The sequence below is a fragment of the Ranitomeya imitator genome, chromosome 6 (genome assembly GCF_032444005.1).
Source record: "Ranitomeya imitator isolate aRanImi1 chromosome 6, aRanImi1.pri, whole genome shotgun sequence".
Taxonomy (NCBI): Eukaryota; Metazoa; Chordata; class Amphibia; order Anura; family Dendrobatidae; genus Ranitomeya; species Ranitomeya imitator.
In genome coordinates this window covers 85,365,924-85,491,135 of record NC_091287.1, presented here as the reverse complement: position 1 = coordinate 85,491,135, position 125,212 = coordinate 85,365,924, and the positions used below count along the sequence as shown (strand labels likewise).

At 43.7% G+C, this 125,212-nt stretch overlaps 2 protein-coding genes and 1 long non-coding RNA gene across 3 annotated transcripts; 2 read left to right on the top strand and 1 right to left on the bottom strand.

Annotated features, from left to right (window-relative positions):
• Positions 1-22,597: 22,597 nt before the first annotated feature.
• Positions 22,598-67,875, top strand: LOC138641981 (ferroportin-like). Its single transcript, XM_069729832.1, has 9 exons — positions 22,598-23,852; positions 24,347-24,458; positions 41,319-41,386; positions 49,123-49,282; positions 54,138-54,253; positions 56,420-56,546; positions 60,014-60,268; positions 63,652-64,365; positions 67,309-67,875. Exons 2-9 carry the CDS (start codon positions 24,356-24,358, stop codon positions 67,578-67,580), a joined length of 1,815 nt encoding a protein of 604 aa, XP_069585933.1. The 5' UTR covers positions 22,598-23,852; positions 24,347-24,355; the 3' UTR covers positions 67,581-67,875.
• A 9,447-nt stretch (positions 67,876-77,322) lies between these two features.
• Positions 77,323-82,635, bottom strand: LOC138641980 (uncharacterized). The gene is made up of 4 exons (XR_011313969.1): positions 82,497-82,635; positions 80,479-80,549; positions 78,512-78,544; positions 77,323-77,482 (listed from the first exon to the last, which is right to left on the bottom strand). It is a non-coding gene; the product is annotated as an uncharacterized lncRNA (long non-coding RNA).
• Positions 82,636-95,146: 12,511 nt separating this feature from the next.
• On the top strand, positions 95,147-117,446 carry TOMM7 (translocase of outer mitochondrial membrane 7). Its single transcript, XM_069729831.1, has 3 exons — positions 95,147-95,315; positions 106,642-106,690; positions 116,790-117,446. The coding sequence occupies exons 1-3, from the start codon at positions 95,213-95,215 to the stop codon at positions 116,803-116,805; spliced, it is 168 nt and encodes a 55-aa protein (XP_069585932.1). The 5' UTR covers positions 95,147-95,212; the 3' UTR covers positions 116,806-117,446.
• The last annotated feature ends 7,766 nt before the right edge of the window (positions 117,447-125,212 follow it).

The following is a 125,212-nucleotide window of genomic DNA, read 5'->3' as shown; positions in this document are numbered from 1 at the left end:
TCGGTGGCTTATCTACAGCATTACAGAATGCATTACAGAATGCTGTAGATAAACCCCTGATGCCGGTGGCCTTATCTCATATACGATTTTTGGGGTGACAGGTTCCCTTTAACTGACATATTCCTATGATAATGAGGGCTCCAGGCTACGGCATAGACTGGGGCGGGCAGTCTCCGGGTCTCCATTCTCTCGCTGTGCACACCCTCAGTCCCTGCCTCACTGCCTGTGCACAGACATCTCTCCACCGGACCCGGTAATCACTGCTCACAGTAGCATACCGGCAGAGGTGTATGTCGGTTTTCTGGCACCCGGGGAAAAAATTCATTTTTGCGACCCCCCAACCCCCCAGCACATATGCAATTTGCACACTTAGTCACGTACCAACGACCTCTCCCTAATGCTCTCAATGTTCAGTGAAAAACAGAAGCAGGAAGAGAAGCTCATTGTCACAGGACCACAAGTATGAAAGTCGCATATGAGTGAAGTCCACGTGACGACTACTGGAACCTGCAGAGCTGAATCCTGACATCGCAGGCTTCTGAATTCTCACAACGCATTCATTGCACACTTTTAGGATTCTCCCTTTCCGTTGGACAGTCATGTCAGCACAAGCATGTGATTTGTATACCTCTGACCACATTCTAACTAGACGTGGCCGGCCTCACTCAGTTCATTTTCATTGAGTGAGGCCACACATGTCTAGTCAGCATGTGATTGCATGCATGCCAGCACGAGAGAATCCTGACAGCACAGTGATAAGTCAGACGTCTGCAGTCACAAATGACTGCAGACTCATTACAAACCTGGACATCCCCTTTAATGCTCCTAATATAAATAAAAACAGAGTTAGTCACAAATAACATTTACATCCAGGTACCTTATAGATGACGTCTCTGGAGCCGTTCTTCTTTTCTTCATCTTGTCCAGACCCCATGATGAGTTTTCTCATCCACAGCCTTCTCTGCAGACTTTCATCTTCTCCGCTCTTTTGCAGAAAATCTCCACAATGCCCTTAAAGATACAAGTGTCATTATAATGCTTCTGTATAAAAAATTGCCCCTCACTATATTGTCTGCACAAAATATGACCCCACATTGTCCCTCTTATGGTACATGCTCTTCACACTGACCTCTCCTTTCCATACCGTCCCCCTCTTCACACTGTCCTCTCACACTGTGTCCCCCTCTATAGGGCCCAGCATTTATACTGTACTCTCTCATCACAGTCCCCCCCTCCTTGATATACTGTCCCCTCCAGGCTGTGCCCTTACACTGTCTCCCCATGCTACACCCCCACTACTCAGTTTCTATTCTGTGCCCACTCACTTTTCTCCCCCATATTGTCTCACAATATTCCCTTCCTCATACTGTCTCCTCTCACATCCCCCTATTCAACATACTGTCTCCTCATATATTTAACCCTTCACTTTCTATACTGCCTGCTCACCTGACTCCCCATACTGTGTCTGCACATATCCCATCACCCTCACTCCTCGTACTCTGTCCACATGCATTTTTCACATCGCTACTCATACTGTGCCCGCATACATTCCCCTGTTCGCCACCCATACTGTCTGCACCCATCTCTCCATACTGTTTCCTCATCTCCCCCTTTGCTCTTCATTTTGTGACCTTAAATCTCACCCCACACATTAAGCACCCCCTTCTCCACTCCAATTCTCCCCACGCATAATAACCCCCCCATCCCCATTCAAATTGTCGTCCCCCCCTCCCGTGCACTTAATATTCGGTGCCTCCTGCTCCACTGGGGCACTTGCTACCAGTGTTTGCCTCTGCAGCGCAAGTGAGCGACGTCAGCAGCGTGATCACATGATCTGATCACGCTGCTCACGTCGCTCTGACACTGCAGTCAGAGCCTCAATTGTACTCACTTCTGTAAGATGCGAGTACAATTGTTACCTGGGCAGGGGCAGACACTGACAGCTTGGGGCCCCTGTGCAAGAACTGTGCCTAGGCCCCCCTCTTTTTATGGAGACAAAGCTATATAGATACAGCCACACACACATACATGTGTATATATTACACACCGTATATACTCGAGTATAATCCGACCCGAGTATAAGCCAAGGCACCTAATTTTGCCACAAAAAACTGGGTAAGCTTATCAACTCGAGTATAAGCCTGGTATGTATTGTCCCCTCATCACTGTCCATCATGTGTGGCTCCCCTCTTGTCCTGCTCTGTTTGGCTCCCCCTGTTATATGCATGGCTCCCCCCATCTTGTATGCCTAGCTCTGCTCCCCCCTCCCATCTTGTATGCGTGGCTCTGCTCCCCCCTCCCATCCCTATATGCCTGGCTCCCCTGTCTTCCTTCATCCTCCCCATCCTTCTTCATACTCTCCCATTTTCCTGCATCCTCCCCCATCCTCCTTCATACTCTCCAGTCATCCTGCATACTCCCCCGTCCTCCTTCATACTCCCCATCCTCCTTCATACTCCCCCGTCCTCTTGTATCCTTGTCCTCCTTCATACTCCCCCGTTGTCCTACGTCCTCCCCCGTCGTCCTACATCCTCCCCCGTCCTACATCCTCCCCCTTCCTACATCCTCCCCCTTCCTACATCCTCCCCCGTCCTCCTACATCCTCCCCGTCCTCCTACATCCTCCCCTGTCCTTCATACTTTCCCGTCCTGCATCCTCCCCTGTCCTCCTGCATACTCCCCTGTCCTCCTGCTTCCTCCCCCGTCCTCCTGCTTCCTCCCCGTCCTCCTGCATCCTCCCCCGGGCCGTCATACTCACCCTCCTCACAGCGCGCTGAACTCCCTGCATCAGATCCTATGTCCCGACTCCCGGTGGCAGCTTCTTCCTGTATGAGCAGTCACATGGTACCGCTCATTAAGGTCATGAATATGCCGGCGCTGAGACCATGGGAGCTGCTGCAGGCACCGCTGGAGGAGGGTGAGTATGGGCGGGCGGGGGGAGGTCGTCTTTTAGCGTTTCACAGCTGCCAAACATAAAATAAATGTATTTATTTACAGTTTCCCATTAGGGTTAGGGCTAAAGTTAGGGTTTGGATAATGGTTAGGGTTGGGATTAGGCCGGCTTCACACTAGAGTTTTACAGACGTATGAGAGGCGTAAAAAGTACGCATTGCACACTGACCAATGATTCTCTATGGGCCAGCTCCTGTCTGCCGTATATTTTGCAGCTGTAATTTACGGGCGTAGAAAATCGCAGCATGCTGCGTTTGTCAGCGTATTGCGCAAAAAAATCCGCCAATGAAAGTCTATGGGGGCGAGAAAAATATAGATTGCACACGGACCATCAGTGTGACTTGCGAGAAATACGTACCGGTGTTCTATAGAAAAGCCGGCAATTCAGCGCGGTGTACAATTAAATCACACTGATAGGTTAAAATAGAATAGATTACAGGGGCGGATTATGAGAGGGTCAATATGGGCGGTAGCCCAGGGCCCAGTGGTGTGGGGGGGCCCTGGGCTACCGCACAGATTGACCCTCTGATAATCCGCCCCTGAGTGTGACTGTGAATGCCCGCTGGCATTTATGTGTCCCCGGACCCGGTGGGCAGAGAGAGGGGGCCCGCATCGGGCTCCGTCTCGTCTGCTCACCGGGCCCCTTCCGGCGCTGTGCCGGTTTCCTATTGACATGCGGCCGCACGTCAATAGTTAACAACAACAGCCACCAGCCAATTGGAGGCTGGCGGCTGATGTCGGCTGCTGGCGCAGCGCACACGTCGCCGGCGTCTGACGTCATTGTCAATCGCCGGCGAGTGTGCGCTGCTGGAGGGAGCTCGCCGCTGGAGCGCCAGGTCAGGTGAGGAGACTCGTTTTTTTTTGGTAAGCTAACGGTGAACACACTGGGGGCAATGCTGGAGGACACACTGGGGCAGATGATTGCTGGACACACTGGGGCAATGCTGGAGACACTGGGGCAGATTGCTGGACACACTGAGGTAGATTGCTGGACACACTGGGGGTAATGCTGGACACACTGGAGCAATGCTGGAGACACTGGGGCAATGCTGGACACACTGGGGCAGATTGCTGGACACACTGTGGGCAATGCTGGACAATTGGACATACTGGGGCAGATTGCTGGACATACTGGGGCAGATTGCTGGACACACTGGGGGTAATATGCTGGACACACTGGGGCAGATTGCTGGACACACTGGTGGTAATATGCTGGACACACCCGGGCAGATTGCTGGACACACTGTCTGGGGGCAATGCTGAACACACTGGGGCATTATGCTTGACATACTGGGGAAGATTGCTGGACACACTGGGGCAATATGCTGGAGTCGGACACACTGGGGGCAATGCTGAACACACTGGGGGCAGGACTGGAGGCATGGGCAGAATGTAGATGCGGGGCATGATTGGAGACACGGGGCAAAATGAAAGACATGGGGCAGGATTGGATCATGGGGCAGGATGGATACGATGGAGACAGATGGGGCAGGATGGGGAGATCATATGGGGTAGAAATGTAGAATGGATACTCACGAGTGCAGGATGCGAGAACATATGGCTGGAGCCAGGAATAAGATAAACGGGGCCAGGATGGGGAATATTATTACCATAGGGGCTAATTAAGGGATATTATTACTGCAGTGATGTATTTATTTTATTTTTTGAGGACACTGTTTAAATGGGGGGGGGCGGTCCTGTTACTGTATAGAGTGACACTATATCACCTTTTTTTCTTCATGTGGTGTAATGTAGAAGTTGTGAAAAATTAAGTAATGTGTTCTGCAAGCGGAGCTCGAGATAACTGTTATTTCCTGCAGAAACGAGTCCTGGCTGGAAGAAATGATGGCGGTCTGTGCCGGATGAAAGATGAAGGACTTCACCTAGAGGCGTCACTGGTGAGTCAATGTTACCTATACACTGACACTATACACTGTATACCATATACAGAGGTCCTGTGTCACCAGTGATCACTGTATTACCTATACATTATATACAGAGCTCCTGTATATAATACCACCAGTGATCTCTGTATTACCTCTACACAGACACTGCATACTAAGTACAGATCTCCTGTGAGTACTGGCACTTATGGTGATAGTATTGTGTTTTTGTTTTTTATTTTATTACTGATTGGTATTGTAGTATTCAGTCACTATGTGGTGGTAATATGTGGTCTGGAAATGGTGTTGTGGTATTTGTCCCTTGTATGTGTTTGGTCAAAATATAGCTAAATTGTATTGCTGATTTTAACAAATATTTAATACGTTACAGTAGAGTAAGGCCCGGCCATTTTTCTGGAATAATCTGGTTCGGGTATATCATGACCCCCGTCACATGACCGGGCAGGGCCGCCATCAGGGCATTACAGCCGTGACTGGCGTATGGGGCCCGGTGAGCAGAGGGGGCACGCATCGGGCCCCCTCTTACCTGCTCACCGGGCCCCTACCGGCAGCCGCAGGCTGAACCGGGCCCTTAGCGGCGGCCGGCGCTACAGCTGTACGCTATTGACGTGCGGGCCCGCACGTCAATAGTTAACAGCAGCCAGCCGCAGCGTGCAGGTCGCCGGCGTCTGACGTCATTGTCAGTCGCCGGCGAGTGCACGGTGCAGCTGCGTGGAGAGAGGAGCGCGGCAGGTAAGTAGAACTTTTTTTTTTTTTGAGAGCGGCGATGCGGGGGGGCCCAGGGCAGTAAAGCTGGACACAGGGTGGGGGCCGGGGGACAGTAAAGCTGGACACAGGGTGGGGGCCGGGGGGCAGTAAAGCTGGACACAGGGTGGGGGCCGGGGGGCAGTAAAGCTGGACACAGGGTGGGGGCCGGGGGGCAGTAAAGCTGGACACAGGGTGGGGGCCGGGGGGCAGTAAAGCTGGACACAGGGTGGGGGCCGGGGGGCAGTAAAGCTGGACACAGGGTGGGGGCCGGGGGGCAGTAAATCTGGACACAGGGTGGGGGCCCGGGGGCAGTAAAGCTGGACACAGGGTGGGGGCCGGGGGGCAGTAAAGCTGGACACAGGGTGGGGGCCGGGGGGCAGTAAAGCTGGACACAGGGTGGGGGCCCGGGGGCAGTAAAGCTGGACACAGGGTGGGGGTCGGGGGGCAGTAAAGCTGGACACAGGGTGGGGGCCGGGGGGCAGTAAAGCTGGACACAGGGTGGGGGCCGGGGGGCAGTAAAGCTGGACATGGGGGGGCAGAGTGCTGGACAGAGATGGGGCAGAGTGCTGGACAGAGATGGGGCAGAGTGCTGAACAGAGATGGGGCAGAGTGCTGGACAGAGATGGGGCAGAGTGCTGTACAGAGATGGGGCAGAGTGCTGGACAGAGATGGGGCAGAGTGCTGGACAGAGATGGGGCAGAGTGCTGGACAGGGATGGGGCAGAGTGCTGGACAGAGATGGGGCAGGATTGGAAACAGATGGGGCAGAGTGCTGGACACAGATGGGGCAGGATTGCACACAGACTGGGCAGAGTGCTGGACACAGATGGGGCAGGATTGGACACAGATGGGGCAGAGTGCTGGACACAGATGGGGCAGGATTGGAAACAGATGGGGCAGAATGGAGACAGATGGGGCAAGATTGGAGACAGATGGGGCAGGATGGAGACAGATGGGGCAGGATGGGGAGATCATATGGGGCAGAATGGATACCCATGACGGCAGGATGGGAGAACATATGGCTGGAGCCTGGAATGAGACACACGGGGGCTAGGATGGCGAATATTACCATAGGGGCTAATTAAGGGATATTATTATTGCAGTGATGTATTTATTTTATTTTTTGAGTATACTGTTTTAAATGGGGGGGAGGTCCTGTTACTGTGTAGAGTGATACTATGTTGCCTTCTTCATGTGGTGTAATGTAGAAGTTGGGAAAATTAAGTAATGTGTTCTACAAGCGGAACTCGAAATAACTGTTTTATTTCCTGCAGAGACGAGTCCTGGCTGGATGAAGTGATGGCGGTCTGTGCTGGATGAAAGATGAAGGACTTCACCTAGAGACGTCACTGGTGAGTCAGTGTTACCTATACACTGACACTATACACTGTATACTATATACAGAGGTCCTGTGTACAATGTCACCAGTGATCACTGTATTACCTATACATTATATACAGAGCTCCTGTGTATAATGTCACCGGTGATCACTGTATTACCTGTACATAGACACTGCTTACTAATTACAGATCTCCTGTGTATAATGGCACTGATGGTGATAGTATTGTGGTTTTTTTTTTATTACTGATCAGTATTGTAGTATTCAGTCATTTGTGGTTATATGCGGTCTGGTCATGGTGTAGCGGTATTCCTTGTATTTTATATTATTCGATCACTGTGGTGGTAATATGTCATCTGGTCATAGTGCGGTGGTATTTGTTCCTTGTATGTGATATTATAGGTCATTTTAAAAATTGAAAAATAAATAAAAATATACCTAAATTGTATTGCATATTTTAACAAATATTTAGTAGGTTACAGTAGAGTAGGGCCCGGCCAAAAGTGTCTACAGTGTTATGGTGGTGGCTTAAAAAATCTTTTGGCCAAAACAAAAGCTGCCGGCTATATGTGTGATCTGGTGATGGGAACTGTCAATGTGTGATAGGTGAGAAGTGGAGATTTTCCAAGAGAGAGCGGTGGGACTGTGGACAGTTCGTGGGGTGGAGCCTGGAGGCGGTGCTGGAGTGGAGCCTGGGCGGAGTTTCAAGGGGGCCCCGAAAATTTTGCCAGTATGGGGCCCCAAAATTTCTAGTGGCAGCCCTGTGACCGGGGGGGGGCCCACAGTGTCTGAACAGCCCGGGGCTGTGGCTACCCTTAATCCACCCCTGGTCACACTAGCAGTATTTGGTCAGTATTTTACATCAGTATTTGTAAGCCAAAACCAGGAGTGGGTGATAAATGCAGAAGTGGTGCATATGTTTCTGTTATACTTTTCCTCTAATTGTTCCACTCCTGGTTTTGGCTTACAAATACTGATGTAAAATACTGACCAAATACTGCTAGTGTGACGGCAGCCTTAAAGATGCTATTTACAATACTGCCCTGGAGCATCCCGGTCCAGCAGCCTGAAGTAACCAAAATTGGTTCTATAAAAACAACGGAGAAATTAAGGCACTCCTTGAAGAGGACCCATAAATTGTAGGCTTTTTTTTGCCCAGGAGAGGTGACAAAACAGGACAGGGACCCAATTACGAAGGATGCCTTGACGTGGCAATTGGGCTCACATATATTGGCCAATTTATGCTCGAAGTACCTTCCTTTTTTCATAGCAATTTTCTGCAGATAAATATTTCATGTGTACATTATATTGCCCTTTTTTCCTATTTTCTATGGCGGTAATGCATTTTCAATGTTCTAGAGTAATCATTCTTGGTAATTAATTGTGCAACCTTTATCGTTTTTCAACTTATATGTTTCTTTGGCTGGAGCCTGTTCACATTACAGTGATGAATATGCGGCTCCACCACCCATAGGGGTGGAGCCGCATATTCATTACTGTAATAAGCGGCACCACGTGACCGCTCATACAGGAAGAGCTGCGATGCTGAGAGGATGCAACTACCGAGGGAGCTGGGTAAGTATTTTAATGCCAGCGGGCGGGGCGCCTAGGGGGTGGGAGGGGGCAGATTACCGGCAAGTTTATTTAAAAAAAAAAAAAAAATTTTTATTAATTCCTTATCTCCAGCGAACGCTGCTGGAGAGAAGAAATGAATGGGGCTTCAGCACCAGATGCAGGGGACAGCGCTTAACTGTAGCACTGTCTCCTGCACGATGCGTGTGGTACCCAGTCGGCACACGGATGCCGCACGTGTGCCACACTGATGTGCCACGTGAGCACACGGACACGGATAATTCCGGTACCGATTTTTCAGGTACCGGAATTATCTGTACGTGTGAGACTGGCCTTACGGATTCGGTGAAGCTGGACATTCTCTTCTTCTTTGGACTTTGTACGCTTGGACACAGCGTGTCCGTGCTTCCGAATATTGGTTTATGCATCATGGGTGAGCAGGTTTATATTCCTTCTTTCTATGGATGGGATAATGCAGAACTTAGCATTCAGAGAACTACTTGATTTGCAGCAGATAAAACTTATTTTATCTAAACTGCAGCATGCAGCCCAGTAAGTGATACAGTGTTGGAAACAGATCCATTAAAAGGATGCGCTAACGCTGATGCACAAAATCTCTTTTTTCTTCAATCGTGCTAACGCATGGTACCATTGCGTTGGCATGCATTAGCAATAGAGGTTTATGCACAGGGAACGCGTCCGTTCTCTGTGCATTAGACCTAACGTACCTGAAAACGCGGTTGACCGCGTGCGAGGATGCGTCACAAAGTAACACATCATCGCTAACGCATGCCGATTTTTGACATGCATTAAGATGCGTTACAATAATGGAAGTCTATGGGCGCGCTAACGTATCAGTTACATAGCGTTAATGCCGCTAAGTAACAGATCCGTTAAACGGATTGCCCAAACGCAATGCGAACCAAGCCTTATAACTCTGTAACGCTTCCATGGATCCCGGTGATTCTGACACTGTTTTCTCGTGACATATTGTACTTCATGTGAGTGGTAAAATTTCTTTGATATGAATTCCGTTTATTTGTGAAAAAAATTGAAATTTGGCGAAAATTTTGAAAATTTTGCAATTTTCCAACTTTGAATTTTCATGCCCTTAAATCACACAGATATATCACATAAAATACTTAATAAGTAACATTTCCCACATGTCTACTTTACATCAGCACAATTTTGGAATCAAAATTTTTTTTTTTTGTTAGAGAGTTATAAGGGTTAAAAGTTGACCAGCGATTTCTCATTTGGACACCACCATTTTTTTTATGGACCACATCACATTTAAATCACTTTGAGGGGTCTATTTGATAGAAAATACCCAAAAGTGACACCATTCATAGTTACATAGTTATTTAAGGTTGAAGGAAGACTATAAGTCCATCTAGTTCAACCCATAGCCTAACCTAACATGCCCTAACATGTTGATCCAGAGGAAGGCAAAAAAAACCATGTGGCAAAGAGTAAGCTCCACATTGGGGAAAAAAATTCCATCCCAACTCCACATACGGCAATCAGACTAGTTCCCTGGATCAACGCCCCATCAAGGAATCTAGTGTTTATACCCTGTAACATTATACTTTTCCAGAAAGGTATCCAGTCCCCTCTTAAATTTAAGTAATGAATCACTCATTACAACATCATACGGCAGAGAGTTCCATAGTCTCACTGCTATTACAGTAAAGAATCCGCGTCTGTTATTATTTTTAAACCTTTTTTTCCTCCAAATGTAGAGGATGCCCCCTTGTCCCTGTTTCAGGTCTATGATTAAAAAGATCATCAGAAAGGTCTTTGTACTGTCCCCTCATATATTTATACATTAACATAAGATCACCCCTTAGTCTTAGTTTTTCCAAACTAAATAGCCTTAAGTGTAATAACCTCTCTTGGTATTGCAGACCCCCCTAGTCCTCTAATAACCTTGGTCGCTCTTCTCTGCACCCGCTCCAGTTCAGCTATGTCTTTCTTATACACCGGAGACCAAAACTGTGCACAGTATTCTAAGTGTGGTTGAACTAGTGACTTGTATAGAAGTAAAATGATGTTCTCCTCATGAGCATCTATGCCTCTTTTAATGCATCCCATTATTTTATTTGCCTTTGTAGCAGCTGCCTGACACTGGCCCCTGAATATGAGTTTGTCATCCACCCATACACCCAGGTCTTTTTCATTGATGGTTTTGCCCAGAGTTTTAGAATTAAGCACATAATTATACATCTTACTACTTCTACCCAAGTGCATGACCTTACATTTATCCCCATTAAAGCTCATTTGCCATTTATCAGCCCAAGCTTCTAGTTTACATAAATCATCCTGTAATATAAAATTGTCCTCCTCTGTATTGATTACCCTGCAGAGTTTAGTGTCATCTGCAAATATTGAAATTCTACTCTGAATGCCCCCTACAAGGTCATTAATAAGTATGCTAAAAAGAAGAGAAGAAGAGGGCCCAATACTGACCCCTGTGGTACCCCACTGCTAACCGCTACCCAGTCCGAGTGTGCTCCATTAATAATTCTAGAAACTACACCCCTCAAGGTGCTCAAAATCACATTCAAGAAGTTTATTAACCCTTCAGGTGCTTCACAGAAATTTTTGGAATGCTTAAAAAAAAAAAAAAATTAACTTTTTTCACAAAAAATTTACTTCAGATCCAATTTATTTTATTTTACCAAGGGTAAAAAGAGAAATTCGATCCCAAAAGATGTTGTACAATTTGTCCTGAGCATGCTGAAACTGCATATGTGGGGGTAAACCACTGTTTGGGCGCATGGCAGAGCTCGGAAGGGAAGGAGCGCCATTTGAGTTTTCAAGGCAAAATTGGCTGGAATGGAGATCGGATGCCATCTCGCATTTCTAGAGCCCCTGATGTGCCTAAACAGTGGAAACCCCCCACAAGTGACACCATTTTGGAACGTAGGCCCAATAACGAACTTATCTAGATGTGTGGTGAGCACTTTGAACTCCCAAGTGCTTCACAGAAGTTTATAATGTGGAGCCGTAAAAATAAAAAATCATTTTTTTCACAAAAATAATCTTTTCGCCACAAAATTTAGTTTCCCAAGGGTAACAGGAGAAATTGGACCCCAAAAGTTGTTGTACAATTTGTCCTTATTACACTGATACCCCATATGTGGGGGAAAAACCACTGTTTGGGCACATGGCAAATCTCGGAAGGGAAGGGGTGCTGTTTCGGAAATCAGACTTTAATGGAATGGTCTGCAGGTGTCATGTTGCGTTTGCAGAGAAACTGATGTCTAGATCCCCCAAGGAACTTATCTAGATGTGTTGTGAGAACTTTGAACCCCCGAGTGTTTCACTAAAGTTTATAACACAGAGCCGTGAAAATAAAATCATTTTTTTTCAAAAAAATAATCTTTTCACCCCAAATTTTTATTTTCCCAAGGGTAACAGGAGAAATATAATCCGTGTGTCATCCGTATGGCAGCCGTATGGCATCCGAACAGTGAGATTTTCTCGCCGGCTTTCAAAATAGACATAGAATGGATCCATGGGCTCAAATATTTGTGAAAACATATATGCAGTATATATATGTGTGTGTCAGTGAGACACCTATATATATTTATATTTAATACAGCGCTAGATAGCAGAAAAGCTGGTAATTCAATTGCCGGCTTTTGCTATCTCCCTATCAAGCCCAACAGGATATGAGACATGGTTTACATACAGTAAACCATTTCATATGAACTCTAGCGTGAGAAGATATTTAGAAAAATTCCCACACTAGAGTTCATGTGAGTTTATGCCAGCAAGGGGCGCAGCACCGCAAGTCTACAATGCTAGGTTCCCCTGCATTCCATTAATTTCCCAGTTTTTACAGGCAGGGGCAACAGCTGCATTAGCAGGCTCCTGCTTGTAAAATTATTTAAGCCCTTCAGATGGATTTACAGCATGGGACATGACTGGTCGCAGGAAAGGTATGAGATATTGTTGTTTTTTTATTTTAACTTTGTTTCAGGTGACAAGGGTCTTCAAATGGATTGAGCGTATAATAAAGGTATTACAACACCATGTGCATTTATTTCATTAAAATGCTTTTTTTCCAAATGTGGATGTTTTTTTTTTAACCCTTTATTAATATTGGATTAATAATGGATAGGTGTCTTATTGACGCCTCTCCATTATTAATCTGGCTTAATGTCACCTTACAATAGCAAGGTGACATTAACCCTTTATTACCCCATATCCCACCACTACCGGGGAGTGGGAAGAGAATGGCCAAGTGCCAGAATAGGCACATCTTCCAGATGTGCCTTTTCTGGGGTGGCTGGGGGCAGATGTTTTTAGATGGGGGGGCCCAATAACCATGGTCCCTCTCTAGGCTATTAATATCTGCTCTCAGTCACTGGCTTTCCTGCTCTGGCGGAGATAATTGCGCGGGAGCCCACGCCAATTTTTTCCGTGATTTAACCCTTTATTTTAACAGCTAGAGCACCCAAACTTTACACACAGACACTAACATTAATAGTGAGGAATATGTAAAAAAAGAATGGATATGAGATGGTTTACTGTATGTAAACCATGTCTCATATTCTGTCGGGTTTGGGAAGGAGATAGCAAAAGCCGGCAATTGAATTACTGGCTATTCTGCTATCTAGCACTGCATTAAATATAAATATATATATATATATATATATGCATCTCAATGACATACATATACATACATATACATATATATATACACACATATATATATATGTGATGGCAGCCTAAGAATCGTCCACTGTTCTTCAACTCTGATACCATCTGCCTGCATTGTGTCTGACAGTCGACATTCAGGGTATGTGCACACGTTTCGGATTATTCAGGGGGTTTTCTTGCTTTTTGCGCATTTTTTGTGTGGCTTTCTGTGGCAAAAACGCATAAAAAACGAATACATTACGCATCCCATCATTTTTAATGGTTTCTGCATTATTTGTGCACATGTTACGCTTTTTTCCGCAAAAAAAAACGCATGCGGAAAAATACGCAGCATGTTCATTAATTTTGCGTATTTCCCACTATATTATTGCATTGGGAACCTCCGGAAAAAAGCGCAAAAAATGCACAAAATACGCAATACAAACGCCACAAAAATGCATGCAGAATTCCTGCGGAAAACCTCAGATTTTCTCAGGAAATTTCTGCATACTTTCCGTAGCCTCAGGGTATTCTCCTGCAACTCTTCTGCTTTGCAGTTTAGCTTATTTGTAGTCTTCTGGCCTTCGGGTATTCTTGATGGCCGAATGCAAAGCCTGCACTTAGACACAATGAGGCGTTGGTCTGTTCAGAAGTTAGCACCACACATGGCTCTCGTTACTCTAAAGTCCATCCTATCCCTCTTCCTGGCAATGACGTAGTCAATGAGATGCCAGTGCCTGAAGTGTGGGTGCATCCACGATGTCTTCTTGCAACTGGGTTGATGGAACAGAGTGTTGGTGATGTCAAGGTCATGTGTTGCACATGTCTTGAGGAGCAGAAGGTCATTACTGTTACACTTGCCAATGTCGTGTCTCCCAATGATTCCTTTCAAGTTTTGATAGTCTGTTCTCACTCTGGCATTTAAAGGGAAGGTACCGTGTTTGTAGGTCATTAATAAATCACTGTAATGTAGCATAACATGCTGCTATAAGCAAGTTTGAAATGCATGTGAAACAGATTTCATGTGTTATGAGTTTAAAGAATGCACTGGGGGCTGACATATTGGTTTTGCAGCAGTAGCAGGGCACTATCAGTGTCAGATTACGGCACCCCATGGACATAGGAGATAATAGACCAGGGAGGACCCTATCTGTAACATTGCAGCAGCATTAGCAGTGAGCTGGGCACGCCTCTGTGGGCTGCACAACTCACTGCTGTAGGTGTGACTAGCTGCCATTTTATTATAGCCCAGTGCTATCTGCCGAGCTCCACTTACTCTCTATCGCAGGACAGAAGAAGCGCTCACTGCTCCTCTGTACTCCAGGCAGGCACATCCTGGGCACAGTGGGCACACATCCTCTGCTCCTCACACGCTGCCCTGTGTGCTTCTCCTGCTATGTCTCTGCCTCCCCCTCACACACAGTCCCTGTGATCTCCTGTAAGCTGCACTCACAGCCTGCAGAGAGGGAGGGGACACCTGGAGAGAGAGAGCAGGGCAGCTGACAGGACAGGGATTAAGGTGGGGGAAAGGGGATGGCAAGAATGTTATTCACAAAAAATGCTGCTGAGTCCACTGTGTTCTGCGCTCTGTAAACAAGCTGTGCCTCTGATGCAGTAACTGCTGGTGATAGCAGGTCACAGGGCAGTCACACACAAAATGGTGCTGCCCTGTGATGCTGCTCTTCATTCTGCCCCCGGGATATTAGACCACCCAAAAGGGGAGGGAAATGGTGATGTCAGCAGTTACTGCCCCAATTTTCCAGCAAAGAGTAAAGCTGCTAAATGTTACTATAGCTGCTTGAGGTCTAAAACGGAAAATGCTCCCCCTAGTGGTAAATATGTATATTTGTAGAAAAATATCTAATATTTTTCATATAGAAATGTTTGCAAACAGTGCAAACATTGCATTAATACATTTTAATTACTATTTTAAGCTTAATTTAAAAAAAAAAAACTAAATACAAGAAAACTGGTGGCACCTTCCCTTTAAGTCTCTGAGCATAATGAGCTTGTCTGACTGTGGGATTACTGAGACAGATAAGTGTGTCAAGTTCATCATAGAACTTATCCTTAATGTCATTTGGATAGGTCATGATGGGAGCCTAGGCACTAATCGGCGCAGCAGGCTTCTTGTTTGTAAGTGGGAGCTGAAGTGTCATCAGGCAGTCAATCAAGCCCTCTGGAAGCTGAGCAAGTTTTTGAACAAGTTGAGATTTGATAGCAAATTCCCCGCCTGCATCTTGTCGTTCAGTGCTGCCTCAACCACTCCAGAAAAGTATGTATCCACCACTGTGCCAAGTGTTGTGAATTCTGTGGCAGAGCTCCCTCCTGTGGTCACAAGTGGTACTTCGGCTGATTCTCTTTGTGAGCTTCCGTTGGTGGAGGAGAGTGGTACTGCGGCTTCTGAGTTTCCTTCCTCAGGTGATGTGGTGAAGTCGTTAGGTGCTGCTCTATTTAACTCCACCTACTGCTTTGATCCTGGCCTCCAGTCAATGTTCTAGTATTGGACCTGTTTCCTCCTGGATCGTTCCTGTGGCCTGCTGCTCTGCATAGCTAAGTTCTTCTTTGCTATTTGTTTGCGGTTTATTTTCTGTCCAGCTTGCTTATTGTTTTTTTTCTTGCTTGCTGGAAGCTCTGGGACGCAGAGGGTGTACCTCCGTGCCGTTAGTTCGGTACGGAGGGTCTTTTTGCCCCCTTTGCGTGGTTGTTTGTAGGGTTTTGTGTTGACCTCAAAGTTACCTTTCCTATCCTCGCTCTGTTCAGTAAGTCGGGCCTCACTTTGCTAAATCTATTTCATCTCTACGTTTGTCTTTTCATCTTAACTCACAGTCATTATATGTGGGGGCTGCCTTTTCCTTTGGGGTATTTCTCTGAGGCAAGGTAGGCTTATTTTCTATCTTCAGGCTAGCTAGTTTCTCAGGCTGTGCCGAGTTGCATAGGGAGCGTTAGGCGCAATCCACGGCTGCCTCTAGTGTGGTTGGAGAGGATTAGGGATTGCGGTCAGCAGAGTTCCCACGTCTCAGAGCTCGTTCTATGTTTTTGGGTTATTGTCAGGTCACTGTAAGTGCTCTGACTTCTATGTCCATTGTGGTACTGAATTACCAGATCATAACAGTACTGGAGGCCCAAAGTACTAATGATTCCCAATAGAGGGAAAAAAGAAGTTCTGAGACCATTTTTTTTTCTTTGCACTGTGTTTTGCCTTTTTTTTCCCCTAGACATTTGGGTGGTTCAGGACACAGGTGTGGACATGGACATTCAGGGTCTGTGCTCTTCAATGGATAATCTCGTTATAAATGTACAAAAGATTCAAGATTTGGTGGTTCAGAATCCTATGTTAGAACCAAGAATTCCTATTCCTGATTTGTTTTATGGTGATAGAGCCAAGTTTGTGAATTTCAAAAATAATTGCAAACTGTTTCTGGCCTTGAAACCTCGCTCCTCTGGTGACCCAGTTCAACAAGTGAGAATTATTATTTCTTTTTTGCGTGGCGACCCTCAAGACTGGGCATTTTCCCTTGCGCCAGGAGATCCTGCATTAAGTAATATTGATGTGTTTTTCCTGGCGCTCGGATTGCTGTACGATGAACCTAATTCAGTGGATCAGGCAGAGAAAAATTTGCTGGCTCTGTGTCAGGGTCAGGATGAGATAGAGGTATATTGTCAGAAATTTAGAAAGTGGTCCGTACTCACTCAATGGAATGAAGGTGCGCTCGCAGCTATTTTCAGAAAGGGTCTCTCTGAAGCCCTTAAGGATGTCATGGTGGGATTTCCTATGCCTGCTGGTCTGAATGAGTCTATGTCTTTGGCCATTCAGATCGGTCGACGCTTGCGTGAGCGTAAATCTGTGCACCATTTGGCGGTATTATCTGAGCATAAACCTGAGCCTATGCAGTGCGATAGGGCTTTGACCAGAGTTGAACGGCAAGAACACAGACATCTGAATGGGCTGTGTTTCTACTGTGGTGATTCCACTCATGCTATCTCTGATTGTCCTAAGCGCACTAAGCGGTTCGCTAGGTCTGCCACCATTGGTACGGTACAGTCAAAATTTCTTTTGTCCGTTACCTTGATCTGCTCTTTGTCATCTTATTCTGTCATGGCATTTGTGGATTCAGGGCTGCCCTGAATTTGATGGACTTGGAGTATGCTAGGCGTTGTGGGTTTTTCTTGGAGCTCTTGCAGTGTCCTATTCCATTGAGAGGAATTGATGCTATGCCTTTGGCCAAGAATAAGCCTCAGTACTGGACCCAGCTGACCATGTGCATGGCTCCTGCACATCAGGAGGTTATTCGCTTTCTGGTGTTGCATAATTTGCATGATGTGGTCGTGTTGGGGTTGCCATGGCTACAAGTCCATAATCCAGTATTAGATTGGAAATCCATGTCTGTGTCCAGCTGGGGTTGTCAGGGGGTACATGGTGATATCCCATTTCTGTCTATTTCGTCATCCACCCCTTCTGAGGTTCCAGAGTTCTTGTCTGATTACCGGGATGTATTTGATGAGCCCAAGTCCGATACCCTACCTCCGCATAGGGATTGTGATTGTGCTATCGATTTGATTCCTGGTAGTAAATTCCCAAAGGGTCGACTGTTTAATTTATCTGTGCCTGAGCACGCCGCTATGCGGAGTTACGTGAAGGAGTCCTTGGAGAAGGGGCATATTCGCCCGTCATCGTCGCCATTAGGAGCAGGGTTCTTTTTTGTGGCCAAGAAGGATGGTTCGCTGAGACCTTGTATAGATTACCGCCTTCTAAATAAGATCACGGTTAAATTTCAGTACCCCTTGCCGTTGTTATCTGATTTGTTTGCTCGGATTAAGGGGGCTAGTTGGTTCACCAAGATAGATCTTCGTGGTGCGTATAATCTTGTGCGTATTAAGCGAGGCGATGAATGGAAAACTGCATTTAATACGCCCGAGGGCCATTTTGAGTATCTAGTAATGCCATTCGGACTTGCCAATGCTCCATCAGTGTTTCAGTCCTTTATGCATGACATCTTCCGAGAGTACCTGGATAAATTCCTGATTGTGTACTTGGATGACATTTTGGTCTTCTCGGATGATTGGGAGTCTCATGTGAAGCAGGTCAGAACGGTGTTTCAGGTCCTGCGTGCTAATTCTTTGTTTGTGAAGGGATCAAAGTGTCTCTTTGGGGTTCAGGAGGTTTCATTTTTGGGGTTCATCTTCTCCCCTTCTACTATCGAGATGGACCCCGTTAAGGTCCAAGCCATCCATGATTGGACTCAGCCGACATCTCTGAAAAGTCTGCAAAAGTTCCTGGGCTTTGCTAATTTTTATCGTCGCTTCATCTGCAATTTTTCTAGTATTGCTAAACCATTGACCGATTTGACCAAGAAGGGTGCTGATGTGGTTAATTGGTCTTCTGCTGCTGTGGAAGCTTTTCAAGAGTTGAAGCGTCGTTTTTCTTCTGCCCCTGTGTTGTGTCAACCAGATGTTTCTCTTCCGTTCCAGGTCGAGGTTGATGCTTCTGAGATTGGAGCAGGGGCTGTTTTGTCGCAGAGAAGTTCTGATGGCTCGGTGATGAAACCATGCGCCTTCTTTTCCAGGAAGTTTTCGCCTGCTGAGCGAAATTATGATGTTGGCAATCGAGAGTTGCTGGCCATGAAGTGGGCATTCGAGGAGTGGCGTCATTGGCTTGAAGGAGCTAAGCATCGCGTGGTGGTCTTGACTGATCATAAGAACTTGACTTATCTCGAGTCTGCCAAGCGGTTGAATCCTAGACAAGCTCGTTGGTCGCTGTTTTTTGCCCGTTTTGACTTTGTGATTTCGTACCTTCCGGGCTCTAAAAATGTGAAGGCGGATGCTCTGTCTAGGAGTTTTGTGCCAGACTCTCCGGGTTTATCTGAGCCGGCGGGTATTCTCAAAGAGGGAGTAATTGTGTCTGCCATCTCCCCTGATTTGCGGCGGGTGCTGCAAAAATTTCAGGCTAATAAACCTGATCGTTGCCCAGCGGAGAAACTGTTTGTCCCTGATAGGTGGACGAATAAAGTTATCTCTGAGGTTCATTGTTCGGTGTTGGCTGGTCATCCTGGAATCTTTGGTACCAGAGAGTTAGTGGCTAGATCCTTTTGGTGGCCATCTCTGTCGCGGGATGTGCGTTCTTTTGTGCAGTCCTGTGGGATTTGTGCTCGGGCTAAGCCCTGCTGTTCTCGTGCCAGTGGGTTGCTTTTGCCCTTGCCGGTCCCGAAGAGGCCTTGGACACATATCTCTATGGATTTTATTTCAGATCTTCCCGTCTCTCAAAAAATGTCAGTCATTTGGGTGGTTTGTGATCGCTTCTCTAAAATGGTCCATTTGGTACCCTTGTCTAAATTACCTTCCTCCTCTGATTTGGTGCCATTGTTCTTCCAGCATGTGGTTCGTTTACATGGCATTCCAGAGAATATCGTTTCTGACAGAGGTTCCCAGTTTGTTTCGAGGTTTTGGCGAGCCTTTTGTGCTAGGATGGGCATTGATTTGTCTTTTTCCTCGGCTTTCCATCCTCAGACTAATGGCCAGACCGAACGAACCAATCAGACCTTGGAAACATATCTGAGATGCTTTGTTTCTGCTGATCAGGATGACTGGGTGTCATTTTTGCCTTTGGCTGAGTTCGCCCTTAATAATCGGGCCAGCTCGGCTACCTTGGTTTCGCCGTTTTTCTGCAACTCTGGGTTCCATCCTCGTTTCTCTTCAGGGCAGGTTGAGTCTTCGGACTGTCCTGGTGTGGATACTGTGGTGGACAGGTTGCAGCAGATTTGGACTCATGTAGTGGACAATTTGACCTTGTCCCAGGAGAAGGCTCAACGTTTCGCTAATCGCAGACGCTGTGTGGGTCCCCGACTTCGTGTTGGGGATTTGGTTTGGTTATCTTCCCGTCATATTCCTATGAAGGTTTCCTCTCCTAAGTTTAAACCTCGTTTCATTGGTCTGTATAGGATTTCTGAGGTTCTTAATCCTGTGTCTTTTCGTCTGACCCTTCCAGATTCTTTTTCCATTCATAACGTATTCCATAGGTCATTGTTGCGGAGATACGTGGCACCTATGGTTCCATCTGTTGATCCTTCTGCCCCGGTTTTGGTGGAGGGGGAGTTGGAGTATATTGTGGAGAAGATTTTGGATTCTCGTGTTTCAAGACGGAAACTCCAGTATCTGGTTAAGTGGAAGGGTTATGCTCAGGAAGATAATTCCTGGGTCTTTGCCTCTGATGTCCATGCTCCCGATCTTGTTCGTGCCTTTCATATGGCTCATCCTGGTCGTCCTGTGGGCTCTGGTGAGGGTTCGGTGACCCCTCCTCAAGGGGGGGGTACTGTTGTGAATTCTGTGGCAGAGCTCCCTCCTGTGGTCACAAGTGGTACTTCGGCTGATTCTCTCTGTGAGCTTCCGTTGGTGGAGGAGAGTGGTACTGCGGCTTCTGAGTTTCCTTCCTCAGGTGATGTGGTGAAGTCGTTAGGTGCTGCTCTATTTAACTCCACCTACTGCTTTGATCCTGGCCTCCAGTCAATGTTCTAGTATTGGACCTGTTTCCTCCTGGATCGTTCCTGTGGCCTGCTGCTCTGCATAGCTAAGTTCCGCTTTGCTATTTTGTTAGCTGTTTTTTTTTTCTGTCCAGCTTGCTTATTGTTTTTTTTCTTGCTTGCTGGAAGCTCTGGGACGCAGAGGGTGTACCTCCGTGCCGTTAGTTCGGTACGGAGGGTCTTTTTGCCCCCTTTGCGTGGTTGTTTGTAGGGTTTTGTGTTGACCTCAAAGTTACCTTTCCTATCCTCGCTCTGTTCAGTAAGTCGGGCCTCACTTTGCTAAATCTATTTCATCTCTACGTTTGTCTTTTCATCTTAACTCACAGTCATTATATGTGGGGGCTGCCTTTTCCTTTGGGGTATTTCTCTGAGGCAAGGTAGGCTTATTTTCTATCTTCAGGCTAGCTAGTTTCTCAGGCTGTGCCGAGTTGCATAGGGAGCGTTAGGCGCAATCCACGGCTGCCTCTAGTGTGGTTGGAGAGGATTAGGGATTGCGGTCAGCAGAGTTCCCACGTCTCAGAGCTCGTTCTATGTTTTTGGGTTATTGTCAGGTCACTGTAAGTGCTCTGACTTCTATGTCCATTGTGGTACTGAATTACCAGATCATAACAGCCAAGGTTCAGTACCATCATTTTCTTCTTTGTATGTAGACCGCTATGAGGGATACCCACCAGCTGTGGTAGGCTTGCCAGGTCAAGAGGAAGCAGACTATGTTTGAGGTACCTTTTCTAGCCCCTTCCTCAATGGAGGTGAGTAGAGTGATCCTAAAGAGGGCTGTTCAGACATCCAGAGGGCTGCCAACTTCACTGCTGCTTCGGTCCAGTGGTCATCGGCCCTATGCCCTGGGACACCTGTGTTCAGGTTCATGACTGCAACTTCCAGTGATTCCAAACCTGGAGATTCATTGCTCCCCCAACGCCACAGGACTTTGAAGCACAGTGATTAAAGTCATGACTTGCGCTTGACTTGGATTAAAATGAGAAAGAGTTGCACAGGTCGTCACGTCACCCTCACTCTCTTGTCCAAGCCTATCAAGTCCCAGTGGCAAGAGCTAGTCGAGACTACTAGATGCAGTGAATGGTTAGCAGTGTCCTATATATGCATTTTCTGTCATTTAATCTTAGATGGTTTCTTTCGGACAGTGCGCCAAATCCAGCCTTCACATGCATAAGTCAGCAAACTCTTAAAAGTCACCGTGGGTGTCAAAACCGACTGCTACCCTCACTTGGTTTAGCTTGGAGGTACATGTGAGAGTTGAGTACCAGATGAGGACCAAAAGATGAACAAGCTGTCCTAAAAGGATATGGCAAGCCCTCCACCAGAGGTGCTGCCCCTATCTAGACCACCCAGATAGAGCTCATGAATATGCAGCAGATTTACTAGTCCTTTTTTTTCTGATGAAAAACTAGCACTGCTCAGAATGCTGAGCTCTGTATAACCCCGCTCACACTACTGATCGCAGCTTTCCGTGTCCACTGTGCTTAGGCAGAAAGTTGCCAATCAGTGGTAAGGGCTTGGTTATACTGAGCTCAGGAATATGCAGCAGGTTTACTAGCCTTTTTTGTGCTGCAGATCTAGCACTGCTCAGATTGCTGAGCTCTATATAAACCTGCCTACACCACTGATTGACAGATTTCTATATACACAGTGCACAGGTAAAAAAAAAAATGCTAGTAAGGTGGGGATGGGATTACACAAAGCAGGACAACTACATGACATGAGACACCAAATCCTCTAAGGGTATGTGTCCACGTTCAGGATTGCATCAGGATTTGGTCAGGATTTTATGTCAGTATTTGTAAGCCAAAACCATGAGTGGGTGATAAATACAGAAGTGGTGCATATGTTTCTATTATACTTTTCCTCTAATTGTTCCACTCCTGGTTTTGGCTTACAAATACTGACATAAAATCCTGACCAAATCCTGATGCAATCCTGAACGTGGACACATACCCTCAGGATAATCTCTTGCTGATGATTTTAGTAGTAAAGAACTCCCTAGCTCATTGGTGGAAGAAAAATTAAGCGCCAAAATTTATAGATATAGTAGATAAAATCCATCAACATAGTACCTTAGAATGGAGGTTCGCTATCAACAGCAACGGTATAAATAAATATTCTAGGAAATGGAAGATCTGGAACTCAAAATTCCGAAATCCACAAACTTCTTTTTTTTAAGACATATGGGAACAAAGTGAGATCATTATGCCTACATCTTATTTCTTTTTGATTCCTTTCCATATTCAAGTATTATACCAGTTTATAGTATGTTGTAATGTTTAAACCTTTGTTACATTGTTAATTGGAGAATATTGTTTGAGTTGCCTAATTTTTACCATTCCCTTTCCCCTTCCCATTGTTAACCTTTCCCTCCCCCCTCACTTTTTATTTCTGCTCCTAAAAATAAAATAAAAAAAAGAACAATAAAAATATTTTTAAAAGAATAGGTGGCAAGAAGAGCTACAATCCCATATGTCACTCATGTCACATAACCCTATAGGCCACAGTTTGGGTGAAACCTCTGCACCCCCTGTTCACATGAATATTGTAGTTTTTCTTCTTTTTTTTATGATTAGAGGATTTCTACCCCAGCTGCATAAGAACCTATAGCAGGGTCACATTTCATGTAGCGAGTTGTTGTTTTGTGAAGTTTTACTCTTTTACTGAGAATCATTTAGTATTTTCTATGCTATAGTGCTATGGAGAGTGAAAAGGCTTGTATCCATATAATCCGCTTATTGCGTGCATCGGACCAGCTTTTTTTTCCCCCATTGTGTTGTAAAAATGAAATCCCAGGCTGCCTAATGCATAGGCTGTCTCCATCCACTGCATTCCCATAGCTCAGAATGACCCCAGATACAGCACATTGTACTCGCCCGTCACGTGTGACAGAAAGTGCTGGCTGTCCTTTTCACAACAAACATGAAACATTTGCACCTCCAGCATTTTTACACAATGGGGTACATATAAGCAAGTGTACATGTAAGTTTCATAAAGTGATCTCATCCCTTTTCTTTTCCTTTTCCTTTTTTTTTTTTTCCTTTCCTTTGGGTAAATTTCATCTTTCCATGCCTGGGAGGGCCCCTCTCCGGTTATCGAACTCTTTCCAGCGACGGTTTGAAAAAACCCACTAGGACACATGAGAGTTTTGATCCTGCGTGTGTATGGTAATGGTAAGTACCACTGAGATGTGCCTAAATCTTGCAATATACCACTTATTATTAATAGTGGGCTTTATGCTAATATCCCAGAGTCTAAATGATAAATATCTTACAAAGCAGACTTTTAAAGCTCGAAACGTGACTATAACATAAAAATAATATAGAATTATCGGAGCAATATATGGTCATATAAACATGTTCATACAATGATAATGTTGCATTCGTCGCCTATGTACACTTCATATTTATATTGTTAGTATTACTCTTTATGACTGTTTTATCTAAGATTAGATACAGGTTACACAACACGTGGCAGAATTTTGAGGCTTTTTTTTAGGACTATACTATTTTACACTTTGCCATAATGATTATTGTCGGCAGCGCATCAGTCACTGGCGGAAATCTAGATGTGAACAGTCGCGTTTGTAGTTTTTACGTTTCCCGATTTAAGGTTTGCATGGTTGTCGGAGCATGTAAATTGAAATGGCTGCTTCCTTTGTGTATAGTAATCTGCAATGCTGGAAGAATTAGAAGAATTTGAGGGTCCTGGAAATGAAAGGGCGGAAGCACAGACACCTAATACACAAGATAACAGCAAGAAGAAGAAGAAATTACTTGGTAAATATTTCACACAAATCTGTTTTTCCATTTGCTGAACAGGCCAGAAAAGACGTAGCTGTGCTGTTGTGTCATTGTCATTAATGAAGTAGTAACAGCGCCTTCTATACCAAGTGTGGTTTGTGACCTATATATTGTAAAATGTCTACTATAGACCACGTCTTTTTAAAAAATACCCTTAGGGGTCAGTTCAGACATCAGAGATTTTTCTCGTACCTAAAAAAAAACTGAGTGTCATCAGTGAATTTGATCAGTGTCATCAGAGTACAGTTTGGTCACTTTCTTCAGTTTTTCTAAGATGGAAAAAAAATCCAAACTGCAGGGAGAAGCTTGAGAAATCTCCATGAATCAGTTTGTGAAAAACAGACAGCACACATATGGCACCAGATTACTGTCCAATTTTTTTATGGATTCATAGACTTGCATCGGCTACTTTGATCCAACACTCAATATCAGAAATATCAGGATCAGTATTAGGCTGTGTGCATACGTTGCGGATTTACTGCGGATCCGCAGCGTCTTTTTCCGCACAGAAACGCTGCAGATCCGCAAGTGATTTACAGTACAATGTAAATCAATGGGGAAAAAAAGTGCTGTGGTAATGGTGCAGAAAATTCCGCACGGAAAACGCTGCGGATTAAAAGAAGGACCATGTCATTTATTTGTGCGGATCTGCAGCGTTTTTGTACCCATTCCATTGTAGAAATCCACTGGGGTAAAAACGCATGAAATCCGCACAAAATCCGCAGTAAATCCGCACAAAATCCGCATAAAAAATGCATCAAATCCGCACCTGCGTTTTCTGCCAAGAGATGCAGAATCTGCAACATGTGCAAATAGCCTTAGACAAGGCTCCATGCCTTTGTAAAGACTACTTGGTCTGATAAAAATATCGAATATGTGAAATACCCAATAGACCGTCATAGGGATGAGTGCTATCAGGGAAAAACACAGATAGCACTCATATCAGAAAAGCTGACATCTGAACAAGCTGTTATCCACACCAGATTTCCTTTGAAAAATTCTCTATTCTACCATATGTTATGTGACCACCATCCCCTACAAAAACATTGTTTCATGCAAATTTGGTTGAAAATGAAATATTGGTTGACAGAAATATATGGCAAAAAAATAGTTGCTGTACACATGATCTGAGCATGCATAACACATAAAATAAAAATGTATATATACAGCAGGTGAAATAAGTGTTGAACACGTCACCAATTTTCTAAGTGAATATTATTCTAAATATAAGGTTAACATGAAATTCTCACTCGATGTCGGTAACAACCTGTCTGATCCACACCGGCAAAGAAATCAACCCATAGATGCCCATTAATTATGTTATGTGTAAGGCTGCCGTCACACGTTCAGTATTTGGTCAGTATTTTACATCAGTATTTGTAAGCCAAAACCAGGAGTGGGTGATAAATACAGAAGTGGTGCATATGTTTCTATTATACTTTTCCTCTAATTGTTCCACTCCTGGTTTTGGCTTACAAATACTGATGTAAAATACTGACCAAATACTGCTAGTGTGACGGCAGCCTAATAATGAGAAATTACACAGGGAAAAGTATTGAACACACTTACGGAAATGTATTTAATACTTCGCACAAAGCCTTTGTTGGTGATGACAACTTCAAGACGCCGCCTGTATGGGGAAATTAGTCGCATGCATTGCTCAGATGTGATTTTGGCGCATTCTTCCACACAAACATTCCTCAAATCCTGGAGGTTCTTTGGGCTCCTTTTATGAACCCTGAGCTTCAGTTCCTTCCAAAAATGTTCTCTTGGATTCAGGTCAGGCGATTGGCTGAGTTATTCAGGCAGCTATATTTTCTTTCTCTGAAAACCATTGAGAGTTTCTTTGGCGGTGTGTTTGGGATCATTGTCTTGCTGAAATGTCCAACCTCTTTTCATCTTCATCATCCTGGTAGATGGTAGCAGATTTTTATCAAAAATGTCTTGTTACATTTGTCCATTCATCCTTCCTTCAATCATATGACGTTTGCCAGTGCAGATTGCTGAAAAATAGCCCTATACCATGATGTTCCCACCTCCAAACTTCATAGTTGGTATGGTGTTTTAGGGGTGATATGCAATGCTTTTTTACCTCCAATCACTGTGTGTATTATGGCATCCAAAGAGTTCAATTTTGATCTCATCTGACCAGACTATATTCTCCCACTATTTAACAGGCTTCTCGAAATGTTGTTGAGCAAACATTAAACATGCTTGAACATGCTTTTTGTTTAGCGATGAAGTATTGCATGGTGAGCATGCATACAGTCCATTGACGTTGAATGCATTACTTATAGTTTTCTTTGAAACAATACTACCTGCAGATTCCATGTCTTTTTGTAGCTCTCCACAGGTGGTCATTAGCTCTTGGATAACAGTTCTGATAATCATTTTCACTCCTCTATCTGAAATCTTGCATGAAGCACCTTGTCATGTCCTATTTATGTTGAAATTATGTACTTTCCACTTCTGGATTATGGCCCCCACAGTGCTCACTGTAAACTTCAGTAGTTTATAAATTCTTCTGTAACCAATGCCATCAGTATGTTTTGCAACAATAAGGATGCTAAGGTCTTGAAACAGCTCACTGGCTTTACCCATCATTAGGTGTTTCTTGTGTGGAACCTTGGTAATAAGACACCTTTTTATAAGGCTAGGTTCAGATTGCGTTAATGGGACTGCGGAATTAACGCGTCTGTTAGCGCGCCCATTGGCAGCAATGGGAACGCGCATCGCTAGCGCATGCCATTTTCGGCACGTGCTAGCGATATGCCGGTGTTTTGTGATGCACCTCGGACGCTGCTTGCAGCGTCCGCGGCGCACCCGAGGTCCGTTCCCCGCTCTTGCAGATCGGGGATCTGCGAGAGCAGGGACGTTAAACGCGACCCCGAAAAAGACATTGCGTTAGCGCAATCCGCTAGCGCTTAGCGCTAAACGGATTGCCCTAACGCAATCTGAACCTAGCCTAAGCCATCAGTTGAACCAGGTGATATTATTTTTCACAAAGTGGTAGGATTGCTTTCTAATTTATGATAGATTTATTTTTGCACCTCTCTTTCTTCATGTGTTCTTCATGTGTTCAATAATTTTTACCTATGCAATTTCTTATTATTACTCAAAACATAATTTATGGACATCTATGGTTTGGTTTCTTTGCTTGTGGGGACTGGATGGGTTGTTACCAACATCTAGTGAGAATTTCATATCAATAGCACCTTTAGAAATATATAGTGGGTACGGAAACTATTCAGAACCCTTTAAATTTTTCACTCTTTGTTTCATTTCAGCCATTTGGTAAATTCAAAAAAGTTCCTTTTTTCACATTTATATACACTCTGCACCCCATCGTGACTGAAAAAAAACCCAGAAATGTAGATTTTTTTGCAAATTTAATAAAAAAGAAAAACTGAAATATCACATGGTCATAAGTATTCAGACCCTTTGCTCAGACACTCATATTTGAGTCACATGCTGTCCATTTCCTTGTGATCCTCCTTGAGATGGTTCTACTCCTTCATTGGAGTCCAGCTGTGTTTAATTAAACTGAAAGGACTTGATTTGGAAAAGCACACACCTGTCTATATAAGACCTCACAGCTCACAGTGCATGTCAAACCAAATGAGGGTCATGAGGTCAAAGGAACTGGCCAAGGAGCTCAGAGACAGAATTGTGGCAAGGCACAGATCTGTCCAAGGTTACAACAGAATTTCTGCAGTACTCAAGGATCCTAAGAGCACAGTGGCCTCCATAATCCTTAAATGGAAGAAGTTTGGGACCACCAGAAGTCTTCATAGACCTGGCCATCCAGCCAAACTGAGCAATCATGGGAGAAGAGCCTTGGTGAGAGAGGTAAAGAAGAACCCCAAGATCACTGTGGCTGAGCTCCAGAGATGCAGTAGGGAGATGGGAGAAAGTTCCACAAAGTCAACTATCACTGCAGCCCTCTACCAGTCAGGCCTTTATGGCAGAGTGGCCCAACGGAAGCTTCTCCTCAGTGCAAGACATATGAAATCCCGCAAATAGTTTGCTAAAAAACACATGAAAGACTCCCAGACTATGAGAAATAAGATTCTCTGGTCTGATGAGATGAAGATAGACCTTTTTGGCGATAATTCTAAATGGTATGTGTGGAGAATACCAGGCACTGCTCATCACCTGCCCAATACAATCCCAACAGTGAAACGTGGTGGTGGCAGCATCATGCTATGGGTGTGGTTTTCAGCTGCAGGGACAGGATGCCTGGGTGTCATTGAAGGAAACATGAATGCGGTCAAGTACAGAGATATTCTGGATTAAAACCTCTTCCAGAGTGCTCTGGACCTCAGACTTGGCTGAAGGTTCACCGTCCAACAAGACAATGACCCTAAGCACACAGCTAAAATAACAAAGCAGTAGCTTCAGAACAACTCTGTGGCCATTCTTGACTGGCTCAGCCAGAGCTCTAACCTAAACTCAATTGAGCATCTCTGGAGAGGCCTGAAAATGGCTGTCCACCAACGTTCACCAGCCAACCTGATGGAACTGGAGAAGATCTGCAAGGAAGAATGACAGAGGATCCCCAAATCCAGGTGTGAAAAACTTGTTGCATCATTCCCAAGAAGACTCATGGCTGTACTAGCGCAAAGGGGTGCTTCTACTCAATACTGAGCAAAGGGTCTGAATACTTATGACCATGTGATATTTCAGTTTATCTTTTTTAAGAAATTTGCAAAAATTAATACATTCGTTTTTTTTCCATCAAGATGGGGTGCAGAGTGTACATTAATGAGAAAAAAAATGAACTTTTCTGAATTTACCAAATGGCTGTAATAAAACTAAGAGTGAAAACTTTAAAGGCGTCTGAATACTTTCCATACCACTGTATTTACTTAAAAAATTGTTGGCGTGTTCAATACTTATTTCACCAGCTGAAAATTGTACCTAAAATATGATGTTTCCAAAAGTGGACCAACAAAAATGTTGTGCACTATGAGATGTATATCTGGAAGTATGTAATTTAATAGCATGGACTTGTCTTCTGAAGCCTGATTATGTCCTCTATGATATCTGTCAAATGATTAATAATGACTATATAGATGTAGCCCAGCTTATTTTGAGATTATAGATGTAGTTTTACGTAGAGTTGCAGGTGTAACATCCCTGCCGGCATCACTGCATGGCTTCCCATCTCCCCTCTTACTCACCACTCCGGGCCATGCTGTGAGTTCTGTCCTCTGCCGGCTCCATGCTCTGGGCCTCATGACCTTGCTTGCTGTATGTTTAGGGCGGCGGCGGCCCTGGCACTTCCTGTTTCTTATACAGACTGTGTGCACCTTCCTAAGGTGTCCCCAGCCAATTGCCAAAAGGCCTTAGGTACTTAAGGCTTCCTACCCCTAGGGGGATGCCTGAGCAATGTATTTCCTGAGTTAGTGGTTTGCTGCTGAGCTGCCAGGTCCTGTCTTTCTTTATCTCTTGTTTTAGCCACCCAGTGGGGCTTTGTACCCTGACCTGTACCTGTGTCCTGTGTCTCTTGTTTCTGCCATCCAGTGGGGCTTCGTACCCTGGCCTGAGTCCTTGTTCTCATGCCTTGCCCTGTACCTGACCCTGTCTGAACTTAGTCCTATACCTGTGTCTGTTTGTATCTCTGTCTGTAACCTTTCCTATTCTGCTGTGTGTTTCCTTGTGTTCATGTGTTCACTCCTTCTGCTCTTTGCTCCGCATCCTGCGGCTTTGCTCCACCTCCTGTGGCTTTGCTCTGCCTCCTGCAGCTCTGCTCTTTTCTTCACCTCCTTCGGTTCTGCTCTTTGCTCCGCCTCCTGTGGTTCTGCTCTTTGATCCACCTCCTGCTGTTCTCTTTGCTCCGCCTCCCGTGGCTTTGATCCGCCTCCTGTGGTTCTGCTCTTTGATCCGCCTCCTGCGGCTCTATTCTTTGCTCAACCTCCTGTGGTTCTGCTCTTTGCTCTGCCTCCTGCGGTTCTGCTCAACTGTTGTCTTGCCTCCTGCGGCTGTGTCCTGCTCTCCACCTCCTGCGACTTTGCTCTGCTCCCACTCCGCCGTGCCCACCTGCTTGCCTAGAGTGCCAGCCGTGCTCACCTGCCTGCCAGAGTGCCAGCTTTGTCCGCCAGAGTACTCGTCCATACCTGCTCCCACCTGTTAATAGTGTTCAGTCCCTCAGTGGGATCAGCTGCCACAGCTAGACACCGCACGAAGTGGTACCTGGCAGCTACCTGCCGCACAAGTCTGTCCCCACCATCAGTGGCTCCAGCAAACACCAAGGTAGCTCCTTAGTCACGCCCCTTCCAGGGTAGTCTGGTTTGTGGCACAGTAGTGCCACAATCCCCTCGCTCACGCCACCCAGTCAGGGCGTGAGCGTAACAGCAGGCATATTCACTCCAAGATATCTTTACATCTAAAAATGATGGAGCACTGTGGTATAGAAGCATTCCTTTCTTGGAACATTGTGTAATATTACTAGGATATGCCCTAATATTATAATTAGTGAGTGTCCAAACAGTGGGACAACTACTCAAAGAACATAGGTAGCAGGTACGGACTGGGGCTGAAATTCAGTCCTGGCATTTGAAATCACACAGGCCCAGTGGCGTAACTACAAAGTTATGGGCCCCGGTGCGAACTTTCAAATGGGGGCCCCCCCACCATGCCAAAATATTTTTCACCCAAATTCACATTTTCCCTATTAATTTTGCACACTATAGCTTTATTGCAAAGTTGTATAGTGTGACCTCAGTTGCATAACTATCCAGTGCCCCATCTTGGCATATATTTATCCCCCGTACTGCCATTGTTATGTAATGTATAAAAGAAAATAAACCATTATACTCATCAGGGGCTAACATAGAAGTCATGGGATCCATATAAGAAGTATAATGCACCCCCATAGTCCTCCTTATAGTATAACTAGACTGTGGCCCGATTCTAACGCATCGGGTATTCTAGAATATGCATGTCCCTGTAATATATGGACAATGATGATTCCAGAATTCGCGGCAGACTGTGTCCGTCGCTGATTGATCGAGGCAACCTTTATGACATCATCGTCGCCATGGCAACCATTATGACATCATCGTCGCTGTGCCCGTTGCTGATTGGTCGAGGCCTGGCGGCCTCGACCAATCAGAGACGCAGGATGTCTACGTCCTTTATGACATCATCGTCGCTGTGCCCGTTAGTGATTGGTCGAGGCCTGGCGGCCTCGACCAATCAGAGAGCCAGGATTTCCAGGACAGACAGACAGAAAGACAGACAGACAGACAGACGGAAAAACCCTTAGGCAATTATATATATAGATACACTCCCCATAATCCCCCATATAGTATTGTACACTCCTCAGTCCTCCATATAGTATATTACACTCCTGCATATATTAAAATACAGCCTTCATAGTGCTCCATATAGCATAATACACTCTTCGTAGTGCTCCATATAGTATAATACACTGCTCAGTCCTCCATATAGTATAATACACTCCTCAGTCCTCCATTTAGTATTATACACTCCACATAGTCCTTCATATATTAAAATACACTGCTCAGTCCTCCATATAGTATAATACACTGCTCCTAGTGCTCCATATAGTATAATGCACCCCTCATAGTCCTCCATATATAATAATACACTCCTCAGTCTTCCATTTAGTATTATACACTCCACATAGTACTCCATATATTAAAATACACTGCTCAGTCCTCCATATAGTATAATATACTCCTCATAGTGCTCCATATAGTATAATGCACTGCCATTGTAATCCATGTCGTACAATTCACTTCCCATAGTATGATGCACCCTAGTTCTTCATATAGTATAATATATTCCCCATAGCCCTCGATTCAGTATAATGCAGCCCACATATAGTATAATACAGCCACCCCACAGAGTATACTGCAGCCCTGCCATACAATACAATGTAACCCCCATAGAATATAATACAGCCCCCGTCATAGTGTAATGCAGCCCCTCCATACAGGGGCAGTGAGAAAGACACGAGCAAATGGTGACTAGGGGGCAGGGGAGAAGGACACAAGGGGGCTAGGGGAGACAGGCACAAGGGTAACATAGGGGTGCCAGGGAGCAAGGAAGACAGGCACAAGGGGACACATGGGGGCTAGGAGGCAGGGGAAGGTTACAAGGGGACTAGTGGGCAAGGGAGACTGACACAAGGGGACAAGGGAGACTGGCACAAGGGGACACACAGGGACTAGTTGGCCAGGGAGACTGACAAGGGGGCACACAGGGACTAATGGACAAGGGTGACTGGCACACGGGGACAAGGGACACCAGCATAAGGGGACAGGGGAGACAGGCGCAAGGGGACACACAGGGACTAGTGGGCAAGGGACACTGACACAAGGCTACACACGGGGACAAGGGATACAAGCACAAGGGGACTCATAGGGTCTAGGAGGAAGGGGAGAAGGGCACAATGGGACACACGGGGGCAAGGGAGACAGGCACAAGAGGACACAAGGGGACTCCGAGGGCAGAGTAGATAGGGACGCAAGGGCTGCAAGGGGACAGAGGAAGACAGGGGGAGACTTGGGAGGAGGGAAGAAGGGGGCACAGGGATTACAAGGACAGGGTAGATGGAGAACACACGGTGAGAAAGGCGACAGGGGAGACTTGAGAGCAGGGCAGACGAGTCACACAGGGACATGGGGCAGGGAATGCAGGGGGGTGCAGGAGGACCCAGGGCATGGGAGATGGGGAGCATTGGGGGACCAGGGGAGGAGGAACAAGGTGTGTACGGGGGGCCCGGAGGAGCACAATGACCTGAACCTGGGGACCTACTAGGACATGGGGCACGGGAGAGCAGGGAGGAAACGGGGCTGGTGTCACAGGGGGCCAGGGACGCTGGGGGACAAGACGGCGACACACGGGCAGCAGACACACCTCACTTCCGCCGGTCCCGTACACCTCCATGTTCATCCCCGGATCCTCCACATGGCTGAGCCGCTGCGGAATCCCCTTCCTGGGCGGCTCGGTCCACGTGCCCCACACTAGCTCCAGAGCCGCCTGTTCCCGGTCCCAGCAGCCGCCACAGGCTTTGCCAATATGGTGGCCACCATCACCTGTGCAGATGCTGCACTGCCTGGGCCCCGCACACAGCGGGTGCGCAATGAAGTGATGTCATCATGCACCCGCAGTGTCAGAGGCAGAGGGGAATGATGGGAGAGGGAGCATCAGCTGACGCTCTCTCCTCCATCATTGCTTTGAACTGTACCGGCATCATAGACGCCGGTATAGTTCACTGCGGCGGCTGCGATGTGGGGAGTCGTGTGCCTCTGACCTGTCGGGCCCCTGACTTGCCAGACTCGGTTGCAGCAGTGACCGCTGCGACCGTGGTAGTTATGCCCCTGCCTCACACTCTACAGATATCACACACACACACTACAGATATCACACACACACACACACTACAGATGTCACACACACACTACAGATGTCACACACATGCACAATACAGATATCACACACACTACAGATGTCACACACACACACACTACAGATGTCACACACACACACTACAGATATCACACACACACACTACAGATATCCCACACACACACTACAGATATCACACACACTACAGATGTCACACACACTACCGATGTCACACACACACACACACACACACACACACACACACACTACAGATATCACACACACTACAGATATCACACACATACTACAGATATCACCACACACTATAGATATCACACACAAACACACACCAGCTCATACACACATCTCACACTCTCCTCTTTGGTAAAGGGGAGGCTGATATACACATGCAGCTCCTCAGCTTCTCCTGCTTGCAGCAGCTCTGTCCTGTCCCGCACCTCCCCCGCTCTCGCCTTCTGTCCCGAGGCTGCAGCGCAGGAGACGCTGACTCACCATGCTGACTGGAGCTGCTTCCTATCTCTCACATACCCTGGTTGCCCCCTCCCCCTAGATACGCCTCGGACTGTTGCCGTGCGGGAGAGATCTCCTGCACTGCAACATGGTGTTGGGTGCCTCTGACCTGCCGGGCGTGGAGAGGTGTGAATACCATTTCACTTTAATGGCTGGCAGCGTTAGCCGCAGGCTGAGGCTAACACTGCCCGCTGCTGCTGCTGAATGGGGGCCCCAGAGGTGGGCACCTAAAGGGAGGCGATCCTTGATTGCGATCCCTGCAGCTTGGGAGCAGAGCGGAGCTGCAGGGATCCACGCTGTCCTCCTTCCTGCCCGGCACTTCTGTCTGACTCAGCACGGCTGGATGACGTCATCATTCAGCGCGGCTGTTTCAGACAGAAAGTTGCCGGGATGTGCTGCCGCTGCTGGGAACGTGTGGAGAGGTGAGTGGGTGCTGTGTGTGTATGCGTGAGTGTGCCTGCATGTGTGCGGCTGTGTGCGTGTCTGTGTGTGTGCGTCTCTGCCTCCATGTGTGCAGCTGTGTGTGTGGGGGGAAGGCAATGATGATGGCGCTGGAGGCAATGATTATGGCGCTGAAGGCAATGATGATGGTGCTGGAGGCAATGATTATGGCGCTGAAGGCAATGATGATGGTGCTGGAGGCAATGATGATGGTGCTGGAGGCAATGATGATGGTGCTGGAGGCAATGATGGTGGTGCTAGAGGCAATGATGGTGGTGGGGGAAATGATGGTGGTGGGGGCAATGATGATGGTGCTGGAGGCAATGATGGTGGTGGGGGCAATGATGATGGTGGTGGTGGGGTCAATGATGGTGGTGGTGGGGGCAATCATGATGATGATGGTGCTGGAGGCAATGATGATGGTGGTGAGGGCAATGATGATGGTCGTGGGGGCAATGATGATGGTGCTGGAGGCAATGATGATGATGATGGTGGTGGGGGCAATGATGATGGTGGGGAAGAAAGCAATGATGGTTGTGCTGTAAAGGACAAAGATGATAGTGGTGGAAAGGACAATGGTGGTGGTGAAGGAGGCAATGATTTAGGTGGTAATGAGTACAATGGTGGAGGGGGAGAAAAATGATGATGGTGGAGGGGGCTGCATTATACCCTTTCAGGGGGGCTGCATTATACCCTATGAGAGGGGCTACATTATAATTCTGTGGGGGCTGCATTATTCTCCGAGGGGGTTACATCATACTATATGAGGGGAGCTGTATTATGCCCTATGAGGGGCTACAGTATATTCTATGGGGGGCTGCCTTATGAGGGGTTGGCATTATACTCTGAGGGGGCTGCATTATATTCTGTGGAGGGGCTGCATTATATTATATGTGGGGGATGCATTATTCTCTCAGGTGGCTACATCATACTATATGAGGGGAGCTGAATTATGCCCTATGAGGGGGCTACAGTATATTCTATGGGGGGTTGCATTATACTCTGAAGGGCTACATTATATTCTGTGGAGGGGCTGCATTATGCCATATGAGGGAGCTACATTATATTCTGTGGGGGGGCAGCATTATACCTTATGAGGGGGTTGCATTATATTTTGTGGGGTGCTGTATTATACCCTATGAGGGGGGCTGCATTATATTCCATGAGGGAGGCTACATTATATTCTATCAGGGATCTGCATTATATTCTATGGGGGGCTGCATTATATTCTGTGGGAGGCTACATTATATTCTATGAGGGGGGCTACTTTATATTCTATGAGGGGGCTACCCCAACCCCTGCTACATAATTAAGACATGTACTACCTTATATTATGCCCTGATATTAGCGTGTTTTACCGCACAATTGATGGTCTTGAATGTATTTATATGTAGCTACATAGTGGGCCCCAAGAGTGATTTTCTCTGGTGGGCCCAAGGTGCTCCAGTCCGACGCTGTCTGTGAAGTATAGGACCACAGGTCCTTCTACATTTCAGTACTCTTGCCTATTTGACTAACAACAGTAACAGTTATTTCTGCCCAGTAACTCTTCCTTCTATGGACTGGCCCCAATATTTAACCCTGTATGCAGCTAATTAACTGTTGCAGGCCACTAACTAGATAAATCAACATTGAAAACATGGTAATACATTATCTAACTATAATATCTTCAAGGGAGGGTGTTGAAAACTTCTTCACTCCTTTACACATACACTGGGGATTTCAATTAGTAAAATATAACTTATATGAATATTGTCTAATAAACAAATATATCCTTCTGCTCAGCTTTTCCTTCTCTACACCACGTTGTCCACAATGTACTTCGATGTACTTCGAGACAGGTTCTCTTTAAAGGTGCATTGTAATCATGAGAAATATAGGAACTTTGTTAGCCAGCTGATTACTTGAAAAAAGAGTTAGAAACCCCCTCTGGTCTTTTTCTGCATAGCGGGTCACTGACTGAGGATTAATTGAGGATTAGTAAAGATCCTAGCAGTCACACATAACCTGATTAGAAAACGATGGCATATCCTCGTGGTTGGAGAACCCTTTTATGTGGCAAGTCCAACTCTGCTTCATTTATGAAGACAATAAAAAGCCATCTAAAAATGAAATACGTGAAATACTAATACATGAAATACTAAATATTTACTAAATATTTATCGATTATTTTTTGTCCTTTATAGTTGGTGATTATAATGGCCGTCTCTTTTATTTATGGAAACCGCTATTAGCGGCATTTCTATAAATTTTTAATACAAGAAAACCTGCCTTGCTCTGTATTTTTCACAGTTCATCATATTTCTTCTATTAAAATGGCAGAAGTGAGTCGATTTATTGTTCATGTTGTTGCTTAGAACGCATGAATCTTTTTCACAGTTACTTTTACAGATCTAAGGCGAGAGGGTTCACATTACGGGCAATTTTAGATATCAAGGCGTCTAATGCACTGCTACTTATATGCTTAATGGAAGATAAATACATTACTTATATGTTTCATGGTAGATAAATGTTACTTGTAAAAAAAAATATATATATATATATATATATAGTAATAAACATCTTTTGGAATAATAAATATTTTGATATCAAAATATTATATAAAAATATTAAAACGGTATAGACATGGCATTATTACCTTTAGGCCTTAATTTGCTGCCGTTAGTGTTAACTTCAATGAATATAGGGAAATGGCCTCCATCCTTTGGCTTTCCAGTTGTTGCAGAAGTATAATTTCCACCATGCCCTGAGATCTGCATCTACAGTGAAAATTATAGGGGTAAAATCCATTAAAAAGTGATATTCTGGAGTGTCGCTGAGATACATTAGAGTATTACAGTGGTACGGTCAGACAGCCACTGATTTCCTAAATAATGGAACTGCAAAATCCATTTAGCAGCTCTCGGAGATTCCCAACACAGGAATTCTCTGACACAACATTCTAAACAAAAGGACATTGAAATCAGTGGAGCTTTGCTTATTGTGGTGTCCGAGATTTCCAGATGATGAATTTATCGATAGAGGAGCCCACATATTTTAGATAGCAGTTGGCTGAAGTACGTGTCAGTTTACCTCCAGAGAAAACGTAAGGATCAGGCATTGTAGTGTCCCATACTTGACCCTAGACATTATATGCCAGGGAAGAGTCAGGGGTCTCACAAACATATTGTATGGTTGGCCAGTCCTGACAAAATCAGCGGAATAGGATGACTTTAATCTTGTGTGTATAGAGAACTCAGAAGTCTATACATTGCTATACATGTAAATAGAATAGACTGCACTTGTTGATCAAAGTGTGTGAGCCCATCTGCCAGGCAACCTCTTTTAGATAGGACTGTATGCTAAACAGACTCACCATCATATTCATTTAAAGGGTTATTCCCATCTCCAAGATCCTATCCCAATACATAGTAGGTGTAATAATATTAGAAAATATCTCCAATTAGAAAAGTAGTATAGTTTTTAAGATTCGCTGTATCACTTACCCCATGTGCAGGGCATTGCAGTTGCCGACAGCCATCTAATATATATGGCCAGTCTTAGATTGTTTGGCTATTTCTTGTAGCCCAGTAGACAATGAGTGGAGGAGATGTATGGGTTTCAGATCCCAATTCTCAGGATCGGTGGGGATCCCAGTGGCTGGACTCTAAGACCTCAGTCAGACCTCTATTTTTCAAGTACGTATTCTATCCATATTTTTCATGGATAGAACAAGCATTATAGTTCGTGTCTTTTGTAAACTGCGTGTCTGCATAAAAATCATGAAGACATGTCGATTTTTGGTTCAAGTAACGGATCAAATTTGCCCATACAAATCTATAGGTCAGTGAAAAATTACTGACAGCACAATCCGTGTGCAGTCCATATACTGTCTGTTTTTAACATTGTACTGGGTAGGAAAATTTTTCTAATTTGTCGTTTAGGACATTTGTGAAAATCACTAATGAAACACTCAGAAAACCAATAAGAGATGGACACCCGAGCTAAAATAAGCAATTTTTATTGAAGACAAAAAATCTAAAAAGGTATATAAATACAACAATACAAACAACAATAAAACAGATGCAATGAAAAAAGAAAGGCAACACTAGTGCCAGGCACAAGAAAAAATAATCAGGTAAACCATACATAGGATACATATAAGTATATGCCTATAAATAATCAAAGTAGGTGAGCTGATTACTCCACATGCGTACAAATCCAAGATAATAATTGTGCCTATAGCTAATAGAGCATAGGAGTAGCTACACCAACATTAAAAGGCTCCATGGCGTACCACATCAAAAAAGGGGGGTTCAGAGTATACACATACCAGCAATTACTTTCATATAATCCTAGCAACATCAGGAAACCCATATAGCCTATTGGAAATAGTATGAACCAATAATAAATAACTGAAAACACTGAACCAACCTGCTACTTGTAAGAGGGGCCCCAACGCGCGTTTCGCATACGTTGCTTCCTCGGGGGGCGCTGAACACTGGTTCAGTGTTTTCAGTTATTTATTATTTCTTACTCTCCACCTCTATCCTTTGCTACCATCCGGGATCTAGCCTGGCCTTACCTACTGTATATCTATGGGACGTCCCCGGTATAATATTGGTTCATACTATTTCCAATAGGCTATATGGGTTTCCTGATGTTGCTAGGATTATATGAAAGTAATTGCTGGTATGTGTATACTCTGAACCCCCCTTTTTTGATGTGGTACGCCATGGAGCCTTTTAATGTTGGTGTAGCTACTCCTATGCTCTATTAGCTATAGGCACAATTATTATCTTGGATTTGTACGCATGTGGAGTAATCAGCTCACCTACTTTGATTATTTATAATATGTATCCTATGTATGGTTTACCTGATTATTTTTTCTTGTGCCTGGCACTAGTGTTGCCTTTCTTTTTTCATTGCATCTGTTTTATTGTTGTTTGTATTGTTGTATTTATATACCTTTTTAGATTTTTTGTCTTCAATAAAAATTGCTTATTTTGGCTCGGGTGTCCATCTCTTATTGGTTTTCTTATATATATATATATTATGGCGGAGTATTGATTTAATTTGCCCTCCTTATAGGTTTACTAATTAAACACTCATACTAAAACTGACACACTGAACAAACACTGATGAAACACAGATCCAAAGCTCTGATGAAATCACTAACGTTTTTATATTCGAGAAGAATAACTGATGTCTCAATGAAGCCAAAGCGATCAACAGCTTATCACGTATTGTGGCTAACAGAAAAGCAATAAAATAAGAGTGTCAAACAGCTCGCAAAATAAACCTTATATAAAAAAATAACCTTTATTACGTATACATTAAAACAATAACCCTAAGTGCAAGGTGTTATGCAATAAAAGGTCAGGGAGGTGATCTGTCCCTATCTTTATGTTGGGAATCCCTTTAGTGTGTCTCTCATACATCCTGGACAACCGGTTGTACTTTTTTCTTCTCTGCAGTTGAGGAGCACAGCATCAGAAATACAGTCGACTTCCATCTGTCCTTGAATTAGGGCTATCAGGATTAGTTAGGGGCAGTCAACGTGTGAGTGGGGGCACCAATTCTCGTTATCTCTTTATTGGGTGCCAACCTCCGCAGTTAGGAAGGTGTGTATAAGACCTATCACGCATGCTGTTTATAGCTAGAACTTCTAGATTTGGGACAACCCATCTAAGTTTCATTGTGCAAACATTTCTATGATCGCCAGCTGTCTTAAAAATAGATCTGTCACTTATACATGCTGTCACATCTGAGGGCAGTGCAGTACGTAATAATAGAAGAGATAATCTTATGAAAAAATAAAGTGATCTCACCATACTGAAGTACTGCATGCCTGCTAGATCCCACAGAATGCCATATCCAAAAGCTGCTGACCCGTGGAGAAATCCACGAAATGTAGGAAAGAGGAAGGCGCCTCTGTTTAAAATTCTTCAACGTTTATTTTCAAAGGATTAAAATACTCCACATGTTTAGCACAAAAACCTCTGAAGAGACTAAACATACTTTGAAAAGTCGGCCTGGGGACTATGTGTCTTGTCTAACTAGTCCGAAGTGAGTAACTGATGGCTTTTTTTCCCTGCATCCCTTTTACATAAGGAATAACTAGTCAGTCAATTGGCGTGGGGCTAGGAGAAGCGGGCTGGAGACTCTTCTCATCTCGGACTAGTCAGCATAGACACATAGTCCCCGGGCCAGCTCAGCCAAACTTTGAACCAAGCTCCCTGTGGTTCTGGCAGCATGAATCCGATCACAGGTTAATCTTCTAAAATAGATGTTTTTGCTATTTTTAATTCCATAAATAAGAATTTATGATAATAATTTTAGCTAATTATGTTGGGAATTTAGAATTGTGTTATGGTTTGAAAACTTGTGACATAAAATGTACTATTTCACCTTATTCATTCACTCTTTCACTATACCATTTTGTCAGAATAAAACATACATTGCCGTACAGTATATACTACATTACTCTATTGGTTTTATTAGGCCCAGCTGTCAACTATTTCATGGGACCAAGATTTCTTGTCTATGTCAGCTGTGCGCTTTCAATATGGGTAAGTTCAGAATTCAATTTTGGTGTGTTTCATGCTGCAATATAATTTATCAGTAAGGCCGGGTTCACACAATGATAAAATGATCAGGCCATCCACATCCAGTGTTCTGAGTGCTCATCTCACCCCACTGTCTGCACAGTCTGCTTGTCATCACTGTTCTTGTCCGCACTATGTTAGTCCATCTGTATAATCACCCATGTGCACTTGCTCATTGACTACCCTTGGCCAACGTGCTGCCGTGTCCTGACCATTGTGCTCACACACTGCATGCTGAACCTGGCCAAAGACCTGATCCACACGTCAGTGTTTGCCATCCATGTGCTGACCGTTGTTATCACGGACAGCACACTAACAGCTGAAATTAGACCTGCACACTTTACAACCAATCAGAGACAGGTTGAGAAGTGATCAGATCCAGTTATAATTGTATTCTAAGGCAAAAACCATTGTCTTAGGCTGGTTTCACATTGGAGTTTTTTGGGGTGCGTTTTTGCGGTAAAAAACGCAAAAAACGCATGGTGAAAAAACGCATGTAAACGCGTGTAAACGCTGCGTTTTTTTGACGCATGCGTTTTTGCATGTGGTGAAAAAAACGCGGCGTTTTGACGCGTTTACATGCGTTTTTACATGCGTTTGCGTTTTTTAAACGCATGATGAGAAATGTGTGACAGCTGCCAATCATCAAAATAAAGTAAAAAACCCACTATAAACAGAAATAGTTAGGGTTAGGGTTAGGGGTAGGGTTAGGGGTAGGGATCATAACCCTAACCCTAACCCTAAAGGGATCCTACCCCTAACCCTACCCCTAACCCTAACCCTAAGGGATCCTAACCCTAACCCTAACCCTACCCCTAACCCTACCCCTAACCCTAAGGGATCCTAACCCTAACCCTACCCCTAACCCTAAGGGATCCTAACCCTAACCCTAATCCTACCCCTAACCCTAAGGGATCCTAACCCTAACCCTACCCCTAACCCTAAGGGATCCTAACCCTAACCCTACCCCTAACCCTACCCCTAACCCTAACCATAAAGGGATTAGGGTTAGGGTTAGGGTTAGGATCCCTTAGGGTTAGGGGTAGGGTTAGGGTTAGGGGTAGGGTTAGGATCCCTTAGGGTTAGGGTTAGGGGTAGGGTTAGGGGTAGGGTTAGGATCCCTTAGGGTTAGGGGTAGGGTTAGGGTTAGGGGTAGGGTTAGGTTCCCTTTATCACCTTTATGTTGGGGGGTGGCATATCAGTGTGTTTTCTGGTTTTTTAATAAAAAAAGCATGCGTTTTTTACCGCAAAAAACGCATGCACCAAAAAACGCACGCGTCCCCATTGACTCCAATGTATTTTTTGACCCAAAAAAAAACGCATGAAAACGCATGCGTTTTTTTTTGGTCCAAAAAACGCTTCTAAAAATACTACAAGTAGCATTTCAGAAAATGAACGCATGCAGTAAAAAAACGCATGCGTCACAAAATGCGACCAAACGCATACACAAAAAAACGCATGCGTTTTCAATGTTAACCCCTTAAGCCCCGAGGGTGGTTTGCACGTTAATGACCGGGCCAATTTTTACAATTCTGACCACTGTCCCTTTATGAGGTTATAACTCTGGAACGCTTCAACGGATCTTGGCGAATCTGACATTGTTTTCTCGTGACATATTGTACTTCATTTTAGTGGTAACATTTATTTGATATAACTTGCGTTTATTTGTGAAAAAAATGGAAATTTGGCGAAAATTTAGAAAATTTCGCAATTTTCCAACTTTAAATTTTTATGCCCTTAAATCACAGAGATATGTCACGCAAAACAGTTAATAAGTAACATTTCCCACATGTCTACTTTACATCAGCACAATTTTGGAACCAAAATTTTTTTTTGTTAGGGAGTTATAAGGGTTAAAAGTTGACCAGCAATTTCTCATTTTTACAACACCATTTTTTTTAGAGACCACATCTCATTTGAAGTCATTTTGAGGGGTCTATATGATAGAAAATACCCAAGTGTGACACCATTCTAAAAACTGCACCCCTCAAGGTGCTCAAAACCACATTCAAGAAGTTTATTAACCCTTCAGGGGTTTCACAGGAATTTTTGGAATGTTTAAATAAAAATGAATATTTAACTTTTTTTCACACAAAATTTATTTCAGCTCCAATTTGTTTTATTTTACCAAGGGTAACAGGATAAAATGGATGCCAAACGTTATTGTACAATCTGTACTGAGTACGCTGATACCCCATATGTGGGGGTAAACCACTGTTTGGGCGCATGGCAGAGCTCGGAAGGAAAGGAGCGCCATTTGACTTTTCAATGCAAAATTGACAGGAATTGAGATGGGACGCCATGTTGCGTTTGGAGAGCCCCTCATGTGCCTAAACATTGAAACCCCCACAAGTGACACCATTTTGGAAAGTAGACACCCTAAGGAACTTATCTAGATGTGTGGTGACCACTTTGACCCACCAATTGCTTCACAGAAGTTTATAATGCAGAGCCGTAAAAATAAAAAAATCATATTTTTTCACAAAAATGATCTTTTCGCCACCATTTTTTTATTTTCCCAATGGTAAGAGAAGAAATTAGACCACAAAAGTTGTTGTGCAATTTGTCCTGAGTGCGACGATACCCCATATGTGGGGGTAAACCACTTTTTGGGCACATAGCAGAGCTCGGAAGGGAAGGAGCGCCATTTGACTTTTCAATGCAAAATTGACTGGAATTAAGATGGGACGCCATGTTGGTTTGGAGAGCCCCTGATGTGCCTAAACATTAAAACCCTCCACAAGTGACACCATTTTGGAAACTAGACCCCCTAAGGAACTTATCTAGATGTGTTTTGAGAGCTTTGAACCCCCAAGTGTTTCACTACAGTTTATAACGCAGAGCCGTTAAAATAATTTATTTTTTCCCAAAAATTATTTTTTAGCCCCCAGTTTTGTATTTTCACAAGGGTAACAGAATAAATTGGACCCCAAAAGTTGTTGTCCAATTTGTCCTGAGTACGCTGATACCCAATATGTGGGGGGGAACCACTGTTTGGGCGCATGGCAGAGCTCGGAAGGGAAGGAGCGCCATTTGGAATGCAGACTTAGATGGATTGGTCTGCAGGCGTCACGTTGCATTTGCAGAGCCCCTGATGTACCCAAACAGTACAAACCCCCACAAGTGACCTCATATTGGAAACTAGACCTCCCACGGAACTTATCTAGATGTGTTGTGAAAACTTTGAACCCCTAAGTGTTTCACTACAGTTTACAACGCAGAGCCGTGAAAATAAAAAATCCTTTTTTTTTTCCCACAAAAATGATTTTTAGCCCCCCAAATTTTTATTTTCCAAAGGATAACAAGAGAACTTGGACCCAAAAAGTTGTTGTCCAATTTGTTTCGAGTACGATGATACCCCATATGTTGGGGTAAACCCCTGTTTGGGCGCACGGGAGAGCTCGGAAGTGAAGGAGCACTGTCGCGTTTGGAGAGCCCCTGATGTGCCTAAACAGTGGAAACCCCCCAATTATAAATGAAGCCCTAATCCAAACGCACCCCTAACCCTAATCCCAACTGTAACCCTAACCACACACCTAACCCTGACACACCCCTAATTCTAATCCCAACCCTAATCCCAACCGTAAATGTAATCCAAACCCTAACCCTAACCCTAGCCCTAACCCTAGCCCTAACCCTAACCCTAGCCCTAACCCTAATGGGAAAATGGAAATAAATACATTTTTTTAAATTTTATTATTTTTCCCTAAGGCTAGGTTCACATTGCGTTAGGGAAATCCATTTAGCGCTAGCGGATTGCGCTAACGCAATGTCTTTTTAGGTGTTGTGTTTAGTGGTCGCGTTAACGTCCCCGCTCTGGAAGATCGGGGATCGGACCTCGGGCGCGACGCGGACGCTGCAAGCAGCGTCCGAGGCGCGCCACAAAAGAACGGCACCTTGCTAGCGCGAGCCGAAAATGGCACGCTCTAGCGATGCACTACACCCGAAAATCACATTGCGGTCAATGGGTGTGCTAACGGACCCGTTGCACGGCGTTAATTGTGACATTTTCGCCGTGCAACGCTGTCCGTTAGCGTTAACCCATTAACGCAATGTGAACCTAGCCTAACTAAGGGGGTGATGAAGGGGGGTTTGATTTACTTTTATAGCGTTTTTTATATCGGATTTTTATGATTGGCAGCCGTCACACACTAAAAGACGCTTTTTATAGCAAAAAAGTTTTTGCGTCTCCACATTTTGAGACCTATAATTTTTCCATATTTTGGTCCACAGAGTCATGTGAGGTCTTGTTTTTTGCGGGACGAGTTGACGTTTTTATCAGTAACATTTTCGGACACGTGACAGTTTTTGATCGCTTTTTATTCCGATTTTTTGTGAGGCAGAATGACCAAAAACCAGCTATTCATGAATTTCTTTTGGGGGAGGCGTTTATACCGTTCCGCGTTTGGTAAAATTGATGAAGCAGTTTTATTCTTCGGGTCAGTACGATTACAGCGACACCTCATTTATATCATTTTTTTTATGTTTTGGCGCTTTTATACGATAAAAGCTATTTTATAGAAAAAATAATTATTTTGGCATCGCTTTATTCTGAGGACTATAACTTTTTTATTTTTTTGGTTATGATGCTATATGGCGGCTTGTTTTTTGCAGGACAAGATGACGTTTTCAGAGGTACCATGGTTATTTGTATCCGTCGTTTTGATCGCGTGTTATTCAACTTTTTGTTCAGCATTATGATAATAAAGCGTTGTTTTTTGGCTCGTTTTTTTTTTTTTTTCTTACGGTGTTCACTGAAGGGGTTAACTAGTGGGCCAGTTTTATAGGTCGGGTCGTTACGGACGCGGCGATACTAAATATGTGTACTTTGATTGTTTTTTTTGTTTTTTTTTTAGATAAAGAAATGTATTTATGGGAATAATATTTTTTTTTTTTCTTCTTTATTTAGGATTTTTTTTTTTTTTTTTTTTACACGTGTGGAAATTTTTTTTTTAACTTTTTCACTTTGTCCCAGGGGGGGACATCACAGATCACCGATCTGACAGTGTGCACAGCACTCTGTCAGATCGGTGATCTGACATACAGCCGGGCAGGATAAGAGCTGCAGCTGCAGCCTGATCCTGACCCGTTAGTGCTCCCTGCTGGACCCGGATGCAGCCCCGTGGCCATTTTGGATCCGGGGACTGCAGGGAGAAGACGCTCGGTACACGGTGAGTACATCACCGTGTACCGATCGTCTCAGGGAAGCCCGAAGGGAGCCCCCTCCCTGCGCGATGCTTCCCTGCACCGCCGGCACACCGCGATCATCTTTGATCGTGGTGTGCCGGCGGTTAATGTGCCGGGAGCGGTCCGTGACCGCTCCTGGCACATAGTGCCGGATGTCAGCTGCGATAGGCAGCTGACACCCGGCCGCGATCGGCCGCGCTCCCCCCGTGAGCGCGGCCGATCGCATATGATGTACTATCCCGTCACTGGGAATTAAGTCACAGGTCACCTGGACGGGATAGTACGTCATATGGGATTAAGGGGTTAAATATAGGAAAAAAAAACGCATGCTTTTTTTTGAAAAAAACGCTGCAGACAAAAACGCAAGTGTGAAACCACCCTTACTGGACAGCAGTGTAATCTCAGATGTAATGACTGCTGTCCGATACCAGCCACATTGTATTGTAAGTAGTAATGAGCGAATATACTCGGTACGGGCTCCTTCTCACTTGCGAGAAATACGTGCGAGTCTCCCATGCACCGGCACTTGGGAGCGGAGCGTGCGGCTGCATAGCAATATATGGAGCTGCACGCTCCGCTCTCGAGTGGCGTCGCCAGAGCTTGGTTTTAACATGTGAGACTTGCACGTATTTCTCGCAAGTGAGAAGGAGCCCTACTTGAGATTTCCCGAGCACGCTCGGGGGTCCTCCGAGTATTTTTTAGTGCTTGGAGATTTAGTGTTCATCACCTCAGCTGAATGAATTATGGCTATTAGCCAGCATAAGTACATGTGGGGATTCCCTAGCAAGCAGGCAACCCCCACATGTACTTATGCTGGCTAAGAGATGTAAATCATTCAGCTGCGACGCTGAAAACTAAATCTCCGAGCACTAAAAAATACTCAGAGGATCCCCGAGCGTGCTCGAGAAATCTCGAGTAACGAGTATATTCGCTCATCACTAATTGTAAGATCAATCATCATCATGTGATTAACAGCACAAATACCGTCCCACTACGTATAAGTCAGTTCTAAGTTATTAAAAAATGGCATCTAAAATCTCATTTACAAGGACTCAGATAATGGAGGGGTATATTGTAGCCTGGAGGGGTATAGTTAGGCCTAAGTTATTTTACACCCCGGGTTATAGTTTGGCCTAGGACAATATATCCCTCGGGAATACACCATATCTGGGTTTATTCTGGACAGAGGTTAATGTGGCCTGTTGCCTGTTACAATGGTTCATCTTTTGTTGACTACAGGGAAAATTTGAGAGGTCACCATGCATAGGAAATGGTCAGCTGGTCCTGCCAAACTTAACCCCTTAATGACCGCCAATACGTCTTTTAACTGACCTGAGATATAAGAGAATAGCCTCCCCATACAGGTGACAATCCAGCATCTGTCGGCTGTACACTATAGCTGACAACTTGCTCTACCAGCCACAATCAGTATTTGCACCATCTAAATCTGTTTAACCCCTTAGATGATGCTGTCAATAGTGACTACATCATTATAAATGGTTAACAGAGTGTGGGGGCTTCTTCTTTGTCACAATTGGTGCCCTCAGATCATGATTTTGCGGTCCTGATGTTTGCCATGGCAATTCATGACCAAATAGCGGCCTTAGAGTCTGACGGCTGTAGTAATCTGTTTAGAAGTTAGCAACATTTAGGTGGTAAAAATACACATTTTCATTTCTGTCATACCACTTTGCATTAATTCCTGTAAAGCACCTGAAGGGTTAATAAACTACCTGACAGCAGTTTTCAATATGTTTTGGGGTGCTGTTTTTAAAATGGTATCACGTTTGTGGGTTTCCCAATATATAGGACCCCTAAAGTCACTTCAAACATGGATAAGTCCCTAAAAAAATAAATTTTGTAAATTTCTTTGAAAAAATGAAAAATTGCTGCTACATTTTTAAACCTCCTAAAATGCTACCAAAATAAAACAACATTTTACAAATGGTGGTGATGTAAAGCAGACATGTGGGAAATGTTATTTATTAATGGTTTGCTGTTGTATGACTATCTGGATTAAAGGGATAATCATTCAAATTTAGAAAATTGCTAATTTTTTAACATTTTTCTCAAATTTTTGATATTTTTTATAAATAAACACAAAAAATGTTGAACAAAATTTACCATTATCATAAAGTATAATGTGTCACGAAAAAACAATCTCAAAATCACTGGGATTTGTTGAAGCGTTGCAGAGTTATTACCACATAAAGTGACACTGGTCAGATATAAAAAATTTGGCTCGGTCACTAAGGGGTTAATTATAGAGACAGGTAAAACTTTGTATAATTGATGCCCAGTGCTATAGGTTGACTATTTTGCCAAGTATCTCTACAGTCTACAAGACTCGCTAAACCCTAGCAACTATATCTTCACGACCTCTGTGAGAATGGCATGATAAGGGGGCTATTAACTACATTACGTGGAATTATAAAATCTGTGATTAGATTAATTTATTTGATGAGTCAGTCAGTACATACTATTACTGATTGTGTTCTAACGTTTGCTTTCAGGGGGATCGCATGTGGCATTTTGCCATTTCTGTGTTCCTCATTGAACTCTATGGACATAACCTGCTGCTGACAGCTGTTTTTGGCTTAGTAGTTGCTGGCTCTGTGTTAGTGTTCGGGGCCATAATTGGTGACTGGATTGATCGAAAACCCAGAAATAAAGGTAAGATGCATGATACTTATTTGGTTTATAGCCTCATATTCCTTATGAATCTATTATATGCACATTTAAAAGGAACCTGTTATGTCCCCTAACTCTATTAACCTGCAGATATCGGTTCAATCTACAGGTTAATAGCATTCCGGTCAGACAATTAACTTTATTTCTCCAGGGAGCCCCTGGCTTTCAGTCGTAGAGGTGTACACGAAGCAGCTTGCTCTGCAGAGTACCTATGCACAGCAAGGTGTCAATCAAAGTGTCAGGGAGCGTTTACAGCCGCTGCACTTCGTATTGAGAGGTGACTGTAGATGCTCTTTCCACGCCTCTCTGACTGAAAGCCAGCGGCTCCTTGGGAGAACACAGTTCAGTTTGTGCCGGTAACCCTACCCTACCCTACCCGGTAACCCTACATTCGACACAGCGGACAGACATTATTAGAGCATTTGAGGACCTGACAGTTTCCCAATAAATGTGCTCCATTATAGTTGTTTTTGTCCAACAGATACTTTGCATTAAAAAATTCCACCATCTGGTTCCTGTGCAGACTGAGGCCATGTTCCGCTGTTGTTTCGTGCAGAAAATCTGTTGCATTTAACAACGTGGATGACGTGATTTTATGAAATCTCATGGCCAGTGTGCAGCTAAAATTTTGTTTAAGGCTTTTTGCATACTGCGTCTTTGCACTTAGTTTTCAGTTTACATCCAAAGCTTTTCCTGACGCATACTGTAATGTTCCCATTGGCACCACCCATTCACCAGATGAAGTCCATAAGGGTATGTGCACACGTATCTGTGAGGGCTGCGGATTTTTCCGCAGCGGATTTGATAAATCCGAAGGTCAAAATCACTGCTTTTTACCTGCGGATTTACCGCGGTTTTTGTGCGGATTCCACCTGCGGTTTTCTATAATGGAGCAGGTGTAAAACCACTGCGGATTCCGCACAAAGAAGTGACATGCTGCGGAATGTAAACCGCTTCGTTTCCGCGCATTTTTTTCCGCAGCATGTGCACAGCGTTTTCGGTTTCCCATAGGTTTACATTGTACTGTACATTGTACTGTAAATGCATGGGAAACTGCTGCGGATCCGCAGCAAAATCCGCATCGTGTGCACATACCTAAGTGTATTTTTTGGCCTCCATCTGGCTGATAAGCTCCTATATACGGTTTTCTAACTGCATAGAAAGGTACTCTTTTCTATACAGAGGGACGCTGCAAAGAAACGTACATCATGCGGCATAAGTGTCTTTACAATCTGTTTCTATGATGGACAGATATCTCGGCATCATCCCGATTGTGGCCACTGTCGAGTGCATGTCTCCTGAGCGTATGCATCCGACAAAGGCCATGAATGTAGTGCGTAACTAGCCTAATTTTGTATTTTGTTGTGTGCACTCTTTTGTTTGCGTGTCCTCTATGGACAGCATGAAAAAAATGATTGGAAAAAAACACAATGTGTAAAAAAAAAAAAAAAAAACCCAAAACAAACAAAAAGCTCTGAGTCAAATCTGCACCAAAGAATGCATGAAAAATAATGGTAAACTAATTAAAAAATCTACTGCATAAGGCCGGAGTCACACTACAGCGAGATACGGCCGAGTCTCGCAGGTTAAAAACAAGCTCTGGCACCGGCACTCCGGAGCGGAGCGTGCGGCTCCATGTATTGCTGTGCGGCCACACGCTCCGCTCTGGAGTGCCGGTGCAAGAGCTTGGTTTTAACCTGCGAGACTCGGCCGTATCTTGCTGCGTGTAATCCCGGCCTTAATGCAAGAATCGGAGCAGATTGCTATTGTGCATTTTGTTTCGCACCTGCAGGAAAAGCAGCATCTTCTCACATGGGACCACGGCCTGAATGAGAACTGCTGTTACATTCATTGTACATTCAAAGAAAAACTAAACGGAAAATATTTGATTTGCAAAATTTCACTTGTACAATTTCATACCATTCAGGTACAATAGGCAAAAACCTCTTCCTCCTCCCTCCACAAAGCTGTGACAGCAGCTGACTGCTTCATTGAACACAAAGGACAGGTTATAGTTTTCAGGTAGTATAGCGCCACCTACAGACACCATTGGATTTGCTTAGAAATAGCAATGGTTTACTCATAAATGACCGGACAGTTGCTACTAAAAAGTGACTACTTGAAGTTACAAACACTTCTTAGGTATCATAGGCATTCAGTGCCCAGGGGGCATCATGGAGACTCCCTGACTAATGGTAACACATTGGGTTCTGCTCTTTGTGTAGCTTTTATAGTACTATGAAAAACAGAGAGAATACATTGTGTCAGAATGGCAAGTTCTGCAAAGTAACAAACTCGGAAATCATTGTCTTACTGACAAATCCATCTCTGCTATCATATGGCGTTTTTATGATATTGCATTCATTAGCGCGTCATTTCTTCACATGTTGCTGGATCAGTGAAGGACTGTCATAGCCGAATACTACGATGTATCAAAAACAAAGCAGCTTTATTTAAAGCATGACACATGAACAAGAAACAAAAACCGCAGCATCAAATACACGGTAAAAACGCATGTAAAAAAAAATGCATTAAAAACACAATGAAAAACCAGCAAGTAACCTCATTTGCAAAATAGGTGCAGAAATCCTCCAACATCAAAAATTCATTAGAAGCTCATCATTGGAATGTAGCCTTAAAGAAATATTATTATATATTGGAGAAACCCTTTAATTTACAAAGGACTTGTACTTTATCTGGAAATGGAAATTTTAGCGAGTATAGGTATAACAATTGTGCTGTTCCTCTGTTATTCCTCCAGGTAATTTATGAGAAAAGTGTAGACTTAGTACTATCAGATGGAGTTGAGTCCTTGTACACTGTGACACTGTCCAATTATTGCTTTGTAAGGACATACCCTTTTAATAAGGAGACTAGTAACACCCAGTTGTCAATTTATTTGTTAAATATTTCAGAGGAATAACAAGAATGCCACAAAAAAAATAAATCAGGAAATATTTGCGACAGGGCACCATTAAATTGTCCCTTTATTTTACATAGACACTTTTTATCTTTTTTTTTTTTTTGCTTCATTTCACATAAAATACAAAAATGTAGCGTATAATTTTGATTAACCGTGAATAACTATATACTACCATTATGTGTAGGCAGTTATTTACATGGGACTGCAAACAAGTTCCAGTGTCTGTCTCCTAATTGACTTTTGAGGACTGTAGAGTAATCTTCCATACCGGCTATGGTACAGAGGGATATGATGTACAATTTATAGACCTGAAGCATTTTTTCCACAGACATTATGTTATGCATAGCTATGCCAGTGTAAGGCTACTTTCACACTAGCGTCGGAATCTCCCCGTCGCAATGCGTCGGGGAGAGATTCCGACGCTAGCGTTTAACGTACTGCACAATGGAGGCAGTGGATGCATTTTGTCCGGCGCATCCGCTGCCCCATTGTAAAGTGCGGGGAGGTGGGGGCGGAGTTCCGGCCGCGCATGCGCAGTCGGAAAAAGCGGTCCGTCAGGAGCAAAAAACGTTACATGTAGAGTTTTTTGCTCCGGATGGTCCGCAAAAGCACGACGCATCCGTCGCTCGACGGATGCGACGTGTGGCAATCCGTCGCAAATGCGTCGTCAATACAAGTCTATGGGGAAAAAACGCATCCTGCAAGCACTTTTGCAGGATGCGTTTTTTCTGCAAAACGACGCATTGTGATGGATTGCAGAAAACGCTAGTGTGAAAGTAGCCTAAGAAAGAAACAGAGAAGAGGCAGAGGAGCGCACTATGTGCTTCACAGGGAGCGCCCACTGAGCTCTGAAATTGCAGCACAAAAAGCAGAGCGTGCCCAACAAAGCAGGACTTAAAAGTTAAAGCCATATAAAAATACCGTAAGCTAATACCACAGTGCAACCTCAGCTGATAATACAGCACATATGTATATAACCCACACAAGGGTTGCCTATGGGCTCACTCACATGAGCGTATAAATCGGACAATGTCAGTGAGATATACAATTAATCCAGTGCGTGTTTAACATACTGTGAATGTATTTAGCTAATAAATATAAAAATAAATGAAAAAAAATGGCGTGGGTTCCATGTGCTACTTCTGGGGTGGCTGAGAGCTGGTGTTATTAGTTTTGGAAGGGGCCAATATACATGAACCTTTACCAGCCTATTAATATCAGCCCGGAGTTGTCTGTTTGGTCTTTGCTGATTATAAAAAAATAGGGGGGACCCCACATCATTTTTTTTGGTCCCCCTTTTTAATAACCAGTAAAGGCTATGCAGACAGCTATAAGCTGATATTAATAGGTTGGGAAGATCCATGGATAGTGGCCCCTTCCCAGAATAATAACACCAACCCCCAACTGTCTGCTTTCACTCAGCTGGGTTTTAAAAAGAAGGGGGACCCATGACATTTAGTTTCCAATTAATTATTTGTTTAATAGGTTTAATAAGGCTAAATACCCTTTAATGCCACATGACAGGCACTAAGTGCTAATTTATTACATGTAGGATGGATGTCCATCTATCTATTACTTTATTTGTTTGTAACTAGCTTTAAATGACAGAGAATCACTGTATGTAAAAGCTGACGTTAAAAACAGATTGCATATGTAAGTTATATGGATGTCATACAGATGCTAGGTGAGAAAAATTGCATTGTACTTGCATGACACCTGTCCTACTTTTCTGGATCAACATCGCACCGCTTTTTGATAAGTTGGTGTGACTCGAGCCTACGGCTGGATCTCTGCAGCCCAGATTACCTGGAATATAATTTCAGCAATATACCATGTTCTCTTTTGCTAAGCTTTGAAGGAGCAATAATAAATCTCAGCGCATGTTTATATTAATGATACATTTTGCTTCCTCAGTTGCTCATGCATCACTATTCATTCAGAATTCATCCGTCACCGCGTGCTGTATAGTCCTGATGTTGGTATTCTCCTATAAAAATGAGATAGAGCAGATTTGGCATGGCTGGCTTACAGTAAGTCTGGGTGCTGTGTGATTCCGCAGCTTTGTGTTGTGGCTTAATGTGATTTTTGTTGTGATACAGCGCTCCCTATCACCCACTTCTATATCTTCATAGTATTACAGCATAGAATTCCGGTTATTGTCGCCAACACTATGCTAGTTGTAGAATGTAGAAGTAGAATGTATATATTTTAGGAAACAAATCATCAGCTCCTCGTAGTGATAACAGCAGGCAACCAGAATTCTGTATTTTATAGGGAACCGGTCATAAAGGAACGTTATTCCTTCTGGCAAACTCTGACACTCAGTCAGCGCCAGGGTGCGGTTACTACGCACTACATAGCGAGCGGTAACTGATGTCGCATCGGTTGTGCTTCTATGACTGAAAGCCGGAGGCTGCTGGGAGAAATAAAGATAATTTCATCCTGGCAGCTGCGCTTTTTTTTTGGGGCGGCAGCCGCAACGCTTTAGAATGAAATTAACCTGCAGATTAACCCCATTTCTGCAGGTTAATAGCATTTGGGGACATGACGGGTTCCCGTTAACAAGGTGGCTAGGATGCCATGATGAGATTTGGCCACCGGCATGTTGTAGTAAAGTTACAGGGTAACAAATAACTGCAACTTTCTCGCGTCCTCAGTATTTTGAGGATCTAAAAAGGTTTCTTGTAAGTCCCATCATAACTTTTTTATCCATCAGAAAATATTGAAGTTGTGGTGTTACTTTAAATTGTAACGCAACCTCATTGTTTGGGTTAATAGTTAATACAGGGAAGTTGTTATAAATAAATACATACTAATAGGAAAAGGATGTGTATATATATATATATATATAAATAATAATATATATACATATATATTATTACTGAATGTCTCTAGCAAAAATCTATAGTGGTGCCTCAAAGACCACACTCCCATAGCATATAATCAACAACGTCCATGTTGGTATCATAGCCCATGGACAAAAAGTGATATGGCAACGTAAGATGTAAATTTATAAAAAGTTATATCTTTATTATAAACAAAAAACAAAGATAAAGGGAGAGACCAAAAACAGTGACAGGGCTAAAGAAAACCTCCGTAGGGAAGGACCAATAGTATAGCGGACGCAAATACACTGTTAAATTACTGGCAGTATATAGTAGTAAAATACATAAAAATATGCTAATGCGTAGGTATAGAAGTAACTGCGAGTGATCCAAGAACAAGTGTACAAAAACAGGCGGATGCTCAATCTCCTCAGTCAACTTGCCGATACAAGACTATAATAATAATATATACATATACGATGTCATAAGTATACTGAATGGTAAACTGAAAGAATAGTAATCAATGCCAAAAAAGAGGTCACAAACAAAGTACAAACGCGGTGCTATAGTATACAAAAAAGGGGTGCAAATACCACAATATTTATACCACAATTATACCGCAATAATAGATGACCCAGTGGCAATATATATGAACCAAGTGGCTAGACTAAGATCAGTACCGGCAAGTAGATCCGGCCACAAACAGAGTCCAAACGCAAGTACCGGTAAGTAGGCAAAAGTATAGGAGAGCTTACCGCTAAAGTAAATTGCGTCCGGTGTCCTTCCCGCCTGCCCGACGGGCGCCGTTTCGCTGCTCGCTTCTTCTCTGATTTATTTATATTATTATTACTATATAATTTACACACCTTTATACGAGCCACAATAAAAACAACAGCACCATTCTATAGCATGTGATGAATATAAAGCTAGCGTGTCTCTGGATGTACAGTATAATTGCATCCATTCATATTTAGCCCGTCATTCTCACATACACCTCAGTGTGAGTGTTGCTGTGGTTTGGGGGGAGCAGCATGATTAATTAAATTACATTTTTGAGCCCTTAGGCTTGTGCTAGCTATAAAAAAAAATGAAATCTGTTTTGCTCATCTTCCCATCGACCAGCGCTATTTCTCCGATGCTGATGAGTGACAGAGCCGCTGAGCCCTATGATTAGCTGCAGTGTTGGTGTGTGCTGTAGCCATGATGTCACCGCTGCAGCCTGTAAGCAATCACTGGGAGCGGGACAGAGAGGCAGCGCTAGAGCAGGCGATGGGGACCAATTTTTATGAGTTAAATGAAATTCAAAGCAGAAAACTGTTTTAAAGAATATTTTGTGATTCAAGTGTGATTTTGTTTGTTTTTTATCCACAGATATTCTGCTATGGAGTGGTTATTATTTTAGCGGATCTAGCAAATCTTGCAAGCACGGCGCTAACCATAACCATTCAGAAAGACTGGATCGTCGTTATTACAGGGGATAACAGAAGCCAATTGGCCGGTGAGCCTTGTACAAACGCACATTGTTCATGAAATGCTGAATGAAGGGTTTTGAGACTTTGTGATCATCATTGTTTAAATAGTATCTGAACATTTAAGTATTTTTTTAAATGTTGTATCCTTTATGAATACTGTTGATTGTGGGGGTCTGGGTTCTGAGACCTTTCCCCCCATCAATCACCCTAGTCAAGGGTCAGACAGGCTGAGCTTATGTTAGAGCATGCGCTGAATGGTGTACGGCTCCATAGAATTTCTCTAAGGTTATGGTCACACGTTCAGTATTTGGTCAGTATTTGCTCTCAGTATTTGGAAGCCAAAACCAGGAGTGGGTGAAAAATACAAAAGTGGTGACGTGTTTCTGTTATACTTTTTCTCTGATTGTTCCACCTCTGGTTTTGGCTTACAAATACTGATGTGAAATACTGGCCAAATACTGATAGTGTGACGGCAGCGTTACAAATAAGGTGGCACTCACCGTTAAAAAAATATTTCTTTATTGAAGACCTTCTAAAACCATGTGGTCTTGGAGAGGGAGCAGGTGCGGCTGGTCAGACTACGGCCATTTCGCGTAGAGATACGATTCCACGGGTCTGGTTGCCGCACCCGCTCCCTCTTCCTGACCACATGCTTTTAGAAGGACCTCAATAAAGGAATATTTTTAAACAATAATTTTTAATGATTTTAACATATATGGCAATGTACATTCAAACGCATTTTCTTAGCTTACAAATTCGTAATTTCATTTTTTTTATTATCACATTACAGATTGTAAGGTCAAAATACAGAATAAACAACATATAATCTCCCCCCTACCCACCCTCTTCCCAGATATGCAGGAAATAGTTGTATATTTCTTGTGTGCTCCTCTCCTTTCTTTTCGTACATCTTCTTAACCCCTTAAACGTTATCGAATATTTACGGTAGTTTGCATCTATAATTTATATTACTTCTTAACCAGTTTGCCTACCACCTATTCCATCAACATTCAGATCAGCTATTTTCAACTTCCCCGATGTTCCACCCATGTCCTCCAATATGTCCCAGCTGCTCTGTTCAAAGGGTTTCACAATTCCCTGAAGTACTTTGTTTGTATAATTTTTAAGTAAAAAGCTTTTCCACTTTGTCATGATTGACTGTATACTCTGTTCCTTGTTACGCTCTGCTTCCATCCATTCTACGTGAAGGAATATTTTCATATGGTGAGTGCCGCCTTGTCTGCTACTTGATTTTTTCATTTTCTCCTTCTGGTGGGAACTTTTGAGCAGTGCACTGCTGTTTTTCCATTGGTTTATCGGCCGTTATGTTATGTCCGTATATGTACGGATAGTGCCGAGGTTTTTTTTTTTGTTTCTCCTGTTGGATTATTAACAAAATATACGTAGTTGCAATAATTTTCTGGAGAAATACTTCATGTTCTGGAGCAATTTCAAGGGTGCCAACACTTTTGGTCATGAATGTAGGATTGGTATTAACAATTATACAGTTCTAAAGCAAATATTATATCACTGTGTTACCTTTTAGACAGATGTTCCTACCTATTTAAGATCACAAGCTAAGGTTTCAATTCCAGAACTTTGCGCACCAGTCGCGTTTATAAATTTTGGTAAGACTAGCACATCAGCTAATGTTGGGCTTTGTGCTGCTGTCCATCATGTACATGGCTCGAAAAAAAAATAACATGAAGAAAAGGGAGGTTAGGAGTCGCAGTTTTCTAGGAGAACCACATTTACAGTCCACTGAAGCATTGGTGATATAAGGACAAGCAGAAAACATACTTTATGTGGGGCATTAATGTGATCTAAATTTTTTTTTTAAAATATGTCCTGTGTGCTAAAACACTGAAACAGAATTATTCATTTGTTCCTGCTCTTGTTACATTTGCCTTCATGCATTTGTCCCGCTGCAGGGTGCATGAATATGGATGATTCAGTTTCCTTTGAGCTTTTTTAATTAGTATATCCTTAGATGTGAAGTTTTCTGGGCTTTTAATAATTGCCATTTACTTGTGCTTTGTACAGAAAATATGGGCAAAATTAATAATAGATATTAACCCTGTGTGTATTTTGCAAATATATTTACTTTATAAGCATAGCATTAATGATATTCTCATACACATGAACAGAGAGTTCCTATTAATGTGCATAGAACTAATGGATGTATCTGAGAACATCGCTCTGCTATCTTCATCAGCCCCACAGATAATGTAGAATCATAGAATACCATAGAACCATAGAATGTAAGTCCGCAAGGACAGGGTCCTCTCCCCTCTGTACCAGTCTGTCACTGTAAACTTAAACGTTATGTAACCCCTTTCTCATGTACAGCACCATGGAATTAATGGTGCTATATAAATAAATAATAATAAAAATAATAACTAGTAGAGTGGTGCATATAGGATCAGGAGAGAACACAGACAGAGGAGGCCACGGAGCAAAAACCATATATGGTCCTTTGCAATAGCTCATCATAATGTACAATTCCATCTGCTTTGTAGGTAGACGTGGCCCTCTTACCTGCTGTGCCCCTAGTTGCCTAGTTGCACCAATGCTATGTCTGCCCCTGTGCAGGACCATTGCTTCTGCTTTGGAGGTAGAAGTGGCCCCCTTACCTGCTAGGCCCCTGGTTGCACCAATGCTATGTCCGCCCCTGTGCAGGACCATTGCTTCTGCTTTGGAGGTAGAAGTGGCCCCCTTACCTGCTGGGCCACTAGTTGCACCAATGCTATGTCCGCCCCTGTGCAGGACCATTTCTTCTGCTTTGGAGGTAGAAGTGGCCCCCTTACCTGCTAGGCCCCTGGTTGCACCAATGCTATGTCCGACCCCGTGTAGGACAGTTGCTTCAAACAGGGGACTCTATAGCCCCATTCTTACATTGGGTGGTGGTCCCAGCAGTTTGACACCCAGCCTTAAGCAACTTATCACCTTCTGTATGCTGCTGTCTACAAGGGTGCACTGAGTTGACTGAAACCTGTATTTTTTGGGACTGCTCGTGTAGATTAATGGTTGTATTCCAAAGGATTCCCATGTAGCCGCTTTGCGCATCACCTGCAAGCCATGTTGCAAATCATGGGATAATCCCAATAACAAGACTTCAGCATTTCTCGAGTGATCAAAGATAATAAGAGACTGAAAACCCATTGCAAAAGGTGCTGCGGTCACTTGTGATTTTCTTCCTGTGACTAAAAATGGAAAGGTGGTCGGTGTGGGTAATGACATTTGCAATAAAGCCCAATGCACATGTAACTCTTACAATACACTTACATATACAGTGGCATGTGTCATCTTTAACTTTAGACCTTTTAGAGACAATTTTATCTTCAACTTGCTTAACTGTTCACAATAACAGTAATTTTGGCCAGGGGTGCTCAAACTTTTATATGCCACTGTATAACCGTGAATAGGAAACGTTTTGGTAGCCAATATGTAATTAATTGGATTTTTATTTGTGATATCTAACTCTAAATTATAGGGATGAATGCAACAGTGAGAAGGATGGATCAAGTAATCAATATCTTTGCCCCATTGTCAGTGGGTCAGGTCATGACCTGGGCTTCCAATGTGGTTGGCTGCGGTTTCATTCTCGGTTGGAATCTGGTGTCACTTCTAGTGGAATTTATCTTTCTCTCCAGAGTTTACAAAATGGTACCTCAGCTGGCTGTAAAACCACAGCAATCCATCGGAGAGCATTACATAGAGCGACAACTGGAACTTATAAATGTGCAAGGTACAAAACAAGACAGAAATAAGATTCAGAACAAAGTTTTCTAATAACTTATTTGACTTGTAAACTCCTTTAACAGAAAATAAATACAGTGCCTGGCAAAAGTATTTGGCACCCTGGAACTTCAACCTTTTCCCACATATCATGCTTCAAACATAAAGATACCAAATGTAAATTTTTGGTGAAGCATCAACAACAAGTGGATCACAATTGTGAAGTTGAACGAAATTTATTGTTTATTTTAAATTTTTGTAGAAATTTAAAAACTGAAAAGTGGGGCGTGCAATATTATTCGGCCCCTTTACTTTCAGTGCAGCAAACTCACTCCAGAAGTTCATTGTGGATCTCTGAATGATCCAATGTTGTCCTAAATGCTTAATGATGATAAATATAATCTACCTGTGTGTAATGAAGTCTGCGTATAAATGCACCTGCTCTGTGATAGTCTCAGGGTTCTGTTTGAAGCACAGAGAGCATCATGAAGACCAAGGAACACAACAGGCAGGTTCGTGATACTGTTGTGGAGAAGTTTAAAACGGGATTTGGATACAAAATGATTTCCAAAACTTTAAACATCCCAAGGAGCACTGTGGAAGCGATCATATTGAAATGGAAGGAGTATCATACCACTGCAAATCTACCAAGACCTTGCCGTCCCTCTAAACTTTCATCTCAAACAAGAAGAAGACTGATCAGAGATGCAGCCAAGAGGCCCATGATCACTCTGGATGAACTGCAGAGATCTACAGCTGAGGTGGGACAGTGTGTCCATAGGACAACAATCAGTCGTACACTGCACAAATCTGGCCTTTATGAAAGAGTAGCAAGAAGAAAGCCATTTCTCAAAGATATCCATAAAAAGTGTCGTTTAAAGTTTGCATCAAGCCACCTGGGAGACACACCAAACATGTGGAAGAAGGTGCTCTGGCCAGATGAAACCAAAATCGAACTTTTTGGCAACAATGCCAAACGATATGTTTGGTTTAAAGGCAGCACAGCTCATCCCCCTGAACACACCTTCCCCACATTCTTGAAGAAAACCTGTTGGAATCTGCAAAAGACCTGAGACTGAGGAGAAGGAGATTTGTCTTCCAACAAGACAATTATCTCAAATATAAAGCAAAATCTACAATGGAATGGTTCACAAATAAACGTATCCAGGTGTTAGAATGGCCAAGTCAAAGTCTAGACCTCAATCCAATCAAGAATCTGTGGAAAGAGCTGAAAACTGCTGTTCACAAACGATCTCCATCAAACCTCACTGAGCTCGAGCTGTTTGCCAAGGAATAATCGGCAAGAATTTCAGTCTCGCAATGTACAAAACTGATAGAGACATACCCCAAGCGACTTGCAGCTGTAATCACAGCAAAAGGTGGTGCAACAAAGTATTAAGTTAAAGGGTCCGAATAATATTGCATGCCCCACTTTTCAGTTTTTGAATTTCCACAAAAATTTAGAATAAACAATAAATTTCGTTCAACTTCAGAATTGTGTTCCACTTGTTGTTGATTGTTCACCAAAAATTTACATTTGGTATCTTTATGTTTGAAGCATGATATGTGGGAAAAGGTTGAAAAGTTCCAGGGAGCCGAATACTTTCGTAAGGCACTGTATTTATGATGTTTAACTGTATCATTTTGGGGCACATAGAAAGGAGCATATTTATCAAGTTAAATGCCCAAGAATTCTGGCATAATTTGAGCAAAGAAATGTCTTTCATGTCTTGCATTATATTTATTTTATGTTTTAACCACATTTTATGATTTGTCCAACAAGGAAAATGGTTTATTGGTAAAAGCCGTGGTCTAATGTGCAACACGCTACGTCAACATTTCTGGCATAGTCACCCAAATAATAGACAGTGTAAACTTAAACTAGACAGTCCTAAAATTCGACAGATTTATCAAACATGAACCACTATGATAAATGAGTGGCATTTTAAGACAGTCTAGTCTATGTTTGCACTGAGAATTAGACAGTGTTGATAAATATGCAGTAATGTACTGTATAATTTTTCTGGAGGTAAATAATGAAACAGCAGTTTTGAAATTGTTTTTCGGGGTTTGGGATGTAAGAAAATGATCATTTTATAGATTGAGTTGTTATTAATGCAGCGATACCAAACGTGTGTTTTTTCACATTTTTGGCCATAAAAGGGGATTTTTTTAACCTAAAAATTGTGTGAGGATTCTTAAGTTTGCAACATTCTGCGGAGTGCTGACTCCTTCAACCAAGATTTTGTGCACACTTGTTTTCCTTTCATGAATGGTATCTCTGAAGAAATTCATGACATATATACAGTACTGTTGAAACCTTTTAAGTAGGTATGAAAAGCTGCAAAATAAGAATACGTTAAAGAATTGGTAAAAGTTTATTTTTATCAATTAACAAATGCAAAGTGAATGAACAACAAATAAATCTAAATCAATTCAATATTTGGTGTGACCACCCTTGTCCTTTAAAGCCACATCAATTCCTCTAGGTACTTGTATACAGTTTTTGAATGAACTCGGCAGGTTGTTCCAAACATCTTGGAGAACTAACAACAGATCTGTGGATGTAGGCTTGTGCAAATGCTTCTGTCTCTTTGTGTAATCTCAGACACACAGTGGGGTCCATATCTTCACTTCCATTACTTCTTGTTGTCTTTTATGCTAAAGATAGTTCTTAACGACATTGGCTGTATGTTTGAGATTGTTGTCTTGATGCTCTATAAAATTGGAGCCAATCAGCTGCCTCCCTGATGGTACTGCACGATGGATATGTATCTGCTGTATTTCTCAGCATTGAGGATACCATTAATCCTGAACAAATCCCCACCTCCATTTGTTGAAATGTAGACCAAACTTGCAAGGATCCTCCACCATGCTTCACTGTTACTTGTATTTCCGTATTTGCCACTACGCACCGAAGTTCCGATGCCTAGAGTAGCAGTTCACGTGAGGTGGCTCCAGAATCAGGATGTCATTTTTTTAAAAATCTTTCCTGCCCTCCCTAGACTCCATAAGAAAACCGGAGTCTTTGCGTGTGGGGGAGGGGAGTCGAGAGCGGGGAGAGGTTGTCCTGTCCCTGTATTCATTTGTATTAGTGTCTTTAAGGATCCACACAATAGAGTACCCCCGTAGCCTCATTGTGTGCCACCAGCGCACTGTCACTTGGAGCACTCGGTGTTTTCAATGGACCGCTGTCAATGAACACAAGGGACTAGCTTTAATATGCAAATATAAGGGCCTAACAGTGCAACAAGGCATAGGCCAAGCCAAGGGTGCACTGCAGCTCTCTCCTTTGCATATTAAACATGGATTTTTCAGCAAATGTTAACTTAAAGTGTATACGGTTTATCTACAGCCACTGATGTGATCCTCCATTCATTTCCTTTTTTGCAGGGGATCTGCCAATCTGCTCAGTCATAGGTGACTACATTAGCACACCAGCCATTCCCAGTGTATCCAATGAAGAGAAGCCCCGGACTCCAGAGCCGCCAGCAGAACGCACTTCATCACTTCCACGTTGCTTCCAGAAAGTACACCGAATGTTGCGCACCTGTACAGACGGCTGGAAATCCTACTACAGACAATCGGTCTTTTTAGCAGGTTTAGGATTGGCCTTCCTGTACACCACAGTCCTGGGCTTTGACTGTATCACTACAGGTTATGCCTACACTCAGGGGATCAGTGGCTCTCTGCTCAGCATACTCATGGCCGTGTCGGCCATCTCAGGATTAATGGGCACATTTCTGTTTACCAAACTAAGAAGACATTATGGCTTAGTGGTCACAGGAATTATATCCAGCTGCCTCCATGTTTGTTGCTTAATGCTTTGCGTATTTTCAGTCTTTGCTCCAGGAAGCCCGTTTGATTTGGGCATTTTCTCTGTCATTATGGGTGTGAATTCTTCTTCAAACACTCAGAAACTGCATCAGAACCAACTCCACATATATCCATCTCAAGGGAATATCAACCAGCCTATCCTCCCAGACCGCTCCTCGATCCACTGGACTAACAATACTGTGTTGTTTGAGAGTGGCCGTGCTGGCGATCATCCAGACTCCTATGTCTCAATCATTCTGTTATTTTCGGGAGTAATATTAGCAAGAGTGGGTAAGTTCATGCTGGCAAGATATACGATGGGGCATATGTATGAATTGCATTGGAATTACAAAACTTTCCGGGGAAAGCAAATCGTTTTGTGCAATTTTTTGGCACAACTTACGGCACCACATATCTCATCCTTACAACCACCTCCTCTTGTCTAAGATCGACTTGGCTCGAATTGTGAATTGTTTAGCCATATCCATGTGATGCTTCTTTTTCAGGTTTGAGAAATGTTTTCCAATTTTTTTTCAAGATTTTGATTTATCAGGGCGAGTGGAATAGGAGCCATAATTTCAAAAATTCAAGCTGTGGTGCAACTGGATGCTATCGTGTTGACCTTCAGTAGAAGCCAAATATACATTCTACCATTAATTTAAATGGGGTTTTCAGGGAATAAAAAATATTTTTCAAAGGGCTCTGACTGGTTGAAAAAATCTAAACTAAAAAGTATTATTCACCCTCACTTATCCAATCCTGTTTCGATGCTTATCTGGTCTCAGATTCCTGGTTCAGTCTCGACACACCGGAAATTGCGTGAAATGTGTGCTTGGCCAATCGCTGACTAAAGTGGGTCGGTGCGGTGATTCCTGGATCAGCCATTTCTGGGGTGTCAAAATAGAAAAAGAAAAAATCAATCAGCATGCACCAGATAAACTATGAAATGGAAGCCATGGGGGATTGGTGACAATGAATGTTTTTTTTTTCTTCAAACATTCTGAGTCTTTTTAAAAATAAATTTTCACCTGTGTTGAATAGGTGATTCTCTGGAACTAATACCAGATCTCTCCATGGGTTGTATCTGATATTGCAGCTGATCCTCATTTAAAGTGAACCTGTCAGAAGGTTTCACTACTACGAACCAAACAAGTTTTATGTTAATGGACTTCAATTCTTGGCCCGCCACTTACAGCTCTCCATCCCCTTTACAGTTTTCCCTGCCTACCACCGTCATATGCTCCCTGATTGACAGGTCGCTCGTCTGAGTGACCTGCCTCTCCGCCAGAAATCTCCCGCTGGCGCTGTCACCCCCTCTGAGAAGACGACCGGCGCAAGAAATAACGGTACCTGTGCGAGATTTCGGCAAGGGAGGCAGGTCACTCGGATAAGAGTGACTTGTCGATTAGGATGGCGGCCGGTGGAGAAAATTTGAAAGAGGACGAAAAGCTGCAAATGAGGGGTTAAGCCAAATCCACTTGCATCTCATTAACATAAACAGCTAATAGACGATTACATTGGAATGCAAAGAAGGATGAAAGGTATGGACTGATTTTGGATTACAGCGATATAACATAAATGTGTTGGGTTTGCGGTAGTAAAAACTGGTTCCCTTTAAGTTAATTGATAACTGTTAATTAATGTTAAAAATATGATTTTGGCATAAGTGACACATTTATCAAACTGATACATGGTACTTAACAAATTTGGCATTGGGATCATTTTATATATGCCAGGTGCAGGAGACTGTTGAAATACTCTATACCCAATGCCAATGCACACTCGTAGGATCTGAGCATGCATTTTTAGGTAGAACTTAGTGAGGCTAACCGCTATATCCCATATGGTCAGCTTTAGGTTACTTTCACACATATGTATCTGTACTTATATTTCTGTAAAATGGACCGTTTTTCTTTCGTGTTATCTGTAGTGCCTTCATTGTTTTTTTTTTCAGCTGCAGAGCAAGCAGTTCTAAGAAAGTTGATCTGTGAATAACCTCGTTCACACCGCTGATTGGCAGATTTTTATGTACACCATGCATTGAGAGAAAGCTGCTAATCAGTGGTGGGGGCGGCGTTACGCACAGAGGCAGGTCTAGAAGTCACCCAACAGCTAGTCCAGTAATGATAATCTCCTGCTGATAAAACACTGACCTTATTGAACCTACAGCAAAAAGCCTAGTAAGTGACACATCCCTGGAATCAGGCTCTCTGCTCCTACTTCTTGCTTCTTTAACATTGCATAACAAAAACCTGGTTAACAGATTCCCTGTAACAATGGATGAGTGAAAAATGTATGAAATATGGACTACTGAAGTAGAAAGAATGCCTTCTGATTTTCATTTGTGTTTAGTAGATCCCCATAGACTTTAATGACTGAGTCAAATCTGCAAATTGGGAGGAAAAATAAGACATGCTCTGAGTCTCAATCTGAATGTTTATAGGGTTCAATGTAATTTATGTGTTTGTGTATTGTCTATTTAAAAAGCATACAGCACATGGACATGTACAGTGGACGGGTGAATGTAGCCTTAAAGGGGTTATCCGAAACTTTGCTTATTTTTCTCTATAGGGTAAAGAACTTACAGATATGTAGTTGCCAACTACCTGCCCAGTGTAGATCTCTGCCGGGGATTATGCTGCATCCATTGACATCATGTCAACAGAACAGCTTCTTCTCTTCCACTCTGCTCTTTCGATGGGGCATCACTGCCGATATCATACTGATTGACAGCTGGCTCCCTGCTGCCTAACTGCGGGGAGCTGGCTGTCAATCAACATGACATTGGCAGTGACTCCATGCCAACAGAGCAGCCCAGAAGAGGAAGAGCTGACGGAAGCAGCAGAATCACTGGCGGAGATTGGCGTGGGCAGAACACGCAGGTACCTACCTGTAAGTTCTTAGCCCCATAATGAAAAATAAGCAAACTCCCAGAGAACCTCTTTAATTTAACTCGGAAATTGATAGTTTGGAGACCAATGTGAAGTTTTTACCTGCATCTGGACTACATAGTTACTAGTGTTATACTAATATAGTAAATGGAGCTACTGCTCTGCACCCTTTTCATTTCAGGATCCTGCACAGCGCCCCCATATCTGAGCGGCTGTGACTGGTACTACACAGTTATTAGCCTACAAGGCTTGTCTAACATATTGTAAAGTATGAACACATTTAGCCTTATGTGGAGTCTCTTGTTGGTTATATTCATATTTGTTGTATTTTTATCGCCTGTAGGTCTTTGGTCTTTTGACTTAACAGTGACTCAACTTCTCCAGGAGAACATTCCGGAATCGGAGCGCGGAATCGTCAATGGCGTGCAAAGCTCAATGAATTACCTGATGGATCTCGTACATTTCATCATGGTCATTCTTGCTCCTCAGCCTCAGCAGTTTGGGCTCCTGGTCATCATCTCGATCCTGTTTGTGATCGCTGGACACACCATGTATTTTTTTTATACCAAAAAATATAAAACAAAAGAGAGGGAATCACTAAATACTCCTGCCTGACAGTCTTGTGATTAACCATTATACCAGTATAATCTTTGTAGTATGAGCTTTACCATGAAGTGTTGGATAACTTTAGCAGACCTGTCCAATGTTCACCCAATCTGTTCCATTTCTTTTTATATTTTTATTTTATACAAGAACCACCATATTCCATATACAAATCTATTAACTTCACTGGAAATAAACAACATACATTACGTAAAACACCGACGCGCGCGTGTGTCTCTATTATCATTGTTGTACTCTTACGTCTGGAGCAGATGAGACGCAGCTGGACACAAACCGCACACGTGAAGCTAAGGGTTCATATAAGAGATGATAAATCTGGTATAAAGTGATTTTGGTGCCAACGATGTCTGAACTAATCTATACTAAGTTTATGCTTCTGATTAAAGGGACGCTGTCACCTGGATTTGGAGGGAACAATCTTCAGCCATGGAGGCGGGGTTTTTGATTCACCCTTTCCTTACCCGCTGGCTGCAATATTGGATTGAAGTTCATTCTCTGTCCTCCATAGTACACGCCTGCGCAAGGCAAGATTGCCTTGTGCAGGCGTGTACTACGGAGGACAGAGAATGAACTTCAATCCAATATTGCAGCCAGCATGCAGCCAGCGGGTAAGGAAAGGGTGAATCAAAAACCCCAAAACCCCGCCTCCATGGCTGAAGATTGTTCCCTCCAAATTGAGGTGACAGTGTCCCTTTAAGACTTGGGTTTTGCCAGATTGGCTCTAGTTTCTGAGATATTTCATAGTTAATTACAGTAGAATTCTGGCTTCAACAAGTCACTTTTATAGTAGAGATGAGTGAATATGTTTGGAATCGGCTGCCTAATCCAAATTTGCCATATTTGTGCCATATTGGTATCCTATTCGTGCCGACTCTATGGTTGACGGTCATTGTCGAACATATTTGCTCATCTCTATTCCTATTGACTCCAACGGTGTACGACTGTGTTCGGCAAATATTGCAAATGCCATATTCGCCGGCGATTGTAATCCGAACCGAATATTGAAAAATTCGCCTAACTCTGCTTGTAAGCCTACAAATTGAAATAAAAATCATATGGGATATTTCACTACCTAAGGCCGGTTTCACACGTCAGTGGCTCCGGTACGTGTGGTGACAGTTTCCTCACGTACCGGAGACACTGACACACGTAGACACATTAAAATAAACGTGTCTCTGCACATGTCAGCGTGTTTTCACAGACCGTGTGTCCATTTGCAAAACAGGGAGACATGTCAGTGTTTGTGGGAGCGCACGGATCACACGGACCCATTAAAGTCAATGTGTGCGTGTAAACATGTACCACACACGGATGCTGTCCGTGTGCCATCCATGTGCTGTCCGTGTGCGTTTTTCCTGTCATAGGGTTAAAATTGTAAAAATTGTTGCAATACACAGACACACGTACAGCACACGTACAGGACACGGACCCTAAAAACGTACTCACGGACATCACATGGATCCCACATGAATAGCCTACGTGAGCACACGGACACGGATAAGTCCGGTACCGTTTTCTCCGGTACCGGAATTATCTGGACGTGCGAGACTGGCCTAAGACGTTGTTAAAAAGTCAAGAGACCAAAAGCTACTGCATTTTTTATCACTCAAGTCGCATTGGGGGAATGCATTATTTTCATGGATAAATTACCGGTATCTCAAAAACTAGAACCAATCCAGCAAAAGTAATGGGATTTTTTAACTCTGCTCCCTCAACATACCCTAAATCCATTCAAAAAACCTTAGCAGCTGAAAAAAAAGTTGTTGTTTTTTTCATAGACTTGTGTAGTCGGTTAAACGATGTGATTGTAATTCACGACCAGCAAACGACATCAGACAAGTGCTGATATGGGACGGGAATCGTGAATGAACTGGTTAAATAGTAACTAGTGATGAGCGAATATACTCGTTACTCGAGATCGGGGGTCCTCCGAGTATTTTTTATTTGCTTGGAGATTTAGTTTTCTTCGCTGCAGCTGAATGATTTACATTTCTTAGCCAGCTTGATTACATGTGGGGACTCCCTAGCAACCCCCACATGTACTTATGCTGGCTAACAGATGTAAATCATTCAGCTGCGGTGATGAAAACAAAATCTCCGAGCACTAAGGCTACTTTCACACATCAGGTTTTTTGTTTCAGGCTAAATCTGGCTCTTTGGAGAAAAACCGGCACCGGAAAACATAAAAACCAGAACCGGTTTTTCCCCATTGACTTGCATTGGCGCCAGATTGCCCAGCATTTCTTCCGTTTTTTTTTCCGGATCTGGTGAACATTCGATTCCGGCATCTGGAAAAAACGTCTACTGTAACGTTTTTTGTCTGCGGCGAAAAAGCCGGAAGTGCCGGATCCGGCCTTTCACTACAATGCATGTCTATGGACGCCGGATAGCGCCGGATCCGGAAAAAGGCGGATCCGGCGGCCTGATCCGGCTTTTTACACTGAGCATGCTCAGAAACTAGGGCCTGCCCCCAGGACACATAGGGGGCGTTTTTAAAAACCGGATCCATCAATAAAACGGATGGAGAAATGGATGAAAACCGGAAGGAACGGATCCGGTTTACCTCCGGATCCGGCCATCGGATCAGGCAGAAAACTGGATCCGTTCCTTCCGGTTTTCACATATTACGTCGGAATCGGCATGGCGCTAAAAGACGGATGTGTGAAAGTAGCCTTAAAAATACTCGGAGGACACCCGAGCGTGCTCGAGAAATCTCGAGTAACGAGTATATTCGCTCATCACTAATAGTAATCCTTACATCGTGTACTGTGTTCACATTCGGTGTGTTCGAAGTTTACATCCCATATGTGATACTAATTATCTTAAATACATGATATCATAATATTTTATGATATCAACAGTAATAAAGCAACTTTTTTTTTGCCAATTCCGAATATGTACTCGTTCCAGTGCTCCAAGTGTTACGGAGCAATTTTTTGCCTTGAAACACGATCAGCCCCATTTAGGACTTGTATTTCCAGTTCTCCTGTTCGTCCAGCAAATCACTGACCAAGCGACCAGTCTCCATTTACATGACTATTTTCCGCTCGTCAAAATGATTTTATCCACAACGGACGAGTGTTTTTGGACACATCGGTCAGTTGCACAACCCATTCACACTACACAATTGTGGTCGATATGGTCAGAATCGGACGGACTATCGGTCAGTGTAAATTGCCCTTTATCCTTACTCTCTGGTTTGTGTATTGGTGAGTGACAAATAGTAGATTGCAGATCTCCACAACTGAGCTTTCCTTGAAGAAAAACTTCTTCCATACATCTAAAGTTAATAAAAAACAAACAATACCATGTTCGATGTCCAGTAGACTACAAGTAAGGATGCAATGTGCGTCCATTTTTTCCTATGAAAGTAGACCCTTCCGAGAAGCGAAGGACAGGAACTCCTGCGCCAGCTATTGGAAGGAGCAATCCTAAAAGGCACTAACAAAAGGTTCCTTGCCAGGCATGAGGGATGACTGTGGAATAGCACACAGTTGAACAGAATTTGTACAGATTCACGCCTCTGTGTTTTGGGGTCTAGGTACAAACGGCAATGCATGGACGGGCAGCCTGATGTGAAACGGCAATGCATGGACGGGCTGCCTGATGTGAACCGGACAGATTCCACCCAATGTGAGTTCTAGAGATGTCATGGCCGATTACATCTCCACGTATGATCTATTCCACAGCTTCACTATCTGGGAGGCCCCCTGGTTGTTGGTTAGGATCAAATGGGCGAGGTGGTATTCAGAGAACTGAGTAGAAGCTACACAATTTTTTTTTTTAGCTACAGCAGTGGGTAAAGTTAAAAGGGTACTCCCATCTCCGAGATCCTATCCCAATATGTACTAGGTGTAAGAATATTAGGCAATACCTCCAATTCGAATTGTAGTATAGTTATTCTGATTCACTATGTCGGCCATTGCAGTAGCTTAAGTATCCATGGTAATGTCCACTAACAACTAATTGTCACGATATTTAGAGTTGAGTGAATGTGTTTGGATTCAGCCGCCAAATCTGAATTTGCCATATCGGTACCCTATTTGTGCCGAATGCATGTTTGACAATCGATTTCGAACATATTCGGTCATTTCTACTCCCATTGATGTTCAGTGAATATTACAAAAATGATATTCGTCACCGAACGTAATTGGAACTCAATTTTGAAAAATTCGCTCAACCTTATATATGAGTGCTAGAAACCATGGATACCTTATAGTGATGAGCGAACGTGCTGGGATAAGGTGTTATCTTAGCATGCTCATGTACTGAGCGTCTTCAGCATGCTCAAAAATTATGTTCTAGTCCCCGCGTAGATGCAAACATATGTTTTTTTTGCTCACCACCAATACCTAAGCCTCTGCAATGTCCTGCACATGGGGTAAATGACATAGAAATGTAGTATAGTTCTTCTGATTTGCTATTTGCAGGCATTTGCTATTATTATTACACCTACTACATATTAGGATAGTATCTTTGAGATGGGAAAACCTCTTTAAAGGTCAAATCAGCAGCCGGTTCCAGCATCAGGCGGTGAAACACGATTTATGAATCTGACCGTAGCGATATTATTGACATACTGTATTCCACCTTTTCTTCCACAGCCATAATTTTCTAATTTGTGTCAGTATAGCCAGAAATGTCACCGCTCATTTAATCGTACAACGTACTGGAAAGCTGGGCAGGGATGGGGAACAGTGCAGTGACACTGGTTAACAGGATTAAGTGCTTACTGTGAAGGAAACACAGCCTGGCAATATAATTATCCAGATCCGTGAGATAACAGCAAAAAACAAAAGTGAAAAGATTTAATTTATATTTAATTGGTGGAAAAATATGTAGAAATTAAAATAGAACGTTTTTGTTGGTTTGTCACCATCTTCTAAGGCCGGTAAATGATATTTTTTTTCTGTTGATGAAACTAATAGAGACCTTGTTTTTTTTTTTTCAGTTCTGTGCTGGCGTACATAAAACATTATTACATTTTGTGGGGCTGTACGGTGTAATAGAGTTACGATGGTTATACTAAACGGTATGGGGTACAAAAAGTCTTAAATGCCGAAGATAGTGGCAGGTAAGTTTTTAATGGAAGCTCTAGCGCCGGTCACTGCTGTTACAGGCAGAGGCCAGCTGTATGACACAGCCTGCATCCATCATGTGCGGAGCAGGCTCACCAGACACCGGATATACCAGTACATCATGTCAGGAAGGGGTTAATGTAGCGCCGTGTCAAGACTAGGTACATTTCTGCATTTATCACCCACTCCAGGTTTGGGCTTACAAATACTGAACATGTTAACTCGGCCAAGAGTAAAGACATGGCTATAATGGCACAGTGATGCTAATCGGATACCGCTCAGTGGTTGTTGAGTAACCATATTCTAAATCTTCTGTCAATTGGGGCCGGCCTAGGGTCATCTACTTCTCTGCCCCTCTACCAGCCTCCTCCGTTTCTTTTCCCCATATCACAGGTGTCAAACGCTTTAAAGGGACACTGTCACCTGGATTTGGAGGGAACAATCTTCAGCCATGGAGGCGGGGTTTTGGGGTTTTTGATTCACCCTTTCCTTACCCGCTGGCTGCAATATTGGATTGAAGTTCATTCTCTGTCCTCCATAGTACACTCCTACACTGTGTATGATTGCCTTGTGCAGGCGTGTACTACGGAGGACAGAGAATGAACTTTAATTCATAGTAACATAGTAACATAGTTAGTAAGGCCGAAAAAAGACATTTGTCCATCCAGTTCAGCCTATATTCCATCATAATAAATACCCAGATCTACGTCCTTCTACAGAACCTAATAATTGTATGATACAATATTGTTCTGCTCCAGGAAGACATCCAGGCCTCTCTTGAACCCCTCGACTGAGTTCGCCATCACCACCTCCTCAGGCAAGCAATTCCAGATTCTCACTGCCCTAACAGTAAAGAATCCTCTTCTATGTTGGTGGAAAAACCTTCTCTCCTCCAGACGCAAAGAATGCCCCCTTGTGCCCGTCACCTTCCTTGGTATAAACAGATCCTCAGCGAGATATTTGTATTGTCCCCTTATATACTTATACATGGTTATTAGATCGCCCCTCAGTCGTCTTTTTTCTAGACTAAATAATCCTAATTTCGCTAATCTATCTGGGTACTGTAGTTCTCCCATCCCCTTTATTAATTTTGTTGCCCTCCTTTGTACTCTCTCTAGTTCCATTATATCCTTCCTGAGCACCGGTGCCCAAAACTGGACACAGTACTCCATGTGCGGTCTAACTAGGGATTTGTACAGAGGCAGTATAATGCTCTCATCATGTGTATCCAGACCTCTTTTAATGCACCCCATGATCCTGTTTGCCTTGGCAGCTGCTGCCTGGCACTGGCTGCTCCAGGTAAGTTTATCATTAACTAGGATCCCCAAGTCCTTCTCCCTGTCAGATTTACCCAGTGGTTTCCCGTTCAGTGTGTAATGGTGATATTGATTCCCTCTTCCCATGTGTATAACCTTACATTTATCATTGTTAAACCTCATCTGCCACCTTTCAGCCCAAGTTTCCAACTTATCCAGATCCATCTGTAGCAGAATACTATCTTCTCTTGTATTAACTGCTTTACATAGTTTTGTATCATCTGCAAATATCGATATTTTACTGTGTAAACCTTTTACCAGATCATTAATGAATATGTTGAAGAGAACAGGTCCCAATACTGACCCCTGTGGTACCCCACTGGTCACAGCGACCCAGTTAGAGACTATACCATTTATAACCACCCTCTGCTTTCTATCACTAAGCCAGTTACTAACCCATTTACACACATGTTCCCCCAGACCAAGCATTCTCATTTTGTGTACCAACCTCTTGTGCGGCACGGTATCAAACGCTTTGGAAAAATCGAGATATACCACGTCCAATGACTCACCGTGGTCCAGCCTATAGCTTACCTCTTCATAAAAACTGATTAGATTGGTTTGACAGGAGCGATTTCTCATAAACCCATGCTGATATGGAGTTAAACAGTTATTCTCATTGAGATAATCCAGAATAACATCCCTCAGAAAACCTTCAAATATTTTACCAACAATAGAGGTTAGACTTACTGGCCTATAATTTCCAGGTTCACTTTTAGAGCCCTTTTTGAATATTGGCACCACATTTGCTATGCGCCAGTCCTGCGGAACAGACCCTGTCGCTATAGAGTCACTAAAAATAAGAAATAATGGTTTATCTATTACATTACTTAGTTCTCTTAGTACTCGTGGGTGTATGCCATCCGGACCCGGAGATTTATCTATTTTAATCTTATTTAGCCGGTTTCGCACCTCTTCTTGGGTTAGATTGGTGACCCTTAATATAGGGTTTTCATTGTTTCTTGGGATTTCACCTAGCATTTCATTTTCCACCGTGAATACCGTGGAGAAGAAGGTGTTTAATATGTTAGCTTTTTCCTCGTCATCTACAACCATTCTTTCCTCACTATTTTTTAAGGGGCCTACATTTTCAGTTTTTATTCTTTTACTATTGATATAGTTGAAGAACAGTTTGGGATTAGTTTTACTCTCCTTAGCAATGTGCTTCTCTGTTTCCTTTTTGGCAGCTTTAATTAGTTTTTTAGATAAAGTATTTTTCTCCCTATAGTTTTTTAGAGCTTCAATGGTGCCATCCTGCTTTAGTAGTGCAAATGCTTTCTTTTTACTGTTAATTGCCTGTCTTACTTCTTTGTTTAGCCACATTGGGTTTTTCCTATTTCTAGTCCTTTTATTCCCACAAGATATAAACCGCTTACACTGCCTATTCAATATTGCAGCCAGCAGGTAAGGAAAGGGTGAATCAAAAACCCCAAAACCCCGCCTCCGTGGCTGAAGATTGTTCCCTCCAAATCCAGGTGACAGTGTCCCTTTAAGTGAACCTGCCTCCTTTTTATAATTCTGCACCACCACGATTGGGGAGGGCAGCATGTGCACGATGCGATTCTATGGTCAGTCTTCAAAAACTGGTGCCGGAGGTGGCGAACGCACAGAGAAATTTCAACTCAATTACTTCTTCATTAAAGAGGTATTCTTATCTCCAAGATCCTATCCAAATATGTAGTAGGTGTAATATTAGCAAATACCTCCAATAAGAAATTTAGTATGAATAATCAGAGACAATAAAAGAAATGAAGTAAAAGACGACCATACCCCCTAGGCCCACCCCAATGCGAAGTGATTACACCAAAACTTTAGAGGACGATTATTCAGCAGCCACTGATCCTTTACAGCAGGTGTCACAGTAATCAGCATCACAGCGCCATTATGGCCATGGCTTTACTTTAAAGTGCTGGTTCCTGCCAACAGGGTCTCTCTGTCCAGTTTTTTTTTTAAATCTCAGTATTCGGGCACCTATAATTTGGGATGAATATTCCTGCATTGCAGTTTATTATTCCGGCCAGCCTGAAGCTGATGGACAACCTATTGAGTACCGCTTGTAGGACACAATAGCTGTAATGAGAGGGAAGCAATGGAGGCCGATTGTTAGGCTGCCCAAGACAACATCTGCACCATAGTCATGTCACAGGGCAACGATGTGGCGACAAGGAGCCTCCTCTAACTTTAGACTCCGCAGCCGCTCTTGCCCGAGTCATCCAAGAAGTTAGAATGGCGAGAGCTGGGATCCCGGCGTTTACAGCTGACATGGGCTCTACTCCTGACTGTAAGGCCATGTTCACACTATGCGTTCTGTCCTGCGGGTTCTCGCGCAGCGGATTTGATAAATCTGCAGGGCAAACCTGCTGCGGTTATCCCTGCAGATTTATCGCGGTTTGTCCTGCGGGTTCCGCTGCGGGATTTACCCCTACTATTGATGCTGCATATGCAGCATCAATAGTAGTGTTAAAAATAATAAAATCATGATGATATACTCACCCTCTAACGTCCCGATCTCCTCGGCGCTGCAGGCGGCGGTCCGGTTCCAAACATGCTGTGCGACCAGGACCTTCGTGACGTCACCGCAGGTCCTGATCGCATAGCAAACCTGAGACCAGACGGCCGCGTGCAGCGCTGAGACTTCCGAGGGTGAGTATAACATTATTTTTTATTTTAATTCTTTTTCTTTAATACAAATATGGTTCCCGGGGCCTGGAGGAGAGTCTCCTCTCCTCCACCCCGGGTATACCCGCACATTATCCGCATTACTTCCCACATGGTGGGCACAGCCCCATGCGGGAAGTAAGCGGATCAATGCATTTCTATGGGTGCAGAATCGCTGCGATTCTGCACAAAGAAGTGACATGGTCCTTTTTTTCCGCAGCAATTCAGCGCGTTTTTTGGGGGGTTTTTCCGCATCATGTGCACTGCGGTTTTTGTTTTCCATAGGGTAACATTGTACTGTACCCTGCATGGAAAACAGCTGCGGACCCGCAGCGGCAAAATCGCCGCGGTTCCGCAGTAAAAACCGCATAGTGTGAACATGGCCTAAATGTGTCAGTCCTGCGATCAGACACCGTTCTATTACGGAAAAGGGTTAAGGCGATAAAATAAGTCATCAGATCCACATCAGTTGCTCAAATAACTTTTATTCTGGCAACAGTTCAGAATACCAAATCTTACTACTTTCAAGGAAGTTTCCGCCTGGTTTGCACAACCCCTCCTTATATCGTAAGGCACTTAGGTTGGGATGGCTCTCGTACGTTTTTTTTTTTAGCTAGGGCAGGTCTTGATAAATTGCGAATCATGCACAAATAAGAATGTCTTTGGATTATCCCTTGACAGTTAAGATTGAAAATATTTTTTACTGTTTCTTATGAAAGGTAAAAAACATCAGTGATTGTCATCTTTTCAATCATTTTTCGTGAAGTTGTTCTTCGGCATTGTGCCAGCTGGCAGACTTTTCTACGGCAGTCCTCCAGTTTCTCTATCTCCTCCGATTAACCTGCCAACAAAGAGAAAACCAGCCACAATAAAAAAAAAAGTCAATATTTCCAATTCCTTCATTTATTCTGAAAAAGCAAACATTGGTCAGGCCTCCTCCTTTTGCTAGGCCTTACTACATTTAAAAGGGGTTGTCTGACCTTACAGTACAAGTCCGGAGTCATTATTTGACTGCAGACTTGTGAATCCTCACATCACAAGAACTGCGCACTGTGAGGATTCTCCAGTGCCGGAGCCAAGAGCTAATTATTAGAACTGCATACTTCGAGCCACATTCCGACTAGACATGTCCGGCCTGACTCCGTACACTTGCATTAAGCGAGGCTGTGCGCGTCTAGTCGGCACGTGACTACATCTACACAAACCGCTCACAGCATAGCGCCCTGTGAGGATTCACAAGTCTGCAGTTGGACATAGTGACTGCAGACTTGTACCCCAAGGTCGGACAACCCCTTTAGAAATTAAATAAATCTCAAAGCATCTTTAACGTTTTTACTAACATAAATGCCCAATTAGACGTAGCCTCAGATAAATCCTTAAAAGCATCAACTGGAGATTATCTCCTGTCAGGAGTACAAAATTCATCAACGGCTACTTATTTATTGCCGCATGCACTGCCCATCTGATATAATAATGTCTTACCATTGTCACCCTTGGGCAGTCCCATACAGGCCGGCAGTCCTAGGCCAGGTACAAGCCAAACTTCATCAGTTTGCTACAAAAAAAACCTCCAAATTATTAATATTCAACCAGCCAAATATTATATGTGACCCCCCCACTCCACCCAAACTGTGACCAGATGGCAACTTAACTACATGTAATAAAAGTATCATGAATAAGATGCCTCTGTTGAGACGCAGGGCATCAATTCACTTATACACATCCTTCTATCACTTTTGTAGCCTCAGGTAAATCCTTTAGAAGGCATCAGGTACAGAATAACACTTCCGCTCAGGAGTACGGTGCTCATCATCGGCTACATGCCTTACACTGTTAGAATGACATGTATACTGGTGTAGCGGGCACTCACCTTCCTATGCGTGGTCAGAAATTCATCACATATCTACTCAACAAATTGAGTGTGGGGGGGCCGTTTGGAGAAATAAAAAAAAAAAAAAAAAAAAACATTAGCAGGTTTCCATTCATTTACAGTTTATCATGTGCTGCAAAAAGTGCAACAAGTTCATCAAAAAAATTCACAATATGATGCCAAGTGAGCAGTGAAAAAGTCAGGCTACGTTCACATGGGAATTTTTGGAATAGCTTTGCAAAAATCCTCCCTGAAAACACTTGGAAAGCTCGTTCTACTCATGTGTATGTAATATTCATATTGAGGAGTTTTTTGAGCTTTTATTTTTTTTAAATCATTGTATTTAACTTCATAGTTTTTGGTTTAAACTTTTGTCAAATCCAAAGGCTGCAAAAAAATATTACAGGAATAGAAACTCTTCCAAAACTCTTTCAGGAACACCCCCCCACCCCACAAAAGGAACATACTTTCCACCTGAGAAGTCTTTTAGAATGCCTTATATGCAAATTGTCTCTTCAGAGAGAAAGCGGTCTTAAACTCTATATAGCGCCACCTGTTGGAAGTAGCGATCCTACCAGTCAAAATCAACCCTTTATCGAGCCTTGCAGTATGACTTAGGATAAAAGCCAAATCAGAATCTCAATTTACAGGGAAGCCATCATCAGAATATTACCTAGTGTTTAAAGCAAGTTTGTGTCACCTGTATTTTTTATACACATATTATGATCCTTATTAACAAAACTAATGCTCATACTATCAAATTCAGGAAGAGTTTTCAGCAGAGGCAGGCTTACCGTGACTGGTAACACCTCTATACACAGCTGATAATTATGGTGATTGGGAGATCCTGTGTTAGGCCGGGATCACATGCGAGAAACACGTCCGTGTCTTGCATGTGAAATCCAAGCTCTGGCGCCGACACTGTGGAGCGGAGCGTGCAGCCGCATAGGAACACATGGAACCGCACGCTCCGCTCCCAAGTGCCGGCGCCAGAGCTTGGATTTCACATGCGAGACACGGACGTGTTTCTCGCATGTGATCCCGGCCTTATGTCACAGCTCACCTCACTTCACAATGACACTTGCACACGCTCAGGGCTAGGATCTGACCATTGTGGCTAATGTTTCAGGAAATGCACATGTACAGGAAGTATGAGCATAGCCACAGCGGCCAGTGTGGAAACTGAAAGATTTTTTTTTTTTTAAATACACAGAGATCTGGAAAAACACAAAAGTGAACACCACACATACTAAAAACACTGCAGAAATTTCCCGACAGTCACAAAAATCTTATGTGAACGTAGCCCAGTGGTCATAGGAGTAGATTTCTGGGGAGCGGCATAGACTCAGGTAAATCCTTTTACACATCAATGATGATATAATCAGGGAGTACAGTTGTCGTCATCGACTATGCACAGCTACAATATCCAGCAAATACGCCACAAAATAAAAGAGCTACGGAATCTGATAAGGGGCTATAGGCTAGATTTGTATTATTTTTTTGACCCACGAGTAACAGAGGTTCCACCGGTGAAATGACCACTAGAAAAGAGGCCCTGACGGTGGTCCTGTTTGAGGCTATGCGCACACGTTCAGGATTTTTCGCATTTTTTTCGTGATAAAAACGCATACATATGCATCCTATCATTTAGAATTCATTCTGCAATTTTTGTGCACATGAGGTGTTTTTTTTTCCGTGAAAAAAACACATTGCAGTAAAAAAAAGCAGCATGTTCATCAATTTTGCGGATTTTTTGTGTTTTTCCCGCTATTTAATGCATTGGGAAAAAACGTGAAAAAAAACCCGCATGCGGATTTCTGGCAGAAATGTCCGGTTTGTCAGGAAATTTCTGCAAGAAATTGTTACGTGTGCACATACCCTGAGAGTCATTGAAAGCAGCAGTGGTCAGACACCAGCCCTACCGCTCCACTGAGCGTCTAATTGGACTTATATAACAGTTATTTTACCTCAGACTCAAGTACTTTCACCAGGAAACCAAAGTATCCGCCTGCCGCAGTGTACGGTCATTTCTGGAGAGCTGCAAGAAGAAAACCAGCATTAGACAGATTGGTCTTATAGAAAGGAAAGTGTAAAAAGTGCGGCTACAGAGAAGGTGGGCAGCTCTTCCCATGGTGCGCTCCGAGCAGCTGTGTCCTATAACCAGCGTCCTGCGCCACACACAAGCTTTCTGCCAGTTTAGGAAATAGAGCAAACGCCATAGACACCTCTGGTGGTAACGAGTGGCTGCTCAGATTTCTGTCCGAAGCCCCCGACGCCTACCGGAGTTAGCACGTGTGCGCACCACGGCGCCATTTTATTAAAGACACTGTATGCGAATTTGCAGACGTCTTCAACAAAACGGTGCCGGTGTGCATTGCACAGCATGAACTTGCCAAGTCCATAGTCCGCAATACACCCTGCCGGCCAATCATAGGCCAGCAGCTGACGTCGGCGTGCATGTGACTGGGTGCATGGCAGTGACGTCATGCGCTCCCATCAAAGATGGCGCTGCACTACAAGGGAGCGGAGGGAAGGCGAGTAGGAGCGTTTTTCCCCCCGATGTATTGGACAGCAGCAGTGCAGGCAGGACATTACCACAATGGGGGATATATTCCAGGATTCTTTTACATCTGCAGTCTGGTACCCTTGCTCCTGTCTGTGGCTGCACTTTGTTGCCCCCCGCCTCCTCTCTGCTGCCCCCGCCTCCTCTTTATAGAAGTTGTTTTTTCCTAAACTAAAATCTCAGTATTAACCCCTTCATGATCTTGAGATTTTCCGTGTTCGTTTTTCGCTCCCCTCCTTCCCAGAGCCATAACTTTTTTATTTTTCCGTCAAAAAGGCCATGTGAGGGCTTATTTTTGGCGGGACGAGTTGTACTTTGAACGACATCATTGGTTTTAGTCTGTCGTGTACTAGAAAACGGGAAAAAATTCCAAGTGCGGTGAAATTGCAAACAAAAGTGCAATCCCACACTTGTTTTTTGTTTGCAGTTCGACTTTAGGTATTAGATTTTCGTCTATGGTGCACCAACTGTTCCAAAACCAACTGATCACATATATCATTTTTATTTGGATCAAGGTACCCTGCCAGAAAATTATCAACTCTATATGTAGCACGTAAATCGCTTATTTATGTTAGGCTACTTTCACACTAGCGTTTTTTGACGTACGTCGCAATGCGTCATTTTGGAGTAAAAACGCATCCTGCAAAGTTGCCCGCGGGATGCGTTTTTTCACCATAGACTTTCATTAGCGACGCATTGTGATGTATCGCCACATGTCGCATCCGTCGTGCGATGGATGCGTCGTGTTTTGGCAGACTGTCGGCACAAAAGTTCCATGTAACATTTTTTGGTGCGTCGAGTCCTCCATTTCCGACTGCGCATGCGCGGCCAGACCTCCGCCCCCTCCTCCCCGGACCTTACAATCGTTGTTCATTTTTTTTCACAGTGTGTGTCGGACCGACACATGGTGACGGCCCTGTACTGACGCTAGTGTGAAAGTAGCCTTAACAGAAACTTCGAAGAGATTCACTTTCACTAACTACGAACTGCAAACTAACATGAGTCCGGTCTAAAAAAAAAAAAAAAAGCCTCATCCAACTACATCAATCACAACATAAGCCAGTAATGCTGAAAGGGAGAGGAAACATGAGGAGGGGGAAATGGCTATTCGTTAGAGGCCATATATTATGGGGTTAAACAAAAAACAGACATTATTGCATAGCTATATAGTTTTGTAAACTGTTCACACAAGCAAACAGGACAGGACAGAGTCAGCAAGTCTAGCTATAGAGGAGACACAGGCATGTGAGGGTCCATGAGGCCCACCACGTGGTGCCCGAGGGTGAAGCCCCCTACAGTGCAGGACATGGCTATCTGCTAATACACACATATATATATACATATATAACACAGAGTAAGTGACGTCACACCCAGTATACAGAGAATTCCGCCATTACAGCGAGCACTGCGCACATTACCGACCTCTCCATAGTCACCACGCCGAATGAGGAAGGGTGGGGTTGTGTAACGCCCCTACAAGGCTCGTGTGACCCACGGACCCTCCCATTGCCAGATCCCAATAGTACTGGCAGCTTGTCCGCACTGACCACTCCCCATCAGCCTCCTCACACTGACAACCAGGATGGCCGCATCTCGTCAGGGAAAGAAAGTCCGAATTCTAGAAAAGTTTACCAAAAGTTTTTGTCACGTGACTGCCGTTGTGCTCATGTCCAGCAGATGTCGCCATTGTACAGCGCGTGGACGGAGTCTGGCTGCCGCCATCCTATAATGGACGGCTGTGAGGTAGAGATCCGGTCCTGTGTTTGATTCGATAACAACTTTTGAAGAAGAGAAAGAAGGACAAGCTATGCCTTCCACGCCGCAGCACATTTTGGCCACCCCCCAGTGCACATCTATTTCCATTTCCATCTGCCCTGGCAGGAGGAGATCTCAGAGGGGCACTAGCAGGGCTCGAGACTGTAGGGCGTAGACCCAAAACTAGGATTGGGGCGAGAGATGAGCGGGTCAATTCACGGGTCTCTGGTCCAGCGTCTAGTTCAGTGGTACCTGCCGGCTGGACGGGAGGCCACGAAATTCTAAGGCCACTTTCACACTAGCGTCAGAATCTCCCCGTCGCAATGCGTCGGGCAGAGATTCCGACGCTAGCGTTTGACGCACTGCACAACGGGTGCAGCGGATGCATTTCTCCGGCACATCCGCTGCCCCATTGTGAGGTGCGGGGAGGTGGGGGCGGAGTTCCGGCCGCACATGCGCGGTCGGAAAAAGCGGTCCGTCAGGAGCAAAAAACCTTACATTTAACGTTTTTTGCTCCCGGCGGTCCGCCACAACACGGCGCAACTGTCGCACGACGGTTGCGACGTGTGGCAAAGAGTCGCAATGCGTCGCTAATGTTAATCTATGGGGCAAAAACGCATCCTGCAAACAACTTTGCAGGATGCGTTTTTTGCCATAAACGACGCATTGCGACGTCTGGCAAAAAACGCCAGTGTGAAAGTAGCCTAACCTGGTGTCCCTGACGCGCCTTTTGATCACACAGGGTAGCACAATGTCATCTGTGCGTCCTGCTCATCTCTACTTGGAACCTATGGATTTATTTTTTGTTCATTCAAAGTCAGAATCGCCAGAACGTTCTCATCTTTAGGCCGGCTTCACACATCCTGATATTTCCAGTACCGGAAAAAATCGGTACCGGAGATGACAGTGTCTGTGTGTGTAATACATGTGGCACATGTGTGGTAACCGTGTGCCAAATCAGTACCACACAGATGGGCGCCAGGGAAAAAGCGCTACAGTAAGCGCTGTTCCCCGGCGCTGGGTGCTGAACACTGTTCTCAACATTGTCCCCTGCTCTGCCGGCCATTGGCGCGAGCAGAGGAGAATGATGAGAGCTATATTCAAGTAAAAACAATGACAGCAGGTGGCAGCTTTTGGGACTATTACTCCCATCAGCCAACACCTGCTGCCGCTAATAACAGTGACAGCAGGAGCGGCTGATGGGGGCATTCATCAGCAGCCACATGCGCTATAAATAAAGAAAAAACCTGTGTTGGTTCCCCTGTATTTTCTATAACCAACCAGACAAAACTCAGCTGGGGGCTGCAACCCTCAGCTGTCAGCTTCAGCCAGGCTGATTATCAAGAATAGAGGAGTCCCCACACCATATTTTAACTTTTTAAATAGATAATTACAAAAAAAAAACAGCCTTGCTAAAGCAGACAGCTGGGGGCTGGTATTCCCATGCTGGTAAGGGGCCATGGATATTTCTCCACCCCAGCCTAAAAATAGCAGCTCGCAGCTGCCCAGAAAAGGCGCATCTATTAGATGTGGTAATTCTGGCGCTTTGCCCGTCTCTTCCCACTTGCCCTGTATTGGTGGCAAGTGGGGTTCATATTTGTGGGGTTGATGTCACCTTTGTATTGTCTGGTTACATCAAGCCCACAGTTTAGTAATGGAAAGGCGGCTATAAGACACCTATCCATTACTAATCCTACAGTTACATGGTAAATAAAGACAGCCAGAATAAAGTCCTTTTTTAAAAATAAAACAAAACTCACTTTTACTTTTTTATGTAAAAATAACAAACACAGTTATACTCACCTAACGCCTATTTATTATTATTTATTTATATAGCACCATTGATCCCATGGTGCTGTACATGAGAAGGGGTTACATACAAATTACAGATATCACTTATAGTAAGCAAAAAGCAAACTAACAATCACAGAGTGATACAGAGGGGTGAGGACCCTGCCCTTGCGTGCTAACATTCTATGGGGAAGGAGACAGTAGGTTGAGGGTTGCAGGAGCTCCAGTGTTGGTGAGGCAGTAGCTTCGGTAGTAGTTTCCCCATAATCCTGTAGAATGTAAGCCCGCAAGGGCAGGGTCCTCGCCCCTCTGTATCAGTCTGTCATTGTTAGTTTGTTTACTGTAAGTGATATCTGTAACTTGTATGTAACCCCTTCTCATGTACAGCACCATGGAATCACTGGTGCTATATAAATAAATAATAATAATAGTGAGGAGGCAGCGGGGTCAGTGCAGGCTGTAGGTTTTCCTGAAGAGATGGTTTTTCAGGTTTCGTCTGAAGGATCCGAATGTGGTTGATAGTCGGACGTGTTGGGGCAGAGAATTCCAGAGGATGGGGGATATTCTGGAGAAGTCTTGGAGGCGATTGGATGAGGAGCGAATAAGTGTGGAGGAGAGAAGGAGGTCTTTGGAGGACCGGAGATTACGTGAGGGAAGATATTGGGAGATTAGTTCAGAGATATATGGAGGAGACAGGTTATGGATGGCTTTGTAGGTCAGTATTAGTAATTTGAACTGGATATGCTGAGGGAATGGGAGCCAGTGAAGAGATTTGCGGAGGAGTAGCGAGGAGAGAGATGAATTAGTCGGGCAGCAGAGATAAGGATGGACTGGAGAGGTGCAAGGCTGTTAGCAGGGAGGCCACAGAAAAGGATGTTGCAGTAGTCAAGGCGGGAGATGATGAGGGCATGCACAAGCATTTTAGTAGATTGAAGGTTGAGGAAAGGACGGATTCTGGAGATATTTTTGAGCTGGAGGCGACAGGAGGTGGAAAGAGCTTGGATGTGCTGTTTGAAGGACAGGGCAGAGTCCAGGGTTACTCCGAGGCAGCGGATTTCCGGTACGGGGGAAAGCTTGATGTCGCTAATTGCTATAGATAGGTCAGGTAAGGAAGATCTTTGGGATGGAGGAAAGATGATGAGTTCAGATTTGTCCACATTGAGTTTGAGGAAGCGAGAGGAGAAGAAGAAGGATATGGCTGATAGACACTCCGGGATTCTGGACAGCAGGGAGGTGACGTCTGGGCCAGAAAGGTAGATCTGAGTGTCATCAGCATAAAGGTGGTACTGGAATCCATGGGACTTTATGAGTTGTCCCAGGCCGAGTGTATAGATTGAGAAGAGTAGGGGTCCTAGAACAGAGCCTTGGAGGACTCCAACAGAGAGAGTGCTGGATGAGGCGGTAGTGTGGGAGTGGGAGACGCTGAATGTGCAGTTGGAAAGGTATGAGGAGATCCAGGATAGGGCGAGGTCTTTGATGCCAAAGGAGGAGAGGATCTGTAGTAGGAGGCAGTGGTCAACTGTGTTGAAAGCAGAGGACAGGTCTAGAAGGAGGAGTACAGAGTATTGTCCGTTAGCTTTGGCTGTAAGTAGGTCGTTAGTGATTTTGGTCAGGGCTGTCTCAGTTGAGTGATGGGGGTGGAAACCAGATTGTCAAAGAGCAAGTTAGATGAGAGGTGGGAGGAAAGTTCAGGGTGGATGTGCTGCTTCAGGAGTTTGGAAGCGAATGAGAGCAGCGATATTGGGCGAGAGCTGGACATAGCTGTTGGATCGAGGGTTGGCTTTTTATTCCACCAAAACCCTCATTCTCCTGTAATAAAACAAAAATAAAAAAACAACAATATCCCTTATCTGTCGGTTAGTCCCACGCTGTAATCCATTTGACCGTCCAGGCTGAGAACCACTGGTGAATGAGCTGCTGTGAGCGCAGCATCAGTGCCTGGCAGTGACGTCATAGAGGTTATCTCCTGTCACTGAGGCTGCGTTCCCAGCTGGGCTGAGCTGTGGTGACCTTAGCAACGTGGGAAAAAGTCAGTGATGAGGTCACCGCAGTTCAAGTTCAGGGTCTTCACAGTAGATCACAGTGAAAAATTATTTTTTTTATGCCAGAAAACACTCTTATGTATTTATATTGGGGAAATATCAATCAACAAAATGCAAAGGGAATGAACAATAGAGAAATCTAAGTCACATTAATAATTGATGACTGCCCACGTCTATTTCTGAAAATATTTTAATATTGCAACATTTTTTCCACATCTGCCTAAAACATTTGCACAGTTCTGTACATATTCACATATTTGCGCAAAATGTTGTTAGAAACCACCATACGTTGTATAAAAATGGAGTCAGACTAGTCTGGTGAAGGGTTTACTAGTCTGGTGTGCCAGAGTCCTGTTTTAGGGATCAGTGGGTATCCAAGTGGTGAGACCCCCATATGTATTCTGTGGTATGGGGTAACCCTTCACGATTGCCCACCTTTCCTATTAGAATGGTTGGGAGTCGGGACTGATTTCTTGGATAGCAAGACCCCTTGTTAGTGAGTTGTTTGGACTGGTTGTTGAGCATGAGGGCGGCACGCCTTGGAAATCTATGGGCTGTATGGGTATAACTTATAGGTATCACACTCTGTGCTCCTCTTCAGATAGGTTAACAGTATGAGATTGGTGAGGGTCTGCCACCCGTCACCTCCACCGATCAGATGTTAGCAGGTCCTGCGGACACCCGAAGTGCTCACCGTAGCTATGTACTTTGCAGTGGTCCTTCTCAGATGAGTCCAGCTGTAGGTGAGGTGACTGATAGCTGATCTACAGTAGCAGAGACGGGCTGCTGACAGTGTGCGGAGCTGTACTGCTCTGGCACGCTGAACTTTTTATTCCATTTTAAAACTGACACAAAACAGAACCCAGACAGAGCCCATAACAGTCCATGGGGTCCCTCAGTTTCAGTTTCCAGTCGATAAGCGTGCACATTAAATCTAGGGGTCACAAGAGCGTATTAAAAATTCAGTCCGATATTCATCCAGAAAAGTTGGACAATCTTTTTCTCACTTATCATCTGTGTACAATCGGTTTTTTTTTACTCGGCAACCTGTGGCATCCAATTTTTTTCTCTCACCCGTCCGATTTTGGAGTGAAATTGCAGCATGCTGCGAATTTTTCACACTGATTCTGTTTATCTGTTCCTTTAAATGGAATGGACACATCCCAACAGTCCCGGGTTTATAAGGACTGATAGACCGGATACAGCTGAATATGACGTTGGAGCAGGGGGTCGATAGGTCCTGTGTGTGGGGTCTATTGGGGAATTAGACTGTGAAGGGGAAAGAATTTACAGTCGGAGTCTTATACTATATGCGGCGCGGAATGTATTGTGAGGGCCTTATACCATTATGGGGGGTGGGGATGTATTGTTAGGGCCTAATACTCTGTGCAGGGGATGATGGGAGACACTGTATACTGTGAATTTACTGTGGGGGCATTATTCTGTGTGTAGGGAGATGTACTGTGGGGGTATTATACTGTGTGTGTGGATATGTACTGTTTGGGGTATTATACTGTGTAGGGGATGTACTGTGGGGGTATTATACTGTGTGTAGGGGATGTACTGTGGGGGTATTATACTGTGTGTGGGGATATGTACTGTGGGGGTATTATACTGTAACATAGTAACATAGTAACATAGTTAGTAAGGCCGAAAAAAGACATTTGTCCATCCAGTTCAGCCTATATTCCATCATAATAAATACCCAGATCTACGTCCTTCTACAGAACCTAATAATTGTATGATACAATATTGTTCTGCTCCAGGAAGACATCCAGGCATCTCTTGAACCCCTCGACTGAGTTCGCCATCACCACCTCCTCAGGCAAGCAATTCCAGATTCTCACTGCCCTAACAGTAAAGAATCCTCTTCTATGTTGGTGGAAAAACCTTCTCTCCTCCAGACGCAAAGAATGCCCCCTTGTGCCCGTCACCTTCCTTGGTATAAACAGATCCTCAGCGAGATATTTGTATTGTCCCCTTATATACTTATACATGGTTATTAGATCGCCCCTCAGTCGTCTTTTTTCTAGACTAAATAATCCTAATTTCGCTAATCTATCTGGGTATTGTAGTTCTCCCATCCCCTTTATTAATTTTGTTGCCCTCCTTTGTACTCTCTCTAGTTCCATTATATCCTTCCTGAGCACCGGTGCCCAAAACTGGACACAGTACTCCATGTGCGGTCTAACTAGGGATTTGTACAGAGGCAGTATAATGCTCTCATCATGTGTATCCAGACCTCTTTTAATGCACCCCATGATCCTGTTTGCCTTGGCAGCTGCTGCCTGGCACTGGCTGCTCCAGGTAAGTTTATCATTAACTAGGATCCCCAAGTCCTTCTCCCTGTCAGATTTACCCAGTGGTTTCCCGTTCAGTGTGTAATGGTGATATTGATTCCCTCTTCCCATGTGTATAACCTTACATTTATCATTGTTAAACCTCATCTGCCACCTTTCAGCCCAAGTTTCCAACTTATCCAGATCCATCTGTAGCAGAATACTATCTTCTCTTGTATCAACTGCTTTACATAGTTTTGTATCATCTGCAAATATCGATATTTTACTGTGTAAACCTTTTACCAGATCATTAATGAATATGTTGAAGAGAACAGGTCCCAATACTGACCCCTGCGGTACCCCACTGGTCACAGCGACCCAGTTAGAGACTATACCATTTATAACCACCCTCTGCTTTCTATCACTAAGCCAGTTACTAACCCATTTACACACATGTTCCCCCAGACCAAGCATTCTCATTTTGTGTACCAACCTCTTGTGCGGCACGGTATCAAACGCTTTGGAAAAATCGAGATATACCACGTCCAATGACTCACCGTGGTCCAGCCTATAGCTTACCTCTTCATAAAAACTGATTAGATTGGTTTGACAGGAGCGATTTCTCATAAACCCATGCTGATATGGAGTTAAACAGTTATTCTCATTGAGATAATCCAGAATAACATCCCTCAGAAACCCTTCAAATATTTTACCAACAATAGAGGTTAGACTTACTGGCCTATAATTTCCAGGTTCACTTTTAGAGCCCTTTTTGAATATTGGCACCACATTTGCTATGCGCCAGTCCTGCGGAACAGACCCTGTCGCTATAGAGTCACTAAAAATAAGAAATAATGGTTTATCTATTACATTACTTAGTTCTCTTAGTACTCGTGGGTGTATGCCATCCGGACCCGGAGATTTATCTATTTTAATCTTATTTAGCCGGTTTCGCACCTCTTCTTGGGTTAGATTGGTGACCCTTAATATAGGGTTTTCATTGTTTCTTGGGATTTCACCTAGCATTTCATTTTCCACCGTGAATACCGTGGAGAAGAAGGTGTTTAATATGTTAGCTTTTTCCTCGTCATCTACAACCATTCTTTCCTCACTATTTTTTAAGGGGCCTACATTTTCAGTTTTTATTCTTTTACTATTGACATAGTTGAAGAACAGTTTGGGATTAGTTTTACTCTCCTTAGCAATGTGCTTCTCTGTTTCCTTTTTGGCAGCTTTAATTAGTTTTTTAGATAAAGTATTTTTCTCCCTATAGTTTTTTAGAGCTTCAATGGTGCCATCCTGCTTTAGTAGTGCAAATGCTTTCTTTTTACTGTTAATTGCCTGTCTTACTTCTTTGTTTAGCCACATTGGGTTTTTCCTATTTCTAGTCCTTTTATTCCCACAAGGTATAAACCGCTTACACTGCCTATTTAGGATGTTCTTAAACATTTCCCATTTATTATCTGTATTCTTATTTCTGAGGATATTGTCCCAGTCTACCAGATTAAGGGCATCTCTAAGCTGTTCAAACTTTGCCTTCCTAAAGTTCAATGTTTTTGTGACTCCCTGACAAGTCCCCCTAGTGAAAGACATGTGAAACTGCACAATATTGTGGTCGCTATTTCCTAAATGCCCGACCACCTGCAGATTTGTTATTCTGTCAGGTCTATTAGATAGTATTAGGTCTAAAAGTGCTGCTCCTCTGGTTGGATTCTGCACCAATTGTGAAAGATAATTTTTCTTGGTTATTAGCAGAAACCTGTTGCCTTTATGGGTTTCACAGGTTTCTGTTTCCCAGTTAATATCCGGGTAGTTAAAGTCCCCCATAACCAGGACCTCATTATGGGTTGCAGCTTCATCTATCTGCTTTAGAAGTAGACTTTCCATGCTTTCTGTTATATTTGGGGGTTTGTAACAGACCCCAATGAGAATTTTGTTACCATTTTTCCCTCCATGAATTTCAACCCATATGGACTCGACATCCTCATTCCCTTCGCTAATATCCTCCCTTAAAGTGGACTTTAGACAAGACTTTACATAGAGACAAACCCCTCCTCCTCTCCGATTTTTACGATCCTTTCTAAACAGACTGTAACCCTGTAAGTTGACTGCCCAGTCATAGCTTTCATCTAACCATGTCTCGGTTATTCCCACTATGTCAAAGTTACCTGTAGATATTTCTGCTTCTAGTTCTTCCATCTTGTTTGTCAGGCTTCTGGCGTTTGCGAGCATGCAGTTTAGAGGATTTTGTTTTGTTCCAATCTCCTCACTGTGGATTGTTTTAGAAATGTTCTTACCTCCCTTCAGAGTATGTTTTCCTGGGTCGTCTTTGTTCGAGTCTAATGTTTTTCTTCCCGTCCCCTCTTCTTCTAGTTTAACGCCCTCCTGATGAGTGTAGCGAGTTTTCTGGCGAATGTGTGTTTCCCAGGTTTGTTGAGGTGTAGTCCGTCTCTGGCGAGGAGTCCATCATACCAGTAATTCACACCGTGGTCCAGGAATCCGAATCCTTGTTGTCTGCACCATCGTCTTAGCCAGTTGTTTGCATCAAGGATCCTGTTCCATCTCCTGGTGCCATGCCCGTCTACTGGAAGGATAGAAGAAAAAACTACCTGTGCATCCAGTTCCTTTACTTTCTTCCCCAACTCTTCAAAGTCCTTGCAGATTGTCGGTAGGTCCTTCCTTGCCGTGTCATTGGTGCCAACATGTATCAGAAGAAATGGGTGGACGTCCTTGGAGCTGAAGAGCTTTGGTATCCTATCGGTCACATCCTTGATCATCGCACCTGGAAGGCAGCATACTTCTCTTGCAGTTATGTCCGGTCTGCAGATGGCTGCTTCTGTGCCTCTCAGTAGTGAGTCTCCCACCACCACCACTCTTCGTTGCTTCTTGGCTGTACTTTTTGCTGTCACTTGTTGCTGTGTGCCCTTTTCTTTTTTGCTTGCTGGTATTGCTTCATTCTTAGGTGTGCCATCTTCATCCTCTACAAAGATTTGATATCGGTTCTTCAGTTGTGTGGTTGGTGATTTCTCCATGGTCTTCTTGCTTCTTTTGGTCACATGCTTCCACTCATCTGCTTTTGGAGGTTCTCTGACACTTTTTTCACCTTCTGTGACCAGTAGAGATGCTTCTGTTCTGTCTAGAAAGTCTTCATTCTCTTTGATGAGTTTCAAAGTTGCTATTCTTTCTTCCAGACCCCGCACCTTTTCTTCTAAAAGGGCGACTAGTCTACACTTCTGACAGGTGAAATTGGATTCTTCTTCTGGTCGATCTGTGAACATGTAGCACATGCTGCAGCTCACCATGTAGGTTGTCACATCTGCCATGTTGCTCCTAGATCCTGCTGACTTGCTGTGTGTTTTCCTTCTTGTGTAATCTACTCAGCCACGCTCTCTTGCAATAATGTCCTACAGGCAAAAATTCCTGGTTTGGTGATGCTTTCGAAGCAGCTGGTCCCGGCTGTACCCAACGATCTTCTAGCTTAGGGAGACTTCGCTTCTCCCAGAAGGCACCTGGAATATGCAAATTAGCCTCCTGAAGCTTGAATCCCTGGTGTGTGGGGATATGTACTGTGGGGGCATTATACTGTGTGTGGGGATATGTACTGTGGGGGTATTATACTGTGTTTAGGGGATGTACTGTGGGGGTATTATACTGTGTGTAGGGGATGTACTGTGGGGGTATTATACTGTGTGTGGGGATATGTACTGTGGGGGTATTATACTGTGTGTAGGGGATATGTACTGTGGGGGTATTATACTGTGTGTGGGGATATGTACTGTGGGGGTATTATACTGTGTGTGGGGATATGTACTGTGGGGGTATTATACTGTGTGTGGGGATATGTACTGTGGGGGCATTATACTGTGTGTGGGGATATGTACTGTGGGGGTATTATACTGTGTGTAGGGGATGTACTGTGGGGGTATTATACTGTGTGTGGGGATATGTACTGTGGGGGTATTATACTGTGTGTGGGGATATGTACTGTGGGGGTATTATACTGTGTGTGGGGATATGTACTGTGGGGGCATTATACTGTGTGTGGGGATATGTACTGTGGGGGTATTATACTGTGTGTAGGGGATGTACTGTGGGGGTATTATACTGTGTGTGGGGATATGTACTGTGGGGGTATTATACTGTGTGTAGGGGATATGTACTGTGGGGGTATTATACTGTGTGTGGGGATATGTACTGTGGGGGTATTATACTGTGTGTAGGGGATATGTACTGTGGGGGTATTATACTGTGTGTAGGGGATGTACTGTTGGGGGCATTATGAGGTGTGTGAGAGATGTATTGTTGGGGTATTATACTGTGTGTAGGGGATGTACTGTTGGGGGCATTATGAGGTGTGTGAGAGATGTATTGTTGGGGTATTATACTGTGTGTGGGGATATGTACTGTGGGGGTATTATACTGTGTGTAGGGGATGTACTGTGGGGGTATTATACTGTGTGTGGGGATATGTACTGTGGGGGTATTATACTGTGTGTAGGGGATGTACTGTGGGGGTATTATACTGTGTGTGGGGATATGTACTGTGGGGGTATTATACTGTGTGTAGGGGATGTACTGTGGGGGTATTATACTGTGTGTGGGGATATGTACTGTGGGGGTATTATACTGTGTGTGGGGATATGTACTGTGGGGGCATTATACTGTGTGTGGGGATATGTACTGTGGGGGTATTATACTGTGTGTAGGAGATGTACTGTTGGGGGCATTATGAGGTGTGTGAGAGATGTATTGTTGGGGTATTATACTGTGTGTGGGGATATGTACTGTGGGGGTATTATACTGTGTGTAGGGGATGTACTGTGGGGGTATTATACTGTGTGTAGGGGATGTACTGTTGGGGGCATTATGAGGTGTGTGAGAGATGTATTGTTGGGGTATTATACTCTGTATGGGGAGATGTACTGTTGGGGGTCTTATACTGTGTACGGGATGTACTGTTGGGAGAGCTGTGCTGTGTGTGGGGGGATGTACTGTTAGACATCAGACTATCTGTGGGGGCAAAGTAGGAGCCATAAATGGGAACTATACTGTGTGGGAACACTAATGGGCTTTACTAGGGGAATATTTCTATGGGGACACATGTAAAGGACTGGGAAAGGTTGGAGCACTGGTTTATAAAGAAGTTTGTTGCTTGTGTCCCATTTCTTAACCTTTAAAATTGGGAGAATTAGGGATGTGAAAACTGAAGTGTGAGCTCAGCATTACAGCAGAAAATGTGCAACATAAATTGGTCTCAAAATTCTCCAACACCGGCTGCTTTACCCTGGGGCCCCTTTACCCTGGGGCGGCTTTTCTCCAGGACAGCTTTTACCCAGGGCCTGCTTTCCTCCCGGAGTAGTTTTTCCACAGGGCCTGCTCTGTCCCCAGGGTGGCTTTTCCCCAGACCTGCTTTCCCCAGGGCCTGCTATTCTCCAGAGCCGCTGTTCCCAGGCCTGCTTTCCCCAGGGCCAATTTTCCCCAGGGCCTTTTCTCCTGAGCTGCTGTTTCCCAGGGCCGCTTTTCCCCAAAGCCACTTTTCCATAGGACCTATTTCCCCAGGGCGGTTTTTCCCCAGATCCACTTTTCCGTAGGACCTATTTCCCCAGGGCCGCTTTCCCCAGAGCCTCTTTTCCCCAGTGCCGCTTTCCCCAGAGCCTCTTTCCCCAGAGCCTCTTTTCCCCAGAGCCTCTTTCCCCAGAGCCTCTTTTCCCCAGAGCCTCTTTCCCCAGAGCCTCTTTTCCCCAGTGCCGCTTTTCTCCGGGGCCATTTTCCCCCAGTGCCACTATTCTCCGGGGGCCGTTTTTCCCCAATGCCACTATTCTCCGGGGCCGTTTTTCCCCAATGCCGCTATTCCCCGGGGGCCGTTTTTCCCCAGTGCCACTTTTCCCCAGAACCTCTTTTCCGATGAGCCTGGAATGGATGAGAGGGATCTTCTCCATTGACAAATTGAGCTGATTATACTAAGAAACACTGTAAATAAATATTTCTCAGTATATTGTTTATTCATTTTTAATCAATTCAATACATTTCGATCACAAATTCCAGTGAGCAGGAAATGCACGATGCTGTCCGCGCGCAGCTCACGAGTGGATACACAGTAGTATCGTGGGCTTTTTCCCTGCATGGACTTTCCACCCCGGAGCGCTAGGTGGCGCTGTAGCACAAGACATTGGCCGCGTCCTCTGCTCCTGTACCGCGGCGCCCGTGGTTGTGCAGGACTTCCGCTCCGGCCGCTTCCTTCCTGCTGTCTCCCGTGCCCTCTGCAGCAGCCATGCCTGAACTCAGCAAGGAAGCCAAGCAGCGCCTGCAGAAGGTGTTCAAGTGCGGACAGTTCACCATCCGCTGGGGCTTCATCCCCCTCGTCCTGTATTTAGGTCAGTAGTCACCTCTGTCTCCCCGCAGCTGCTGGGGAACTGTAAGTCCCAGCCTGCCTGTGTGCTGGCAGTGTCATACGCCGGTATCGGGCTCACATTTTCAACCATAAATATGGCCTGTGCCTTCTAATTCGCAGCAGTGCAGTAAAGCGAGACCCAGTGTTTTCCTATCCGGCCCTTCGGTGCAGTTGTGTTGATGGCTGCAGTCTGCTCTCCAGGTAATCTATGGAGGCTGCTAGGCCAGAGCCTCTGAGTGGGGGCGCTGCAGAGCCCAGTTCTGAGGTGATGTGTCCCCTGCACAGAGTATGGGGTTGTGGGTGTACTCAGCCCATAAAGCGCTAGGGTCAGTAGAAGACCCCACTGATCAGCTCTGCCGGTGACTGGATCTGGACAGTGCGGCTCAGTAGTGGCTTCTGCACAGAATTGCAGCTAATGTTCTCTACAGGAGTGATGCGGCCATCTTTACCTTGGGAGACTGTCATGTACCACATCTAGAGCGAGCCCCTCGAATAGTGCCATCCAGCTCCCACCTCCCCCACAGTAGTGACACCCAGAACCCCCATTTTCGGTATAATGACAGCTAACGGTTCCCCACAGGAATCGCACTGAGGCAGTGTACGTACACCCAGGGGTTCCCACCTTATCCTCATTCCCACCACACTATTGCATCCAGCTTCAAGGGAACCTGTCACCTGAATTTGGCAAGATTGCCTTGCACAGACGTGTACTACGGAGGACAGAGAATGAACTGCAATCCATTATTGCAGCCAGCATGCAGCCAGCGGGTAAGGACAGGGTGAATCAAACACCTGAAAACCGGTCCCGCCAAATTCAGGTGACAGGTTCCCTTTCAAGAACATTATCTGTCAATATCATCCTCTGTCCATATATATGCAGCCAGATCTGCTCTTCTGTGTGGAGCTACTCACAAATCATCATCTGGAGACCTGCTCTGCGTAGCTGTTTGCTAATGCACCAAGATGGCAGACAGCCGCGGGCCACACATCACTGATCCGCGGGCCACACATCACTGATCCGCGGGCCACACATCACTGATCCGCGGGCCACACATCACTGATCCGCGGGCCACACATCACTGATCCGCGGGCCACACATCACTGATCCGCGGGCCACACATCACTGATCCGCGGGCCACACATCACTGATCCGCGGGCCACACATCACTGATCCGCGAGCCACGTGGGGATCCCTGATCTGCACTTAGCAGCGGCCTCTACACAGTGAATGTAACATAAACAGGGTACCAGACAACCACATAATGCTTTAGATATTGCGTACAGTTACGCCATAGGGAACAAAGTTGCCCCACTCCATATAAACATAGAAGATCGAAGGAAACAGGAGTATTTAGGGTTAAAAAATAGTAATCTTTATTACAAAAACATATCAAGTCATATAAATATATTCCAAAAAGTGATACTAAAACCGGATGATGTGCCAGATCAATAGCGCCACCTATGCCCCAATAGTACATAATACATAGTGAGAGGTAAAGGGGAAAGTATGTTCCAAATAAAAAAAAAAAAATATCTATGTTCTGACCAAGTGGTCAAAAATGTGCAAATATGCAGCAGGAACAACACTCACCATAGGATAGATGGGGGAAGTGGCACTGGATCGCATCCAAGAGCGCCCCAACGTACGTTTCGCTTTTTAGTATGTCAGCTTTATCAAGGGGATGTTTTTGTAATAAAGCTTACTATTTTTTAACCCTAAATACTCCTGTTTCCTCCGATCTTCCACAGTGAATGTAACCAAGCTGTTCAGATTCATGTACATCCTGCCACTGGCAGAGCTGATAAAATGATCGGTGGGGTGCTGGCCATCCTAAGGATAGGTCTTTGGGACTTGACCCCTATAAAATCATACCTGTCATATACATTTTAGAAAAAAAAATGTGCTAATCACGGGGCTTTGGTGTGGCAAACAGCGCAATGCCCCCCTCAGTTTGCATACTGAGCACTTTGCCATATCTTCATTGACAGTTCTCAAGTGAGCAGGAGCCCAGTCTAGCGGCTATAGTGTCATTGCTGGCCGGTACCGAAGAGCATCCACAGAAAGGAGCCAGTGATGAGCGCGCACACTGACACCGCTGCAGTGTTAGGCAGTGCTTGCTTGAGTGCTGTCAACAAGATATGACAGTGGTCAGTGTGCATACTGAGTGGGAATAACAGTGCGCTGAGCCCTTAGCCATGATAAGGGTTCACAGAAGCCTCAATTTCATACATAACAAATCTTGTTTTTTTTCTGGAAACTAAACCAATGCAATCTGTACTACAGTTATGGTTTGTACAGACACCAAGTCATCTACATACAGGGATAGGTGGTTCAATTAGCATTTTGTGGATGACCGATTCCCTTTAACAAAGATCATGTTATCTGACAGATGATTCTTTATCCAGAAAGAAGTCAGCTGTGTTTAAAGGGAACCTGTCACCTTGAAAGTGTCGTCCAATCTGTAGACACCTTGTTATAGAGCAGAGGGAGACTGAGTAGATTGATATATAGTTTTGTGAGAGAAGATTCAGTGTAGCTTGTGTTTTCATCATTTAAACCTTTTTGGGACTTTCAGTCTTGTCGGTATTCTCACCTGTGACTGAAAGCTTTCACTGTATACACGTTCATGCACAGAAAGGTGTCAGTCACTGAAAGTCCCAGAAAGGTTTAAATGATGAAAACAGGTTATATTGTATTTATTCTCACACAACTATATATTAATCCACTCAGCTGCTCCTGCTCTTTAACACTGTGCCTGCAGATTATGTTCCCACAATGAGAATTTCCACACCTATTTAAATAGGGTTACTTTCATTTTTTTAATTAGTTTTTTTTGTTTAGTTTTTTAACTTGTTTGATGAAGCAACATTTCTCCTTTTTGTGTCATGCTTTAGCCCATTGACGACCTTTAACATATATATATACGTCATAGGTCGTGTCCCTGCACTTCATGCGGGCTCCAGTGCTGAGCTCACATGTTTTCCAGCACGTCCGCTGATTTGATCAGCTGTTATGTGCCCCTAACAGCCGCGGGTGGAATCGCGACCTACATGCGGCTGCTAACATGTTAAGTGCCGCTGTCAATCTCTGACAGCGGCATTTAACATGCTCACGCCAGAAGTGCGGTACGAACCCCGCCCAATGTTGCCTGTTTCACATGACCGCAGGTGATGGAATCGCTATGATTGGGGCACTGGAAGAGCATGCTTTATACTACGTGCTCCATTCTAACAAAGTTATGGTTCTACCCGATGTGGCAATGTATGGGGCACTGGCAATGCACATTTTTTTACACCTGTTTGCCCCCCTGCACGATGACACGCGTGGGGTTGGATGTCTGGGTATGTCCTAAATACTACAGGTGTGGCATCTATGCATCTATGCAGCTACATAACTGCTGCCTAGGTGCAATGGAATGTGACAGGTGAAGCCCCTGCACGCAGCTATAATAACTTACTTTGAATGTGCCGAGGCTTATCTAATGAGATATCGTTATCCTATACGAGACTATATGTTGCCTCACTGGTATTTGTATATCTGTAGGCTTACGGTGGTTCTGGGCACTTGCAATCCAATGCTCATAAGAGCCTGTAGTGCACCAACATGGGGCACGAAGACGCACATCAGCTCAAGTGTCCATGCGCTCATGACAACTCTGCCTGAGACCTGATGATGTGGTATGGGGGGAATGTTGCTGGGCCCCTCTGGCATCTTGATCTAAATGTGGCATTTGCTATGTACATTTTTGTGCCACTTTTCTGCTCCCCTGCGCGGTGGCACGCATGGGGTTAAAGGTGTCTGTCGGCACCCTGTATACAAAGTATGGTGATACACTACAGGCACAGAATTCTTGCTGCTTGGGTGCAATAACATGTCATGGATGGAGCTCATGTATGCAGCGAGCTCAATTTACTCTGTGGGGATACAATCTTGTGTAGTATCACAGGCCACCTCATAGTTATGTGCACCACTGTCCTTTTGCTATGTTTTTGTGCATTTAGAACTGAAACATTCATAAGTATTTGCAATACTCCACCAGGGGGCGCAGGGATGTACCAGCCCAAGCGTCTGTGCTCCCATTGCAACTGTGTTGGAGATCCGATGATGTGGGGTGGGCGGGGTGTTGCCAGGCGCCCTTGACAACCTGGTGTGACGAGACAATACACAGGAGATAAGCCTGTGCGCGCGGGTGCTGGCAGCTCTCCCTGGACGCTGGGGGAGGCACCTCCATGTTTCCTGACTACATGCTTCTCTGGTAAGCAGCACAGCTGCAGCTATTTCCTAAGTGATTAATTAGTATATTAGGACGCAGTACACTGACAGGAGTTACCCCTGACGAAGCCACTGAGTGTGGCGACACGCGTCGGGTCAGCGTACCCCCTGTCTCCACTCCCCAGGTGGTCCTGAGTGTGTCCAGCAGCCCTTGGCTCTATTTTACATGCCGTGATTGAGCTTTGGTCATCTAGCCCCAGAGGCTTTGGTAACTGTGTGCATGCCTCTTCAGCATGGGAGTCTCTGCAGCTTTGGCACATTGAGTCTCGTACTTACTCTGCTAATAGATTTATTAGTCTTTGAACCTGATTGTGCCCTCAGCTGGGCTGGTTATCTGCACCTCCATATGTATCTTTATTCATTTCTATGGCAATTGGGGTTCATGTCTAGATGACTCTTTTTTTTTTTTTTTTTTTTTTTTTTTTATGTGTTTGCACCATGGATACTGCCTTCACTATAACATGGTGCATCTAGGCAATGTGGATCTCCTTACAAGTCATTGTGACATATGCTGAATGTGGTAGCTATATGACTATTTGTGTACTTGCCATTTAGCTCTCTTTTTCAATATATTTTTTGTATGATAAAATAAGGTGCTGTTCACATAGACATCACACTCGGTAATAGTTAGGATTTTCTTTATATTTGTCATCTATTGATACTGGGGAGTTGGTTCATACAGGGGGATGGCTCTATTTTGGGCCTAAGTGTACCATGTATAGGTCACATGGATGACCAATGTTTTAAATGTTTTTAATGTGTGCTCTATGTGGTTTTCTGTGTCCGTTTATACACTTTTGAATAAAATTTGCCTTTTTTTACTTGATCCGTGCCTCCGGTGATCCCCGATTTTTGGTCTATTTCTTTCTCTTCTTTTTTGAAATGGTTCATATTATATAGACCTGGTTGGATCCCTTGGAATCTGTGGTGCCCCCTCTCTTTCTTATCATTGAATCGCTATGAGTGCCCCCCCCGGCTGCTGCTTGCCATCCTTCATTAATTGACGTGGATGACGCCTCCTGCGTCATCCATGTCCCCGTGCAACAACTCGCACCTGCGTTTAAATATCGAGTCGTGCCTGTGCAGCATGCTTTGCTCAACTGCGGGCAAAGCGAAAAAACAGAAATTTGGATGCACTGCGCATGTATTTCTGGCTCATGTATCGTAACTACTTCCATGAACCGGAAATATGTTTGCCAGCACATGCCCACTTCTGATTTTAGGCTTTGGCCGCATTTGGACAAGGGCAGCACGGTGGCGCAGTAGTTAGCACTGCAACCTTGCAGCGCTGGAGTCCTGGGTTTTAATCCCACCCAGGACAACATCTGCAAGGAGTTTGTATGTTCTCCCCGTGTTTGTGTGAGTTTCCTCCGGGTTCTCCGGTTTCCTCCCACATTCCAAAGACATACTGATAGGGAATTTAGATTGTGAGCCCCAATGGGGACAGCGATGATAATGTGTGCAAACTGTAAAGCGCTGCGGAATATGTTAGCGCTATATAAAAATAAAGATTATTATTAAAGCATACTGCGCAGGCGCAAGACGTGATATTGCTGTGCAGGCGCGAGAAGTCGCTCAGCGATGGATCACGCAGGAGGACGGTGAGCGGCAGTCGGGGCAAGGGATGGAGAGACCCGAAGCAACACTCATCAGATCAAGAAGATTACCATACAGCCCTAAAGAAACAAAAAAGGTTTTTCGGGGGTGTAAAGGGGGAATCGGAGGGTTATAAAAGGATTTAGGGAATGAAGTGCAGACGCTGAATTAGGTTATATTTTTAACTATGTCACAAAATTGGTGACAGGTTCCCTTTAATTCATCTCATACAGGCGTGCCAGACCTGTCATGTCACTCTCCATTAGGAGAAAACTTACCCATTAGATCCCAGTCTTAGCCTCTCACCCAGCCAAATCACATCACATACTTTGCACTGAGGAGGGGCAATACCCCAAAACACCGTATCTGCAAATTGAGATTCTGATGTGGCTTTTAAGTCATGTTGCAAGGCTCTTTAAAGGATCGATAGTGGCTTGTAGGATCTCTGCTTCCAACAGCTGGTATGAACGTTCGTAACCAATCTGACTAATGACCAACATGTACTAAAATTTTTATGTATTGTCACATCAGACGTTCACCAGGAGTTTTGATCAGTGGTGGACTAACCATCAGCATACTTGTCTGCCATTAGAGCCTTGTACATTTTCTGTGATAATACTTTGCTACATGCAGTGATGTAAGGCTGTGTGTACACGTAGCGTTTTTGCTGCGTTTTTTCAGTGCAGATTTGGCACAAAATCTGAAGGGTTTCCTGATGCCAGCAAAGTGAATAAGGATCCTGAAGTGTCATGCACATGTTGCTTATTTGTGACTTGCAGATATAAATCTACAGCATATCAACTCTTTTCAGCGTTTTTGCTGCAGATTTTATCCATACTAATGAATGGGGAAAAATCTGCACCAAAAACGCATGTAAAAAAAAAACCACAGCAAAAACACATGCTTTTCCTGCCAAGAGATGCAGAAGTTTCTTCACCAAATACGTAACGTTTGCACATCCCCTAACAATCCTGGTCTTGGCCCAGGTTCTGCATTTTGTATATAAATAATAGGGTCTGGATAACTCCTTTCCTTCTACTGGTGAGAAGAAGAGGCATCACTGATCCATCTACTTCCACCTACTGTCATGGAAAATCGAACTGGCTAGTAAGCGGGAAGGACTTTTCTTGCAGACGTCTGCAAAATGTGTTAGAATATAGAAGTGGTGAATGAAATGGAGAAATGGAAGTTTATATGAAGAATGAAAGTAATGAAAAGTGACCTTTTCCAACCAAGTAGTCCATGTATGTGTCTGCGATTGACAGCACCATGTACATATGGTAATACAGTTAGATTTGCAACGAATAAAGAGTTTACCTTCTGCAGAATGGTGAAATCGATCAAATCCTATGACCTGGTAATAGTGGGACATCAAGAGAATGTGCAAATTAATCCATGATGCCATCATGACTTACAAATGAGGTACACAGAAGGCATCATTGGACCTTCTCAGTAATGGGACTGTTTATTGGGGGATAGAGGGAGGTCAATCTCGACATTTTCTATATTTTTACACAAAATAGCAATATGTGGGGTTAACGCTCAAAAAGTAGCATGATTGTAATGTATTTCAGACTCCTTAGGCTTCTTTCACACTTCCGTCGGTACGGGGCCGTCACAAAGCGTCGGCGCGACATACCGACGGACGTTGTGAAAATTCGGCACAACGTGGGCAGCGGATGCAGTTGTTCATGTGTTGTGACTGTGACATAGCCGCGGCGTTGATCGGCCGGCGCGATCCATGAAGCCATGTTCCCTCTGCAATTTGTGTTTGATTAAGCAGAACTAAATAGACTATGTTGGTGAAGTGAGAAAAATATAGGCAAAAAATAAATTTATGGGATATAATAGCTAAAAATTGGCATCTGCATATGTATTCCCCCATTTGCGGTGAAGCCCCTAGAAATTTCTGGTGCAAGCAATTCCCTTTATAAGTCACAGTGAAAGGAAGTCCACCTGTGTGCAATGTGTCTCATATTCTGTCAGTATATACACACCTTTTCTGAAAGGCCACAAAGGCTGCAACGCCATTAAGCGATCTACACACAAGTCAAGAACAAAGTTGTTGAGAAGTACAAGTCAGGGTTGGGTTATAAGGGTACGTGCACACGTAGATGCAACCACTGTTTTTATAAATCTGCATTTAAAAAGCACTGCGTTTTACCTGTGGATTTACAGTGGATTTTATATGTTTTTGTGCAGATTCCACCTGCGGTTTTACACCTGCGGATTCCTATTATGGAGCAGGTGTAAACCGTTGAAGAATCCGCACAAAGAATGAACATGCTGCGGAATAAACAACGCAGCGTATCCGCACATTTTTTTTCCGCAGCATGTGCACTGCGGATTTTATTTTCCATAGGTTTACATGGTACTGTAAACTCATAGAAAACGGCTGTGAATCCGCAGCGTCAAAACCGCTGCGGATCCACAGCCAAATCCACAACGTGTGCACATACCCTAAAAAACAAAACCCAATCTCTGTTTATCCCCTGGAAAACCATCAAATCCATTATCAAAAGTAAAGAACATGGTACCACAACAACCCTGCCAAGGGAAGGCCACCCACCAAAACTCTCAGCCCGCCAAGAAGATCATTAATCAGAGAGGCAGCACAGAAACCCAACGTCACTGTGACGGAGCTGCAGAGTTCCCAAGCAGAGACTTGAGTATGTGTCCATACAGCCACAACATGTGGTACACTCTATAGAGGTGGGCTTTATGGAAGAGTGGGCAGAAAAAAGCCTTTACTTACACACAAAAATTGTAAGTCTTGTTTTGAGTTTGCCAAAAGACCTGTGGAGGCTCCCCAAATGTTTGGAGCAAGGTGCTCTGGTCAATATTGAACTTTTTAGCCAACAAGGTACATGCCATGTCTGGCGCCAATCCAGCACAGCTCATCACCCCAAGAAAACCATCCCCACAGTGAAACATGGTGGAAGCATCATGCTCTGGGAATATTTTTTTTCCAGCAGGGACAGGGAAAATGGTCCGAGTCGAGGAGAAGATGGATGGTGCGAAATACAGCGATATTTTTTAGCAGAACCTATTTGTCAATGATTTGAGACTGGGGCGGAGGTTCACCTTCCAAGAAGAAAATGATCCAATACTTTTGCAAGCCACTGTAGAATATTGTATAATTTTAGTTGGAGCTTTGTAAAAGGGATACCCCAGTGTGCAGATAATCACCCATGACTGAGGCCAGCAGGAGTTGTGCGGAGAGGCCCTTTGCATATGCGCCCGGCTGCTCCATTCAATCTGTGGCCCTCATGAAGATGGCCAAGTGCTGTCCTCTGCTGTCATTGGCACGCCCATAGGTACGGTAATCGCTCTGTAGGGTGCATGCTGCTTCATTCAACACTTCCTGGCCACAGTTGATCGGGGTCCAAGCTGTGGTGGGAGATAATGTTTTTGTGTAATCAGTGTTTGGCTTTGCATGAAAATCTCTTTTATTTCTTTACTTTCTAATATTTGGTGATGAAATACAGTATTCATAAATTACAGTTGTAAAACTGTATCTTGTGAGACTGACACCTATGTAAAAATGACCACTTATATAATGGATAATAGTTTCTGTAGACTGGAATACCCCTGTAAATGTGCATGTGGCAGCATTAAAGTACGGTAATTTCACGCTTTAGCAAGATAATTTATGGGTAGTTCATTTTTTACCAAACCAAAAAAAATTCAGAGGTTTCATTTTGAAAAGGTGATAATACCACACTTCATGCCTTCATTCCTGGCATATGCTTTTTCAGTTCTCTCGTGTATAAACCGTAAATTACCAGCATGACCAAGACAGAGTTGAGAAAAAAATTAAAACTGGATTATTTCCAAAAGGGTTACAAAAAAGCCATTTTTGCAGCCTTTGGACTCTTATCAGTCCACACTGGGGGCAATTGTATTCATATTAAGAGAACTAGAGCTCAGTTACCCCTCAGTCACACCTGAAGCTGGACTGCAAGCTCGCTGAGGGACCATGTTACATGTTGTGTACTGACGTCCATGGAGACGAGAAGGGTGGGAGCAGAGGGAGGCACAGATTGGTGTTGTTTTCTAGTAAGTGTTTATCCTAGAGCTGGATTCACCACTACCCTGTTCAGTACTGCTGTGTAATGTCCTGAATGCTGCTGCTTCTGAACATATGACACAAATAGACAAGAAAACAGGAATCCCTCAAGTCTCTGGTAATGTATAGGAGACATTATTGAGCCAGTGGTGGAGGCTACCTGCAAATACAAAGTTTTGAGAAAGCTCATACTCATACAGAGGAGAAAAATGCTGAGATACAAGTCAAATAAGGAGCAGTGTTTCAACAGTCGCCTGAAATGACTGGTACACTTGAATCCCGAGTCCATACTAAGGTTATGTTCGCATAGTGTGAATAATGAGTGGCATTGTGCTGCATAGCCATAAAGCAAGCTGCAAAACTGCAGGTGGCTTACAGCAGATTATGACCGCTCCACAGCAAGGAAGAGAAGGCGCATGTTGGTTACATCTTCCAGCCATACCTTTATTTCATAAGCGCACTGATCTGTATGGCAGAGCCGGGATAAAGTGCTTCCAGCCAACCGAGGCCAATCACACCGATGTAGACTATAGAGATCTAAGTGAAATTGAGTAGTACCATGCAGACAGTTTTAGGATTGTAACTGCCAGAAACCAGAAGGGGAGAGTTTTATTGATCTCTTAGACCAACCAGATTCTAGTGATGTGTCACCTACTTGGCTACTTGCTGTAATTTTGATAAAATGACTTCTCCATGTAGTTCACCATACTTCTGAGCTTCACCACAGGCTGGCCGCTTTCTGCCTATGCACAGAATACGCAGAAAGCTGCCAATAAGTGGTGTGAGTGGGGTTATACAGAGCTCGGCATTGGAGGACTGCTATCTGCAGCAGAGAAAACGGCCCAGTAAGTGATGCATCATGCAACTCTCAGATGGGGTAGTAACACATTTCCCGTCCCTATGTTACATCTGCTGGCCGGGCAGCGGGTGCAGCAGTACAGCCCAGATATATAATATTACTCTGTGAAGCTGCAGAAACACTCCAAACCTCTGGTAGAGTATAAGGATTCAAGCATCTAGAAGTTTAGAGTCTGCTAGAATACATGTTGTTTTTTGGGCCAACAATGTCCTACGAGAACTCTCACCAGGTATAACAACTTACTGTCATACTGTACATGATTGCTATACTCCCTGGGGACATACAGGAGGGATAGGAAAAGCTGACTAGTTATAAACTACTGATCAAGTACGGTATATTGGTTAGAAATGCTCAGATTTTGGCCAATCACATGACAAATAAGCACGTTAATCAGACGATTTGGCAAATAGTTTTGTCACATGTGCATTGAATAAGACATTTTGTGTCAGTGGGGTAGATTAGTTACAATTGTATCTTCTGTAAAATCTTATCGCCTATTTTTTTTTTTCTAGGTTTCAAGAGGGGAGCAGACCCCGGCATGCCTGAACCCAGCGTACTAAGGTAATGTAGTGCACAGCCGTGCATGTCACGTTGCAATATTTGCTAATATCACTCGTCGTGTTCTACTGATAAACCCAATAATGCCATTTGTTATGTTTACAGCTGTGGCGCTCAGTAGTGTGATGCTGGTATAAGAGCCTGGCCTGCTGCATGCGTAGAAAGTGTCAGCTGTATATTAAAGCTGCATTGACTGCATTACTGAAACATTGCGGTCTATTGTGTGAGTGAACAACACCATTTTAAGTGTCCCCCCCCCCAGTCGGACTTAAAGGGGTGGTTCGATATCTTTAATGCCCTTTCTAAATATCTATCTTGAAGCCCCTAACCACATTTGTAATTTGCTTTATTATAGCATTCCCTACATTGCGAATAGCTATAGTTATTTTTTTTCTTTTCAACCTGTGATGTTTCGTTTAAGAGGCGTCTCCAAATTGGACGTAACGCTAAGATGGCCCTGTAGTGACTTCTCCGCATGTTCTATCACCCCTTTCTGAAACATCTTTGTCTCTGTTGTCCCCAGATGACTTCCTGTTTTAGGGGTATGATGGAGAAGTGACCACACCTTCAGTGACTGCTGCAACACTTCATTTGTGTCTGTTGCACACATGTTCAGTGGCTGCAACTACAGTCCTTACTTCTATCTCCGCTATCCCTTTTTCTCTGAAATGACATGTTATCAGGGGACGGAGACAGAAGCAGGGTAAGTGACAGAAGCTGCTGGGCAATAACCTCTTAGGCACCATTGTTTTCCATGGGAAAATTTCAGACATGCACTGTTTTCAATAAGTAGATTTCAGGGCAAATACATGGCATTTGCTTTGTATGTCTACAGTTCTGGGGATCAGTAGAAATCATCATACCCTGAAGAGATTCTGCTGAATGTGTCTAGTTGAAAGAACTCACCACGCAGTCTCATCCAGCCATTGTTGGCTAAAGGGAATTGTCAAATACATGGTCACTTCTTTTTCTATTCTCTAATATTCTGAGTGTTGCCCAAAACTATAAAATGTAGGTGAAAATGTTGGTTTAGAAATATCCCTTTTATTTTTTTTATTCGATTTGTGCATTTATCAATTTGCAGAACCCATTTATTTGCATCAGGAACTTCCTTCCCTGCCTCTTCATTCGTCTCCACTGGAGGTTTCCCTGACCGCTGTTTTGGTTTTGCAAATTCAACTTGTAATTTCTAACAATAGCTGAAAGCTGCATTCACCGTGTCACAGAGGATGTTGCACAATGCAATTCTGTTATAACACATCCTATTCAACATCTAATATCCCTTTTAAATGGAAACTCAAACATTTCACAAGATGTCAACAAATGACTTTTTTCCTTCAGATTTTCCATTGAGGGTATGTCCCCACGGTCAGTAATGGGCAGCGCTTTGGACAAGACATGTCCTCTGCATCCACAGCGCTGCCGGCTATTGAACCTAGGTAATTCAGCATGTGTTCATTGAACCGTGCGGATTCACCGCTTCCAATACATTGTACGGGTGAGATCTATCTTGCGGAGACTCGTCGTAATCGTCTCGTCTTTTATCTGTCTTAATAGATTTGGAGCATTTTCATCTGTCTTAAAGTCAGAAAATAAAGTTTACTCCTTTCAAGTTCTGGCTTTAGTATTAATACATATGTCTAACATTGATGTCTATGCTCTCACCTAAACATTGGCACTTTGAATTCTTGGTAGGCACTGTGTACAAAGTAGAGTCTGTGCAGTTTGTGACTTGGATTACTCGCTGCCTATATGCTGAACATAGCCATAGACTTCTAGAGCAGGGGTCCCCAACTCCAGTCCTCAAGGCCCACCAACATGTCATGTTTTCAGGATTTCCTTAGTCTTGCCCAGGTAATAATTGCATCACCTGTGCAATGCAAAGGAAATCCTGAAAACATGACCTGTTGGTGGGCCTTGAGGACTGGAGTTGGGGACCCCTGTTCTAGAGGACTAAACAACCAGAGGAGCAGAAAAACCACGGCTCCCACTGAAATGTTTATTGTTGTCCAATTATCTAAATGTGTTAACGGTTCATCAAGAAACAGCACATAGTCTATGGCAGTTTCCGATATCGCGCATTCTCACTGCCAGCCGGTCGATAGTGTCCTTATGCCATCATTAGTAGATACAAAAGAAAAGGCAGATCACAAAATTATAAAATTAGAAATAAGTGCAGCCTATAAAAAAGCACTTCTTGTCTTAGAGGTGGACACTGCAGACCCTCACACCGCACGCTTCCGCACATCTCTATCCAGATGACTGATGAAGGTCAGGTATTGACCGAAAGGTCTCTTAATTTTCTGGAATTTCTTTATTCAATAAATAAGTTCTTGAATACACCTTTATGAGTGCCAAGTATTTCTACATTGATTTAGTTATCCTACTTGTGCACCATCAGAATTCCAGAAGTGCCATGTTTTCCTAATTACTATAAGAAAGCAGACGAGTCGTTGATCCCATACACAAGTCTTTTCACATGCAGCCATACAAAATGATCAGTGCCCACATGTATAATCTCCCATCGGAGCAATATCTCGAAACTATCTGCTCTTAAATTGTTGATGCCTCCTTTCTGTAACCAGTTTCATTTCTACACTTTTTGAAAAAACTGTTAATTTAACATTTCTGTGTGTATCACTAGTGATCGTTAATTGCAGTGTACTGATACATTTTGTTAGCATACAATACAGACCAAAAGTTTGGACACACCTCATTTAAAGATTTTTCTATATTTTCATGACTGAAGGCATCAAAACTATGAATTAACACATGTGGAATTATATACTTAACAAAAAAAGTGTGAAACAACTGAAATTATGTCTTATATTTTAGGTTCTTCAAAGTAGCCACCTTTTGCTTTGATGACTGCTTTGCACACTCTTGGCATTCTCTTGATGAGCTTCAAGAGGTAGTCACCGGGAATGGTCTTCCAACAATCTTGAAGGAGTTCCCAGAGATTTTTAGCACTTGTTGGCCCTTTTGCCTTCACTCTGTGGTCCAGCTCACCACAAACCATCTCGATTGGGTTCAGGTCTGGTGACTGTGGAGGCCAGGTCATCTGGCGTAGCACCCCATCACTCTCCTTCTTGGTCAAATAGCCCTTACACAGCCTGGAGGTGTGTTTGCGGTCATTGTCCTGTTAAAAAATAAATGATGGTCCAACTAAACGCAAACCGGATGGAATAGCATGCCGCTGCAAGATGCTGTGGTAGCCATGCTGGTTCATTATGCCTTCAATTTTGAATAAATCCCCAACAGTGTCACCAGGAAAGCACCCCCACACCATCACACTTCCTCCTCCGTGCTTCACGGTGGGAGCCAGGCATGTAGAGTCCATCCGTTCACCTTTTCTGCATCGCACAAAGACAAGGTGGTTGGAACCAAAGATCTCAAATTTGGACTCCTCAGACCAAAGCACAGATTTCCACTGGTCTAACGTCCATTCCTTGTGTTCTTTAGCCCAAACAAGTCTCTTCTGCTTGTTGCCTGTCCTTAGCAGTGGTTTCCTAGCAGCTATTTTACCATGAAGACCTGCTGAACAAAGTCTCCTCTTAACAGTTGTTGTAGAGATGTGTCTGCTGCCAGAACTGTGTGTGGCATTGACCTGGTCTCTAATCTGAGTTGCTGTTAACTGCGATTTCTGAGCCTGGTGACTCAGAAGCAGAGGTGACTCTTGGTCTTCCTTTCCTGGGGCGGTCCTCATGTGAGCCAGTTTATTTGTAGTGCTTGATGGGTTTTGCTACTGCCCTTGGTGACACTTTCAAAGTTTTCCCAATTTTTCGGACTGACTGACCTTCATTTCTTAAAGTAATGAAGGCCACTCGTTTTTCTTTACTTAGCTGCTTTTTTCTTGCCATAATACAAATTCTAACAGTCTATTCAGTAGGACTATCAGCTGTGTATCCACCAGACTTCTGCACAACACAACTGATGGTCCCAACCCCATTTATAAGGCAAGAAATCCCACTTATTAAACCTGACAGGGCACACCTGTGAAGTGAAAACCATTCCCGGTGAATACCTCTTGAAGCTCATCAAGAGAATGCCAAGAGTGTGCAAAGCAGTCATTAAAGCAAAAGGTGGCTACTTTGAAGAACCTAGAATATAAGACATAATTTCAGTTGTTTCACACTTCTTTTTAAGTATATAATTCCACATGTGTTAATTCGTAGTTTTGATGCCTTCAGTGTGAATGTACAATTTTCATAGTCATGAAAATACAGAAAAATCTTTAAATGAGAAGGTGTCCAAACTTTTGGTCTGTACTGTACATTTGTACACTGGCCAGGACACATGTGTCTTTTATTAATACTACAGGGGGTGCTGGCGTTGTCCATATACACTACCATTCCAAAGTTTAGGGTCACTTCGAAATTTCCTTATTTTTTAATGAAAACCACAGTTTTTTTTCAATTGAAGCTAACATTAAATGATTCAGAAATACACTCTATACATTGTTAATATGACTATTCTCGCTGCAGAAGACTGGTTTGTAATTCAATATCTTCATAGGTGTATAGAGGCTCATTTCCAACAACCATCACTCCAGTGTTATTATGGTACATTTGTGTTTGCTAACTGTTTTAGAAGGTTAATAGATGGTTAGAATACCCTCGAAAACCCTTGTGCAAGTATGTTAGCACAGCTGAAAACAGTTTGGCTGCTTAGAGAACCTATAAACCTGACCTTCCTTTGAGGTAGTTGAGAATCTGGAGCATTACATTTGTTTGTTCAATTAAACTCTCAAAATGGCCAGAAAAAAAAAGAACTTTCATGTGAAACTCGACAGTCTATTCTTGTTCTTAGAAATGAAGTCTATACCATGTGAGAAATTGCCAAGAAACTGAAGATTTCCTACAACGGTGTGTACTACTCCCTTCAGAGGAGAGCACAAACAGGCTCTAACCAGAGTAGAAATGGAAGTGGGAAGCCCGGCTGCACAACTTAGCAACAAGACAAGTACATTAGAGTCTGTAGTTTGAGAAATTGACTCCTCACAGGTCCTCAACTGGCAGCTTCATTAAATAGTACACGCAAAACGCCAGTGTCAACGTCTACAGTCTCCTTGCCTGAGGAGGTGGTGATGGCGAACTCAGTCGAGGTGTTCAAGAGAGGCCTGGATGTCTTCCTGGAGCATAACAATATTGTATCTTACAGTTATTAGGTTCTTTAGAAGGACGTAGATCTGGGGATTTATTCTGACGGATTATAGGCTGAACTGGATGGACAAATGTATTTTTTCAGCCTTGCTAACTATGTTACTGTGGTAGGCTGACCACGCGTATGTGACCTACAGTAGATCTCATGTCAGTTGACATTTGTAAGATTCTATAGCAGGGCTTTGGTATTCATCAAAATAAGGGGACACTACAGAACTTTTACATGCAGAAGTGGCCACACTTTAAGTAGGCTGCCTGGCTGAATAAATATTTCTTGCCGTTTTTTTTTTTTTTATTTAACTGCATGTTTTATCGCCGAATTGGTGTCTTTCGAAAAAGTAAAAAAAACCTCCAGAATATGAAAGACCCAAGTACGCCATTCAAATGCGTAGTTAAAAAAAACAAACCTTTTTTCTACCTTTTACTACAGCAGCAAGAATTGTTTATCTAGCCTGCAGTCTGTTTAAAGTGTTGTGTTTTTTTTTATTGTGAATTTTATCTTGGAGATATCTCGCCACAAGGCATCAGCGGCTATTATTTTGAAGGAGGTGCCCCATATTTTATCTATTTGAGCAATACTATTTTTTTATATATTTTTCTCTCTTTGTGTCACCCTATTGTGCACACTTTCTTTCACTGTTGTACATCCAGAAATTGTCACTTGGCATATGCCTAAGTAGTATGTGCCATCCTACAAAAGATACGATTATTATGCACTCTACGTTTTTTTCTTTATTGTGTCCAGACTACACATTTGGAAATGTGTTGAAAATAGTTCTAGCATAAAACTGGTGGACACCACAAATACCGTCCCACCATGCTTTTTTTTATGCACACACTTGTGCATTTTTTTTTGTACTTGCTTTCAAGACTATGTAGAATACAATTAACATTAGGAAACATTTGGAGCTTGTGAGAAGGATTGCGTGTTGTATAAACTATTCCTTTGACAACATGGAAATATACGGTAACCCCAAGTCCAGGAGCAGTTGGAAACTCCATTTTGCAGTAAGAACTGCAGTTTTGATTTTTCCTTTTAAAAGGTAAGGAGGGGAACTTAAATCCTATAAAATTGAACTGTAATGATGTTAGAGGCTTCTCCGCTTTTGCGCCACACTTTTTTTTTTTTTATAGAGCTTTTCCTTTTCTTAAGTCGTAAACTGATTTCGTAAAATTCCCATATTTCACATTAAAAGACCATTCACTGCTCTCATCTATTGCCTGAGGGGGGGGGGGGGGGGGGGGCACTGTGTCTTTCTTTGGAATTAATGGACAGGAAATATGTAGGACACCAACTCCCACCATAATCCTAACTGTATCTCTCACATCTCGAAGTCTGAACTTTAGTTTGTGGATGTCGTTTATAACTTTAGCGCTTGTATATCACAAGAAACAATCTGGCTTTTGGCTTGTGTAATGCGGGAAGTCAAATTGTTTTAGTTACAAGACATTCTTCCTCATGAATAATTGCATTACGCTTGAAGCATCTGCATCTCAAGGCCCTCCATACACATTAGACTAATGTCGGCCGACTCTAATATCCACGGGTTCAGCCAACATTCCAATGTGTATGGGGACAAAACCTCCGATTGTTGAGGAAGATGTCGATTGGATATGTCAGTTTTCTGACTGCTGATCATATTGTTCACCCGGAAATAAGCCGGCGGCCAACATGTCAGGCATTGGCTTTTCATAAAGAACACAGGAGCCATCGGCTGAGTGATCGCTCCTGTGTATGGGAGAGTCAGTTGATATGGCTGTCAGTAGGACTGTGTACCGACAGTTATCTAACGTTTATGGGGGCCTTTAGAACACTTCCCTGAAGGTCAGAAGAACATGCATTCTCGTGTGAGATGTAATGATCGACAGCTCTGGTCTCAGCCCTGATCTCTGAATTTCGTGTAGAGTAGAGCAGAGTGTAATTACAAGCACCTCTAGCTTTCATATTGAGGGAGTACAGCAGAGCTAAATGTGATTACAAACAATACTGCATACTGCAGCTCTTACTTCACAACACTGTCATCTCTGCCCCATACTGACTGCTCTTAGATGAAAGCTGGAGGTACTTGTAATCACACTCATCTCTGCGCTGTACCACACAGTAGCTGCAGAGATCAGGGAGGTCTATGATTACATTTCACATGAAAATGCATGTTCTACTTGCCTTCTGGGGGCATGATGCCTCCTGTTTATGATTGTTCAACATCATGTAGTGGAAAAAAGTGCATGCCCCCAAAGATGAATCTCTGGCAACACCCCCTTGAACTTGTATATTAATCTAAACTTTACAAGCGAATATCATGAATGTACGGTAAGTCTATGAGAGCCAGGACAACGCTCTTGTATACTTAAATTGTGAACTTGTGACTGTTAGGCCGGGATCACACATGCAAGAAATACGTCCGAGTCTTGCATGGTAATATCCGGCATTGCCGCCGTCACTCAGGAGCGGAGAGTGCGGCCGCATAGCAACACATGCAGCTGCACGCTCCACTCCAGAGAGACGGTGGCAGCGCCGGGTATTACCATGCGAGACTCGGACGTATTTCTCGCATGTGTGATCCTGGCCTTAGGTTTGACTTCAGGTCAGTCAGAGGAGCTCCGGTCACAAGATGGCATAACAGGACCGGGAACAGCTGAAAATAATGGGTGACAAGTATTTTTCTAGGGGCAGGGAACTCTGGCGGTAAAATAAAAGTGGTGGTTTGTTGCTTTAAAATAAATCTTTACTATTGGTACCAATTTAGACTGATTTAAAATGAATTAACATTGATGGCCTATTTTAGGGTATAGAGTAAGACATCAAAGTGTGATCAATTGAAAAGCGCCACATAGTTTAAAATGACTCTCCACACCTTCACCCTATGCTCACCCTATGACTGAAAAATAATCAGGCGTTATTCATGGACAGTAACCCTACCTGGTGCGCCCTCTATTTGCTTCTCATACCTTCCTTTGCACAGACCAGCTTTTCTTTCGTACTTTCAAAATGGCCACGTAGTGACATGGGGAGTGTTAAGTCTGAACCACGCCTCCTTCTGCCTTTCCTGTGCTTTGGGCTAGGAAATGCAGGAGAGGCATGGCGTATGCTTAGCACTGCGCTCCTCATGTCACTGCAGCAGCCACTTTGGAAGCAGGATGAAAAACTCCGAACCGAGCAGACGGGGCAGCCGGAATTAAACGAAGGGCACCAGAAAGGATGACTCTCCAAGATAAATTTCTGGTCACTTTTCAGGAACCGCGTGGAAGGTCGCTTTAATATTGCTGTTACTCAGTACCGTTATAAAGTTCTGATGGGGTTGGAGGCACTGATCAATCAATGATGGCCTATTCTAGGATATAAATGTTGATTCCTGTAGAAACTGCCTCATGAGCCTTTTCCAAATATACACCGATTTACATTTTGCGCAGGAACTGGAAAAAAGGCAGAGGACAAAGCCTGTATCACTTCCCTCTACACATCCATAGATAAGGTCCATAAATTCTGAGCAATATTGCAGCGTCATGGCAGGCCAACATTGGAAATGGTTTTCCCTAGTGCTGGATTTCTGGGTATTCTGCATCACTGGATGCCGGGATAGAGGTGCATCATGGTACTAGATGTAGGTTTATGGCGCGTTCTCTTCAAGACCGTCTCACCAGGGCCATAATTATGTCATTATTTGCCAGCTTCCTCATAACTGGTTACAAAATACGGAATTTTAAAAGTAAGCCAGGCTTTCTGCAACGAGAAGGGAACCTCTCCGCATTATTTACATTTAGCCATGACCTCATTATAGTGAGTGGTTTTGCATGAGTTTTTGCTGAGGATCTCTTTTTTTCAGAAAACCCCACAACAAACAGAAGTAAATGGAATCCCTTGATTTGTAATGTCACTTTTAAAGAGAAGTGAAGGGGAATTTGATTCCGAAGCTGCCGATTTGCTGATGTCACATTGTTTTACGAATATTGCATTGAAACCCTTAAAATCTTTCTCTATTATGACGAGAACTTGTGTAGGTAGCACTTTTATGTCTCATTTAGACGAACGTGTTAATCGTCCATATGCAAAACTGGTATCATTTTGACGGCAAACTGAGCAATGCAGCCAATGTGCTAGATCACAAGGACGATGGTCGGCACTTGTAAAATTCAGCATGTCCTACTCTGCTCTGTATTCTGAATCAGACTCGCCCATTATAAGTCAACTAGATGGTGGCCCGATTCTAACGCAGCGGGTGTTCTAGAATATGCATGTCCACGTAGTATATTGCACAGCCCACATAGTATATTGCACAGCCCGCGTAGTATATTGCACAGCCCGCGTAGTATATTGCACAGCCACGTATGTCACAGGTTAAAAAAAATAAACATATACTCACCTTCCGAGGGCCGCTTGTAGTTCGGTCACATGACCGTGATGTCATGGCAGGTCCTTCTCCCATACACGACACTGGAACCTGCCGCTTGCATGGAGCGGTCACCGGAGCGTCGCGAAAGGTGAGTATATAATGATATATTTTTTTTTTTTTATTATTATTATTATTATTTTTAACATGAGATGTTTTTACTATTGACACTGCATAGGCAGCATCAATAGTAAAAACTTGGTCACACAGGGTTAATAGCGGTGGTAACGGAGTGAGTTACCCGCGGCTTAACGCGGTCCATTACCGCTGGCATTAACCCTGTGTGAGTGGTGACTGCGGGGAGTATGGAGCGGGCGCTGACTGCAGGGGAGGGACTAATCGGACTGTGGCCGTCGCTGATTGGTCACGGCAGCCATGACAGGCAGCTGGCGAGACCAATCAGCGACTTGGATTCCATGACAGACAGAGGCCGCAACCAATGAATATCTATGACAGACAGAAAGACGGAAGTGACCCTTAGACAATTATATAGTAGATGGGGGCTTAAACGACCGATCATACATAATAACAATACATTATGTTCTCTTTTAGTTTATTATGGGGATGAAGACTTTGGCATCACAGACACCTGAAGCATGAAAACCAAGAACCGAAGAGGAAAGTGAACACCAATGACCAATATAAACTGTGGGCGATTCTACTGACTTACATGACCTGGAGCTGTGACTTGGCTTCGTACAAGTTATTTTCATGCAGTAAAGTGTCCGCGATGAAGTAGCTGAAGTGTGAAAACTTTTTTTTTTCTTTTTATATAGTAATTTAAACATTTTATCCCCTGCTGTACATTTCTTTCTAAATGTAGCCTTGAGCGTTGTATTGTAATTCTGAATAGTAATAAAGAATGCCAGTCTTGCAGGAATAATGCTATATGCAAAAAAAAAAAAAAAAGGGAGACGTTCCCAAGTGAAACACAATTAGATTAAGAGAAGAGAAATATATCTGTGCTCACCTGTGTTTCTATAAAGCATCACACAATTCTGTATTCGCTGGCTGCCCCTGTATCTGAATCTCCCTGTATTGGGGTACTGCTGGTAATGCAGATGAATTCCAGTAGTAGTTCTGCCAGGCGCTGTCCGCACGTATTACCGTATCAGAATGTGTAGAGCTTTATTCTTTTCTCAAATTAGCATCTTTCTTAGTTACAAAAAAGTAAAACAAATGACTTCAATAAAGTATTAAAATTGCTAAGCTAACGCGTTTTACACTATGAACCAATGTCTTCATCAGGTAAAAAGCACCATGTTGAAAGAATAACTTATATTCACACACAATATGTCTGTACCTTCAAGCAGCCAAGTCTTACAAGTAAGATATTGGAGGAGCTACCACTACATTTAGCTGTATAATCTGTATAAGTTATGAAATGATCTAACATACCATATATACTAGAGTATAAGCCGAGATTTTCAGCCCACCTTTTTGGAGCTGAAAGTCCCCCTCTCGGCTTATACTCGAGTCATACCCAGGGGTCGGCAGGTGAGGGGGAGCTGGGGCTGTCTAATTATACTTGCCTACTCCTGGCGCGGTCCCTGGCTTCCCCGGCAGCTTCTTCCTGTACTGAGCGGTCACATGGTACTGCTCATTACAGTAATGAATATGCGGCTCCACCTCCCATAGGGGTGGAGCCACATATTCATTACTGTAATGAGCGGTAACGGTGACCGCTCAGTACAGGATGAAGCTGTGGCGTCGGGGAAGCAGGGACTGCACTGCATCAGGAGCAGGTGAGTATAATGGGGAGCGCAGCGCTGCGCGATCTTCACCTGCTCCTCGTTCCGGGCGCCGCTCCGTCTTCAGCAGTGACGCTCAGGTCAGAGGGCGCGGTGACGTGGTTAGTGCGCGCCCTCTGCCTGACCGTCAGTGCAGAAGACGCTGAAGATGGAGTGGCGCCAGAACGAAGTCAGGTGAATATTGAAAGTGCCGGGGGCCTGAGCGACGGAGAGGGGAGTATGATTTTTTTTTTTTATCGCAGCAACAGCAAATGGGGCAATTGTCTGTATGGAGCATCTTATGGGACCATAACGTTTGTGCAGCACTGTATGGGGCAAGTGTCTGCATGGAGCATCTATGGGGCCATAACGTTTGTGCAGCACTATATGGGGCAAGTGTCTGTATGAAGCATCTTATGGGGCCATAATTAACATTTGTGGAGCATTACGGTATATGGGGCAAGTGTCTTTATGGAGCATCTTATGGGGCCATAATCCGCATTTGTGAAGCATTATATTGGGCAAATGTGTCTGGAGCATCTTATGGGGCCTTTATTAACCTATATGCAGGATTATATGGGGCATATTTTAATATGGAGCATCTTATGGGGCCCATCATAAACTTTATGGAGCATTATATGGGGCTCCTGATTCAATATGGATATTCAAAAACACTTAACCTACTGATGTCTCAATTAATTTTACTTTTATTGGTATCTATTTTTACTTTTGACATTTACCGGTAGCTGCTGCATTTTCCACCCTAGGCTTATACTCGAGTCATTAAGTTTTCCCAGTTTTTTGTGGCAAAATTAGGGGGTCGGCTTATACTCTGGTTGGCTTATACTCGAGTATATATGGTAATTAATTTGTAAGTCCATCCTAGAATGACTGTTATCATTTGTGAGCATTCAGTGTTTTATATCCAGCTTTTATATTTATTCATATTTTCCTAGTTTTTTTTTTTTATTTAAAGGGAACCTTACAGCTGATCTATGCTGTCCGATCCACAGACAGCGTATATCCCACCTGTATTTTTTCATTCATGTGTGAACCACTGTAGACTTTCCAAAGAAAAATCCACGAAGGATCGAGCATTATAGTGACTATTTGGAAAGATTGATCCCTGGCGGTTTCTGCCTGCGTCCAATGTTTGACAGGTCTCTCCGCATACATGCACGGAGGGAAAAACATTATCCTACAAGGCTCCAGGGCAGCTTGGTTTCTTGTGGCTTTTAATAGTATGTTTTCCTCCGAAAGTGTTTTTTCGAGTCCAGCATGCTTGCCAGAAATCATGCCGGCACTCCTTTATAGGTGCTGTCTGTGGATCGAGCAGCATGTGTCATGTCAGGTTCCCGTTAAAGGATGCAAGAAGTCTACCAACATTTCAACAAGCACTGTGAGTACTGTGTAAATGGGCATTGTTGTGTTAATAAACCTTTCAAAAATCAATACAGGCAAATATAAGAAACGTAGTATATCAGAGAAATCTTATTCCTCTACTTAGAGCCACTTCTTTCCCATCACCTGCCATGAAATCATCCAGTCCACTATTATAAAGGGAGGAATAATAATTTTTATTTATATAGCGCCAACATATTCCGCAGCACTTTACAATTAAGCGGGGACATGTACAGACAATAAATTCAATACAAGTTAAGACAATTTAAACAGTGACATTAGGGGTGAGGTCCCTGCTCGCAAGCTTACAATCTACAAGGAAATGGGGGGACACAAGAGGAAGATCTTTGTCAGATATTTCTGTGGTTATTCAAGAACAATTATAAACATTTAATAAGTTTTTAAACTCATACTGCCTAATAGATTTAAGTTTATGCAAAAACCCAATGTTTACAGTGTTGCCCTTTATTTGAAGATATTGCGGTTAGCAGTGATATGTCGGATATCCGCTTTTGGGCCATATCCAGACTGCTGGCGTTTCATTGGTGCCTGATCAGTGCTTGGGAGTTTATCCTAATTTGTGTTTTTGTTTGTTCACTCGCTTTTTTGAGAATTGACCACAGATTCTCTACTTTAGGGATAACTTGGGAGGTTCCTCCACATGGACCCAAAATTTTAATGTTTCCAGTATGTCAAAGCAAATTACAGATGTCTTAATATTTACAGTGTTCACCTTTATTTTTTTAAAGTCTTTGCATAAACTTAATACATTTATCAAAGTCTTACAAGGGAAAGCTTTACTTAAGTTTTACTTCAGTACCATAGAAACATCTGACCAAAACTTTTAATGGGTAGGTATTCCCCTTGTGGAGAGTGACATGCCAGGTCTTGCATGCCAGTATGAGGAGACTTAAACGCCTTGCATGCTGCTCTGGGAAATTAAATATGCAAATTGTGTCTACAGAGAGGAAGAGGACTTGAACTCTAGCGCCACCTATTGTAAGTAGTCAATAGCGACTCTTTAAAGAGTCTTGCAATAAGACTTAGGCTACTTTCACACTAGCGTCGTACGACGCACGTCGCAATGCGTCGGTTTGCAGAAAAAATGCATCCTGCAAAGTTGTTTGCAGGATGCGTTTTTTTTCCCCATAGGCTTGTATTAGCGACGCATTGCCACACGTCGCAACCATCGTGCGACGGTTGCGTCGTGTTGTGGCGGACCGTCTGCACCAAAAAACGTTGCTTGTAACGTTTTTTGGTGCGTTGTCCACCATTTCCGACTGCGCATGTGCGGCCGGAACTCCGCCCCCTCCTCCCCGCAACTCACAATGGGGCAGCGGATGCGTTGTAGTAATGCATCCGCTGCCACTGTTGTGCAGCGTAGTCACAGGATGCGTCGGTATGTCGGCCTGACGCACTGCGACGGGCCTATGCCGACACTAGTGTGAAAGTAGCCAGGCTAAAAGCCAAATCAGAATCTGTTTGCCGACACTGTGTTTTGAGTATTGCCCCCTCATCAGTGCAAAGTATGAGATCTGATTGCTACTTCCAGTAGGTGGCACTAGAGTTCAAGTCCTCTTCCTCTCTGAAGAGACAATTTGCATATTTAATTTCCCAGAGTAACGTGCAAGGCGTTTGTCTTCTCATACTGGCGTGCTAGTCCTGGCATATCACTCTACACAATGAGAAACCTTACCCCTTAGATCCCAGTCTTGGCCTGTCATCCAGCCGAATCAGATCTCTGACTTTGCATTGGCGAGGGCAATACCTTGAAACACCTGTGTCTGGAAATTGAGATTCAGATTTGCCTTTTATCCTGAGTCCTAGTGCAGGACTCGTTAAAGGGGCGATATTGACTTTTAGGATTACTACTTCCAATAGGTGGCGCTAGAGAGTTCATGTCCTCTTCGTCTCAAGAGACAATTGACATAAAAGTTCTAAAAATATCATAGCAGCTAATCTCCTTCCGGAGGCTCTGAGGGAATTTAAAAGTGCTGGATATGCTAGGTAAATATTTTGAAACCCCCCATCACCACAACTTTTCACCTAAAACACTGCTGTGATGCACGTGTGAACACAATTTATTTGTCATAATATGGAGGACTACAGGAGAAACTGTCACAGACAAAACGGGTCATACAGTAGCCTCCACAGAGGAGCTGCACAAAACCAAGAGCTCTAAGTCTGCGGATCCGCAGAGGATTTTTCCGTGCAGAAACGCTGCAGATCCACACTGTGATGTACAGTATAATGTTATTCTATGGGAAAAAAATAGATGGTGCAGAAAAATCAGTGCAGATTTCAAAGAAGTGCATGTCAGCGTTTCTGCACCCCTCCATGTAAAAAATCTGCAGCGATTCCGCATAAAAACCGCGGCAACCCCGCGGCTGCGGATTCTGCCAGGAGATGCGGATTTTGTGCAGAAATTTCTGCACCTCTTACGTGTGCACATAGCCTAACAGCCATCTGCTGCCTGCGTCACACACTGCAAGCGCGCAGCTGATGGGCAGTACGGTAACTCTAGAAGCCATTGTTCTTGAAGATCTCTGAGAAAATAGAACTGAATTTTAATATGCTTGCTTCTTGGGTTAGCGATCTGTGCAAGTATCCGATATACTAGGTTGCCATGCATTGATTTCATTTCTAGCTTTGCAGTGCGTTCCAATTTATTGACTTCCCAAAATGTGGAATCAAATACAATAACCCCGTCACAATCTTTAACGTATAGGTAAGGGTCGTCTTCCTCCTTTTGATGCAGGCTTCAGCGCCGAGTCCGCATCTGTCATGTGCAGCTAACAGCTGCTGGTGGAATCGCAATCCACCCACTGCTGTTAAATACAGCTGTCCATCTCTGACAGCGGCTTTTAACTCGTGCCCTGGCGGAAACGTGTCACAAGACACACCTATTGGTGCCCTAGTCTTGTGATCGCAGGGTGTCGATGGGTTGTCATGACAGCTGGAGGTCTGCGGAAAACCCCCGTGCATGTCATTGCAGAACTATGAAGTGCACCCTTCCTGATTGACCGGGCGGTGGATGGAGCTTCACCACACGTCACGCCCGGGTGATGCCAGGGATTCTGTAATTTGACATGATGTCAGCGACAGCTGCAGCCTGGGTCATGTGATGCAATTCCACTGTCTGCGGAGTCCTGCACACGTTCCCTTATTCTCTGACATTCATTTAGTAGCCTTATGTCAGATCTGTGTAAGCTCTTGTTTATGGTACATTAATGAGTGCACTGTAAACTGTTCAGGCAAACTGCACATCATTGTGGCTGTCTTATATCCTCACCCATTCGTCTTTATTGTGCAATTTCTTCCATCGTAGCACTTATGTGCTCTTGCATATCCTTATCTTTTCCAAGCTTGGCCTTTTCCACGAAAGTTGACTTAGCCTTAGCAGAAATAATGTCTCATGCAGCGGTTTTGTAATGCATTCCATGTGTCGTTGGAATTCATGTTCTATGGGTATCAGTAATCATCCTCCAACTATTCACTAATAAGATTGTAATGCCTTTTTTCTTGATCAATTACTCGGTATTCTGTGGTCTCTCTGTAGCAATAACCTCCCTCCTGTAAGTCATCTCATAGTAACAATTCCACATTAAACTTTGGTAACAGGTAATTATCTCCATTCCGTTCAATCACAAGATGTTACACTTTGAGCTGACGCCTGTTCTCTCCTTTATAGGTACATATTGAGATTCTTACTTGAATACCGTAAATGTGATTCCTTGTATCTGTCTTTTCACCAACCTGTTCTGTGTCTTTTTGAACTTTTACCCTGTTGCAAATTTGCTCCTTTCTGCAGAATCATCAGCACTCAGACATTGTGGGAGAATGAACGGTTTCATGTGGGTCATGCAGGACCCATTATCTAAATCATGAAAACATGGAGCACTACATGAGAAACTGTCATAAGTAGAATAGGTCATACAAGCGTCTAGAGAGGAACTTCACACCCATCAACAAGCTGTGACATTACACACTGCAACATCTCTCTGCATAAAGGTGTTGTCTAGGTTTGGCGGGCTCTGTGACTGCAGACTTGTCAATTTTTACAGCTTGCCCTGTCAGGATGCTCCGGTTCCGGCAACGAGACTGGGCAGTCATGTAGCCGCAAGTATGCTATAAGCATACTTCCGGCCACATTACGACTAGACTTGCGTGCATTATTAACCCCCTGAGCTTTTTTGCGTTTTCGTTTTTCACTCCCCTCTTTCCCAAAGCCATAACTTTTTTATTTTACTGTCAATATAGCCATGTGGGGCTTATTTTTTGCGGGAACGAGTTGTACTTTTGAACGACACTGGTTTTACCACGTCGTGTACTAGAAAATGAGAAGAAAATTCCAAGTGTGAAATTACAAAAAAAAGTGCGATCTCAAACTTGTTTTTTCTTTGGCTTTTTTTGCTAGATTCACTAAATGCTAAAATTGACCTGCCATTATAATTCTCCAGGTCATTACGGGTTCATAGACACTAAACATGTCTAAGTGGTGAAAAAAAAAATCCAAAATTTGCTTAAGAAAATTGTGCAATTTTCCGAGACCCGTAGCGAATGCATTTTTCGGGATACAGGAAAGATTGATTTAATTTTTTAAACTAAATCAAATGCGTCTCAAATGTGGTAATGTTCTTAAAGTATTTTTTATTTTTTATTTTACCGCTGGAGTCGAGTCAGTCACTAATAAGTTCCTTGCCCCAAGTAATATACATGCCAGCCATCGTCTTCACATTACCGTGTTTTTAATGTGTTGGTTTTGTCCAGTGCACTGTATCACCATGTTTTCAATGAATCAATAAACGATGGATCTTATATTTTGAAAATGTCTTATTTGAAGATGGATCGCAATACAAGCACACGTGGTGGTAATACTATCTACATAGAGGACAGGTGAGCTGCTCCCCTTTGTCACTACATTTATTGACATCATACAACTAATGCCTGATATCTGCTGCTCGTGTATCTGGCAGTATGTATCAGCTGTCCGGTTCTCTTTAAGATGCGATTGATTAATTAAAGGGCATACACCTCTTAATGAATCAGTAGCATCCCACTCCATGGCCCCTAATCAACATCGGCACGATCTATGCTGGTCTTGATGAATCGTGGCCTTATTGCCTATTGTTAAGGTATACTTAGACATGTCCGCACAACTGCCTTTGTTAAACAGAACATTATTATTTCCTTTTGAAATGTAAAAATGCCATTAAAAAATGGTAAAATACATTGGTAAAATTGTACAGTATTTCTTTATATGGTAGTTTGACAAGTTGTCTACAATATTGGGAGTTGATGTAAGGTGATGATAAATAGTGGACGTGTAGGATGTTAGATTGCTTCATTGTCACAATGTAATACCATAAACCTATACTAGTTATGAAAGTTGGCACACTGATGCAGAGGATGTAGCTTTGACCACATCTCCAATACAGAGCTAATATTGCCTGTTTTCCACTTAATGTCTAATCATCCACTTGTGTCATTTTAGTGAGTGCAGATATTACAAATGTCTCCACTTTTATTGTGAGCAGTAGATGAAGCAAATACAGCTACGCCATCACTATAGGGAAACATTAGTAATAGACTGGGATGTACTGAAATCTCAATGAATTTCAAAATAGCTCTGTAATGGGTACAACATTTCCAAAAAATGAGGTTTGCCAAATTCCAAATGTTTCATAGAATCACAATATATATAGATTTTTTCTCATGAGCGTCATAGGTATAATTCATTGGTTGAGCAACAGGTGTAAAAACCACATTCCTCGGAGTGATGAATTGCACTTCACCATACAGCAGTGTGAATTTGGCACTTGTTCAGAGGATTATTAATAGATT

What these genes read in the sequence shown, in the direction of transcription:
- LOC138641981 (XM_069729832.1), top strand. Translation starts at nt 24,356, where the DNA reads ATGCTGGAAGAATTAGAAGAATTTGAGGGTCCTGGAAATGAAAGGGCG. An exon ending in GAAGAAGAAGAAATTACTTG is followed by an intron (nt 24,459 to 41,318) that starts GTAAATATTTCA and finishes TGGTTTTATTAG; the next exon opens with GCCCAGCTGTCAACTATTTC. An exon ending in AGTAATATTAGCAAGAGTGG is followed by an intron (nt 64,366 to 67,308) that starts GTAAGTTCATGC and finishes TATCGCCTGTAG; the next exon opens with GTCTTTGGTCTTTTGACTTA.
- TOMM7 (XM_069729831.1), top strand. Translation starts at nt 95,213, where the DNA reads ATGCCTGAACTCAGCAAGGAAGCCAAGCAGCGCCTGCAGAAGGTGTTC. An exon ending in CCCCCTCGTCCTGTATTTAG is followed by an intron (nt 95,316 to 106,641) that starts GTCAGTAGTCAC and finishes TTTTTTTTCTAG; the next exon opens with GTTTCAAGAGGGGAGCAGAC.